Source organism: Salmo trutta, unplaced genomic scaffold, assembly GCF_901001165.1.
Source record: "Salmo trutta unplaced genomic scaffold, fSalTru1.1, whole genome shotgun sequence".
Lineage (NCBI taxonomy): Eukaryota > Metazoa > Chordata > Actinopteri > Salmoniformes > Salmonidae > Salmo > Salmo trutta.
This window is the reverse complement of record NW_021822962.1, coordinates 1,520,021-1,664,199: the sequence shown is the minus strand read 5'-3', so window position 1 is coordinate 1,664,199 and position 144,179 is coordinate 1,520,021. Positions and strand designations below refer to the sequence as shown.

The following is a 144,179-nucleotide window of genomic DNA, read 5'->3' as shown; positions in this document are numbered from 1 at the left end:
AGTTGGATGACCGTTCAAAACGTTTATTTCCTACTTCCCGGTTGTCTTGAACTCACTGAAGTCAAGTTTTTGCAGTTCCGACTTAACAGTTGTTTTGAGCGCGGCACAAAGCATGCTTCATTGACAGCATGGCCTATGTTGAAGGTTTATCATTTTAAACTTGGAAAAGAGACCCTTAATCCCAGATTTGGGACCACACAGCAACTCCACTAAACAGCAGGCTAGTGATTGCTTTGCAATGATTTCAGTTAGCCACTGTCACTGATTCCTTCCAAACCACTCATTGCGAAGTCAAGGGGTCTGAATACACTGTATATTTAAGCTGTTCTGTATCTAGTGGGGTTATATTCAAACTGTTCTGTATCTAGTGGGGTTATATTCAAGCTGTTCTGTATCTAGTGGGGTTATATTCAAACTGTTCTGTAGCTAGTGGGGTTATATTCAAACTGTTCTGTATCTAGTGGGGTTATATTTAAGCTGTTCTGTATCTAGTGGGGTTATATTCAAGCTGTTCTGTATCTAGTGGGGTTATATTCATGCTGTTCTGTATCTAGTGGGGTTATATTCATGCTGTTCTGTATCTAGTGGGGTTATATTCAAGCTGTTCTGTAGCTAGTGGGGTTATATTCAAACTGTTCTGTATCTAGTGGGGTTATATTTAAGCTGTTCTGTATCTAGTGGGGTTAAATTCAAGCTGTTCTGTATCTAGTGGGATTATATTCAAACTGTTCTGTATCTAGTGGGGTTATATTCAAGCTGTTCTGTAGCTAGTGGGGTTATATTCAAGCTGTTCTGTAGCTAGTGGGGTTATATTCAAGCTGTTCTGTATCTAGTGGGGTTATATTCAAGCTGTTCTGTATCTAGTGGGGTTATATTCAAGCTGTTCTGTATCTAGTGGGGTTATATTTGAACTGTTCTGTATCTAGTGGGGTTAAATTCAAACTGTTCTGTATCTAGTGGGGTTATATTTAAACTGTTCTGTATCTAGTGGGGTTATATTCAAACTGTTCTGTATCTAGTGTGGTTATATTTAAGCTGTTCTGTATCTAGTGGGGTTATATTCAAGCTGTTCTGTATCTAGTGGGGTTATATTCAAGCTGTTAAGTATCTAGTGGGGTTATATTCAAACTGTTCTGTATCTAGTGGGGTTATATTCAAGCTGTTCTGTATCTAGTGGGGTTATATCCAAGTTGTTCTGTATCTAGTGGGGTTATATTCAAACTGTTCTGTATCTAGTGGGGTTATATTTAAACTGTTCTGTACCTAGTGGGGTTATATTCAAGCTGTTCTGTATCTAGTGGGGTTATATTCAAGCTGTTCTGTATCTAGTGGGGTTATATTCAAGCTGTTCTGTATCTAGTGGGGTTATATTCAAGCTGTTCTGTAGCTAGTGGGGTTATATTCAAGCTGTTCTGTATCTAGTGGGGTTATATTTAAACTGTTCTGTATCTAGTGGGGTTATATTCAAACTGTTCTGTATCTAGTGGGGTTATATTTAAGCTGTTCTGTATCTAGTGGGGTTATATTCAAGCTGCTCTGTATCTAGTGGGGTTATATTCAAACTGTTCTGTATCTAGTGGGGTTATATTCAAGCTGTTCTGTATCTAGTGGGGTTATATTCAAACTGTTCTGTATCTAGTGGGGTTATATTCAAGCTGTTCTGTATCTAGTGGGGTTATATTCAAGCTGTTCTGTATCTAGTGGGGTTATATTTAAGCTGTTCTGTATCTAGTGGGGTTATATTCAAGTGGTTCTGTATCTAGTGGGGTTATATTCAAACTGTTCTGTATCTAGTGGGGTTATATTCAAGCTGTTCTGTATCTAGTGGGGTTATATTCAAGCTGTTCTGTTGCTAGTGGGGTTATATTCAAGTTGTTCTGTATCTAGTGGGGTTATATTCAAGTATTTCTGTATCTAGTGGGGTTATATTCAAGCTGTTCTGTATCTAGTGGGGTTATATTCAAACTGTTCTGTATCTAGTGGGGTTATATTCAAGCTGTTCTGTATCTAGTGGGGTTATATTCAAACTGTTCTGTAGCTAGTGGGGTTATATTCAAGCTGTTCTGTATCTAGTGGGGTTATATTTAAACTGTTCTGTATCTAGTGGGGTTATATTCAAACTGTTCTGTATCTAGTGGGGTTATATTCAAACTGTTCTGTATCTAGTGGGGTTATATTTAAGCTGTTCTGTATCTAGTGGGGTTATATTTAAACTGCTCTGTACCTAGTGGGGTTATATTCAAGCTGTTCTGTATCTAGTGGGGTTATATTTAAACTGTTCTGTATCTAGTGGGGTTATATTCATGCTGTTCTGTATCTAGTGGGGTTATATTTGAACTGTTCTGTATCTAGTGGGGTTAAATTCAAACTGTTCTGTATCTAGTGGGGTTATATTCAAGCTGTTCTGTATCTAGTGGGGTTATATTCAAACTGTTCTGTATCTAGTGGGGTTATATTCAAACTGTTCTGTATCTAGTGGGGTTATATTCAAACTGTTCTGTATCTAGTGGGGTTATATTTAAGCTGTTCTGTATCTAGTGGGGTTATATTCAAGCTGTTCTGTATCTAGTGGGATTATATTCAAACTGTTCTGTATCTAGTGGGGTTATATTCAAGCTGTTCTGTATCTAGTGGGGTTATATTTAAACTGTTCTGTATCTAGTGGGGTTATATTCAAACTGTTCTGTATCTAGTGGTGTTATATTTAAGCTGTTCTGTATCTAGTGGGGTTATATTCAAGCTGTTCTGTATCTAGTGGGGTTATATTCAAACTGTTCTGTATCTAGTGGGGTTATATTTAAGCTGTTCTGTATCTAGTGGGGTTATATTCAAGCTGCTCTGTATCTAGTGGGGTTATATTCAAACTGTTCTGTATCTAGTGGGGTTATATTCAAGCTGTTCTGTATCTAGTGGGGTTATATTCAAACTGTTCTGTATCTAGTGGGGTTATATTCAAGCTGTTCTGTATCTAGTGGGGTTATATTCAAGCTGTTCTGTATCTAGTGGGGTTATATTTAAGCTGTTCTGTATCTAGTGGGGTTATATTCAAGTTGTTCTGTATCTAGTGGGGTTATATTCAAACTGTTCTGTATCTAGTGGGGTTATATTCAAGCTGTTCTGTATCTAGTGGGGTTATATTCAAACTGTTCTGTATCTAGTGGGGTTATATTCAAACTGTTCTGTTGCTAGTGGGGTTATATTCAAGTTGTTCTGTATCTAGTGGGGTTATATTCAAGTATTTCTGTATCTAGTGGGGTTATATTCAAGCTGTTCTGTATCTAGTGGGGTTATATTCAAACTGTTCTGTATCTAGTGGGGTTATATTCAAGCTGTTCTGTAGCTAGTGGGGTTATATTCAAGCTGTTCTGTATCTAGTGGGGTTATATTTAAACTGTTCTGTATCTAGTGGGGTTATATTCAAACTGTTCTGTATCTAGTGGGGTTATATTTAAGCTGTTCTGTATCTAGTGGGGTTATATTCAAGCTGTTCTGTATCTAGTGGGGTTATATTCAAGCTGTTCTGTATCTAGTGGGGTTATATTCAAGCTGTTCTGTATCTAGTGGGGTTATATTCAAACTGTTCTGTATCTAGTGGGGTTATATTTAAGCTGTTCTGTATCTAGTGGGGTTATATTCAAGCTGTTCTGTATCTAGTGGGGTTATATTCAAGCTGTTCTGTATCTAGTGGGGTTATATTCAAACTGTTCTGTATCTAGTGGGGTTATATTCAAACTGTTCTGTATCTAGTGGGGTTATATTCAAACTGTTCTGTATCTAGTGGGGTTATATTTAAACTGCTCTGTACCTAGTGGGGTTATATTCAAGCTGTTCTGTATCTAGTGGGGTTATATTTAAACTGTTCTGTATCTAGTGGGGTTATATTCATGCTGTTCTGTATCTAGTGGGGTTATATTTGAACTGTTCTGTATCTAGTGGGGTTAAATTCAAACTGTTCTGTATCTAGTGGGGTTATATTCAAGCTGTTCTGTATCTAGTGGGGTTATATTCAAACTGTTCTGTATCTAGTGGGGTTATATTCAAACTGTTCTGTATCTAGTGGGGTTATATTTAAGCTGTTCTGTATCTAGTGGGGTTATATTCAAGCTGTTCTGTATCTAGTGGGATTATATTCAAGCTGTTCTGTATCTAGTGGGGTTATATTCAAACTGTTCTATATCTAGTGGGGTTATATTCAAGCTGTTCTGTATCTAGTGGGGTTATATTTAAACTGTTCTGTATCTAGTGGGGTTATATTCAAGCTGTTCTGTATCTAGTGGGGTTATATTCAAGCTGTTCTGTATCTAGTGGGGTTATATTCAAGCTGTTCTGTATCTAGTGGGGTTATATTTAAACTGTTCTGTATCTAGTGGGGTTATATTCAAACTGTTCTGTATCTAGTGGGGTTATATTTAAGCTGTTCTGTATCTAGTGGGGTTATATTCAAGCTGTTCTGTATCTAGTGGGGTTATATTTAAACTGTTCTGTATCTAGTGGGGTTATATTCAAACTGTTCTGTATCTAGTGGTGTTATATTTAAGCTGTTCTGTATCTAGTGGGGTTATATTCAAGCTGTTCTGTATCTAGTGGGGTTATATTCAAGCTGTTCTGTATCTAGTGGGGTTATATTCAAACTGTTCTGTATCTAGTGGGGATATATTCAAGCTGTTCTGTATCTAGTGGGGTTATATTCAAGCTGTTCTGTATCTAGTGGGGTTATATTTAAGCTGTTCTGTATCTAGTGGGGTTATATTCAAGTTGTTCTGTATCTAGTGGGGTTATATTCAAACTGTTCTGTATCTAGTGGGGTTATATTCAAGCTGTTCTGTATCTAGTGGGGTTATATTCAAGCTGTTCTGTTGCTAGTGGGGTTATATTCAAGGTGTTCTGTATCTAGTGGGGTTATATTCAAGTATTTCTGTATCTAGTGGGGTTATATTCAAGCTGTTCTGTATCTAGTGGGGGTATATTCAAACTGTTCTGTATCTAGTGGGGTTATATTCAAGCTGTTCTGTATCTAGTGGGGTTATATTCAAACTGTTCTGTATCTAGTGGGGTTATATTCAAACTGTTCTGTATCTAGTGGGGTTATATTCAAGCTGTTCTGTATCTAGTGGGGTTATATTCAAACTGTTCTGTATCTAGTGGGGTTATATTCAAGCTGTTCTGTATCTAGTGGGGTTATATTCAAGCTGTTCTGTAGCTAGTGGGGTTATATTCAAGTTGTTCTGTATCTAGTGGGGTTATATTCAAACTGTTCTGTATCTAGTGGGGTTATATTCAAGCTGTTCTGTATCTAGTGGGGTTATATTCAAGCTGTTCTGTTGCTAGTGGGGTTATATTCAAGTTGTTCTGTATCTAGTGGGGTTATATTCAAGTATTTCTGTATCTAGTGGGGTTATATTCAAGCTGTTCTGTATCTAGTGGGGTTATATTCAAACTGTTCTGTATCTAGTGGGGTTATATTCAAGCTGTTCTGTATCTAGTGGGGTTATATTCAAACTGTTCTGTATCTAGTGGGGTTATATTCAAGCTGTTCTGTATCTAGTGGGGTTATATTCAAACTGTTCTGTATCTAGTGGGGTTATATTCAAGCTGTTCTGTATCTAGTGGGGTTATATTCAAGCTGTTCTGTAGCTAGTGGGGTTATATTCAAGCTGTTCTGTATCTAGTGGGGTTATATTTAAACTGTTCTGTATCTAGTGGGGTTATATTCAAGCTGTTCTGTATCTAGTGGGGTTATATTTAAGCTGTTCTGTATCTAGTGGGGTTATATTCAAGCTGTTCTGTATCTAGTGGGGTTATATTCAAACTGTTCTGTATCTAGTGGGGTTATATTCAAACTGTTCTGTATCTAGTGGGGTTATATTCAAGCTGTTCTGTATCTAGTGGGGTTATATTCAAACTGTTCTGTATCTAGTGGGGTTATATTCAAACTGTTCTGTATCTAGTGGGGTTATATTCAAACTGTTCTGTATCTAGTGGGGTTATATTTAAACTGCTCTGTACCTAGTGGGGTTATATTCAAGCTGTTCTGTATCTAGTGGGGTTATATTTAAACTGTTCTGTATCTAGTGGGGTTATATTCATGCTGTTCTGTATCTAGTGGGGTTATATTTGAACTGTTCTGTATCTAGTGGGGTTAAATTCAAACTGTTCTGTATCTAGTGGGGTTATATTCAAGCTGTTCTGTATCTAGTGGGGTTATATTCAAACTGTTCTGTATCTAGTGGGGTTATATTCAAACTGTTCTGTATCTAGTGGGGTTATATTTAAACTGTTCTGTATCTAGTGGGGTTATATTCAAACTGTTCTGTATCTAGTGGTGTTATATTTAAGCTGTTCTGTATCTAGTGGGGTTATATTCAAGCTGTTCTGTATCTAGTGGGGTTATATTCAAACTGTTCTGTATCTAGTGGGGTTATATTCAAGCTGTTCTGTATCTAGTGGGGTTATATTCAAGTTGTTCTGTATCTAGTGGGGTTATATTCAAACTGTTCTGTATCTAGTGGGGTTATATTCAAACTGTTCTGTATCTAGTGGGGTTATATTCAAACTGTTCTGTATCTAGTGGGGTTATATTCAAGCTGTTCTGTATCTAGTGGGGTTATATTCAAACTGTTCTGTATCTAGTGGGGTTATATTCAAGCTGTACTGTATCTAGTGGGGTTATATTCAAGCTGTTCTGTATCTAGTGGGGTTATATTTAAGCTGTTCTGTATCTAGTGGGGTTATATTCAAGTTGTTCTGTATCTAGTGTGGTTATATTTAAACTGTTCTGTATCTAGTGGGGTTATATTCAAACTGTTCTGTATCTAGTGGGGTTATATTCAAACTGTTCTGTATCTAGTGGGGTTATATTCAAGCTGTTCTGTATCTAGTGGGGTTATATTCAAACTGTTCTGTATCTAGTGGGGTTATATTCAAACTGTTCTGTATCTAGTGGGGTTATATTCAAGCTGTTCTGTATCTAGTGGGGTTATATTCAAGTTGTTCTGTATCTAGTGGGGTTATATTCAAGCTGTTCTGTATCTAGTGGGGTTATATTCAAACTGTTCTGTATCTAGTGGGGTTATATTCAAGCTGTTCTGTAGCTAGTGGGGTTATATTCAAACTGTTCTGTATCTAGTGGGGTTATATTCAAACTGTTCTGTATCTAGTGGGGTTATATTCAAGCTGTTCTGTATCTAGTGGGGTTATATTCAAACTGTTCTGTATCTAGTGGGGTTATATTCAAGCTGTTCTGTATCTAGTGGGGTTATATTCAAGCTGTTTTGGGGTTATATTCAAACTGTTCTGTATCTAGTGGGGTTATATTCAAACTGTTTTGGGGTTATATTCAAGCTGTTCTGTATCTAGTGGGGTTATATTCAAGCTGTTCTGTATCTAGTTGGGTTATATTCAACAGTGGGGTAATATTTAACAAGTATTTAGAGGGGGTGGACAGGTTAAGTTGGGGAGTAAGGCCGGAGCCTGATCCACCTCCATAGTAGGTGGGTTGGGGAGGAGGGGGGGTGTAGCACAAGAACCGTCGGTGACGGTGGCCACCCTCCTTTCACTACCTTTAGTTGTAGATTATTTTTTGTTTGTGTTTAGAGTTATTGGATTAGCTTTTGTTTTGTTGTTTTAGGCGCATCCGGGGTCTGCACCTTTGGGGGGGTGGGTACTGTCACGTTCTGACCAGTAAAGGGGTTATTTGTTACTGTAGTTTGGTCAGGACGTGGCAGGGGGTGTTTTGTTTTATGTGGTTCGGGGTTTGTTGGGCTATGTTATTATGTAAGAGGGGTGTTTGTTTAGAGTGTTCCGGGGATTTTGGTCTATGTTCTAGGTTAGTGTTTTTCTATGTTAGTTCTAGTCTTTCTATTTCTATGTTTAGTTAATGGGGTTGACCTTCAATTGGAAGCAGCTGCTCCTCGTTGCTTCTAATCGAAGGTCTTATTTAAGAGGGGTGTTTTTTCTATGGGATTTGTGGGTAGTTGTCTCCTGTTTTGTGTCTGTGCACCTGACAGGACTGTTTAGTGTCGTTCGTTGTTTTGTATGTGATTTGTTTGTTTTTCCTTCTTTTGATTTAATAAAGAAGATGAGTATACACGTTCCCTCTGCACCTTGGTCTAATCCTTACGACGCCCGTTACAGTTTTGGGGTTATATTCAAGCTGTTCTGTATCTAGTGGGGTTATATTCAAACTGGTCTGTATCTAGTGGGGTTATATTCAAACTGTTCTGTATCTAGTGGGGTTATATTCAAGCTGTTCTGTATTTAGGGGGGTTATATTCAAACTGTTCTGTATCTAGTGGGGTTATATTCAAGCTGTTCTGTAGCTAGTGGGGTTATATTCAAACTGTTCTGTATCTAGTGGGGTTATATTCAAGCTGTTCTGTATCTAGTGGGGTTATATTCAAACTGTTCTGTATCTAGTGGGGTTATATTCAAACTGTTCTGTATCTAGTGGGGTTATATTTAAACTGTTCTGTATCTAGTGGGGTTATATTCAAACTGTTCTGTATCTAGTGGGGTTATATTTAAACTGTTCTGTATCTAGTGGGGTTATATTCAAACTGTTCTGTAGCTAGTGGGGTTATATTCAAGTTGTTCTGTAGCTAGTGGGGTTATATTCATGCTGTTCTGTATCTAGTGGGGTTATATTCAAGCTGTTCTGTAGCTAGTGGGGTTATATTCAAGCTGTTCTGTATCTAGTGGGGTTATATTTAAACTGTTCTGTATCTAGTGGGGTTATATTCAAACTGTTCTGTATCTAGTGGGGTTATATTCAAGCTGTTCTGTAGCTAGTGGGGTTATATTCAAGCTGTTCTGTATCTAGTGGGGTTATATTCAAGTTGTTCTGTAGCTAGTGGGGTTATATTCAAGCTGTTCTGTAGCTAGTGGGGTTATATTCAAGCTGTTCTGTATCTAGTGGGGTTATATTTAAACTGTTCTGTATCTAGTGGGGTTATATTCAAACTGTTCTGTAGCTAGTGGGGTTATATTCAAACTGTTCTGTATCTAGTGGGGTTATATTCAAGTTGTTCTGTAGCTAGTGGGGTTATATTCAAGCTGTTCTGTATCTAGTGGGGTTATATTCAAGCTGTTCTGTATCTAGTGGGGTTATATTCAAGCTGTTCTGTAGCTAGTGGGGTTATATTCAAGCTGTTCTGTAGCTACTGGGGTTATATTCAAGCTGTTCTGTATCTAGTGGGGTTATATTCAAGCTGTTCTGTATCTAGTGGGGTTATATTCAAGCTGTTCTGTATCTAGTGGGGTTATATTCAAACTGTTCTGTATCTAGTGTGGTTATATTTAAACTGTTCTGTATCTAGTGGGGTTATATTCAAACTGTTCTGTATCTAGTGGGGTTATATTCAAACTGTTTTGGGGTTATATTCAAGCTGTTCTGTATCTAGTGGGGTTATATTCAAGCTGTTCTGTATCTAGTGGGGTTATATTCAAACTGTTCTGTATCTAGTGGGGTTATATTCAAGCTGTTCTGTATCTAGTGGGGTTATATTCAAACTGTTCTGTATCTAGTGGGGTTATATTCAAACTGTTCTGCTAGTTTGACCACCAGAGGGCATCTTTGAGAAGCATTTGATAGTATTCTGTATTGGCATTTCCAGAGAATTTAAAACCTTTTTTGTAATAACATAGTATATGGGATTGATTTTAATAAATTTGGCTTAATTAACTTGATTAATATTATGGTGTTTATGGTGTTAAAATGTAAACAACAAAAATAATATTGGAACTCTGCAGTCTTCCCATTGTTTCCTATGGGGGAAATATAGGCATGTCTGACTATTTTGCCAAATATCGCAATGTGTATATTTCTGGGGGTTTTTCAACTCGGGTGTAACCGGTGTGAAATGGCTAGCTAGTTAGCGGCGTGCGCACTAATAGCGTTTCAATCGGTGATGTCGCTCTGAGACGTGGAAGTAGTTGCTCTGTAAGGGCGACGGCTTCTGTGGAGCGATGGGTAACGATGCTTTGAGGTTGGCTGTTGTCAATGTGTGTTGAGGGTCCCTGGTTCGAGGCCAGGTAGGGGCGAGGAGAAACTGTTACACGGGCACCATTTTAAATCAGGAGAATCTCCTCTTTGTAATTATGTAAGTCTGGGCAGCGAGCTCGTTTGTCATCGATCGCTAGACCAGAAATAGTCAGAAGTTTTTATTTTTTCCCTACTTTTTCATTACGCAGACATAAGCACAGTTGACACCATCGAGGTGCGGATGTCCCTTTTCGTCCGACGAACAGATAGCGGTGGTAAAATAAAAAGGGATAATTTTGTTATGGAATTGTAAGCATCAGTCCAGTCAAAACAGTCTCTGTGAATGTTCCATTCCATTCATTTTCCATGGGCTCGCGCTACTGTTCTAGTTAGACAACGTTCTTAACCTGTTTAGGATAGGGGGCAGTATTTTCACGGCCGTACCCGATTTAATCTGGTTATTACTCCTGCCCAGAAACTAGAATATGCATATAATTATTTTATTTGGATAGAAAACACCCTAAAGTTTCTAAAACTGTTTGAATGGTGTCTGTGAGTATAACAGAACTCATATGGCAGGCCAAAACCTGAGAAGATTCCATACAGGAAGTGCCCTCTCTGACCATTTCTTGGCCTTCTATGGCCTCTTTATGGAAAATAGAGGATCTCTGCTGTAACGTGACATTTTCTAAGGCTCCCATAGGCTCTCAGAAGGCGCCAGAACGGGGAATGATGACTCTGCAGTCCCTGGGCGAAAAACAGTAGGGGATTTGGAAAGTGGTCGATCTGAGAACAATGACACGGGTGCGCGCGTGCATGTGACGACTCCATTTTACTTCTTTCAGTCTTTGAACGGATACAACGTCTCCCGGTCGGAATATTATCGCTATTTTACGAGAAAAATCGCATAAAAATTGATTTTAAACAGCGTTTGACATGCGTCGAAGTACGGTAATGGAATATTTTGAAATTCTTTGTCACGATACGCGCCGCGGCGTCACCCTTCGGATAGTGTCTTGAACGCAAGAACAGAACGCAGCTATTTGGATATAACTATGGATTATTTGGAACCAAAACAACATTGGGTGTTGAAGTAGAAGTCCTGGGAGTGCATTCTGACGAAGAACAGCAAAGGTAATCCAATTTTTCTTATAGTAAATCTGAGTTTGGTGAGTGCCAAACTTGGTGGGTGTCAAAATAGCTAGCCATGATGGCCGGGCTATCTACTCAGAATATTGCAAAATGTGCTTTCACCGAAAAGCTATTTTAAAATCGGACACTGCAATTGCATAAAGGAGTTCTGTATCTATAATTCTTTAAATAATTGTTATGTTTTTTGTGAACGTTTATCATGAGTAAATTAGTAAATTCACCGGAAGTTTTCGGTGGGTATGCTAGTTCTGAACGTCACATGCTAATGTAAAAAGCTGTTTTTTGAAATGCATGTATTGTATAACATAATGTCCTAGGAGTGTCATCTGATGAAGATCATCAAAGGTTAGTGCTGCATTTAGCTGTGGTTTTGGTTTTTGTGACATTATATGCTAGCTTGAAAAATGGGTGTGTGATTATTTCTGGCTGGGTACTCTCCTGACATAATCTAATGTTTTGCTTTCGTTGTAAAGCCTTTTTGAAATCGGACAATGTGGTTAGATAAAGGAGAGTCTTGTCTTTAAAATGGTGTAAAATAGTCATGTTTGAAAAATGGCAGTTTTTGGATTTTTGAGGAGTTTGTAATTCGCGCCACGCTCTATCATTGGATATTGGCGAGGCGTTCCGCTAGCGGAACATCTAGATGTAAGACGTTTTTAAGACGTTTTTCAGCCTGGGTGCATTTTGACTCGTTCTATTGTCCAGCCTATAGATAGCCAGAGCGAATTTATAAAAGCACCTGAATGTCCATTGAGAGAGCACAACGACTATACCATTTAGCTAAGCTAAGAATGACGAGAATAATCAAGTCAGTAAACGTTGGGTAGTTAGATAGCCTATAGTTAATTTACTGGCAAGTTTGGAGTATAACTACTAACGTTAGGTAGCTAGATAACATACCAGTACATACAGCTGTAATGATATGCTATGTGGTTCGTAAGGACAGCGTAGCTAGATAACATACCGGTACATACTGCTGTAATGATATGCTATGTGGTTCGTAAGGACAGCGTAGCTAACATACCGGTACATACTGCTGTAATGATATGCTATGTGGTTCGTAAGGACAGCGTAGCTAACATACCGGTACATACTGCTGTAATGATATGCTATGTGGTTCGTAAGGACAGCGTAGCTAACATACCGGTACATACTGCTGTAATGATATGCTATATGGTTCGTAAGGACAGCGTAGCTAGATAACATACCGGTACATACTGCTGTAATGATATGCTATGTGGTTCGTAAGGACAGCGTAGCTAGATAACATACCGGTACATACTGCTGTAATGATATGCTATGTGGTTCGTAAGGACAGCTTAGCTAACATACCAGTACATACTGCTGTAATGATATGCTATGTGGTTAGTAAGGACAGCGTAGCTAACATACCAGTACATACTGCTATAATGATATGCTATGTAGTTCGTAAGGACAGCGTAGCTAGCTAACATACCGGTACATACTGCTGTAATGATATGCTATGTGGTTCGTAAGGACAGCGTAGCTAGATAACATACCGGTACATACTGCTGTAATGATGTGCTATGTGGTTCGTAAGGACAGCGTAGCTAACATACCGGTACATACTGCTGTAATGATATGCTATGTGGTTCGTAAGGACAGCGTAGCTAACATACCGGTACATACTGCTGTAATGATATGCTATGTGGTTCGTAAGGACAGCATAGCTAGATAACATACCGGTACATACTGCTGTAATGATATGCTATGTGGTTCGTAAGGACAGCGTAGCTAGATAACATACCGGTACATACTGCTGTAATGATATGCTATGTGGTTCGTAAGGACAGCGTAGCTAGATAACATACCGGTACATACTGCTGTAATGATATGCTATGTGGTTCGTAAGGACAGCGTAGCTAACATACCAGTATATACTGCTGTAATGATATGCTATGTGGTTAGTAAGGACAGCGTAGCTAGATAACATATCAGTACATACTGCTATAATGATATGCTATGTGGTTCGTAAGGACAGCGTAGCTAGATAACATACCAGTACATACTGCTGTAATGATATGCTATGTGGTTCGTAAGGACAGCGTAGCTAGATAACATACCGGTACATACTGCTGTAATGATATGCTATGTGGTTCGTAAGGACAGCGTAGCTAGCTAACATACCGGTACATACTGCTGTAATGATATGCTATGTGGTTCGTAAGGACAGCGTAGCTAGATAACATACCAGTACATACTGCTGTAATGATATGCTATGTGGTTCGTAAGGACAGCGTAGCTAACATACCGGTACATACTGCTGTAATGATATGCTATGTGGTTCGTAAGGACAGCGTAGCTAGATAACATACCGGTACATACTGCTGTAATGATATGCTATGTGGTTCGTAAGGACAGCGTAGCTAGATAACATACCAGTACATACTGCTGTAATGATATGCTATGTTGTTAGTAAGGACAGCGTAGCTAACATACCGGTACATACTGCTGTAATGATATGCTATGTGGTTCATAAGGACAGCGTAGCTAACATACCGGTACATACTGCTGTAATGATATGCTATGTGGTTAGTAAGGACAGCGTAGCTAACATACCAGTACATACTGCTGTAATGATATGCTATGTGGTTCGTAAGGACAGCGTAGCTAGATAACATACCGGTACATACTGCTGTAATGATATGCTATGTGGTTAGTAAGGACAGCGTAGCTAACATACCAGTACATACTGCTGTAATGATATGCTATGTGGTTCGTAAGGACAGCGTAGCTAGATAACATACCGGTACATACTGCTGTAATGATATGCTATGTGGTTAGTAAGGACAGCGTAGCTAACATACCGGTACATACTGCTGTAATGATATGCTATGTGGTTCGTAAGGACAGCGTAGCTAACATACCGGTACATACTGCTGTAATGATATGCTATGTTGTTAGTAAGGACAGCGTAGCTAGATAACATACCGGTACATACTGCTGTAATGATATGCTATGTGGTTCGTAAGGACAGCGTAGCTAGATAACATACCGGTACATACTGCTGTAATGATATGCTATGTGGTTCGTAAGGACAGCGTAGCTAACATACCGGTACATACTGCTGTAATGATATGCTATGTGGTTCGTAAGGACAGCGTAGCTAGATAACATACCGGTACATACTGCTGTAATGATATGCTATGTGGTTCGTAAGGACAGCGTAGCTAGCTAACATACCGGTACATACTGCTGTAATGATATGCTATGTTGTTAGTAAGGACAGCGTAGCTAGCTAACATACCGGTACATACTGCTGTAATGATATGCTATGTGGTTCGTAAGGACAGCGTAGCTAACATACCGGTACATACTGCTGTAATGATATGCTATGTGGTTCGTAAGGACAGCGTAGCTAGATAACATACCGGTACATACTGCTGTAATGATATGTTATGTGGTTCGTAAGGACAGCGTAGCTAGATAACATACCGGTACATACTGCTGTAATGATATGCTATGTGGTTCGTAAGGACAGCGTAGCTAGATAACATACCGGTACATACTGCTGTAATGATATGCTATGTGGTTCGTAAGGACAGCGTAGCTAGATAACATACCGGTACATACAGCTGTAATGATATGCTATGTGGTTCGTAAGGACAGCGTAGCTAACATACCGGTACATACTGCTGTAATGATATGCTATGTGGTTCGTAAGGACAGCATAGCTAACATACCGGTACATACTGCTGTAATGATATGCTATGTGGTTCGTAAGGACAGCTTAGCTAACATACCAGTACATACTGCTGTAATGATATGCTATGTGGTTCGTAAGGACAGCTTAGCTAACATACCAGTACATACTGCTGTAATGATATGCTATGTGGTTAGTAAGGACAGCGTAGCTAGCTAACATACCGGTACATACTGCTGTAATGATATGCTATGTGGTTCGTAAGGACAGCGTAGCTAGCTAACATACCGGTACATACTGCTGTAATGATATGCTATGTGGTTCGTAAGGACAGCGTAGCTAGATAACATACCGGTACATACTGCTGTAATGATATGCTATGTGCTTCGTAAGGACAGCGTAGCTAACAAATTGTCAGCCAACATAACGTGTAAGGTAACTTATTTGAAAAGTCATTACTTTATTACCTTGAGTAGCAAGTAAGACCTGTCTGGTTTTGCTTGACTCGTTATGACGTTATGACAACTTACATCTGGTTTGACCGTAATGTTTTGTCAGCCATCTTCGTTGAAGAATGCCCCAAGGCAAGGGTGGCTCGCATCAAAATCTGTCATTGGAACCACATGGTCATATAAAAACCAAGGGACCCAAAATGCATAATGAGGAACCACTGTATCATGAAAAGTCCTTGTCACTCATTGTCATGTTTAGCTTGACAATGACAGCAAGGAGCTGGCATAATAATAGCACCAACAGATTGGCACTTAGGCTACATATGCCTTACCTACAATCAAGCTGTTCAGTATCTAGTCTTGTGGGCGTCCAATAATAAGGCGGACGGCCTTCCACAAATCCACAGCTGACTAGTCAGACTAATGGTACTAGAGACTGGCTGACTCATATTATGATGCAATTACAGAGTGCTTACAGAGGGAGTAGCTCCTTTATAACTTAACACAATGTCTCTTCGTTTTCAGTCTTACTGTATTCAGAAATTATCTCTACACACCCACTCAGCCGCATTAGTTGCCTCATTCATCAGGTTGCTGGAAGCTTTATGTCGACCTCAATGGGATTTCATCATGCTGGTTTTAAAAATCTCTCAATCTCTAGAAAAAATGACTCTGCCATGACAAAACATAAAAAGGATTTTACCATTGTCTGTGTCTCAATTCCCAGCATTAAAGTGTTCACCTCGCTATGACAAAACCAATGACCTTTTCTGTGTTCTCTGGGTTTAACTGACATAAAGGAAGTGATGAAGGTGTTGTTGCTCTATTCACGGCAAAGCTGCAATCAAAACAAAGTATTACAGCTTCTGGATTGGGCCACAACAGTAGGAAGCAAGCCTGGGACTTACGACACTTATTACTGTGTGTTACAGTTTGAGACTCACGGCCTAACCAACTTAGCTATGATATGACAAAGACAAGGCTTTCTACACAACCGCATTCCTGTAAAAAGCTTTGGAGTCGTACCATGGCTAGTAATGGAATCAGGGCCTTTTCACACAGTTTTCAGCTATAGTTCCAATCAGAGTTAGATTATTTGTTACATTGTGTTTATCTGGTCTGGTTGGTTTCATCTTGCCAAAAATGTCAAACAAACTAAAATTCAGAAACAAAACCACGTGTCCATGAAAGTAATTTGTTTATTGGACAAACATTTTCACGTTAAATCCGTCGAGGATTATCATGAAGCTTCACTTGTGTGTCCCAATCTTCATATTACTTTGGCTTTCCAACAACACGCGGTAAGAAACAGCACAATAGCCGCTCCAGCAGAGACGCGAATAGATTTAGTTCAGGGCCTTTCTGAGATACTCTAACTGCAGCTGGTGTTTGTATTGACTGATTTATTTCACCTTTATTTTAAAATCAGGGGAGTCATACTGAGACCAAAGTCTCTTTTACAGATGAGCCCCAAATTGAATAAGGATGACGAAGATAAACACATCAAGTAAGAACATCTGCATCATCATCATCATCATCCAACTCAATTCAACAATAACAAAGTGTCTGATGAGATGCTGTGGAGATCAAAATATCTGATCAGCCTTCTTTTGAACATACTGCTTAACCAGGGCACACAAATTAGGTGATAATAACCACAAGTTCATATCTGAACGTACTGTAGATGTGGGAAGCTCAAGCTTCCTGCTTAACCAGGGCACACAGATTAGGTGATAATAACCACAAGTTCATATCTGAACGTACTGTAGATCTGGGAAGCTCAAGCTTCCTGCTTAACCAGGGCACACAGATTAGGTGATAATAACCACAAGTTCATATCTGAACGTACTGTAGATCTGGGAAGCTCAAGCTTCCTGCTTAACCAGGGCACACAAATTAGGTGATAATAACCACAAGTTCATATCTGAACGTACTGTAGATCTGGGAAGCTCAAGCTTCCTGCTTAACCAGGGCACACAGATTAGGTGATAATAACCACAAGTTCATATCTGAACGTACTGTAGATCTGGGAAGCTCAAGCTTCCTGCTTAACCAGGGCACACAGATTAGGTGATAATAACCACAAGTTCATATCTGAACGTACTGTAGATGTGGGGAGGCACATCATGTCTGACCATGCTCCCATCACCCAGATCCTCAGATGGACATGGTCCTGTACTGTACTGTACACCAGGGACATAATATCAACAAACACTAACAAGCTGAAACAGCACTGTGATTCAGACTTAAAACTACAGTCAAACCATCTTGCATGAGTGAATACTGACTACATTAATCTTGGTAATATCCTACATATTGTGAACCGTCCATGTTCCATCCATATAGAGCCTAGTATTCCACTACCCTGTGTTCCTCCTCTTACCAATAGTTCCCTTATTTCAAGCTGAAGTACAAAAAGGAGAACTTCCTTACATTTCAAAGTTACAAACCACAAATACAAGTGGAATCTAAACGATATTTACAGATACAGGAAATGAGCACAAAGTAGTACAACAGACGGCAACATGGTGTCCCAAATGGCACCCTATTCCCTATGTAGTGCACTACTTTTGACCAGAGCCCTGGTTAAAAGTAGTGCACTATAAAGGGAATAGAGTGCCATTTGGAATGGAATGCATCCAATGCCACACAGTAGCAGGTAATGTCATTGGAGCAAAACACCTGGTAAATGTCCCCCTACTAGCCCTTCCCTTTTCACCTCCCAAGTCCCCTGAGCCAATGCCTGACCTCTGATAAACACAGCTTTATTACTAATGCAGATGATGACAACAACTTACCCATAATGCAACAGTAGGCCTATTTCACATCCTCAAAACAGTATGTCACAACTACTACTATAAAGCCTGTTCCGACACTATCAACACTGTTGTAAACAAAACCACGTGTTAAATAAAGGTTAAATAAAACATTTAAAAAGTGTATACCATGACTATTGACATTATAATCAAAAATGTAATTTGCACTGATCTCTCTACTACTCTCTGGCTGCCAAGGTGAAGGGTGAAGTTGCCCCTCGACGCTGATCTTCGGTCAGTTTTTCATTTTCCCCACTAACTGTTAAGGTTAGGATTAGGGGAGGGGGCGCTGATCCTAGATCTGTACCTAGGGAAAACTTTACACGTTAAACGGCTGCCAAGGCGGGAGGAGGTGGGAGGATGTGGGACGGACTGTGCAGCTGTGCTGCCCTGAGCTGCTTGACATTCTGGGGCGCTCCAGCCTCCTGACATGCACCAGCGAAGGGGGAACAAAGAGCACTTTGGGTTTCCTAATTCAGCTGCTTGTTGGTAAACAGACTCTGGCCAGGGAGGCTGCAGTGCAGGAGGGATCCTAATCAGAGTCTACGTCCCAAATGGCACCCTATTCCCTACATAGTGCACTACCTTTGACCAGGGCCTATAGTTCACTATCTAGGGAATAGGGAGCCAGTTGGGACACAACCAGGGAACTAGCGAAGACCAGATGAAGCTGGAGGGCTGATGGAGTACGATACCTTATCTCTGCTCATCAGAGCCCTATGGGCTGCACATGTAAAGTCTAATAGGAGGGTGTGGTGTAGGGTTTTGCTGCAGCTGAGTGACAGTGGGGTTGTCACCGTGGTCAGTTACAGCTCTGCTCCAACACAGGCAGTCATTAGCTAGATGAACAGTCACCAGGATAATTACTGACAGAGTGATTATACCCGTTTCCTTTTCCAGACAGGCAGCAGCTCACTGCTTCAATTTCTCAGAATTACCCCTGATCCTCCAGAAACTTGTGTTTTCCCATCTCCGTGGACCCTACTTTTGACCAGGGTCCATGTTCCTCTCCCACAGGCAGGGGAACAGTGGAAGGGCTGACATCACCACGTCACTACCTCTGGAGGTCATCAGCTACAGTATCTCTATGCTCTGGCCTTGTACATAACCTTCAGGTCAGTATCACTGTGCTCTGGTCTTGTACATAACATTCAGGTCAGTATCTCTATGCTCCGGTCCTGTACATAACCTTCAGGTCAGTATCTCTATGCTCCGGTCTTGTACATAACCTTCAGGTCAGTATCTCTATGCTCCGGTCTTGTACATAAACCTTCAGGTCAGTATCTCCATGCTCTGGTCTTGTACATAACATTCAGGTCAGTATCTCTATGCTCCGGTCTTGTACATAACACTCAGGTCAGTATCACTGTGCTCTGGTCCTGTACATAACATTCAGGTCAGTATCTCTATGCTCCGGTCTTGTACATAACATTCAGGTCAGTATCACTGTGCTCTGGTCCTGTACATAACCTTCAAGTCAGTATCTCTATGCTCCGGTCTTGTACATAACCTTCAGGTCAGTATCACTGTGCTCTGGTCTTGTACATAACATTCAGGTCAGTATCACTGTGCTCTGGTCTTGTACATAACATTCAGGTCAGTATCACTGTGCTCTGGTCTTGTACATAACATTCAGGTCAGTATCACTATGCTCTGGTCTTGTACATAACATTTAGGACTACATGTGCGGTCAGGTAGGCGAGTACTCCCTCGTGTTATGAACCCGCCTTCATTTGTATATTTTCTCTCAAATAGCTGTCTATTGATGCACCAGTCCATACTTTCATGAACACTTCAACCTGTTATTACAGTACACCCTAACGGTAATGACATATATGAAGACAGACAAAAGAACAATCAATAACCTTGGGTCCAATAGCAGACAGCCGCCTCTTGAGAATGTACATAACTCTACACAGCCATCTGACAAGATCTGACTAGTCCACAATCTCTCTTTTAATGATCAGATCATTGTGACTGTATACAGAGCCTTCAGAAAATATTCACACACACGCCCCTTGACTTTTTCCACATGTTGTTGTGTTACAGCCTGAATTTAAAAATGGATTACATTTAGATGTGTCACTGGCATATACACAATACCCCATAATGTCAATAAAAAATATATTCCAGAACATGCATCCTCTTTGCAATAAGGCACTAAAGTAAAACTGCAAAAAATATAATTTTATGTCCTGAATACAAACTATTATATTTGGGTCAAATCCAACATGTCACTGAGTACCACGCTTCATATTTTCAAGCATGGTGGTGGCTGCATCATGTTATGGGTATGCTTGTCATCGGCAAGGACTAAGGAGTTTCTTAGAATGAAAAGAAAGGGAATAGAGCGAAGCATAGGCAAACTCCCAGAGGAAAACCTGGTTCAGTCTACTTTCCAACAGACACTGGGAGACAAATTCAACCTTTCAGCAGGACAACAAACTAAAACAAGGCCACATATACACTGGAGTTGGTTACCAAGACAACATTGAATGTTCCTGAGTGGCCTAGTTACAGTTTTGGCTTTAAAAATCTATAGCAAGACTAGAAAAATGGCTGTCTAGCAATGATCAACAACCAACTTGACAGAGCTTGAAGAATTTTTAAATATTAATTTGCAAATATTGTACAATCCAGGTGTCCAAAGCTCTTAGAGACTTGACCAGAAAGACTCACAGCTGTAATCACTGCCAAAAGTGATTCTAACATGTATTGACTCAGGGGTGTGAATACTGACACTACCGTTCAAAAGTTTGTGGTCACTTAGAAATGTCCTTGTTTTGAAAGAAGAGCACATTTTTGGTGGATTAAAATAACATAAAATTGACCAGAAACTGTAATCGAACCCACAAATGCTGATGCTCTAGATACTCAACTAGTCTAAAGAAGGACAGTTTTATTAATTCTTTAATCAGGACAACTGTTTTCAGCTGTGCTAACATAATTGAAGAAGGGTTTTCTAATGATCAATTAGCCTTTTAAAATGATAAACTTGGATTAGCTAACACAACGTGCCATTGGAACACAGGAGTGATGGTTGCTGATAATGGGCCTCTGTACGCCTATGTAGATATTCCATTAAAAAAATCTGCCGTTTCCAGCTACAATAGTCATGTACAACATTAACAATGTCTACACTGTATTTCTGATCAATTTGATGTTATTCTAATGAACAAAAAAATGTATTTTCTTTCAAAAACAAGGACATTTCTAAGTGACCACAAACTTTTGAACGGTAGTGAATGTAAATTAGATATTTCTGCATTTCCTTTTTAATACATTTGCTAACATTTCTAAAACCATGTTTTCACTTTGTTATTATGGGGTATTATGATGTCATTATGGGGTATTGTGATGTCATTATGGGGTATTGTGATGTCATTATGGGGTATTGTGATGTCATTATGGGGTATTGTGTGTGTAGATGGGTGAGAGAAAAAAAACAAAAAAAAACATATATATATTCAATCCATTTTGAATTCAAGCTGTAACACAACAAAATGTGGAATAAGTCCAGAGGTATGAATACTTTCTGAAGGCACTGCATGTCCATACCTGCATGACAACACTGAGGATGTGCTGATGCCTTGAAATAGTTTTAAAATCTTCCTTATTAATTTAGTTCAACTGTTTTACCCAATCAGAACCTGTTGTTTGAATCCCAGATTTCCCCTTTAAAAACAGGTTAGAGATATGCAGCACTGAAGAGCAGCCAATAGCCTAAATCTGTTGTTTCCCCTCCAAGATAAACAAGAGAGATATTTCACTGACTGCGTTCCAAAATGGCACCCTATTCTCTATATAATACATAGTTTAACCAGACCGCTATGGGCCTTTCTCTATATAATAAACAGTTTAACCAGACCCCTATGGGCCATTCTCAGTATAATATGTAGTTTAACCAGATCCCTATGGGCCATTCTCTATATAATAAACAGTTAACCAAACCCCTATGGGCCATTCTCTATATAATACGTAGTTTAACCAGACCCCTATGGGCCATTCTCAGTATAATATGTAGTTTAACCAGACCCCTATGGGCCATTCTCTATATAATACGTAGTTTAACCAGGGCCATTCTCTATATAATACGTAGTTTAACCAGACCCCTATGGGCCATTCTCTATATAATACGTAGTTTAACCAGGGCCATTCTCTATATAATACGTAGTTTAACCAGACCCTTATGGGCCATTCTCTATATAATACGTAGTTTAACCAGACCCCTATGGGCCTTTCTCTATATAATACGTAGTTTAACCAGACCCCTATGGGCCATTCTCTATATAATACGTAGTTTAACCAGACCCCTACGGGCCATTCTCTATATAATACAGAGTTTAACCAGGGCCATTCTCTATATAATACGTAGTTTAACCAGACCCCTATGGGCCATTCTCTATATAATACGTAGTTTAACCAGACCCCTATGGGCCATTCTCTATATAATACGTAGTTTAACCAGGGCCATTCTCTATATAATACGTAGTTTAACCAGACCCCTATGGGCCATTCTCTATATAATACGTAGTTTAACCAGGGCCATTCTCTATATAATATGTAGTTTAACCAGACCCCTATGGGCCTTTCTCTATATAATACGTAGTTTAACCAGGGCCATTCTCTTTATAATACGTAGTTTAACCAGGGCCATTCTCAAAATATTACGTAGTTTAACAAGGGCCATTCTCTATATAATACTTGGTTTAACCAGGGCCATTCTCTATATAATACGTAGTTTAACCAGGGCCATTCTCTATATAATACGTAGTTTAACCAGACCCCTATGGGCCATTCTCTATATAATACGTAGTTTAACCAGACCCCTATGGGCCATTCTCTATATAATACGTAGTTTAACCAGGGCCATTCTCTATATAATATGTAGTTTAACCAGACCCCTATGGGCCATTCTCTATATAATACGTAGTTTAACCAGGGCCATTCTCTATATAATACGTAGTTTAACCAGACCCCTATGGGCCATTCTCTATATAATACGTAGTTTAACCAGGGCCATTCTCTATATAATACGTAGTTTAACCAGGGCCATTCTCTATATAATACGTAGTTTAACCAGGGCCATTCTCTATATAATACGTAGTTTAACCAGGGCCATTCTCTATATAATACGTAGTTTAACCAGGGCCATTCTCTATATAATACGTAGTTTAACCAGGGCCATTCTCTATATAATACGTAGTTTAACCAGACCCCTATGGGCCATGTTGGGGACACAGCCACTGCATGCACAGCGAGGTGCAGGTACATGTGCAAAGGATTGCTAAGCTTTATGTAAGCACTGAATCTGGGTCTGATTAAGATGTGTGTAAAGAATGTATTGCACAAATCAGAGGACGCACAGCTCCAGTCACTGACGTGCCAGTGCAAGTCGTATGTTCTATTCCAGATTCTGGAGAAGCAGAGCGATGGCTAGGACTCATGCATTCAGCATGGGAGCATTTTGAATACAGTCAACTCCTGACATTGAAGTGCACATCGAATGCAAGCTCAAACACTGTGTGTCCTAATGGTAGCATGTTCCCTATGTAGTGCACTACTTTTGACCAGAACCCTATGGGCCTATATACAGGATAGGGAACTATTTAGGACGCAGACATTGTCAAATACTTTCTTTAAATTGTTTCAGATGTTTTCATGCTCCATTTGGTTCATACAGTGACACCATAGTGAGTGTGGGACATGTGAGTGTCAGACACAGGTACGCAGGCAGACATCCAGTTTAAACATGATACTATAGAATATGTTAACTTGACTTACAGGTACTGAACAAAAGAGCTAGAACATTGCATTCTCATTGAGACTATAGGAGGGGCAGGTGAATGTTAAGTCACCTGTTAAGTTGTTGTAGAGTAACACCTCGTCTGTTCTTTCAGCCTACCTCATCTCAGTCCATTCACTGAGTGGAAACAGTCACAGCGGGTGATTATTACCATACAGTGTAATGTTGTGAAATCATCTGAGAGTGTCAACACAATTTCTGTTGTTCTATGTCGAAATGAAGGTCAATATCGTCAGTGTCGGTCCTCATTTCCCTCCAGGATTTAAGTGCGACAGACTTTGAATGACATATACTGAAATGGTCAATAGGGCTCTGGTGAAAAGTAGTGCACTTTATGGGAATAGGGTGCCCTTTGGCTGTGTTCATTTCATTTACAACCACAATGAGTTGGTTGGGTTCTGTTCATTTGCAAGCCATCCTACACATGCAAAATAGTAATCTTACTACCTCGCAAAACTACCTGATGCCCAGCCTGTGTGTTGTAAAACCCTGCTGAACAGAGTAAATGCAGTCGTCTCTGTCAGTCTGAAAGGTTCATGAGGAAAGGAAGTGGCTCCATGACATCACAGTTGTCCTCCAAAATCCAGAGATATTGTGTCCCAAATGGCACCCTATTCCCTACATAGCTCACTACTTTTGACCAGAGCTCTATGGGCCCTGGTCAAAAGTAGTGCCCTATATAGGGCATAGGGTGCTATTTGAGACGTAAACAGAGAGACAGATCAGGAGGAAGTGGTTGACATGGTACAGCGGTAACTGTCATGACCCGATGCTAGACACAGATGGGCAGACACAACATAGCACTGAGCTCAGCACTACACCAACTGAGACAGTGGACAGAGAGAGAGAGTCCCAGAGTAAGAGAGAGGGAGAGAGACAGAGATAGTATGGGGGCCTACACCTGTGGTGGCCAAGGTTGTCTGGAACACACTAGTCTGTTAAGTCTTGTCCAATGCCCAGTCTAGAACACACTAGTCAATAGTCTACCTTTCTCTCACACAGGCTAATCAGATCATTACTGTTGATTTGCCAGTCTAAAGAACAAGTCAAATAGGCTATGTTCATCTAACAGTAGTTGTTAGAACATCCAGTAAAGGTTTAACCTGCAGACAATGGGGTCACCATAAATACCATGAGTAATAAAGCCTCACTTAGACAAGGGTTTCCCAAACTCGGTCCTGGGGCCCCCCTGGGTGCCCGTTCTGGTTTTTGTCCTAGCGCTACACAGCTGATTCAAATAACCAACTCATCATCAAGCTTTGATTATTTGAATCAGCTGTGATGTTCTAGGGGCAAAAAAACTAAATGTGTACCCTGGGGGGGCCCAGGACCAAGTTTGGGAAACCCTGACTTAGAAGACTGACGCACCAGATAATATTCAAACACTGGCTCCCACTCTGCATGCAGATACTTATTAAACAATGACAATGTCCCATTTCAAAACAAATGCAATCAACCAATGTGTCTAGGGCTGGGACAAAACCAGTATATAGAGATACTCAGTAGTAGAGAGGCAAGGAAACAAAATACCAAGCGGGTTTAGGAAAACAGCCTTAATGCTGGAAACAAACATCATGATGTTGTCATCCAGAGTCACATGTATTTATTTTCCAAACTACAGCACCCAGTATGTTACATCCAGCAGCTTAAAGGACCAACGAGTTTGGTCTGCGTCGTGTTTACATTTTTGCAATGGAAAAAAATATTGAGATACTGGTATCGTCCCAGCCCTAAATGTGACCCCACCCAGATGTACTGTGTGTGGGCATCCAAACCAACAGCAATGGGGTTGCATCCTCAACGACACCCTATTCCCTATGCAGGCCCTGGTCAAAAGCAGTGCACTATATATGGAATAGGGTTCCATTTGGGATGCAGACTATGTGGGCTGTTAGTTAAGCAACAGGACAGGAGGTAGGCCTAGTGAGGGAGGGGCCCACCTCTGTTAGTGAACCAACAGGACAGGAGGTAGACCTAGTGAGGGAGGGGCCCTCCTCTGTTAGTTAACCAACAGGACAGGAGGTAGGCCTAGTGAGGGAGGGGCCCTCCTCTGTTAGTGAACCAACAGGACAGGAGGTAGGCCTAGTGAGGGAGGGGCCCTCCTCTGTTAGTGAACCAACAGGACAGGAGGTAGGCCTAGTGAGGGAGGGGCCCTCCTCTGTTAGTGAACCAACAGGACAGGAGGTAGGCCTAGTGAGGGAGGGGCCCTCCTCTGTTAGTGAACCAACAGGACAGGAGGTAGGCCTAGTGAGGGAGGGGCCCTCCTCTGTTAGTGAACCAACAGGACAGGAGGTAGGCTTAGTGAGGGAGGGGCCCTCCACTGTTAGTGAACCAACAGGACAGGAGGTATGCCTAGTGAGGGAGGGGCCCTCCTCTGTTAGTGAACCAACAGGACAGGAGGTAGGCTTAGTGAGGGAGGGGCCCTCCACTGTTAGTGAACCAACAGGACAGGAGGTAGGCCTAGTGAGGGAGGGGCCCTCTGTCTGCTCTTCTACCTGCTGAAACAGGTCCATCTGCTTTGTCTGCTGCCATGTTTAACCCCTCAATGCCTGCCAGTGCCTCAAGCTATGAGGTAGAGGGAGGAGAGGAAGAGAAAGGCCCAGGTATGGTTGCATGGGTGTAGAAGGGAATGTAACCAACTGCACCTCAAAATAGGCATATAACATAAGAGGAAAAGACTGCAGTACTCATTGCAACTTTTCCTTAGGCATTTGAAACAGATTGCAAAATCTAGTGAATAATTTAGTATCATTAATTAATTTCCAGGCAATATGTTTTCATTCAAATCAGGATTCATGAAAAAGGATGGATGACTGACCACTGCCAGTTAGTAGTAACACCCAATTCTAAAATAAACCAAGGACAAGCTTTTTTCCACCACTCTTATAGAAATGTTTGTTATAGGCCTACCTGGGTGTAATCTGTCAGGGTTGCAATTCAGACCGCTAGTGTGTCTAGGCTATATCAAGAACACACATTTTAATTTGTCGGCACATTTCAGACAATGAGTTTTGTGATGCTGATGAAAATACTATTGCAACAGTTGTGTTATTGTAGCCTACAATGTATCACAAGCAGGTGCTGGTGCAGTAGGCTACAAACTGATACACGCTGGCATAGCACACGGCTTACGAGTGTTGGGGAAATTAGCTTTAAAACTGCAAAATTTTCTCTCAGCCTCATGGCAAAAATGTGTAAAATACCACGACTGACTATAAAACGGCACATTTTTCACTATGCCCCATTGCACAGAGCTTACTGCGCTACACCACGGCCAATACAATGTTACCAATATGTTAAGCTATGCTATGACCCATACCCCTGAATAAATCATCTCTGTTAAACAAATAAGAGAAGGATAACTATCTATAGGCCTACCCCAACTCCGCTAAAGTGAACAACATACATGTGACAAGAAGGAACTACATTCAGGAAGTAAAGAGGCCACCTGACCAAAGATGGTGGATAAATGAAGATAGTTCACTCAGGCAGTTTACCATTGAAAAAAAGAGTCAGTTCCGGTCTACTTAACGGGGTGGGTCTCACATAGACACCAATTCAGTAGCAGAGTCTGGTCTACTTAGCTCATTGCCTTTAATAGGACCAGAAAGAAACCGCGAGTGGAGTGTCTCGCTTCCTCTTCCGTCTCTGATCTTGGCAGTAGCCAGCAGGTAAAGGAACCATATGTAGAGTTGTCGACGCTAAGTTTATACTAGCATAGAATTAGAACAATGTTTAACAAAATCAGACAAACTAAACCGTAGATAGTGCTGGCATATCACGGAATAAAACTGCCTGTTAATGGACAGATGTGAAATTATGAGTCGACACGCTCAAAATACATCCTGCATGAATCCCAAATACTTCCTCATACGATTCCGCCTGCTACTGTCAGAACAACAAGCATTGGCAAATATGGTTGCCAACTGTAGCGTGCACTGCAGTCATGTTTTCCGTTGATACCTTCGAATAAAGCTTTCAAGCAAATATAGGACAATTGCAATTCAACAACAGGTGTCAGCCCCCCCATTAAACTTACCTTAGTGTAATATAAAATCCACAGCTCATTCAACCTCTCCTTCGAAGCCATTCTCCTCCGTCCTTCTGTGTATAATCCCTTGGTTTCAGTATGAATGTATCATTGTACTTTTACATTTGTTTGCAATAAGAGCGTTAAGATTGTTTCCAGAAAAAAGGACGAAACATTGGTCTCTTGTAACATCTTGGCAACATAGCTCGCAGTATCCAAAGTGATCGACAGACAGAATATTGTACGCTCTCCCCCAAAGTTTAGCAGATTGCCAAATTAATTATAAAAGACATGGTTAACTATCTGCCGTGGATATAATGTCAAGAGCAAGAACAGATCAGGAATTCCTGAGCAAAATAAACCCGAATGAATATGATGATCCCCTAATTACGAAGTAATTCCCACGGACACAGCAGTCATATGGTATCTTATTATAATACGGTTTACATCTTAAAATACAGTTATTCATCTCCTTCCATATCTGCAGTAAAGCGATAGGACGTTGACTCCACGCCGTTCTGTAGAAGTCTCCTAAACATCCACTTTTTGGAACGTTCAAGCAAACCCTCTGGCTTTGCGACAGACTGCGAGCGCACTGTAGTATGGACAGGTAATACTCTTAAAGATACATCCACCCTTTAAAAATGCCATATAGAAGTTATAACTAAACATTTATACAGGACTTACAAAGGCTATAACATGTTGTATGTTATAATATTTACGTTATCAAATAGAATATGATGATGAAGCCCAAACATAATAAAACATTGGCATCTCACAAAATACATTCTTAACATCCCCATCAAACTAAACAAAGATAATAAAGAGCATCATTATCCTTCAAAAGAGAGAACAATGTGCATATTGAACTGACAGGCAATGTGGGGATTTCTGGGAAATGACAATAGTCTGTGCCAAATGTTCCCAAAGGATTTGTCCTAATTACTTGAATCAGCCTATGGTTAATTGGAATAGAGCTAGAAATCCATTTCTATGCTATAAACAGACATGTAGGGGCCATTTCCCTGACACAGATTACTCCTAATACTAGACTTAAAAGCATTTTCAATGGGGATTCTTAATTGAGCTTGGTGTTTAGTTCAGGACTAGGCTGTGCCTGGGAAACCAGCCCATAGTGTGTTTCTCTTGAGTCTTGCCCATTGCCCACTTGGCTTGTGGATCTCTCTCTCTCTCTCCTCTATAAACACAGCCATCCAACCCTCCCCTTTCCACTGTTTATATCTGACAGTAAGAAGTACAGAGCACTAAAGCCATAAAAGCAGAGGTATTAAACAAGGTATTAAACAAATATAGAACCATGACAGGTACAGGCTTACAGTGAAACATCTATTCAACAGGGAACTGTATGGTACGCTGTATGGATTTCCTATACTGGATCTTGTTCATTCATGTATTTCAACAAATGAGGGGTAGAAAGACACATTAGTCTCAGAAACCAATAACTCAAATCTTGCGTAATTGCGTCATGAGAGATTGTGTGTACATAGGCTATATCATTGAAAAACAAATATGTAATTGAACATGTACAGTTAGTTGTGTATACAGAAGGGAAGAGCTTCCTTATTGTGTCAGTACAGATGGCTCCTTATTTTCTGGTTCATTAAACAAATGACAAAAGACAGACAAGCTTTTACTTTAGCCAGTCAATATTTGTTGAGTTTTTTTTACGGTCAGATTTTCAAAGAGATTTTCAAAGACTTCCTGATAATTTATCGTACCAACTCAAAGCTGTTCAGTCAAAGGTGGAGCTTCGGGGAAACCACACTGTTGAAACGGGTTGGAACTGGAAGGGATTGGGGTTGGTATCACGGGCCGGTATCCTCGTGCCAATGTTATGCGATAACACTGCCTCTCAATGACCTCACACTAGTCACTCAGGGGCTCCAGAGCGGCACAGTGGTCTAAGGCACTGCATCTCAGTGCTAGAGGTGTCACTACAGACCCTGGTTCGATTCCAGGCTGTATCACGGACGTGATTGGGAGTCCAATAGGGCGGCACATAATTGGCCCAGCGTCGTCCAGGTTAGGGTTTGGCCGGGGTAGGCCGTCATTGTAAATAAGAATTTGTTCTTAACTAGCTTGCCTAGTTAAATAAATAAAAAACATTATGATAATCAATCTAATCCATCATACAGTCAATTTCCTCTGTACCATAATCTGTATCTTTGTAGAGGAACTGTAAATTATACCCCAGAGGCTGATAATAACTGATATACATAGGATTGGATAGACAATTTATTTTGATAAAGACTCAAGATTCAAATGTCTGGGTTTAGTACATTTTTTGTAAGAAGGAAAAAAAAAAAGATATTTCTTGTATGACCAACTGACAGAAGATAGTGATTGTGTGTGATGGTGAATTGTTAACACAGAGCCAACCATAGAGATCCTATTAAATGTGTATTCTAATTCCTAATTCAATGGGGAAAACACTGGTCAACAGGAGGATGGCCACAACAGAACCTCCAGGCAGGCAGCTGTAGTATTGCCATGGCAATGGCCTACATTCCACACCAGGACCTACCCACTACCCAGTGCTGGCTGGGTGGCCCTCTGTGTGGCCTAGCTGGGCCTCTCTATATATGAAGGATGAATACAAAGCCACCCTCACTCACGTGCTGATTATAGACTGACAGTGTCAGAATATAATTATTTGTGTTAAGAATTCAGGAGCATAGGCTATACTGAAAAGATTTGGCATGGGTCCTCCTCAAAAAGTTCTACAGCTGCACCATCGAGAGCATCCTGACAGGTTGCATCACCGCTTGGTAAGGCAACTACTCGGCATCCGACTGCAAAGCGCTACAGAGGGTAGTGCGTACGGCCCAGTACATCACCGGGGCCAAGCTTACTGCCATCCAGAACCTCTATACCAGGCAGTGTCAGAGGAAGGCCCTAAAAACTGTTAAAGACTCCAGCCACCCAAGTCATAGACTGTTCTCTCTGCTACCACATGGCAAGCGGTACCGAAGAGTCAAATCTAGGTCCAAAAGGCTGCTTAACAGCTTCTACCCCCAAACCATAAGACTGCTAAACAGGTAATCAAATGGCTACCCAGACTATTTGCATTGACCCCCTTTTAGGCTGCTGTTTATTATCTATGCATATTCAGTTTATCCCTACCTACATGTACATATTTCCTCAATTACCTCGACTAGCCTGTACCCCCGCATATTGACTAACCTGTACCCCCACACATTGACTCGGTACCGGTACCCCCTGTATATAGCCTCTATAGTTATGTTATTGTGTTGCTTCAAAAATAAAACTTTTATTGTGTTTGTATTATTATTATATTTTTGTTTTAAATGACTTAAAAAAATACTCTTCATTATTGCTTAAGCTTGTAAGTAAGCATTTCACTGTAAGGTCTACTACACCTGTTGTATTCGGCGCATGTGACAAATAACGTTTGATTTGATTATTTGATTTTTGAGGATACTCAAAAGAACTGAAGAATCGGTCACTGCGGGACTGCCTTTATTATGTCCAGAAAATGGATTTAACACCATCTGTAAATACACACTGCTTTCATTCCTTTAAATCATTTAACAACCAGCTGCATGCAGCCTGGTCCAGGCCAATTGACGAACGCCTCTGGATAAGTACTGAGTGATCCATAGTGTCGAAGGCTTTAGACAGGTCAATAAAAGAGGCCGCACAGTGTTTCTTCTTATCCAAACAATTAAGAAAATAATTTAAAACCAAAGAAGTAGCAAAGATGGTGCTTTAATCTGGTCTGAAACCTGACTGGTGTACATTTAGAATACATTCGCTAGTTAAAAAGGATCTAAATTGAGGGTTTTCCAAGGATTCTAGAATTTTTGCTAGGCAAGAGAGTTTGTAAATAGTTCAATAAGGATTTAGGTCACACAGATCACCACCTTTGTGAAGGAGGAGTATATGGGCCACCTTCCAGACCCGGGGGATTGTACCAGGAATAATTGTAAGGTTAAAAATAATAGTTCTAATTCTACAATCAGAGGAGCAGAAAGCTGCAACAAGAAAGGATCAAGCAAATCAGCCCCAGTGGATTTTTTTTAACACCAATCTTGTGCAAGACGTCCTACACATCACAAGTGGAAAGCTGTTGAAATGAAAACAAAGATTCACTAGAGATTGACAGAACTTCCATCGAGCCAATTAAAGGCTGGGAGAGGGGCAGGCAGTCGACTGGTTGACCAGGGTCAACTGAACCACAACTTATTTCAAATAAAACGCCTGCCAAGATCAAATGAAATGTTAATTTTTGCACCCCTGCATATTTGCTCAGTAAACAAGGTGCCAATGTTGTACAAGGCAACCATTCAGTTTGATGTTTTATTTGCAATGAAAAACATTAGATAGATAGATTGTTGATCATGATGTCTTGTGACATTATTGCAGGCTTTGCAGCCTTTCTAATTTGGAATAATTCTTTCCTTCTAATTTTGCTCTAGTAAATGCATAGGTTTTAAAAAATACATATTTTATAAGATATTCTGATTATATTAGTGTGTTATTATTTTGCACATCATTTATTAATACAGTAGCCCCCAGTAGCCTGCCTATTTGCTCAGATGTTCAGGCCATGAATCGATGCGCTCAGCACTCGCTTCTAAACCTTTGAGAGTAGCTACTAGCTAGTCCTATGAATCGATTTCAGAACCACTTCAACACAACGTGAAACAAAAATGGAGCAATCGGTTGGTTCACTGCAGGAACAAGCATTAAAAAGGAAAGAAAGACTTAAAGCTTTGAGAGGTCGACAACTTCAAGTGAGTATCACCCAGCAATAACATTGTCTGTGTTGTAAACAGTACAAACATAGAATTAGCAAGCTCGCTACCAGCTGTTTGAGTTAGCTAGGTAACGTTAGCTAGCTGATGGAAATAACAGGAGCTAATTACACACAGCATTGCTCTTGACATTCGTTTGAAATGTACATAGCTAGCTAACGTTAGCTGTGCAAAACGGATTAACTGGAATCTCAAATAACAGATTCTACATGGTTATCTAGTTAGATAACTACTAGGCTAGCTAACTAGCTGTCTGTATTAGCTTGCTATGCTAGTTAGCTAGTTGTGAAGTGATGGTGAAATTAGCTAGCCAGCTATGATGGGATCATTTACTAAAACATGTTAGTTCATTAATCAACTGTTGATATTAGATGAGAATGCTCAATTTTGTTCTCTCGGAGTTGTTGTGATAACTGGTCATGGGATTTGCTAGCAACAACCTGTCTAAATGACTATCGCCCCTTAGTGAGCACATCTGTAGCCATGATATGTTTTGAAAGGCTGGTCATGGCTCACATCAACACCATCATCCCAGACACCCTGGACCCACTCCAATTCGCATACCGCCCCAACAGATCCACAGATGACGCAATCTGTTCATGTAAGAATACATTGACTAACGTCAAAGTGCAGCGTTCAACACCATAGTGCCCTCCAAGCTCATCACTAAGCTAAGGTCACAGTGTAGAGTTCAACACCATAGTGCCCTCCAAGCTCATCACTAAGCTAAGGTCACAGTGCAGAGTTCAACACCATAGTGCCCTCCAAGCTCATCACTAAGCTAACGTCACAGTGCAGAGTTCAACACCATAGTGCCCTCCAAGCTCATCACTAAGCTAAGGTCACAGTGTAGAGTTCAACACCATAGTGCCCTCCAAGCTCATCACTAAGCTAAGGTCACAGTGCAGAGTTCAACACCATAGTGCCCTCCAAGCTCATCACTAAGCTAACGTCACAGTGCAGAGTTCAACACCATAGTGCCCTCCAAGCTCATCACTAAGCTAAGGACCCTGGAACTGAACACCTCCGACTGGATCCTGGACTTCCTGACGGGCCGCCCCCAGGTGGTGAGTGTAGGCAACAACACATCCGCCACACTGACTCTCAACTCGGGGGCTCCTCATGGGTGCGTTCCTTAGTCCCCTCCTGTACTCCCTGTTCACCCACAACTGCGTGGCCGAGCACGACTCCAATTCCATCATTAAGTTTGCTGACGACACAACAGTGGTAGGCCTGATCACCTACGGCGATGAGACAGCCTATAGGGAGGAGGTCAGAGACCTGGCAGTGTGGTGCCAGGATAACAATCTTTCCCTCAATGTCATCAAGACAAAGGAGCTGATCGTGGACTACAGGAAACAGAAGGGCCAAGTACACCCCCGTTCACATCGACAGGGCTATAGTGAAGCGGGTTGAGAGCTTCAAGTTACTCGCTGTCCACATCTCTAAGAGCTACAGAGGGTAGTGCGTACGGCCCAGTACATCACTGGAGCCGAGCGTCCTGCCATCCAGGACCTCTATACCAGGCGGTGTCAGAGGAAACCCCTAAAACTTGTCAGACTCCAGCCACCCAAGTCATAGACTGTTCTCTGCTACCGCATGGCAAGCGGTACCAATGCATCAAGTCTGGAACCAACAAATCAAATCAAATTGTATTGGAAACACATATTTAGCAGACGTTATTGCGGGTGTAGCAAAATGCTGGTGTTCTTAGCTCCAACAGTGCAGTAGTATCTAACAATTCACAACAATACACACATCTAAAAGTTAGAGAATGGAATTAAGAAATATAGAAATATTAGGACGAGCAAATGTCGGAGTGGCATTGACTAAAATACAGTATAATAGAATACAGTATATACATATGAGATGAGTAAAGCAGTATGTAAACATTATTAAAGTGACTAGTGTTCCATTATTAAAGTGGCCAATGTGTCCATGTCTATGTATATGGAGCAGCAGCCTCTAAGGTGCAGGGTTGAGTAACCGGGTAGTGATGGCTATTTAACAGTCTGATGGCCTTCAGATATAAGCTTTTTCAGTCTCTCGGTCTCAGCTTTGATGCACCTGTACTGACCTCGCCTTCTGGATGATAGCGGGGTGAACAGGCTGTGGCTCGGGTGGTAGATGTCCTTGATGATATTTTTTGGCCTTCCAGTAACATCAGGTGCTGTAGATGTCCTGGAGGGCAGGTAGTGTGCCCCCGGTGATGCGTTGGGCAGACCGCACCGCCCTCTGGAGAGCCATGTGGCGGTGCAGTTGCCGCATCAGGTGGTGATACAGCCCGACATAATGCTCTCAATTGTGCATCTGTAAAGATTTCTGAGAGTCTTAGGGACCAAGCGGAATTTCTTTAGCCTCCTGAGTTTGAAAAGGCGCTGCTGTGCCTTCATCACCACACTGTCTGCATGGGGGTGGAACATTTCAGATTGTCAGTGATGTATTTACATTTTTTTATTTTTTTAAATCTTTATTTAACTAGGCAAGTCAGTTAAGAACAAATTCTTATTTTCAATGACAGCCTAGGAACAGTGGGTTAACAAATCAGCAGTCTTGTTTAGCTGTCTTATGGCTTAGGGGTTGAAGCTGTTCAGGGTCCTGTTGGTTCCAGACTTTGTTCACTGGTACCACTTGCCATGCGGAAGCAGAGAGAGAACAGTCTATGGATTGGGTGGCCTTCCTCTGACACTACCTGGTGTAGAGGTCCTGGATGGCAGGGAGCCCCGGTGATGTACTGGGCTCTACTCACCACTGTCTAGCGCCTTGCAGTCAGGGGCCTTGCAGTTTTCGTACCAAGCGCTGATGCAGCCAGTAAAGATGCTCTTAATGGTGCAGCTGTAGAACTTTTTGAGGATCTGAGGGGGACGAGCCGCTGACATGTGTGGTTGTCTGTGGGCCATGTTAATTACTTAGTAATGTGGATACTGCTCAGTCCTACCACTGTGGTGTCGTCAGCAAAGTTGATGGTGTTGGAGTCGTGTGAGGCCACGCAGTCGTGGGTGAACATGGAGTACCGGAGGGGACTAAGCACACATCCCTGAGGGGCTACCGTGTTGATGGTCAGCGTGTCGGATGTTGTGCCTAACCTCACCACCTGGGGGCGGCCTGTCAGGAAGTCCAGGATCCAGTTACAGAGGGAGGTGTTCAGTCCCAGGCTTGATCTTAGTGATGAGCTAATTCTATATTTAATTGTATCTTTATTTAACTAGGCAAGTCAGTTAACTGCCTTGTTCAGGGGTAGAACGACAGACTTTTACCTCATCAGCAACCTTTCGGTTACTAGTCCAACGCTCTAATCACTAGGCTACCTGCCACCGTAAGTTAAGCAACTTGGAGCTTTGCAACTTGAAGCCGAGGAACTTGAAGCGTTCCACCTTCTCCACTGCGGTCCAGTCGATATGGATAGGGGCGTGCGCCCTCTGCTGTTTCCTGAAGTCCATGATCAGTTCCTTCATTTTGTTGAGAGAGTGGTTATTATCTTGGCACCACTCCGCCAGGGTCCTCACTTCCTCCCTGTAGGCTGTCTCGTCATTGTTGGTAGTCAGGCCTACTACTGTTGACATCTGCAAACTTGATGATTGAGTTGGAGGCGTGCGTTGCCATGCAGTAATGGGTGAACAGGGAGTACAGGAGGGGGCTGAGCACGCACCCTTGTGGGGCCCCTGTGTTAAGGATCAGTGAAGTGGTGTTGTTTCCTACCTTCACCACCTGGGGGTGGCCAAGAACCTGTTGCACAGGGCCGTGATCAGACCTAGGGCCCCAAGTTTAATGATGCGCTTGGAGGGTACTATGATGTTGAAGGCTGAGCTATAGTCAATGAGTGTTCTGACATAGGTATTCCTCTTGTCCAGATGGGATAGGGCAGTGCGATGGCATCGTCTGTGGATCTATTGGGGTGGTAAGCAAACGGAACTGGGTCTAGGGTGTCAGGTAAGATGGAGGTGATATGATCCTTAACTAGTCTCTCAAAGCACTTCATGATGACAGAAGTGAGTGCTACGGGGTGATAGTCATTTAGTTTAGTCACCTTTGCTTTCTTGGGTACAGGAACAATGGTGGACATCTTGAAGCATGTAGGGACAGCAGACTGAGATAGGGAGAGATTGAATATGTCCATAAACAACAGGACCCTGAACAGCTTCTACCCCCCCCCCAGCCATAAAACTGCTAAATAGTTAGTCCGGGTAGCTATTTAGTTAAATATTTAATGATCTCCATTGACCCTTTTTTGCACTAACTTTTTTGACTAATAACATACACTGCTGCTACTGTTTATGTCACTTTATTCCTAGTTTTATGTCACTTTATTCCTAGTTATATGTCACTTTATTCCTTGTTATATGTCACTTTATTCCTAGTTATATGTACATATCTACCTCAGTTACCTCGTACCCCTGCAAATCGACTAGGTACTGGTACCTTGTGTATACAGCCAAGTTATCGTTACTCATTGTGTATTTATTATTATGTGTTTTACTTTTCTATTATTTCTCAATTCTTTCTCTCTGCATGGTTGTGAAGGGCCCGTGAGTCAGCATTTCACTGTTAGTCCACACCTGTTGTTTACCAAGCATTTCACTGTTAGTCCACACCTGTTGTTTACCAAGCATTTCACTGTTAGTCCACACCTGTTGTTTACCAAGCATTTCACTGTTAGTCCACACCTGTTGTTTACCAAGCATTTCACTGTTAGTCCACACCTGTTGTTTACCAAGCACTTCACTGTTAGTCCACACCTGTTGTTTACCAAGCATTTCACTGTTAGTCCACACCTGTTGTTTACCAAGCATTTCACTGTTAGTCCACACCTGTTGTTTACCAAGCATTTCACTGTTAGTCCACACCTGTTGTTTACCAAGCATTTCACTGTTAGTCCACACCTGTTGTTTACCAAGCATTTCACTGTTAGTCCACACCTGTTGTTTACCAAGCATTTCACTGTTAGTCCACACCTGTTGTTTACCAAGCATTTCACTGTTAGTCCACACCTGTTGTTTACCAAGCATTTCACTGTTAGTCCACACCTGTTGTTTACCAAGCATTTCACTGTTAGTCCACACCTGTTGTTTACCAAGCATTTCACTGTTAGTCCACACCTGTTGTTTACCAAGCATTTCACTGTTAGTCCACACCTGTTGTTTACCAAGCATTTCACTGTTAGTCCACACCTGTTGTTTACCAAGCATTTCACTGTTAGTCCACACCTGTTGTTTACCAAGCATTTCACTGTTAGTCCACACCTGTTGTTTACCAAGCATTTCACTGTTAGTCCACACCTGTTGTTTACCAAGCATTTCACTGTTAGTCCACACCTGTTGTTTACCAAGCATTTCACTGTTAGTCCACACCTGTTGTTTACCAAGCATTTCACTGTTAGTCCACACCTGTTGTTTACCAAGCATTTCACTGTTAGTCCACACCTGTTGTTTACCAAGCATTTCACTGTTAGTCCACACCTGTTGTTTACCAAGCATTTCACTGTTAGTCCACACCTGTTGTTTACCAAGCATTTCACTGTTAGTCCACACCTGTTGTTTACCAAGCATTTCACTGTTAGTCCACACCTGTTGTTTACCAAGCATTTCACTGTTAGTCCACACCTGTTGTTTACCAAGCATTTCACTGTTAGTCCACACCTGTTGTTTACCAAGCATTTCACTGTTAGTCCACACCTGTTGTTTACCAAGCATTTCACTGTTAGTCCACACCTGTTGTTTACCAAGCATTTCACTGTTAGTCCACACCTGTTGTTTACCAAGCATTTCACTGTTAGTCCACACCTGTTGTTTACCAAGCATTTCACTGTTAGTCCACACCTGTTGTTACCAAGCATTTCACTGTTAGTCCACACCTGTTGTTTACCAAGCATTTCACTGTTAGTCCACACCTGTTGTTTACCAAGCATTTCACTGTTAGTCCACACCTGTTGTTTACCAAGCACTTCACTGTTAGTCCACACCTGTTGTTTACCAAGCATTTCACTGTTAGTCCACACCTGTTGTTTACCAAGCACTTCACTGTTAGTCCACACCTGTTGTTTACCAAGCATTTCACTGTTAGTCCACAGCTGTTGTTTACCAAGCATTTCACTGTTAGTCCACACCTGTTGTTTACCAAGCATTTCACTGTTAGTCCACACCTGTTGTTTACCAAGCATTTCACTGTTAGTCCACACCTGTTGTTTACCAAGCATTTCACTGTTAGTCCACACCTGTTGTTTACCAAGCATTTCACTGTTAGTCCACACCTGTTGTTTACCAAGCATTTCACTGTTAGTCCACACCTGTTGTTTACCAAGCATTTCACTGTTAGTCCACACCTGTTGTTTACCAAGCATTTCACTGTTAGTCCACACCTGTTGTTTACCAAGCACTTCACTGTTTGTCCACACCTGTTGTTTACCAAGCATTTCACTGTTAGTCCACACCTGTTGTTTACCAAGCATTTCACTGTTAGTCCACACCTGTTGTTTACCAAGCATTTCACTGTTAGTCCACACCTGTTGTTTACCAAGCATTTCACTGTTAGTCCACACCTGTTGTTTACCAAGCATTTCACTGTTAGTCCACACCTGTTGTTTACCAAGCATTTCACTGTTAGTCCACACCTGTTGTTTACCAAGCATTTCACTGTTAGTCCACACCTGTTGTTTACCAAGCATTTCACTGTTAGTCCACACCTGTTGTCTACCAAGCATTTCACTGTTAGCCCACACCTGTTGTTTACCAAGCATTTCACTGTTAGTCCACACCTGTTGTTTACCAAGCATTTCACTGTTAGTCCACACCTGTTGTCTACCAAGCATTTCACTGTTAGTCCACACCTGTTGTTTACCAAGCATTTCACTGTTAGCCCACACCTGTTGTTTACCAAGCATTTCACTGTTAGTCCACACCTGTTGTTTACCAAGCATTTCACTGTTAGTCCACACCTGTTGTTTACCAAGCATGTGACAAATTGATTTGACAACATTGAGCCACCATCAGTCAGTTCTTGTAAATGTCCCTATGTCGGTCCCTATGTCGGTCCCTATGTACAACCGCCGGGTGATGAAATTCATACTTTAAATAAAAACTTGTTTGTGAATAGAATCACCGACTTTTCCCTTGCTGCTCGTACTACGTCAGCTAAGATTCAACTGGGTCCCCATTGAAGTTGACTTTTTTTTAAATGGGTAGGGTTTAGGGTAGGGACGTCCCAACACCTGGTATACATCTCAGCACCCTGCAGAAGGACCGTAGTTGTACAGGACTAACGTAGGTAACAGGTAAGCCTTTTCAGAATGGAACATTTTTACAACAATTGACTACATGTTGTTTTCTAGCAAATCCTGCGACCAGTTATCAAAACTCAACTCCGTCTCGATATAAGAGAACCGAGTTGAGCGTTCCTCTGCTGCTGTTGATACGCTCCCAAACAACTGTACGTCTCAGGAGTAATTCAAGATAGAGCTCTTAGGGAGTGAGAACTCTGTGTGATGATCCATTTTGTATCCTACAATGCGTTTTATATCATCACACTTTTTGCTTTGTAGCTAGCTAGCTGGCAGATGCTTTGTTCAGTATGGCTCCTGGACATTTAGGCTGATCATATGGTCTATTTAAAGTCTCTCCACTCACAACAGATAGCTAGTCATCATAAGTCCTCAACTTCTAGCTACATTATACGGCACCAGTGTTTGCCTACTAGGGACAGGCCCCTCACCTAGCTCTGTGGCCCCTGCCTAAGAGTTTGGCTTTTATCAGTTACACACACACACACACACAGTGTAGTCTACCAGTGTGACTGAGTGCGACCAACACAACCAAAGTCCACTTAACAGCTTCCTCCTTGAGCCTCAGTCTTGTTGTTTACATTGGTTTTTTGTTCTACTGCTGCAAACATCCTCCAAATGACACTATATGCTGCTTGTTGTACTGCTGCAAACGTCCTCCAAATGACACTATATGCTGCTTGTTCTACTGCTGTAAACGTCCTCCAAATGACACTATATGCTGCTTGTTCTACTGCTGTAAACGTCCTCCAAATGACACTATATGCTGCTTGTTCTACTGCTGTAAACGTCCTCCAAATGACACTATATGCTGCTTGTTCTACTGCTGTAAACGTCCTCCAAATGACACTATATGCTGCTTGTTCTACTGCTGTAAACGTCCTCCAAATGACACTATATGCTGCTTGTTCTACTGCTGTAAACGTCCTCCAAATGACACTATATGCTGCTTGTTCTACTGCTGTAAACGTCCTCCAAATGACACTATATGCTGCTTGTTCTACTGCTGTAAATGTCCTCCAAATGACACTATATGTGTTGTTTGTTCCAAGGGCAAGCAAGTCACCGTTTTGGCCGTTGGAATTGGTCTCCCTCCCAAATGGCACCCTACGCCCTATATAGTGCACTTCTTTTGACCGGGGCTCTGTTGACTAAGTTGCCATTTGCAACACAATCAGGGAATGTCCTTCAGTGTGTTTGGCTAAGCCAGCCAGTGACAGCCCCGTTGAAGGGGAACGCCAGTGGGCTTGGCCCAGCAGCTTGGCTATTCTTGATGAACGGCTGTTGACATTCCTACAGCATGTGATTGTTGTACTGTACTGGAGAATGAGTCCGTTTTGATTGTTCCAGCTGGTGGACAGGAAGCCTCTCCAGGAAAACGCAGGACTGGGAGGAGTCCTGCTAGTCCTCATTGTTATGTTTTGTGACTTGGGTCACGGTCAACAATGTTCTGATATTTAAAAAAAAAAAAAAAAACTACTTTTTGTTTACATGTGTATGTTTTATGGTGACATGTTTTCATACAGGGAACCACTCCTGTCTTGTGACCTGGTTAGTTTTACTAACTCCATCACAGTTTGCGTGACAGTTAGGCTGTATTGATTTTTCAGACCAACTCCTATGTTTTTTAAGGATCTCATTATTTGTATTTCACAGCCCTCAAGCCCATTATGTAATGTTTCTATTTGAATCCCAAATGGGCCTACCTCAAAAAGGTAATGAATCATCAAATGAAATTGTATTTGTCACATGCACCGAATACAACAGATGTACTAGACCTTACAGTGAAATGCTTACTGACACGCTCTTAACCAACAATGCTTTAAAAACTTTTTAAGAAAAATAAGTTTAAGTAAAAAAATAAAAAAAAGGTAATAAAAGTAACATAATGAAACAGCAGCAGTAAAACAAAGTATTGTGTTAGTGTCCTGGAGAGAAGTTAGCCTTGAAGGAAGACATGATCCTTATTACTTACTGTCTAGTGGGGACGGGGGACTAGTGACCCAAACCTTAAAACAAACTTAATGGGGGACCATGCCATTTGGGGAATTTTAGATTCTCCCCGACTGCTTTTTTTGGTGGTTGTTAATTCTCAAAGATTATCTTATTGAAACATGCATACATACATATACATACATACATACATACATACATACATACATACATACATACATACATACATACTGTTCAAAAGTTTGGGGTCACTTAGAAATGTCCTTGTTTTCCATGAAAACATACATGAAATTAGTTGCAAAATAAATAGGAAATATAGTCAAGATGTTGACAAGGTTATAAATAATGATTTAAAAAAATGAAATAATTGTGTCCTTCAAACTTTTGTCAAAGAATCCTCCATTTGCAGCAATAACATCCTTGCAGATCTTTGGCATTCTAGTTGTCAATTTGTTGAGGTCATCTGAAGCACCTCCCACAAGTTGGATTGGCTTGATGGATACTTCTTACATACCATACTGTCAAGCTGCTCCCACAACAGCTCAATAGGGTTGAGATCCGGTGACTGCAGGCCACTCCATTATAGACAGAATACCAGCTGACTGCTTCTTCCCTAAATAGTTCTTGCATAGTTTGGAGCTGTGCTTTGGGTCATTGTCCTGTTGTAGGAGGAAATTGGCTCCAATTAAGCACCGTCTACAGGGCATGGCATGGCGATTCAAAATGGAGCGATAGCCTTACTTCTTCAAGATCCCTTTTACCCTGTACAAATCTCCCACTTTACCACCACCAAAGCACCCCCAGACCATCACATTGCCTCCTCCAGCATATTTTCTGCGTCTCACGAATGTTCTCATTTGTGACAAACTTAGATTTGTCTGTCCATAACACATTTTTCCACTCTTCCTCTGTCCAGTGTCTGTTCTTTTGCACATCTTAATCTTTTCTTTTTATTGGCCAGTCTGAGATCTGGCTTTTTCTTTGCAACTCTGCCTAGAAGGCCAGCATCCCGGAGTCGCCTCTTCACTGTTGAGACTGATGTTTTGCAGGTACTATTTAATGAAGCTGCCAGTTGAGGACTTGTGAGGCGTCTATTTCTCAAACTAGACACTCTAATGTACTTGTCCTCTTGCTCAGTTGTGCACCGAGGCCTCCCACTCTTTCTATTCTGGTTAGAGACAGTTTGCGCTGTTCTGTGAAGGGAGAAGTACACAGCATTGTACGAGATCTTCAGTTTCTTGGCAATTTCTCGCATGGAATAGCCTTCATTTCTCAGACCAAGAATATACTGACGAGTTTCAGAAGAAAGTTCTTTGTTTCACGCCATTTTGAGCCGCTAATCAAACCCACATGCTGATGCTCCAGATACTCAACTAGTCTAAAGAAGGCCAGTTTTATTAATTCTTTAATCAGGACAACAGTTTTCAGTGCTAACATAATTGCAAAAGGGTTTTCTAATGATCAATTAGCCTTTTAAAATGATAAACTTGAATTAGCTAACACAACGTGCCATTGGAACACAGGAGTGATGGTTGCTGATAATGGGCCTCTGTATGCCTATGTAGATAATCCATTTAAAAAAAATCTGCAGTTTCCAGCTACAATAGTCATTTACAACATTAACAATGTCTACACTGTATTTCTGAGCATTTTGATATTTTATTGGACAAAAAAGTGCTTTTCTTTCAGAACTTTTCTAATTGACCCAACTTTTGAATGGTAGTGTATGTGTGTTTATATATATATATGGTCCATTATCTTTTCTACATACTTTATATCTGGTTTTAGTAATTTAAGTTTATACTGAAAACATTTGACCATCCTAAAAAGTATATAATTATTTATTTAGATTATTTTGCAGTGGCGGCCATGATTTAGCAGCGGTGCTGCTTAATGCGCACTGTAACCCGGTGTTTTGTCACCTCGGTAGCCCGGTGTTTTGTCACCTCGGTAACCCGGTGTTTTGTCACCTCTGTAACCCGGTGTTTTGTCACCTCGGTAGCCCGGTGTTTGTCACCTCGGTAGCCCGGTGTTTTGTCACCTCGGTAGCCCGGTGTTTTGTCACCTCTGTAACCCGGTGTTTTGTCACCTCGGTAGCCCGGTGTTTTGTCACCTCTGTAACCCGGTGTTTTGTCACCTCGGTAGCCCGGTGTTTGTCACCTCGGTAGCCCGGTGTTTTGTCACCTCGGTAGCCCGGTGTTTTGTCACCTCGGTAGCCCGGTGTTTTGTCACCTCGGTAGCCCGGTGTTTTGTCACCTCGGTAGCCCGGTGTTTTGTCACCTCGGTAGCCCGGTGTTTTGTCACCTCGGTAGCCCGGTGTTTTGTCACCTCGGTAGCCCGGTGTTTTGTCACCTCGGTAGCCCGGTGTTTTGGTCACCGGTGCCGGTGTTTTTGTACCTCGGTAGCCCGGTGTTTTGTCACCTCGGTAGCCCGGTGTTTGTCACCTCGGTAGCCCGGTGTTTTGTCCCTCTAACCGGTGTTTTGTCACCTCTGTAACCCGGTGTTTGTCACCTCGGTAGCCCGGTGTTTTGTCACCTCGGTAGCCCGGTGTTTTGTCACCTCTAACCCGGTGTTTTGTCACCTCTGTAACCCGGTGTTTGTCACCTCGGTAGCCCGGTGTTTTGTCACCTCGGTAGCCCGGTGTTTTGTCACCTCTAACCCGGTGTTTTGTCACCTCGGTAGCCCGGTGTTTTGTCACCTCGGTAGCCCGGTGTTTTGTCACCTCGGTAGCCCGGTGTTTGTCACCTCGGTAGCCCGGTGTTTTGTCACCTCGGTAGCCCGGTGTTTTGTCACCTCGGTAGCCCGGTGTTTGTCACCTCGGTAGCCCGGTGTTTTGTCACCTCGGTAACCCGGTGTTTTGTCACCTCTGTAACCCGGTGTTTTGTCACCTCGGTAGCCCGGTGTTTTGTCACCTCTGTAACCCGGTGTTTTGTCACCTCTGTAACCCGGTGTTTTGTCACCTCTGTAACCCGGTGTTTTGTCACCTCTGTAACCCGGTGTTTTGTCACCTCGGTAGCCCGGTGTTTTGTCACCTCGGTAGCCCGGTGTTTTGTCACCTCGGTAGCCCGGTGTTTTGTCACCTCGGTAGCCCGGTGTTTTGTCACCTCGGTAGCCCGGTGTTTTGTCACCTTTTTAATTGCCCAGTGTTTGTCACCTGACAGGTGAGAGATGGAGAGGACGGGGAGCCAGACAGGAAGAGGGACCGGGCTGAGGAGGAAGCTGAAGAGGAGCGACACAGGTTAGTTTCTCCTGGGTCCTTTTCTTTAGTACAGAAAACGGAAACAAGCATTTCATGTAGGACAAGTTCAGGTAGTTTGTCAGTTTTTGTTCCAGATGGGTGCCTATAGTGAATTAGCCCAAGGTCTCCCAATGCACCTCATCCTCCCAGTCAGGTGTCCTGTGTTCAGTGTTTACTCTGTGTTTCAGCTGCAGGAACAAGAGCAGCCATCTCTTCCTCCCTCCCTCCTACACGACAGACACTTTTTTCCATTGTTTATGTTTAATGATAGTCCAGGCAGCACTGGGCTGGCAGTGCACTCACAGGCTGGCCATTGCAAATCCCTCTGCTGCATTCCAAATGGCACACTATCCCCTATTTAGTGCACTGCTTTTGATAAGAGCCCTATGGGTGCCGTGTGGGATGCAGCCTGGGTTTGTGTGTTTTTGTGGGTCAAACTCAGGAAGTACTTCTGAAGAGAGTGGAACAGTACTGGCTGTGGTATGGACGCTGGTTACAAACACTGTGCGACTTGGAAAATGTTTTTTCCACCCCTCTGTTAGTCTTCTGAGAGCGATATCTTGTGACCAACCATGTAGTGATTAAAATTGCATGGGAGCTCAGATTGCAGAACAGCGGTATCAAAGGCCAAGATGGTTGTGATGCAGCAAACATGGTTGTCCTCAAAGTCTTCCTGTTGCTTTCATGTAGCCTGATCGATTATGAACAGTCCCGTTTTCTCCCATTTTCTGACCACTAGGGCCAGCCTCTAGGTTACTGCTACGCTACTGTAGGTCCATGGAAAGTACAGTGCATCCTGAAAGTATTCAGACCCCTTGACTTTTTCCACATTTTATTACATTACAGCCTTTTTCTTAAAAATAAAAAAATCCTTATCTACACACAATACCCCATAATGACAAGGCAATAACAGGTTTGTAGAAATGTTGGTAAGTTTATTAGAAAGAAAAAATGGAAATATCACATTTACATAAGTATTCAGTACTTTGTTGAAGCACCTTTGGCAGGGATTACAGCCTCAAGTCTTCTTGGGTATGACGCTACAAGCTTGGCGCACCCGTTCTTCTCTGCAGATCCTATCAAGCTCGGTCAGGTTGGATGGGGAGCGTCACTGCACAGCTATTTTCAGGTCTCTCCAGAGATGTTCGATCAGGTTCAAGTCTGGGCTCTGGCTGGGCCACTCAATGACATTCAGAGACTTGTCCCCAAGCCACTCCTGCGTTGTCCTGTTGGAAGGTGAACCTTCGCCCCAGTCTGAGGTCCTGAGTGCTCTTGAGCAGGTTTTCATCAAGAATCTCTCTGTACTTTGCTCCGTTCATCTTTCCCTCGATCCTGACTAGTCTCCCAGTCCCTGCCGCTGAAAAACATCCCCACAGCCTGATACTGCCATCACCATGCTTCACCGTAGGGATGGTGCCAGGTTTCCTCCAGAAGTGACGCTTGGCATTCAGGCCAAAGAGTTCAATCTTGGTTTCATCAGACCAGGGAATCTTGTTTCTCATTGTCTGAGAGTCCTTTAGGTGCCTTTTTGGCAAACTCCAAGCGGGCTGTCATGTGCCTTTTACTAAGGAGTGGCTTTCCTCTTGCCATTCTACCATGAAGGCTTGATTTGGTGGGGTGCTGCAGAGATGTTTGTCCTTCTGGAAGGTTCTCCTATCTTCACAGAGGAACTCTGGAGCTCTGTCAGAGTGACCATCGGGTTCTTGGTCACCTCCTTGACCAAGGCCCTTCTCCCCCAATTGCTCAATTTGGCCGGGGCGGCCAGGTCTAGGAAGAGTCTAGGTGGTTCCAAACTGAATGATGGAGGCCACTGTGTTCTTGGGGACCTTCAATGCTGCAGAAATGTTTTGGTACCCTTCCCCAGATCTGTGCCTCGACACAATCCTGTCTTGAATCTCTACGGACAATTCCTTCGACCTCATGGCTTGGTTTTTGCTGTGACATGCACTGTCAACTGTGGGACCTCATATAGACAGGTATGTTCCCTTCCAAATCATGTTGAATTTACCACAGGTGGACTCCAAGTTGTAGAAACATCTGAAGGATGAGCAATGGAAACAGGATGCACCTGAGATCAATTTAGAGTTTAACAGCAAAGGTTCTGAATACTTACATAAGGTATTTCTGTTTTTTATTCTTAATAAATTTGCGAACCTGTTTTCACTTTGTCATTACGGGGTATTGTGTGTAGGTTGATGAGGGGAAACAATTAATCAATTTTAGAATAAGGCTGTAACATAACAAAATGTGGAAAATGTCAAGGGGTCTGCACGAATGCACTGCAGCTCTGAGCTGACTGCTTTGAGCTGTGGTGGACCAGAGTATGACAGCATTCCAGCCTGGATCCACACAAGTATTGACCTGCCTGTTGGTTGACTGCTAGCTCTCATAGATGCCTTTTCCCCAACAGGCTCTCTGCTGTCTCCTCCAGCTACCTTATAGCCTACATCTCAACCAGTTGTTAGAGCGTTGGGCCAGTAACCGAAAGGTTGCTGGATGGAATCCCAGAGCTGACAAGGTCAAAATCAGTCGTTCTGCCCCTGAACAAGGCAGTGTTCCCCGGTGCAGAAGACGTGGATGTGGATTAAGGCAGTCCCCCCGCACCTCTCTGATTCAGAGGGGTTGGGTTAAATGCAGGAAGACACATTTCAGTTGAATGCATTCAGTTGTACAACTGACTAGGTCTCCCCCTTTCAACACTGATCCATGCTCAGATCACTGTTCACTCCCTCAGGAGGAATCCCTATTCAAAGACATGTTCTCAGGTTGTGTTCCCAAAAGTACACTATTCCCTATATAGTGCACTACTCTTGACCAGGGCCCTATATAGAGAATAGGGTGATTTGGGATGCATACATTGAAGGTTGGGTTTTCTCCTGTCTTTGGGCTCAATCTGTCTATCCTACACAGATATCATCCAAGCTCACTAAGAATTCCACCAAGAGGGCCCTTGATGATAGATGACAATCTATCGTAGCATGTGGGATACCAGCTCTCTCCTCAGCTGGTATCTACTGTGCTGGAGACAGGCTAACCCAATCTATCGTAGCATGTGGGATACCAGCTCTCTCCTCAGCTGGTATCTACTGTGCTGGAGACAGGCTAACCCAATCTATCGTAGCATGTGGGATACCAGCTCTCTCCTCAGCTGGTATCTACTGTGCTGGAGACAGGCTAACCCAATCTATCGTAGCATGTGGGATACCAGCTCTCTCCTCAGCTGGTATCTACTGTGCTGGAGACAGGCTAACCCAATCTATCGTAGCATGTGGGATACCAGCTCTCTCCTCAGCTGGTATCTACTGTGCTGGAGACAGGCTAACCCAATCTATCGTAGCATGTGGGATACCAGCTCTCTCCTCAGCTGGTATCTACTGTGCTGGAGACAGACTAACCCAATCTATCGTAGCATGTGGGATACCAGCTCTCTCCTCAGCTGGTATCTACTGTGCTGGAGACAGACTAACCCAATCTATCGTAGCATGTGGGATACCAGCTCTCTCCTCAGCTGGTATCTACTGTGCTGGAGACAGACTAACCCAATCTATCGTAGCATGTGGGATACCAGCTCTCTCCTCAGCTGGTATCTACTGTGCTGGAGACAGACTAACCCAATCTATCGTAGCATGTGGGATACCAGCTCTCTCCTCAGCTGGTATCTACTGTGCTGGAGACAGACTAACCCAATCTATCGTAGCATGTGGGATACCAGCTCTCTCCTCAGCTGGTATCTACTGTGCTGGAGACAGGCTAACCCAATCTATCGTAGCATGTGGGATACCAGCTCTCTCCTCAGCTGGTATCTACTGTGCTGGAGACAGACTAACCCAATCTATCGTAGCATGTGGGATACCAGCTCTCTCCTCAGCTGGTATCTACTGTGCTGGAGACAGACTAACCCAATCTATCGTAGCATGTGGGATACCAGCTCTCTCCTCAGCTGGTATCTACTGTGCTGGAGACAGACTAACCCATTGAGCAGATGGATCATGCTAATGAGATGTGTTCAACAGAATAAAGGGAGGCCTTATTCCCTGACTGGTATAGTAACCTCCAGAGACGACAAACTGCAGCTGTGTTTGGTTTAGGTCTGTAGACTGCCTCCTCTCCTCAGGCCCCCCAGCTGGTTCTGTAGTAGGACCTAATACATTTGGTTTAGGTCTGTAGACTGCCTCCTCTCCTCAGGCCCCTCAGCTGGTTCTGTAGTAGGACCTAATACATTTGGTTTAGGTCTGTAGACTGCCTCCTCTCCTCAGGTCCCCCAGCTGGTTCTGTAGTAGGACCTAATACATTTGGTTTAGGTCTGTAGACTGCCTCCTCTCCTCAGGTCCCCCAGCTGGTTCTGTAGTAGGACCTAATACATTTGGTTTAGGTCTGTAGACTGCCTCCTCTCCTCAGGTCTCTCAGCTGGTTCTGTAGTAGGACCTAATACATTTGGTTTAGGTCTGTAGACTGCCTCCTCTCCTCAGGTCCCCAGCTGGTTTTGTAGTAGGATCTAATACATGTGGCTTCACTGCCACCACCTGGGGCTTTACCGTACTCTCACTCTCTCACACACACACCTGCTTATAGTATAGCTTATGGGTGTAAACCAATGCACAGCACTAAAGCCAGTGTTTGTGTTGAGCAGAGAGCTGAAGCTGAGGAACTACACCCCAGAGGATGAAGAGCTGAAGGAGAGACAGGTGCCCAAGGCCAAACCTGCTTCAGGTGAGACATCTGAAGTGATGAGGAGATCTTTCCAGAGAATAGCTTGAGGAAGGCACTGCTGTGGTGCTGATGTTGAGTACATACAGTACCAGTCTAAAGTTTGGACACACCTACTCATTTTTCTTTATTTTTACTATTTTCTACATTGTAGAATAATAGTGAAGACATCAAAACTATGAAATAAAACATATGGAATCATGCAGTAACCAAAAAAGTGTTAAACAAATCAAATAATAGTTGAGATTCTTCAAAGTAGCCACCCTTTGCCTTGATGACAGCTTTGCTCACTCTTGGCATTGAAGAGCCAGTTTCAATTAACAGGTGGGCCTTGTTAATTTGTGGAATTTCTTTCCTTCTTAATGTGTTTGAGACATTCAGTTGTGTTGTGACAAGGTAGGGGTGGTATACAGAAGATAGCACTATTTGGTAAAAGACCAAGTCAATAATATGACAAGAACAGCTCAAATAAGCAAAGAGTAACGACAATCAAGCGCTATGATGAAACTGGCTCTCATGAGGACCGCCACAGGAATGGAAGACCCAGAGTTACCTCTGCTGCAGAGGATAAGTTCATCAGAAATTGCAGCCCAAATAAATGCTTCAGAGTTCAAGTAACAGACACATTTCAACATCAACTGTTCAGAGGAGACGGCGTGAATCAGGCCTTCATGGTCGAATTGCTGTAAAGAAACCACTACTAAAGGACATCAATAAGAAGAATAGACTTGCTTCGGCCAAGAAACACGAGCAATGGACATTAGACCGGTGGAAATCTGTCCTTTTGGTTTGATGAGTCCAAATTTGAGATTTTTGGTTCCAACCGCCGTGTTTTTGTGAGACAGAGAGTAGGTGAACGGATGATCTCCGCATGTGTGGTTCCCACCGTGAAGCATGGAGGAGGAGGTGTGATGGTGCGTTGCTGGTGACACTGTCTGATTTATTTTGAATTCAAGGCACGTTTAACCAGCATGGCTTCAACAGCATTCTGCAGCGATAGTCCAAAACCAGATGGGATGGCGTATCATTTGTTTTTCAACAGAACAATGACCCAACACACCTCCAGGCTGTGTAAGGGCTATTTGACCAAGAATGAGAGTGATGGAGTGCTGCATCAGATGACCTGGCCTCCACAATCACCCGCCTCAACTAAATTGAGATGGTTTGGGATGAGTTGGACCGCAGAGTGAAGGAAAAGCAGCCAACAAGTGCTCAGCATATGTGGGAACTCCTTCAAGACTGTTGGAAAAGCATTCCTCCTGAAGCTGGTTGGGAGAATGCCAAGAGTGTGCAAAGCTGTCATTAAGGCAAAAGGTGGCTACTTTGAAGAACCTAACATTTTTAAATATCTTTTGATTTAACACTTATTTGGTTACTACATGATTCCATGTGTTATTTCATAGTTTTGATGTCTTCACTATTATTCTACAATGTAGAAAATAGTAAAAATAAAGAGAAACCCTGGAATGAGTAGGTGTGTCCAACTTTTGACTGGTCCTGTAACTATTACAGGATGTAGCTGTACATAAGGCATGCTTTGTGTTATTCCAGTGGAGGAGAAAGTGAAGGACCAGCTAGATGCAGCTAAACCAGAGTCAGTCATTGAAGAAGTGGTAAGTAGTGATCTTTAAATAGTTCAAATATCCAAAGCCCTCTGGGATCAGTCAGTAGATAGCCTACTGTTTGATTAGTGTTCATGTTAAGTTTCCACCATTTTAAATACATGTGATCATATTTCCTCCATAGGATTTGGCCAACCTAGCCCCCAGGAAACCTGATTGGTAAGACATTTTGACTAAGACATTATACTTCATAGTATAACAAGTATAATTCTTGGTTAATTTCCCTATGCCTTGTTGTTGTGGTCTAATGTCCTGTTTCTGATTGAAGGGATTTGAAGCGAGACGTGGCGAAGAAGCTGGAGAAGCTTGAGAGGAGAACACAGAAGGCCATCGCTGAACTTATCCGTGAGTATTTGTTATTGTATTAAATACAGGGAATGTGTGCTTGGGTCTTGCACAAAATACAAATGAGCTGATATTGGCGTAGAGGAGACATAACTGTAGTGCCACAGCTGCTGTCACCATGTATTCTTCATTGTCTTTAGCTCCTACCGTGTTTATCATTTCACAACAAAACACCAGGAATGGCCCATTTTAGATAGTTTTACAGCCACTCCAGACTGAATCTATCCCTTGGTGCTTTCTGATGGAATATGTGGGCTAAAGCCAAATCTATTCTGAAAATGTAGATCACAGGAGGAATCACACCAGTTATGCCAAGTGGCGTCAAGCCTCCCTGGACTCTGGAATCCACAGAACAATTAGTCTGATACAGTCAGTAACTCCCTGTTCAGACCAGTCATATATATAGTCTGATACAGTCAGTAACTCCCTGTTCAGACCAGTCATATATAGTCTGATACAGTCAGTAACTCCCTGTTCAGACCAGTCATATATAGTCTGATACAGTCAGTAACTCCCTGTTCAGACCAGTCATATATAGTCTGATACAGTCAGTAACTCCATGTTCAGACCAGTCATATATAGTCTGATACAGTCAGTAACTCCCTGTTCAGACCAGTCATATATAGTCTGATACAGTCAGTAACTAACGCCATCAGACTATATATGACTGGTCTGAACATGGAGTTAGTTACTGACTGTATCAGACTATATATGACTGGTCTGAACAGGGAGTTAGTTACTGACTGTATCAGACTATATATGACTGGTCTGAACAGGGAGTTAGTTACTGACTGTATCAGACTATATATGACTGGTCTGAACAGGGAGTTACTGACTGTATCAGACTATATATGACTGGTCTGAACAGGGAGTTACTGACTGTATCAGACTATATATGACTGGTCTGAACAGGGAGTTACTGACTGTATCAGACTATATATGACTGGTCTGAACAGGGAGTTACTGACTGTATCAGACTATATATGACTGGTCTGAACAGGGAGTTACTGACTGTATCAGACTATATATGACTGGTCTGAACAGGGAGTTACTGACTGTATCAGACTATATATGACTGGTCTGAACAGGGAGTTACTGACTGTATCAGACTATATATGACTGGTCTGAACAGGGAGTTACTGACTGTATCAGACTATATATGACTGGTCTGAACAGGGAGTTACTGACTGTATCAGACTATATATGACTGGTCTGAACAGGGAGTTACTGACTGTATCAGACTATATATGACTGGTCTGAACATGGAGTTACTGACTGTATCAGACTATATATGACTGGTCTGAACAGGGAGTTACTGACTGTATCAGACTATATATGACTGGTCTGAACATGGAGTTAGTTACTGACTGTATCAGACTATATATGACTGGTCTGAACATGGAGTTAGTTCCTGACTGTATCAGACTATATATGACTGGTCTGAACATGGAGTTAGTTACTGACTGTATCAGACTATATATGACTGGTCTGAACAGGGAGTTACTGACTGTATCAGACTATATATGACTGGTCTGAACATGGAGTTAGTTACTGACTGTATCAGACTATATATATGACTGGTCTGAACAGGGAGTTACTGACTGTATCAGACTATATATGACTGGTCTGAACATGGAGTTACTGACTGTATCAGACTATATATGACTGGTCTGAACAGGGAGTTACTGACTGTATCAGACTATATATGACTGGTCTGAACATGGAGTTAGTTACTGACTGTATCAGACTATATATGACTGGTCTGAACATGGAGTTAGTTACTGACTGTATCAGACTATATATGACTGGTCTGAACAGGGAGTTAGTTACTGACTGTATCAGACTATATATGACTGGTCTGAACAGGGAGTTACTGACTGTATCAGACTATATATGACTGGTCTGAACATGGAGTTAGTTCCTGACTGTATCAGACTATATATGACTGGTCTGAACATGGAGTTAGTTACTGACTGTATCAGACTATATATGACTGGTCTGAACAGGGAGTTACTGACTGTATCAGACTATATATGACTGGTCTGAACATGGAGTTAGTTACTGACTGTATCAGACTATATATGACTGGTCTGAACATGGAGTTAGTTACTGACTGTATCAGACTATATATGACTGGTCTGAACATGGAGTTACTGACTGTATCAGACTATATATGACTGGTCTGAACATGGAGTTACTGACTGTATCAGACTATATATGACTGGTCTGAACATGGAGTTACTGACTGTATCAGACTATATATGACTGGTCTGAACATGGAGTTACTGACTGTATCAGACTATATATGACTGGTCTGAACAGGGAGTTACTGACTGTATCAGACTATATATGACTGGTCTGAACAGGGAGTTAGTTACTGACTGTATCAGACTATATATGACTGGTCTGAACAGGGAGTTACTGACTGTATCAGACTATATATGACTGGTCTGAACAGGGAGTTACTGACTGTATCAGACTATATATGACTGGTCTGAACAGGGAGTTACTGACTGTATCAGACTATATATGACTGGTCTGAACAGGGAGTTACTGACTGTATCAGACTATATATGACTGGTCTGAACAGGGAGTTACTGACTGTATCAGACTATATATGACTGGTCTGAACAGGGAGTTACTGACTGTATCAGACTATATATGACTGGTCTGAACAGGGAGTTACTGACTGTATCAGACTATATATGACTGGTCTGAACATGGAGTTAGTTACTGACTGTATCAGACTATATATGACTGGTCTGAACATGGAGTTACTGACTGTATCAGACTATATATATGACTGGTCTGAACATGGAGTTACTGACTGTATCAGACTATATATATGACTGGTCTGAACATGGAGTTACTGACTGTATCAGACTATATATGACTGGTCTGAACAGGGAGTTACTGACTGTATCAGACTATATATGACTGGTCTGAACAGGGAGTTACTGACTGTATCAGACTATATATGACTGGTCTGAACAGGGATTTACTGACTGTATCAGACTATATATAACTGGTCTGAACATGGAGTTAGTTACTGACTGTATCAGACTATATATGACTGGTCTGAACATGGAGTTAGTTACTGACTGTATCAGACTATATATAACTGGTCTGAACATGGAGTTACTGACTATATCAGACTATATATATGACTGGTCTGAACATGGAGTTACTGACTGTATCAGACTATATATGACTGGTCTGAACATGGAGTTACTGACTGTATCAGACTATATATGACTGGTCTGAACATGGAGTTAGTTCCTGACTGTATCAGACTATATATGACTGGTCTGAACATGGAGTTAGTTACTGACTGTATCAGACTATATATGACTGGTCTGAACAGGGAGTTAGTTACTGACTGTATCAGACTATATATGACTGGTCTGAACAGGGAGTTAGTTACTGACTGTATCAGACTATATATGACTGGTCTGAACAGGGAGTTACTGACTGTATCAGACTATATATGACTGGTCTGAACAGGGAGTTACTGACTGTATCAGACTATATATGACTGGTCTGAACAGGGAGTTACTGACTGTATCAGACTATATATGACTGGTCTGAACAGGGAGTTACTGACTTTATCAGACTATATATGACTGGTCTGAACAGGGAGTTACTGACTGTATCAGACTATATATGACTGGTCTGAACATGGAGTTAGTTACTGACTGTATCAGACTATATATGACTGGTCTGAACATGGAGTTACTGACTTTATCAGACTATATATGACTGGTCTGAACATGGAGTTACTGACTTTATCAGACTATATATGACTGGTCTGAACATGGACTTAGTTACTGACTGTATCAGACTATATATGACTGGTCTGAACATGGAGTTAGTTACTGACTGTATCAGACTATATATGACTGGTCTGAACAGGGAGTTAGTTACTGACTGTATCAGACTATATATGACTGGTCTGAACAGGGAGTTACTGACTGTATCAGACTATATATGACTGGTCTGAACAGGGAGTTACTGACTGTATCAGACTATATATGACTGGTCTGAACAGGGAGTTACTGACTGTATCAGACTATATATGACTGGTCTGAACAGGGAGTTACTGACTTTATCAGACTATATATGACTTGTCTGAACAGGGAGTTACTGACTGTATCAGACTATATATGACTGGTCTGAACATGGAGTTAGTTACTGACTGTATCAGACTATATATGACTGGTCTGAACATGGAGTTAGTTACTGACTGTATCAGACTATATATGACTGGTCTGAACAGGGAGTTACTGACTGTATCAGACTAATTGTTCTGTGGATTCCAGAGTCCAGGGAGGCTTGACGCCACTTGACATAGCTGGTGTGATTCCTCCTGTGATCTACATTTTCAGAATAGATTTGGCTTTAGCCCACATATTCCATCAGAAAGCACCAAGGGATAGATTCAGTCTGGAGTGGCTGTAAAACTATCTAAAATGGGCCATTCCTGGTGTTTTGTTGTGAAATGATAAACACGGTAGGAGCTAAAGACAATGAAGAATACATGGTGACAGCAGCTGTGGCACTACAGTTATGTCTCCTCTACGCCAATATCAGCTCATTTGTATTTTGTGCAAGACCCTTTTCTGAAGTATAGATGTGTGTGTGTCCAGGTGATCGTCTGAAAGGCAGCGAGGAGGAGCTGGCTGGAGCTGTGGGAGCCATAGGGGTCACAGCAGAGGGTGACTCAGACTGACCCCTTAATCCAGAGACGGACCGCGCGATCCTGGATCTGACCCTACCAATGTGTCTGTTCCTGTTCTGTACAGCTGAATGTTTGTTGTGGGAATCGGAGACTTTTGGTTTCCGTAGCTGTTAAAGCTACTGGGGAGTGTGAATATGTCACCTTGATTACTTCTGAACTCTAGTCCTAGTACGCGTCACAAATGACACCCTATTCCCTGTATAGTGCACTACTTTTGACAAGTAGTGTGCTAGATAGGGAGTAGGGTGCCATTTGGGATGCAGAGCCTGTGTAAAAGTCCGACCAGACTGTGTCAGTGTAGTGCTAGCTAGAGGATCATTGGGGACTGTTGTATACAGCTGTTGTAAGGATCGTCTGTTATTCATGCATCTTTTTAATTATATTTTTCCAGTAAAATGATTTGGATTTTCTCCACGTTTGTGTCTAGTGACCTTTTCTGCTGAGACTGTCAAATTTTATATACAATAGACAACACAGAATGAGTTCCCCCACATTTTTAAAATTCCAGATTTATTTGGATAATCAGCTGAAAACTGATCCTTAACCAATCAGATTGTAAAGTGACCCTAATCCACTTGTATAATAAGTTACTGCAACAGGAAATGTATTGCTACTCTACTGAATTAAAAGTTACTATTAACCCAACAGTTGACTGTCGGTTTCAACTAAGATGGAAAACATTACAATGAACAAAGACATTTTTGGTATGATGATATTTCACTAATTATACATCTAAAGCACCTAAATTGGCCTGAAAAGAGCAAAACTATTTATTTCACAAAGTGCTTCCCACCAGTCCCCCAAACACACCAACATTTCTCTATCAAAGGAGGCTGCAGATGTAGGATCTTAATTTGAGCCAGGTTGCTACAGCAGGAAAATAATCCTGTAGTAACAGGAGATGTGAATTATTATGTAGATTATAATTAATGGACATTTTTTGTAAGGGTTGATTACATTGCTCATAATGGAAAATCAAGTCGTAAATGGAAATTACAAATACATGACAAGTTTTATGTTTCCTGCATTGCAGGAAAGTTCTCCTGCAACAGGGTGACCTAAGATCCTACATCTGTATTGCACATATTATAACAGCACTTTGTTATTTATCATATTGTCACACGGCTAGCTACCTACTTCACTCTCGATCTACGTCCCAAATAGCACCCCTGGGCCCATAGGGTCCTGGTCAGAAGTAGGGTACTATATAGGGAACAGGTTACCATTTGGGACGCAAAGAGGTAATTGCTCACTTCACTGAAAGCTAGTGAATTAGGCAGTATAAGAGATACGATAACACTCAAACTGCTTTTTCCAACTTCACAACAATGACACATTTCGTGATAGAGGTCATCATTGAATTTAGGTATAGCCTTCACCCTGGTCCATGGAGTTAACATGCCACCTGCTGAGACTTCAGCAAGCCACACTAACACTCTGGTCCATGGAGTTAACATGCCCCCTGCTGAGACTTCAGCAAGCCACACTAACACTCTGGTCCATGGAGTTAACATGCCCCCTGCTGAGACTTCAGCAAGCCACACTAACACTCTGGTCCATGGAGTAAACATGCCCCCTGCTGAGACTTCAGCAAGCCACAGTAACACTCTGGTCCATGGAGTTAACATGCCCCCTGCTGAGACTTCAGCAAGCCACACTAACACTCTGGTCCATGGAGTTAACATGCCCCCTGCTGAGACTTCAGCAAGCCACACTAACACTCTGGTCCATGGAGTTAACATGCCCCCTGCTGAGACTTCAGCAAGCCACACTAACACTCTGGTCCATGGAGTTAACATGTCCTCTGCTGAGACTTCAGCAAGCCGCACTAACACTGATGCTGAGACTGCCTGCCACACTAACACCCTGGACCAGAGACTACCTAAAGGTAGCCGCACTAACACCCTGGACCACAGACTACCTGAAGGCAGCCACACTAGCACTCTGGACCACAGACTACCTGAAGGTAGCCGCACTAACACCCTGGACCAGAGTCTATCTGAAGGTAGCCACACTAACACCCTGGACCAGAGTCTATCTGAAGGCAGCCACACTAACACCCTGGACCACAGACTACCTGAAGGCAGCCACACTAACACCCTGGACCACAGACTACCTGAAGGCAGCCACACTAACACCCTGGACCAGAGTCTATCTGAAGGCAGCCACACTAACACCCTGGACCAGAGTCTACCTGAAGGTAGCCACACTAACACCCTGGACCACAGACTACCTGAAGGCAGCCACACTAACACCCTGGACCAGAGTCTATCTGAAGGTAACCACACTAACACCCTGGACCAGAGTCTACCTGAAGGTAGCCACACTAACACCCTGGACCACAGACTACCTGAAGGCAGCCACACTAACACCCTTGACCAGAGTCTATCTGAAGGTAACCACACTAACACCCTGGACCAGAGTCTACCTGAAGGCAGCCACACTAACACCCTGGACCACAGACTACCTGAAGGTAGCCACACTAACACCCTGGACTACAGACTACCTGAAGGTAGCCACACTAACACCCTGGACTACAGACTACCTGAAGGTAACCACACTAACACCCTGGACCAGAGCTAGTACAGCCCAATCCATCACTTACACAACACTCAGATTGATCCTACACACTACAGTACCTTTTTAAGATAGGCCATGTCTATACTGGAATCAAAGAAGCTCACGTGTTGTCATATAGAAGAGATAGATAGACTATTAATACTGCAAGAATAGAACAGAACATGTGTCTACTGTAACACTCCTCTCTTGGAGAACATATTTGATTAAGATGCAGCATCTCTAAGCATTGTGATGGTGGAAATTGCATTCAAGGCCTGTATTCCCAAAATGTCTCTGAGTAGAAGTGCTGATCAAGGATCAGTTTTGTCTCTCAGGTCATAATGAAGACGATTATAATAACTACAGGGAGTTCCTGATCGTAGACCAGCACTCATATTCTGAGATGCTTGAAACATACAAGCCCTGATGAAGAACTCTTGGCAATTCAGTCAAAGGAAACAGCATTTGTTGTTTAGTTGTGGTTCTAGTAAGAAGTTTCAAAGGTAGAGGTTGTCTTGGCACTCGGGTTAGTGTGTTGTTGATGATGATGTCATACTGGTTGGTGCATCATGCAGATGAGCTGATGACACGGGCCTTATCCAAACAGGAGCAGACAGGAGACAGTAGAGCCTTATCTGAACAGCAGGAGACAGTAGAGCCTTCTTATCCAAACAGGAGCAGACAGGAGACAGTAGAGCCTTGTCTGAACAGCAGCAGACAGGAGACAGTAGAGCCTTCTTATCCAAACAGCAGCAGACAGGAGACAGTAGAGACTTCTTATCCAAACAGGAGCAGACAGGAGACAGTAGAGCCTTCTTATCTGAACAGGAGCAGACAGGAGACAGTAGAGACTTCTTATCCAAACAGGAGCAGACAGGAGACAGTAGAGCCTTCTTATCTGAACAGCAGCAGACAGGAGACAGTAGAGCCTTCTTATCTGAACAGGAGCAGACAGGAGACAATAGAGACTTCTCATCCCTTCACTCTTATCTGTTATCCTGATGACGTTGTCACGGAGACCTTAAGTCATAGCCCTTCTTTATCAGGATAGTTTTAGACTCAGCAGGGGTCTGTTCAGGAGGATGTAACGTTACAGCTGGGGTCTGTTCAGGAGGGTGTAACGTTACAGCTGGGGTATGTTCAGGAGGGTGTAACGTTACAGCTGGGGTCTGTTCAGGAGGATGTAACGTTACAGCTGGGGTCTGTTCAGGAGGATTTAACGTTACAGCTGGGGTCTGTTCAGGAGGATGTAACGTTACAGCTGGGGTCTGTTCAGGAGGATTTAACGTTACAGCTGGGGTCTGTTCAGGAGGATGTAACGTTACAGCTGGGGTCTGTTCAGGAGGATTTAACGTTACAGCTGGGGTCTGTTCAGGAGGGTGTAACGTTACAGCTGGGGTATGTTCAGGAGGGTGTAACGTTACAGCTGGGGTCTGTTCAGGAGGGTGTAACGTTACAGCTGGGGTCTGTTCAGGAGGGTGTAACGTTACAGCTGGGGTCTGTTCAGGAGGATTTAACGTTACAGCTGGGGTCTGTTCAGGAGGATGTAACGTTACAGCTGGGGTCTGTTCAGGAGGATTTAACGTTACAACTGGGGTCTATTCAGGAGGATGTAACGTTATAGCTGGGGTCTGTTCAGGAGGATTTAACGTTACAGCTGGGGTCTGTTCAGGAGGGTGTAACGTTACAGCTGGGGTCTGTTCAGGAGGGTGTAACGTTACAGCTGGGGTCTGTTCAGGAGGGTGTAACGTTACAGCTGGGGTCTGTTCAGGAGGGTGTAACGTTACAGCTGGGTCTGTTCAGGAGGGTGTAACGTTACAGCTGGGGTCTGTTCAGGAGGGTGTAACGTTACAGCTGGGGTCTGTTCAGGAGGATTTAACGTTACAGCTGGGGTCTGTTCAGGAGGATGTAACGTTACAGCTGGGGTCTGTTCAGGAGGATTTAACGTTACAGCTGGGGTCTGTTCAGGAGGATGTAACGTTACAGCTGGGGTCTGTTCAGGAGGATTTAACGTTACAGCTGGGGTCTGTTCAGGAGGGTGTAACGTTACAGCTGGGGTATGTTCAGGAGGGTGTAACGTTACAGCTGGGGTCTGTTCAGGAGGGTGTAACGTTACAGCTGGGGTCTGTTCAGGAGGGTGTAACGTTACATCTGGGGTCTGTTCACGAGGATTTAACGTTACAGCTGGGGTCTGTTCAGGAGGATGTAACGTTACAGCTGGGGTCTGTTCAGGAGGATTTAACGTTACAGCTGGGGTCTGTTCAGGAGGGTGTAACGTTACAGCTGGGGTCTGTTCAGGAGGATTTAACGTTACAGCTGGGGTCTGTTCAGGAGGGTGTAACGTTACAGCTGGGGTCTGTTCAGGAGGGTGTAACGTTACAGCTGGGGTCTGTTCAGGAGGGTGTAACGTTACAGCTGGGGTCTGTTCAGGAGGGTGTAACGTTACAGCTGGGGTCTGTTCAGGAGGGTGTAACGTTACAGCTGGGGTCTGTTCAGGAGGATGTAACGTTACAGCTGGGGTCTGTTCAGGTGGGTGTAACGTTACAGCTGGGGTCTTTTCAGGAGGATGTAACGTTACAGCTGGGGTCTGTTCAGGAGGGTGTAACGTTACAGCTGGGGTCTGTTCAGGAGGGTGTAACGTTACAGCTGGGGTCTGTTCAGGAGGGTGTAACGTTACAGCTGGGGTCTGTTCAGGAGGGTGTAACGTTACAGCTGGGGTCTGTTCAGGAGGGTGTAACGTTACAGCTGGGGTCTGTTCAGGAGGGTGTAACGTTACAGCTGGGGTCTGTTCAGGAGGGTGTAACGTTACAGCTGGGGTCTGTTCAGGAGGGTGTAACGTTACAGCTGGGATCTGTTCAGGAGGGTGTAACGTTACAGCTGGGGTCTGTTCAGGAGGGTGTAACGTTACAGCTGGGGTCTGTTCAGGAGGATGTAATGTTACAGCTGGGGTCTGTTCAGGAGGGTGTAATTTTACAGAACGTTCAACAGACATGACATCACGGGAGGCTGCTGAGGGGAGAACGGCTCATAATAAGGTTTGAAACGGAGCGAATGGAATGGCATCAAACACCTGGAAACCATGGAAACCATGTCCCGTGTGGCTCAGTTGGTAGAGCATGGTGTTTGCAACGCCAGGGTTGTGGGTTCGATTCCCACGGGGGGCCAGTACGAAAAAAAAAAAACGTATGAAATGTATGCATTCACTACTGTAAGTCGCTCTGGATAAGAGTGTCTGCTAAATGACTCAAATGTAAATGTAAATGTAATGTGTTCTCCCCAATTAAGGTGCCACCAACCTCCTGCGCATGACATGAACAGACATTATGATCAGTAGACTAGAGAATCTGCAACATTCTCAATATTTAATCTCACTGAATGTACACCTGAAAGCTTTATACTGACTGACTGATAGACAGACTGATAGGCTGACTGACTGGCTGACTGGGCAGAGGGGGTTGTTTGTTGTTGTTATTGCTTGTTGATGTATTTGGTTGGCTGTGTGTCTGTTGAGTCCCTGGAGTCCTGGTTGTCCATGGGAACAGGAAGTTGGATGACTTCAGGAAGTGGAGTTCTAGTCACACTGATGGCTTCCCCCTCCTCTCTGTATCTTCCTGGCTGCAGGCCCCAGCTCCACCTTACAAACCCTTTCAGCAAACTTCAGAGAACACATGGTCTCTCCCACGTTACTCTCCAGAGCAGACACCTGGAGGAGGACCAGAGGATCAGAGAGGACACTTCCTGACAGATATGACAGTATAATCAGTGTATTTGATGTACTGTATGTTGTGTAAGCCAGGCTGCACCACCATAGCGTAGTTGTCTTGTAATGTGTAGGCTAAATACAGTATGGACTTCTCCATTCAGAATGCTTTTTAGTCCAGGACAAGGCTTAATGTCCGGGAAGCCAGCCCTATGAGTATTCATTTAGATGGATATTCAGACATTATAATCTGTGTATCAGACGTACTGTACTGTCGTGAGTCCCTACCTGCACCACCATGGCCGTCTTGTTGCCCTTGCCCAGTGAGTCCTGCAGCAGGTATGTGAGGCGACTGTTTCTGAAGGGGATGTGTTTCTCCTTCCCCCTCAGAGCCTGGATGACGTCCCCCAGAGCCAGCAGGGAGCGGTTGATGTTCTGGGCCTCCTTCAGCCTCTCTCCCTCAGCTCCTGACTTCCACACCCTCTCAGAGCCAGCCAGGTCCACCAGGTTCAACTTGCCTGTAGATGTCACAACAAATCACCCGTTAACGGAACATTTTCTGCTCCCTTGAATCGTGTCAATATTTGGAACCGGCCCACTTGGCAAATGAGTAGTGCACCCCGGACAAAACACACCTTGGTGACGAACGGTGAAAAGCAGCAGGTGTTGATGAACGGTGGTGATTCATCATGTTGAATTGCGGGGAAATGAACAGAAAATGACAGCCGCTGTTCTGATCACAGGCAATAGGACAGCCACCTGCTGCTTCTAACGGTTAGTTGGCACTGTGTGTCCAGTCTCTAAGGTGGGACGTACCTGTGGTCTTGGCCCCGCTGGCCAGGTCAGTCCCCAGCACAGTGATCATGAGGAGGGCATGGGAACGAGAGCTGTGCTGGTTCATCTGGGTCCCGAAGGTGATCCTGTTACGACGCGCCTGCGCCAGAAGCTACACAGGAAGTGACAGTTTTAATGGAAATGTGATATAGAATTATAGGAAACTTGCACGTGGCATACTATCATATGATTCTATACACTTTCCCATTACAGTAAATGAACCATTTGGGTCCTAATGGAGATGTATGGCTCAGTAGTTAAAGCATCGCACTTGCAACGCCAGGATTGTGGGTTCTATTCCCTGGGCCACCCATACGTAAAATGTTTGCCGTAAGTTGCTTTGGATAAAAGCGTCTGTTAAATGGCATATACACTATTTTAAATTATTATTAAATTCGAGGTTGAAAAGTGAAGGAAATTATCTATTAATATAGTTGAAGAAATCAGTCTCACTGAAAAAAGTGTACAGTTGCAAAATTCCGGTAACTCTCCCCAAATTCCCAGGTTTTCCAGAAATAATGGTTGGAAGATTCTACCGATCAGCAGGGAATAAGCAGGAAATCCCTGGAATTTGTGGAAAGTTACCAGGACTTTCATTCTAAGAAGAATAAATGTGAGTCTCACTTTCTTGATGTGTTGGAAGCTCTTGACCTCTATGAGCCTGAGTCCAGGGACGTGCAGCTGTCCTGTCCCGTCTGGGTTGATCTTAATGTCCAGCTTCTCTCCATCCTTACTCAGCAGGTCTCTGGGGACAGAACAGGAACAGGAAGTTAGAAAGTAGCTCTATTGTCAGTTTATCACAACACTAACAACACTAACACTTTTCATATATTTAACTCCTAGGCCTCATTTACTACTATAAAACAATATAGTAGCACAAATATAAAACGGAAGATTCAAATAATGAATAATAAAACATATCACCACTTCTAAATGCTGGGATATTTTTCTTCCAGCCATTGAGAGGGAAGGACAGCAGCTGGGAAGGTACCTGAGCACCTCGTTGTAGATCTCCACAGAGCTGACAGTCACGGTGTATATCCACATGTCCTTCCTGTCCTCTATCTCACTGAACAGGTGTTTCAGAGCACGCTGGTTGATGCCTGGGTTCTCTGTGCTGCCCTGACGACAACAAAGGATGGACATTTTGATACAACGAGTCAATTTCAATCAAATATTCAGCCTTATTTAACAACAACATATTTCTAAACCATACATTACACATTCGTATGCAGTGCTACAACATACCTCCATGGTGTAGGTCTTCCCAGAGCCAGTCTGCCCATAGGCAAAGATGCAGACGTGATATCCATCTATACAGGATGTCACAAGGGGCTCGATCTCCTGGAAGACCTTAGACACAGTAGAAAACCAAAGGTTAGCGAGTGTGTATAACGCACAGTCACTGCTGTTTTTGAGTCACACCACAGAAACTGAAATACCACCCCTGAGCCATCATGGCGTCCACTTATTTAAATAGATAGAGAAGTGACAGCATAATGGAGGCTGAGTTTCTCAGTACCTCTTCCTGAGTGGCCTGAGGGTGGAAGACACGGTCCAGCTCAAAGTTATGGCTGCGGCCCTGCCCTTTCAGCACGGAGAGAGCTGATTCGTTGTTGGGGTCCGTGGTTACCACCACTGATTGGCCCTCCTCATGCTGGTCCTCCTTCAGAACCGGCTTCACACGGCACAGCACACGGATGTTGCCTAGCAACAATGACAGTTTATTTTAATAATGATACAGCCTCATATATAATTGCCTTTTTTTCAATAGAACAAAGAGGCTCCCTCCTCCAGTCGTCTTTCCTTCATCTGGACGTTGTTTCACCTTTGAGCTCGACCAGCTGCTCGTGGTACTTCCTCCGCAGTGCCACCTCCTTCCTGTACTTCTCCAGGAGGTCCTTGTTGGCCTCCGACATCTCCCTCATAGCTGCTGATATCTACACAGACAGGCCAGAGATCAACGATGAACACACACCACACCTTCTGAGCTTGGCCTTTAATTCATGTTATATCTTTACTGTAACTTCACACTGTTTTCTCTTTACATCTTTTCTACTGCCTTCTGTTTGTTTTTTATCTCTTTCGTTTGATTGATTTACTGTTTTGTGGGTTTAATTGCACTTTAAATAAAGTTTGATTTGATTTGACTTGAAACAGCGCTCGTTAATCCAGCAGCAGTGTTTTGTGGGACCTGTTTCTTGGCGTCGGTGATGGCTGCTCCGTAGAAGTCGGAGAAGTTGCGGACCTGACTCCTCAGGCTGGCGTAGTCTGTCTTCATGGTGCGCAGGGTCGGAGGGAGCGCTGTCAGACGCTTCTGCAGGTCTGCCATAGGACACACACGCACGCACACACACACACACACACAGACACACACACGCACGCACACACACACACACAGACACACACACACACGCACGCACGCACACACACACGCACGCACGCACGCACACACACACACACACACACACAGACACACGCACGCACGCACACAGACACACACACGCACGCACGCACGCACACACGTGCACACACACAGAGAGAGAAAGAAAGACTGTCACAGATGCTGAATGGTGATGTGATGAGCACGAAGCATAATATCTTATGAATCAACAGCACTCCCAGATCCAACAAGCCCATCATAGCATGTCTGTGTGGCACAGCCTGTAGAAGCTTCTGAAGGTTGTATTAGATGGGACTCACTAAAGAACTGGTCCTGCAGGCTCTGGAAGTGTTCTACGGAGCAGGTCGCTGCAGCCTTTACAGCCTCCTCCTTCTTCTCCTCCAGGTGACCTATCTCCTTCAGCAGTTCCTCCTGCAGCACACTGATCTCCCGCTCGTACGCTGCAATCTGGGAGAGGCAGTCCCATTCACATTCAGCATATGATGATGAGGTTCATGAATTGGAATGCGTCCTAAATGCCACCCTGCTCCCTATTTCGTGCAGTACTTTAGACCAGGGTCCATTGGGCTCCGGCCCAGTAGTACGTGACATAGGGAATAGGATGCCATATTGGATGCAGACAATACCTTGCATAGATTGGCAGGAATGGAGGTTAGTATTATACACTTTAGTTTCTTCTTCTGGTTAGTCATTTAACTGTTAAATCTCATCAGTGTGAACTTGAAGTAGAATACAGTTTTTCTCAGGAATGTAATATTTCTTCAATAATATTTCACAGAACATATTCCCTTTTTTCTGAGGATGTTCAAACCAATACGTTGACTTTTCATTGGTTCTCACCTTGTGTTGCAGGTGACTTTTCATTGGTTCTCACCTTATGTTGCAGATTACAGCTGAATTCATCTGACTTCCTGATGTGCTCCTCCAGTTGTCTGCACTTCTCGTTCTGATTGGTCAGTTTCTCTGACAGCTGCTCGTTCCTCTCTCTGGCCTCAGCCAACTGCCTCAGCGTCGCCGGTGACTCCACCTCCACAGTTTGAGTGACAATCTGGCCAGGAAAATACCAATGAATGTTATAACTTCATTTAATATAAATCCATTTATTCAACAAGACCAGTTTCTGATTCCAAACAATCAGAAAACTGTTATCAGATTCATTTGAATGAATCCGGGACCGAGTGGCGCAGTAGTCTAAGGCACTGTATCGCAGTGTTAGAGGCATCACTACAGACCCAGGTTCGATCCTGGGCTGTATCACAACCGGCCGTGATCGGGAGTCCCATAGGGCGGCACAATTGTCTGGGTTAGGGAAGGGTTTGGCCAGGGTAGGCTGTCATTGTAAATTAGAATTTGTTCTTAACTGACTTGCCTAGTTAAATAAAGGTAAAATAAGAGAATGAGAACGTATTGTATATACAGCAAGGTGTCTTTTGCAGACAATCCCTACCTTGACCTGTGGCTCTTTGGCCCTCTCTTTATCCAGCTCTAGCTGCAGCTCCCTCACTCTCTCCTCTCTTCTCCTCTGCTCCTCTCCTCTCCTCCACTCGCTTTGTTCGCTCTGTCGCTCCAGGTGAGACAACTGATCAGCCCGCTGCTGCAGGGAACTCTCCAGCTGCTGCACCCGGCTGCGCAGGTTCTCATTCTCCTACAGGGGGAGACAGAGCACAAACACACCCCACAGAGCCCCAGGACAGCAACACAATTAGACCCAACCAAATCATGAGAAAACAAAAAGAGAATTACTTGACACATTGGAAAGAATTAACAACAAAACAGAGCAAACTAGAATGCTATTTGGCCCTAAACAGAGAGCACACAGTGACAGAATACCTGACCACTGTGACTGACCCAAACTTAAGGAAAGCTTTGACTATGTGCAGACTCAGTGAGCATAGCCTTGCTATTGAGAAAGGCCGCCGTAGGCAGACCTGGCTCTCAACAGAAGACAGGCTATGTGCACACTACCCACAAAATTAGGTGGAAACTGAGCTGCACTTCCTAACCTCTGTCAATCACCGCACTCTTATAGGCAGACTCAATAGCCTTGGTTTCTCAAATTACTGCCTCGCCTGGTTCACCAACTACTTCTCAGATAAAGTTCAGTATGTCAAATCGGAGGGCCTGTTGTCCGGACCTCTGGTAGTCTCTATGGGGGTGCCACAGGGTTCAATTCTCGGGCTGACTCTTTTCTCTGTATACATCAATGATGTCGCTCTTGCTGCTGGTGATTCTCTGATCCACCTCTACACAGACGACACCATTCTGTATACTTCCTGTTGCCACAAGAAAAGGTCAACCAGTGAAGAACAAACACCATTGTAAATACAACCCATATTTATGCGTATTTATTTTCCCTTTTGTACTTTAATCATTCGTTACAACGCTGTATATATATATATATACATAATATGACATTTGTAATGTCTTTAACCTTTTGGAACTTCTGTGAGTGTAATGTTTACTGTTCATTTCTAATGTTTATTTCACTTTTGTATGTTATCTACTTCACTTGCAATGTTAACATGCTAATAAAGCCCCTTGAATTGAATTGAATTGAATTATCCTACAGGAGGAGACACAGAGCACCGTTAGAGAGAACATTCTCCTACAGGAGGAGGCACAGAGTACTGTTAAAGAGAACATTCTCCTACAGGAGGAGGCACAGAGTACTGTTAGAGAGAACATTCTCCTACAGGGGGAGACAGAGAGCACTGTTAGAGAGAACATTCTCCTACAGGAGGAGACACAGAGCACCGTTAGGAAGAACATTCTCCTACAGGAGGAAACACAGAGCACCGTTAGGAAGAACATTCTCCTACAGGAGGAGACACAGAGCACCGTTAGGAAGAACATTCTCCTACAGGAGGAAACACAGAGCACTGTTAGAGAGAACATTCTCCTACAGGAGGAGACACAGAGCACTGTTAGAGAGAACATTCTCCTACAGGAGGAGACACAGAGCACCGTTAGAAAGAACATTCTCCTACAGGAGGACACACAGAGCACCGTTAGAGAGAACATTCTCCTACAGGAGGAGATACAGAGCACTGTTAGAGAGAACATTCTCCTACAGGGGGAGACACAGAGCACCGTTAGTAAGAACATTCTCCTACAGGAGGAGACACAGAGCACCGTTAGAGAGAACATTCTCCTACAGGGGGAGACACAGAGCACCGTTAGAGAGAACATTCTCCTACAGGGGGAGACACAGAGCACCGTTAGGAAGAACATTCTCCTACAGGAGGAGACACAGAGCACTGTTAGAGAGAACATTCTCCTACAGGAGGAGACACAGAGCACCGTTAGAGAGAACATTCTCCTACAGGGGGAGACAGAGAGCACTGTTAGAGAGAACATTCTCCTACAGGAGAAGACACAGAGCACCGTTAGTAAGAACATTCTCCTACAGGAGGAGACCCAGAGCACCGTTAGAGAGAACATTCTCCTACAGGGGGAGACACAGAGCACCGTTAGAGAGAGAACATTCTCCTACAGGAGGAGACACAGAGCACCGTTGGGAAGAACATTCTCCTACAGGAGGAGACACAGAGCACTGTTAAAGAGAACATTCTCCTACAGGAGGGGAACACAGAGCACCGTTAGGAAGAACATTCTCCTACAGGAGGAGACACAGAGCACCGTTAGGAAGAACATTCTCCTACAGGGGGAGACAGAGCAAGACCAAATTCACATAGAAATGTGAGATATAGATCTGTCATTCTCATTGAAAGCAAGTCTAATAAATGGTAGATATGTTCTATGTGCACTATTTCTATGCTTCCCGTTCTTAAGTTACATTTTTACGTTTTTTTTCATCTTCAAACAGCTTAAAATGCAATATCTGTGGTTATTGTATAGGGAATAGGGTGCTGTTTGGGACTTAACCTGCTTCTCACCTTGATGAGTACAGAGCTGGACTGGGAGGGGATGACAGAGAGCTGCTGCAGGAGGCCCTGGGTGACAGTCAGACTCTGTTTCAGACTCTCGTTCTCCGCTGACAGACACACAACCCGCTTCTCCGAGTCTGTGGCTCCCTGAGGAGGAACACAATGGATTACAGTACGCACTAAAGCATGATGAACAGGTTATATCACACTAAAGCATGATGAATAGGTTCTACCTGTCAATACTGGTCCCACAATATTGCCTGTTTGTTGCCTAACCAGTATGATTTCCCTATAGGTTTAAAACCAAGCCAGTCAAAGATACCTCAATGCTGACACACCATAGGGATTTTCACACCACACCATTTTGTCTACAGCAGCAGTGTAAAAATGTATTGTGGCAGCTTTACTGATAACAAATGGAGCAGATTGTCTTGAATGTTTACAGAGGCAGTTCTTAGTCTGGACAGCTCCTCCTCCCGCTCCTCGATGCAGCTCTTCAGTTCGTCAATCTGGGGAGGAAACAGGGAAAATGTAGTCTGTAGTCTTGTACAAGAAGCTAAAAGGGAAGAAGATGGGAATCAAAAGGGCGGATTGGATGCTGAAAAAGTGAGTAGGTTTTTTGTTCATTGATTGCTAATGTGCATTTGACAGTGTGCGGCTCCTGTCATTATATTTTTAAAAGAATATGAATTATGACTCATAGCATGCTAACTTCAGTAATCTCCAAACTGCACGCAGAAACATGAAAATGGTATTCATGAGGTCATCTGTCTCAGGGGAAGTAGAAAAAAGACCTACATCTCTAAATCTCTCATTATCCCTTTAAACATGAATACCCCATAACAGGGTTAGGGCTCTAAATCTCTCATTATCCCTTTAAACATGAATACCCCATAACAGGGTTAGGGCTCTAAATCTCTCATTATCCCTTTAAACATGAATACCCCATAACAGGGTTAGGGCTCTAAATCTCTCATTATCCCTTTAAACATGAATACCCCATAACAGGGTTAGGGCCAATTTAAATTCAATACATTGAAGATGTTAACTTTATTACACCTTATAGTCAGATGGCTGACAAAAAAACTATGGGGGTGATGGGGGCAATTAGACAAAGTTCAGTGTTTGTGGCCAAATCCCCTGAAGTTAATAGTGGCTATTTAAACCCCTCTGAACCAGGGATTACAGTTCATCCTGGCCCATAGACTACTTTCAGGGTAAGGAACCATCTGACTGACTATAAGGTGTAAAAAAGTGAGCTATCCCTTAATTGAATTTACAAATCAATCATTGCAAATAGGGATTAAATGGTCAAGGATTTGTTACTAAAGTGAATCTGATAAGCTTTAGTAATTGTATTTATGAGCCCAAACCCAACCCCTTGACTGTCCTCGTTATCTTCTAGTTGTTGCTTTCCCTCCACAGACGCTGTCATGAAGTGCTTCCCAGGTGTAACAAAGGGACAAGTGGGAAATGGCTTAAAACAGTCAAAATGGCTGAATTGAGAAGCGATGAATAGGATTAAATGATGTGTTTTGTGTCGTTTGTTCTGTTTTATTACCATGACTACCAGTATCACTGAAATAATGCTCCCGTAACATATATGTTAACACATATTGTTCAGATGTATTGTATCATATAAGGGACATATATATAATAAACACTTGAATACTAAATGTGTTACATATATACGAGCATATAAGTATTATGCGTATATGCACATATATGTGGGTATAAGGCAGAAATATTTGTCACATATATTAAAATGGCCAATTATTGTATATTTCAACATATATGTGACATGTGTGCTGAATTTAAAATGGGTTAAATCCAGATTTTGTGTCACTCGCCTACACAAAATACCCCATAATATCAAAGCGTAATGATGTTTTTAAAAGTTTTTACAAATTAATAAAAAATGAAAAGCTGAAATGCAGTGGTGTAAAGTACTTAAGTGAAAATACTTTAAGGTATTACTTAAGTCGTTTTTTGGGGTATCTGTACTTTACTTGACTATTCATATTTTTGACTACTTTAACTTTTACTTAACTATATTCCTAAAGAAAATAACGTACTTTTAACTCCATACACATCCCTTTAAGCAGGGTGAAGTTATTAATTACACTTTGGATGGTGTATCAATACATCCAGTCACTACAAAGATACAAGCATCCTTCCTAACTCAGTTGCCAGAGAGGATAGAAACCGCTCAGGGCCTCCCACTCCTCTTTCTATTCTGGTGAGAGACAGTTTGCGCTGTTCTGTGAAGGGAGTAGTACACAGCGTTGTATGAGATCTTCAGTTTCTTGGCAATTTCTCGCATGGAATAGCCTTCATTTCTCAGAACAAGAATATACTGACGAGTTTCGGAAGAAAGTTCTTTGTTTCTGCCCATTTTGTGCCTGTAATCAAACCCACAAATGCTGATGCTCCAGATACTCAACTAGTCTAAAGAAGGCCAGTTTTATTGCTTTTTTAATCAGGACAACAGTCTTCAGCTGTGCTAATATAATTGCAAAAGGGTTTTCTAATGATCAATTAGCCTTTTAAAATGATAAACTTGGATTAGCTAACACAACGTGCCATTGGAACACAGGAGTGATGGTTGCTGATAATGGGCCTCTGTATGCCTATGTAGATATTCCCTAAAAAATCAGCCGTTTCCAGCTACTATAGTCATTTACAACATTAACAATGTCTACACTGTATTTCTGATCAATTTGATGTTATTTTAATGGACAACAAATGTGCTTTTTTCTAAGTGACCCCAAACTTTTGAACGGTAGTGTATATTGCTGGGTGTTTGTAAGTATGCATCCATGTAGCGTTCTCTACATGGATGCATACAATAACAATAAGCATACAGTAGAGGACATGTGCAGGTTGATCTGTCAGACACTGTCCCTCATCTTATGGCAGGCAGCAATGTAGCGCGCTGCCAACCCACAGCTGTCTGCATCCTCCCCCAACAGGACGGGTAGCCTATCCTCATCAGAGAGGTCTTTGAAACCTTGAATAAGGGTTTCAAATTTGGGGAAATGACACTCTCTAATTGTTTTATATTTTAGACATTTTGTCAGGAAATGCAGCTCTGTCTCAGGTTCTCCTGTTGTGCAGTGTCTGTACAGCCTTTCCTCTACAGGGAGCCATGTTTTCCTGTGTTTACCCTTCTCAATGGCAAGGCTGTGCTCACTGAGCCTGTACTTTCTCTCCCTCTCTCTCTCTCTCTCTCTCTCTCTTTTTCTGTCTCTCTGTGTGCGTGCGTGTTTACATTCGTGCATGCATATGCATGTGTGATGGACTGTACCTGATGTTGGAAGACCTGTACCCTTGAGTGTCGGTCCTGTTCTCTCTGCTCCAGTTGGGAGTGCAGCAGCCGTAGTTCTCCCCTCAGCTGGCTCTTCTCTCCCTGTAGTCCATACAGAGACTCTACCAGCCTGTGGAGCCCTGCCCCAGCCCCGGCCCCAGGGACATCAGCACCACACTCACCTAAAGGCAGACAATACTCTAGGATTATGACAGACATCTTCATCATTACACTCATTATCATCATCAGCAGTTTTATCATCATCATCATCATCATCATCACCACCACCACATCATAATCACCAGCATCATCACCACCATCATCAACATCATCATCAACATTAGCATCACCTACTTTCATCATCATCATCATCATCATCACTATCACCATTATCATCATCACCACTATCACCACTATCATCATCACCACTATCACCATCACCACTATGACTAATCTCATCATCACCACTATCGCCTCTATCCCTCACTATCACTACTATCACCATCACCACTATCACCATCACCACTATCACCACTATCACCTCTATCCCTCACTATCACTACTATCATCATCACCACTATTATCATCACCCCTATCACCACTATCATCATCATCACTATCATCACTTTCACCACTATCATCCTCACTATCACCATTATCATCATCACCACTATCACCACTATCATCATCACCACTATCACCATCACCACTATCACTAATCTCATCATCACCACTATCGCCTCTATCCCTCACTATCACTACTATCATCATCACCACTATCACCATCACCACTATGACTAATCTCATCATCATCACTATCGCCTCTATCCCTCACTATCACTACTATCACCATCACCACTATCACCATCACCACTATCAACAATATCACCTCTATCCCTCACTATCACTACTATCATCATCACCACTATTATCATCACCCCTATCACCACTATCATCATCATCACTATCATCACTTTCACCACTATCATCCTCACCACTATCACCATCACCACTATTATCATCACCACTATCACCATCATCAACATCACCCTTATCATCATCACCACTATCATCACTATCACCACTATTATCATCACCACTATCACCATCATCAACATCACCCCTATCAACAGCACCACTATCCTCACTACCACCACTATCACCATCATCAACATCACCCCTATCATCATCACCACTATCATCACTATCACCACTATCATCACTATTATCATCACCGCTATCACCATCATCAACATCACCCTATCAACAGCACCACTACATCACTATCACCACTATCACCATCACCACTATCAGCACTATTATCATCACCACTATCACCACTATCATCATCACCACTATCATCACTATCACCACTATCATCATCACCACTATCACCACTATCACCACTATCATCATCACCACTATCACCACTATCATCATCACCACTATCATCACTATCATCATCACCACTATCATCACTATCACAATTATCACCACTATCATCATTATCACCACTATCATCACTATCACAATTATCACCACTATCATCATCATCACCACTATCACCACTATCACCACTATCATCATCACCACTATCACCACTATCACCACTATCATCATCACCACTATCACCACTATCACCACTATCACATCATCATCACCACTATCATCTTCACCACTATCACCACTATCATCATCACCACTATCACCACTATCATCATCACCCCTATCACCACTATCATCATCACCGCTATCACCACTAACATCATCACCACTATCATCATCACCACTATCACCATTATCACCACTATCATCATCACCATTATCATCAACACCACTATCACCACTATCATCATCACCACTACCACCACTATCATCACTATCATCATCACCACTATCATCATCACCACTATCATCATCGCCACTATCACCACTATCATCACTATCATCATCACCACTACCACCACTATCATCACTATCATCATCACCACTATCATCATCACCACTATCATCATCACCACTATCACCACTATCACCACTATCATCATCACCACTATCATCATCACCACTATCACCACTATCATCATCACCACTATCATCATCACCACTATCATCATCACCACTATCATCATCACCACTATCATCACTATCATCATCACCACTATCACCACTATCATCATCACCACTATCACCACTATCACCACTATCATCATCACCACTATCATCATCACCACTATCACCACTATCATCATCACCACTATCATCATCACCACTATCACCACTATCATCATCACCACTATCACCACTATCACCACTATCATCATCACCACTATCATCATCACCACTATCATCATCACCACTATCACCACTATCATCTTCACCACTATCACCACTATCATCATCACCACTATCATCACTATCATCATCACCACTATCACCACTGTCATCATCATGTAGAAATACAATGTATCAATATCACTATTACCTGACCTCTTTTCTAAATATATCCAGGAAAGATTGGATATGTACTCGTACCAAGGTCTGTGTAAGTGTTGCAATATTAATTCAACTCATAGTGCACTTAAAACACAGTATAGTAATCACACACACAATGTACACATACATAGTTGTCACACAGTAGTAATAGCAGTCACACAGCATTCATAGTAGTCACACAGCAGTCGTAGTAGTCATAGTAGTCGCACAGTAGTAATAGCAGTCACACAGCAGTCATAGTAGTCACACAGCAGTCATAGAAGTCATAGTAGTCACACAGTAGTAATAGCAGTCACACAGCAGTCATAGTAGTCACACAGCAGTCATAGTAGTCACACAATAGTCACATAGTAGTCACACAGCAGTCATAGTAGTCATAGTAGTCACACAGTAGTAATAGCAGTCACGCAGCAGTCATAGTAGTCACACAGCAGTGATAGTAGTCATAGTAGTCACACAGTAGTAATAGCAGTCACACAGCAGTCATAGTAGTCACACAGCAGTCATAGTAGTCACACAGTAGTCACATAGTAGTCACACAGCAGTCATAGTAGTCACACAGCAGTCATAGTAGTCACACACACTAGTCATAGTAGTCATAGTAGTCACACAGCAGTCATAGCAGTCACACAGCAGTCATAGTAGTCACACACACTAGTCATAGTAGTTACACAGTAGTCATAGTAGTGAACTGGTAGTTACTCAGTAGTCATACAGTAGTCAGACAGCAGTCACACAGTAGTCAGACAGTAGTCACATAGCAGTGAACTGGTAGTTTCTCAGTAGTCATGCAGTAGTCAGACAGCAGTCACACAGTAGTCAGACAGTAGTCAGACAGTAGTCACATAGCAGTGAACTGGTAGTTACTCAGTAGTCAGACAGCAGTCACACAGTAGTCAGACAGTAGTCAGACAGTAGTCACATAGCAGTGAACTGGTAGTTACTCAGTAGTCAGACAGCAGTCACACAGTAGTCAGACAGTAGTCAGACAGTAGTCACATAGCAGTCACTCAGCAGTCACACAGTAGCCAGACAGCAGTGACATGGTAGTTACTCAGTAGTCATACAGTAGTCACATCTAATACACAAAGTGAAGGTGCATGGTCCACACTCACAAGCACTGCCTTCCTGCCTTTAGTCTAAAACCATTATATAGTTCAGGCAAAGCAAGTGAGACCAGTACTGTGTCCCAGATGGCACCCTATCCTGTTTTTAGTGCACTACATTTGACCAGAGCTACAGTACTTTAGGGCCCTGGCCAAAAGTAGTGCACTAAAAAGGAATAGGGTGCCATTTGGGGTGCAGACCTCTCAGAACATGGTGCCCAGTAGATGTTTTAATCAGTTTCCTCCTCCTGCATGATTTATGGTGTTCTGTCTCTGCCAGGACTGTTTCTGTTTCCTGAGTTCTACACTAATCAACCACGCAGCCTCTGTCAGCTCTGCTGTGCTGTGCCACTGTTTCAGGAGATGAGGAGAGGTGGTGATTGGAGGGAGACAGGGGAGGAGGATGAGAGGGGGCGTGGGGGTCTACATAGCCAGAGGAGATGCTGGATGTTTAACTCAAGGGCAGATGCAGACACGTGATCCTGGGAAAATGTGATGGGGGGGGGGGAATACAGGCTTTAATGTTTCCACTCGGGTGGAAGTAATGGCATCAGCCTGCTAGTTAAACCTGCCTTTTACCTCACATGCTAAATGAAGTCTGGGTAAATATTAAATGACCCATGTTACATGTCTCCAAGAGCAGACTATTTAACATGGTCTAAGTAGAGTAAAGCAACATTATCACAGGGAGAGTTCAGACACTGTGTTGTAGACCAGCTACATGATAAACAACCAACGATGAGAGAAATGTGGAAGGTGTTTCATCTTTACACAACATGCACGTTTATAACATCATAGAGAGTATTTGGGTATGAATGACTGGTGATTCTGGAGAATCTCCCAGCTCACAGTGTGTAGATCATCATCAGAACACATGCGGTTAGAAGGGGTAGAACACCGTCTTCAAAAACAAACACCAACGCAGGAGAGCAGATCAACACACTACAGTAGCTGTTGTTGACCTCACTTCAGAGAGGCAGAGCGCCCAATTGTCATACTTGAGTAAAGTAAACATCCCTTAATTAATAGAAAATGGCTCAAGTAAAAGTGAAAGTCACCCAGTAAAATACTACTTGAGTAAAAGTATAAAAGTATTTGGTTTTAAATATAGTTAAGTATCAAAAGTAAATGTAAATGTAGAAATCATTTCAAATTCCTTATATTAAGCAAACCAGACGGCACACTTTTCTTGTTTTTTAAATTTACGGATAGCCAGGGGCACACTCCAACACTCATCCTTTACAAATGAAGAATTAGTGTTTAGTTCGTCCGCCAGATCAGAGGCAGTAGGATGACCAGGGATGTCCTCTTGATAAGTGTGTGAATTGGACCATTTTGCTGTCCTGCCTGAGCATTTGAAATGTAACGAGTACTTTTGGGTGTCAGGAAAAATGTATGGAGTAAAAAGCACATTATTTTCATTAGGAATGTAGTGAAGAAAAAGTAAATAGTAAAGTAAAGTACAGATACCCCCAAAAACTACTTAAGTAATACTTTAAAGTATTTTTATTTCAGTACTTTACACCCCTTATTTTCTGCTCAGACCAGCCTGCAGAAAACACAGATCACAGAAACAACCAAAAAGCCTTTCCTTTCCTCCAGCATGACACACAGCCTGCATCCCAAATATTTTCCTATTTATTTAATTTAACCTTTATTTAACCAGGCAAGTCAGTTAAGAAGAAATTCTTATTTACAATGACAGCCTACCCCGGTCAAACCCTAACCTGAACGACACTGGGCCAATTGTGCACCGCCCTATGGAACGCCCAATCACAGCCGGATGTGATATAGCCTGGATTTGAACCAGGGTCTGTAGTGACACCTCTAGCACTGAGATGCAGTGCCTTAGACTGCTGCTCCACTCGGGAGCCCATATTGCCCCAGGGCTCTGGTCAAATGTTACCCTATTCCCCCAGATCCCTGGTCAAATGTTACCCTATTCCCCCAGGGCTCTGGTCAAATGTTACCCTATTCCCCCAGGGCTCTGGTCAAATGTTACCCTATTCCCCCAGGTCCCTGGTCAAATGTTACCCTATTCCCCTGGGCTCTGGTCAAATGTTACCCTATTCCCCCAGGTCCCTGGTCAAATGTTACCCTATTCCCCCAGGGCCCTGGTCAAATGTTACCCTATTCCCCCAGGGCTCTGGCCAAATGTTACCCTATTCCCCCAGGTCCCTGGTCAAATGTTACCCTATTCCCCCAGGGCCCTGGTCAAATGTTACCCTATCCCCCCAGGGCTCTGGTCAAATGTTACCCTATTCCCCCAGGTCCCTGGTCAAATGTTACCCTATTCCCCCAGGGCCCTGGTTAAATGTTACCCTATTCCCCCAGGTCCCTGGTCAAATGTTACCCTATTCCCCCAGGGCTCTGGTCAAATGTTACCCTATTCCCCCAGGGCTCTGGTCAAATGTTACCCTATTCCCCCAGGGCTCTGGTCAAATGTTACCCTATTCCCCCAGGGCCCTGGTCAAATGTTACCCTATTCCCCCAGGGCTCTGGTCAAATGTTGCCCTATTCCCCCAGGTCCCTGGTCAAATGTTACCCTATTCCCCCCAGGGCTCTGGTCAAATGTTACCCTATTCCCCCAGGGCTCTGGTTGAAAGTATTGCACTATATATAGGGAATAGGTTGCCATTTGGGAGTGGGATGTACACACAGTGGTTGTTGACAACACCTCAGAGAGGCAGGGAGCTCAGACCTGCAGAAAACAACCAAACAACCTTTCGTTTCCTGCACCAGGATCATAACACTGGGAACTGTGGGAAGTGCCCCCTCCCATCCCTGTCCCAGGGATATTTATATCTGACACTACACGTGGAGGTCTAGCATCTAGCATGTGACGGAGGCTGGTATGTAAGTGCTCTACTCATAGTGGAGGGAAGAGAAAGCAGCACTCACAGGGATAGTTTATTTATGATATAACAACTGATTCCCTGGCCAAGTACCATAGTACCATTGTACCATACATCCATCTCTTTATCTAACTCTGTCTAAGACTCACAGGGATAGGTTATAACAACTGATTACCTGGCCAACTACCATAGAACCACAGTACCAAGTACCACCATCCATCTCTTTATCTAACGCTGTTTGACGCGGAATGAGAGGAAGTAATGCCTGAGGTCTCCCACTTTAGAAAGCCACTCATTCTGCTGCAGAGCAGAGAGAACCTCGTTTTGGTTCATCGAGTGGCATGTTTCTCCAGGGTTATACTGCACTAGTCAGAGAGGAGGGATCACTTACCATGCAGAGCTCTCTGTCACTGTCACACCAATCTGTCATGACATCCTAAACACTCAAATGAGTAGCTAATTTGATTTTGGGTGCCGACATTACTGTCATACATAAGAGCCAACACACACATTACAGTACATTCATGATATTATACACATACAGCCAACACACACATTACAGTACATTCATGATATTATACACATACAGCCAACACACACATTACAGTACATTCATGATATTATACACACACAGCCACACATACACACACGCACGCACGCACCCACACACACACAAGACACACACCCGCACACACACACACACACGCACGCACGCACGCACGCACGCACCCACACACACACACCCCCCCCCCCCCACACACACACACACACACACACACACACACACACACACACACACTGATAGGTTGATAAGGGTGAGGGAGGGCTGCCCTTCTTCCTATTCTCTACATAGTGCATTACTTTGACCAGCCAAAGGCCACTACAGTGAGGGAAAAAAGTATTTGATCCCCTGCTGATTTTGTACGTTTGCCCACTGACAAAGAAATGATCAGTCTATAATTTTAGTGGTAGGTTTATTTGAACAGTGAGAGACAGAATAACAACAAAAAAATCCAGAAAAATGTATGTCAAAAATGTTAGAAATTGATTTGCATTTTAATGAGGGAAATAAGTATTTGACCCCCTCTCAATCAGAAAGATTTCTGGCTCCCAGGTGTCTTTTATACAGTAACGAGCTGAGATTAGGAGCACACTCTTAAAGGGAGTGCTCCTAATCTCAGCGTGTTACCTGTATAAAAGACACCTGTCCACAGAAGCAATCAATCAGATTCCAAACTCTCCACCATGGCCAAGACCTAAGAGCTCTCCAAGGATGTCAGGGACAAGATTGTAGACCTACACAAGGCTGGAATGGGCTACAAGACCATCGCCAAGCAGCTTGGTGAGAAGGTGACAACAGTTGGGGCGATTATTCGCAAATGTAAGAAACAAAAAAGAACTGTCAATCTCCCTCGGCCTGGGGCTCCATGCTAGATCTCACCTCATGGAGTTGCAATGATCATGAGAACGGTGAGGAATCAGCTCAGAACTACACGGGAGGACCTTGTCAATGATCTCAAGGCAGCTGGTACCATAGTCACCAAGAAAACAATTGGTAACACACTACGCCGTGAAGGACTGAAATCCTGCAGCGCCCGCAAGGTCCCCCTGCTCAAGAAAGCACATATACATGCCCGTCTGAAGTTTGCCAATGAACATATGAATGATTCAGAGGACAACTGGGTGAAAGTGTTGTGGTCAGATGAGACCAAAATGGAGCTCTTTGGCATCAACTCAACTCGCCGTGTTTGGAGGAGGAGGAATGCTGCCTATGACCCCAAGAACACCATCCCCACCGTCAAACATGGAGGTGGAAACATTATGCTTTGGGGGTGTTTTTCTGCTAAGGGGACAGGACAACTTCACCAAATCAAAGGGACGATGGACGGGGCCATGTACCGTCAAATCTTGGGTGAGAACCTCCTTCCCTCAGCCAGGGCATTGAAAATGGGTCGTGGATGGGTATTCCAGCATGACAATGACCCAAAACACACAGCCAAGGCAACAAAGGAGTGGCTCAAGAAGAAGCATATTAAGGTCCTGGAGTGGCCTAGCCAGTCTCCAGACCTTAATCCTATAGAAAAACTGTGGAGGGAGCTGAAGGTTCGAGTTGCCAAACGTCAGCCTCGAAACCTTAATGACTTGGAGAAGATCTGCAAAGAGGAGTGGGACAAAATCCCTCCTGAGATGTGTGCAAACCTGGTGGCCAACTACAAGAAACGTCTGACCTCTGTGATTGCCAACAAGGGTTTTGCCGCCAAGTACTAAGTCATGTTTTGCAGAGGGGTCACATACTTATTTCCCTCATTAAAATGCAAATCATTTTATAACATTTTTGACATGCGTTTTTCTGGATTTTTTTGTTGTTATTCTGTCTCTCAACTGTTCAAATAAACCTACCATTAAAATTATAGACTGATCATTTCTTTGTCAGTGGGCAAACGTACAAAATCAGCAGGGGATCAAATACTTTTTTCCCTCACTGTATTTTTGGAATAGGGTGCCATTTGTGACACAACTATAGTCTGATGTCATTCCTCATTCCTAATTCCAACTTGATTTACACCAGCAGCACTCTTCTAAGAAGCCTGAACATTGTGGAATAGATTGTCTTTCTCCCAAACTATCTGCCTTATTTTACGTCCCAAAGGGAACCCTATTATAGAGCACTGTTGACCAGGGCCCTATGGGAATGTTACCCCTCTGCTCTCTCTGACTCTAGCACTGTCTCCTCTCTTGTCTCTCTACAGTAAAAGTAAATACCTGAGTTTCCACAGCCTCTCTCTTCAAGTGGTGCAAGACATTATAACCATCCACTGTGTTTTTCATACAAGCACTAAATAAATAGTCAATATCTCAGTCAGGTGTAGCCTGTCTTCTTTTCTCTGTAGTACAGACTGGAATATACCCTCCCTCCCTCCCATATCTCCCCATTTATGACCTTTTACCATAAATCTCCTTAAAAGGACTCCTTCCATTTTCTCCTCTGTTTTCACACCAGTCTTCCACTTCCTTTCCATCGTCTCCCCCCACCTAACATCTCCATCCCCCACTCCACCTCTCTCACTCTGTCGTTCCTTCTCTTCCTCTGATCCTGGACTCAAACCCCCTTGAAATGTAATCCCCCCACCTCCCACTTCACACCATGTTAATACCTCCCTCCAACCCCCCCCCAAACCCTCTCTCTCCTCTTGTCTCACCTCCTCTCCTCCCCCCCTCCCCCCCGCTTGACTTATACCCTCCCTTCTCCCCCTACTTCCTTGTACCCCCCCTCCCTCCTTCCCTACCTCCCCTGTCTCACCGTTGCTCCCCGGGGTGCTCGGTGTGTATTGCTGGGTGGTGATGGCCTCCTCCAAGCTGTCGATGACGCTGTTCTTATCTCTCAGCCTCTGACGGTACGATGTCCTCAGGGTCTTCATCTGGCGGCGGTGCTGGGCCCGGTGCCTCTTCAGCTGGACCCGGTACTGATCAGCCTGCTGCTGCAGCTGCTGGAGGTGGGAGTACTGCTCCAGAAAACTCAGCAAGTGGGACATCACTGCCACCAAGGGAGACTCAGACATCAACTGGACCAGGAGGAAATGTGGGTTTAGATGGATTTCATCTAACAAGACCAAGGCTTGAAGCAAGACACTGTAGTATTTATTGTGTGAACTACTGTCTATGTGTACTAAACCGAGGGAGACTCCCACAACTAGACCAGCAGGAAGTTTAGATAATGCATCAGTTCTAAGAAGGTCATGGCTACAACTAAACCAGCAGGAAGTTTAGATAATGCATCAGTTCTAAGAAGGTCATGGCTACAACTAGACCAGCAGGAAGTTTAGATAATGCATCAGTTCTATGAAAGTCATGGCTACAACTAAATCAGCAGGATGTTTAGATAATGCATCTGTTCTTAGAAGGTCATGGCTACAACTAGAAGCAACAGTACTATTGTGTAAATGAGACCCTAAATTGTGCACAACTTTTGACCAGGGCCTATAGGGAATAGGGTGCCAAGGTGTTTGTGGTGAAGCCTACCTTTCCTGCCGTCTCCAGCTGCACCTGGACCTCCCTCCTTTTCTCGTTCTCTTGTTTAAAGGACAGGAAGGCACCCAGAGGAGTGCATGCTGGGATATCGGGCACTTCACCACCTCCACCATCATCATCATCTTCATCACTCAGGGACAGGCCGTCACTATCACTGCTACTGCCTTGAAGAAAATACATCAGCATTTTAATAAGGGCATGAATTCATACGATCAATCACTATGAGAAATCACCATAAATCACTATGAGAAATCACCATAAATCACCGTGAGAAATCACCATAAATCACCATGAGAAATCACTATGAATCACCATGAGAAATCACCATAAATCACTATGAGAAATTACCATAAATCCCCGTGAGAAATCATGATGAATCACCATGAGAAATCACTATGAATCACTATGAGAAATCACCATAAATCACTATGAGAAATCATCATAAATCACCGTGAGAAATCACCATAAATCACCATGAGAAATCACTATGAATCACCATGAGAAATCACTATGAATCACCATGAGAAATCACCATAAATCACCGTGAGAAATCACTATGAATCACCATGAGAAATCACCATAAATTACCATGAGAAATCACTATGAATCACCATGAGAGATATACCACATCAAAACAGTAGCTATTATCATTCCTGTTATTCCTATTCTGCAGTAGCTATTATCATTCCTGTTATTCCTATTCTACAGTTGCTATTGGGCTCCTGAGTGGCGCAGTGGTCTAAGGCACTGTATCTCAGTGCAAGAGGCATCACTACAGTCCCTGGTTCAAATTCAGGCTGTATCACATCCATCTGCGATTGGGAGTCCCATAGGGCGGCGTACAATTGGCCCAGCGTCGTCCGGGTTTGGCCGGGGTAGGCCGTCATTGTAAATAAGAATTTGTTCATAACTGACTTGCCTAGTCAAATAAAGGTAAAAACATTTTTTTATCATTAAGCCTGGTATTTAAGTATCTATTGATCACCATGAGAAATATCTATCTATACCATAATAACAGCAATTATCACTAATATCTGTCAGTAGCAAATACAGTAGTTAAGTATTTAACCAGTGTTACAGATACTTCTATTTATAGACATTGTTGTCATAAAGCATCCACTCACTGGAGTCACTCAACCTGCTGCCACGCCCCCTTTTCTTCCTCTCCTTCCTGTGGGTGTGGTCTTTTTTCCTCCTGCTCCTTGTTTCCATGGAAACATGTCCTGGCTGCTGATCACAGCAACAGACAGACAGGGGGATGGCAGAGAGCAGAAACAGACATTAGTGTTACTAAATACTGTGTTAACCTCCAACACAGACACAACACACACACGTACACGCTGCCAGCCTGCAATGTCAATGCCAGCCCAAATGCTGTTCTCCATATACAATTAACCTACACAACATGTATGATAGCATGAACATCTCTCTCTACCAACATAAAATAACATTTCAGATGTACGTCTGTGAGATTAGCAGTAACATATCCCCCAGACAGTAGACTTACATAAATAGCTCAGTATCTATACAGTTTCCCTGCTGTCATGGGATTGGTAGTCCTGCTGCTGGTTACCATCCTCTGATGACAAGACAAAGGAACCGCGTGGGGCTGTAGATAAACACTGTTACTAGACTCTACTGAGGGCTGTAGATAAACACTGTTACTAGACTCTACTGAGGGCTGTAGTTAAACACTGTTACTAGACTCTACTGAGGGCTGTAGATAAACACTGTTACTAGTCTCTACTGAGGACTGTAGATAAACACTGTTACTAGACTCTACTGAGGGCTGTAGATAAACACTGTTACTAGACTCTACTGAGGGCTGTAGTTAAACACTGTTACTAGACTCTACTGAGGGCTGTAGATAAACACTGTTACTAGTCTCTACTGAGGACTGTAGATAAACACTGTTACTAGACTCTACTGAGGGCTGTAGATAAACACTGTTACTAGACTCTACTGAGGGCTGTAGTTAAACACTGTTACTAGACTCTACTGAGGACTGTAGATAAACACTGTTACTAGACTCTACTGAGGACTGTAGATAAACACTGTTACTAGACTCTACTGAGGGCTGTAGTTACACACTGTTACTAGACTCTACTGAGGACTGTAGTTAAACACTGTTACTAGACTCTACTGAGGGCTGTAGATAAACACTGTTACTAGACTCTACTGAGGACTGTAGTTAAACACTGTTACTAGACTCTACTGAGGGCTGTAGTTAAACACTGTTACTAGACTCTACTGAGGGCTGTAGTTAAACTCTGTTACCAGACTCTACTGAGGACTGTAGTTAAACACGGTTACTAGGCCCTACTGAGGGCTGTAGATAAACACTGTTACTAGACTCTACTGAGGGCTGTAGATAAACACTGTTACTAGACTCTACTGAGGACTGTAGTTAAACACTGTTACTAGACTACTGAGGGCTGTAGTTACACACTGTTACTAGACTCTACTGAGGGCTGTAGATAAACACTGTTACTAGACTCTACTGAGGGCTGTAGTTAAACACTGTTACTAGACTCTACTGAGGACTGTAGATAAACACTGTTACTAGACTCTACTGAGGACTGTAGTTAAACACTGTTACTAGACTCTACTGAGGACTGTAGTTAAACACTGTTACTAGGCTACTGAGGGCTGTAGATAAACACTGTTACTAGACTCTACTGAGGACTGTAGTTAAACACTGTTACTAGACTCTACTGAGGACTGTAGATAAACACTGTTACTAGACTCTACTGAGGACTGTAGATAAACACTGTTACTAGACTCTACTGAGGGCTGTAGATAAACACTGTTACTAGACTCTACTGAGGACTGTAGTTAAACACTGTTACTAGACTCTACTGAGGGCTGTAGATAAACACTGTTACTAGACTCTACTGAGGACTGTAGATAAACACTGTTACTAGACTCTACTGAGGGCTGTAGATAAACACTGTTACTAGACTCTACTGAGGACTGTAGTTAAACACTGTTACTAGACTCTACTGAGGACTGTAGATAAACACTGTTACTAGACTCTACTGAGGGCTGTAGTTACACACTGTTACTAGACTCTACTGAGGACTGTAGTTACACACTGTTACTAGACTCTACTGAGGGCTGTAGTTAAACACTGTTACTAGACTCTACTGAGGGCTTTAGTTAAACACTGTTACTAGACTCTACTGAGGACTGTAGTTAAACACTGTTACTAGACTCTACTGAGGACTGTAGTTAAACACTGTTACTAGACTCTACTGAGGTATCTGTATACTACACATTGTGAGCTTCAAAGTGCACTATATTAGTGCCCTGTAGTGCCCTTTATAGGGAATAGGATGCCATTTAGGCGCAGACGCTGTGACTAGACTCACCGCTGAGGCTCCGCCCTGAGCAGCTCCCAGGGCTTCCTCCTCCTCCTTCTTAAAGACAGTGTAGAATATGTAAACTAGCAGGGAGTAGAAGGCATACATCTCCCCTCCGTCTGGGACTCACTGTTACAGTCACAGTAGCAGAACTAGATACCCAGGGAAACACTGGCACGGTCCAACACTGCAGAGAGGAGAGAGAGATAAAAGGGAGAGAGAGAGAAAGGAAGAGCGAGAGAGCGAGAGAGAGAGAAAGAGAGAGAGAGAGAGAGAGAGAGAGAGAGAGAGAGAGGATAACAATGTCATTCTATAGCCCATTCATTTTCAAAACACCAAATCTATTCCCAAGGAGTGATGCCCATTCACTGACAACAAAGGCTCTGGCAGCTAAAATATCAAATGCTGACGGATGAGGATGCCACAGAGAAAGACCGATTAGCATAGATCTGTCTAAATAGATCTGTCAGGTTCCTCTTGATCTTTCCTCAGAGATCATCCTTCTATCTTCCTCTTTAATCCGTTTTCTGATCTTAAAACGCTCCTCCTCTCCATCCCTCAGAAACATTTTGTCTTCTCCTTTCTTACCCATACTTGTCTTCAGGTCATTAATGATGTCCGTTCCAGACAATCCAACATTCTGCATTCCACCACAACATTCTGCATTCCACAACATTCCATGTTCTCCCTGTTTTGTCTGTTATTGTTAATTCTGAAGCCCCCTTTGCAGCCCCTCTCCTCTCTGCTGCAGCAGCATCACTGCACTGAGCAGCAGCTCCTGTGTGATTCTCTCTCCTTCTCTTCTCCCCTCCACTCCACTCTCTCTCTCTCCTCCTCCTCTCCACTCCGTCCATCCACAGGCTGCAGTTGCAGCGAGCATGCTCAGTGCAGCTCTCTGCAGTGCTGAAGCAAGCAGCTGAGATGGAGATTTATTGTGTTGGGGGCCATGTGGCATGCTGTCAGCAGTATGCAGCAGCAACGGTTCCTTCACAAATGGCACCCTATTCCTCACAGGGCTCTGGTCAAAAGTAGTGCACTATGTAAGGAAAAAGGTGCCATTTGGGATGCACCCCAGGAGTCTGAGCTGGAGGAGAGGAGAGACTAGCCAGTCACTGATACTATCTGATGGGCACTCACATGGAAAGGATCAGGAGCCATTGTTTATGTGTACAACGAGTCACAACAACCCATTGTTTATGTGTACAGACATGAGTCACAACAACCCATTGTTTATGTGTACAGACACGAGTCACAACAACCCATTGTTTATGTGTACAGACATGAGTCACAACAACCCATTGTTTATGTGTACAGACACGAGTCACAACAACCCATTGTTTATGTACTGTATGTACAGACACGAGTCACAACAACCCATTGTTTATGTACTGTATGTACAGACATGAGTAACAACAACCCATTGTTTATGTGTACAGACATGAGTCACAACAACCCATTGTTTATGTGTACAGACACGAGTCACAACAACCCATTGTTTATGTGTACAGACACGAGTCACAACAACCCATTGTTTATGTACTGTATGTACAGACACGAGTCACAACAACCCATTGTTTATGTAGCTACAGACACGAGTCAAAGCTAAGGACCAAATTACATCATTGGTTCGATGTTTCTGACAATTACTGTTTCTGTGTGTATACCCAACAACATCTTGTCATTTTTGTTAACAAATTATGTACCAGTACACAAATGACTTAAATCACAAACGATGCCAATATGCAAAAAATGTTTATTCAAGCATCTATTGACAATATGTATAACTCATCCACTACAATGTAAATAAGGACATGAATTAACAGGTAGATATCCTTAGTTAAGTCTGGCCCTATTTATGTTTGGCTGAGCTGGGCTTAGAGCGTTGGAAGGAAGTCTGCAGAGAAGAGCAAGTCTTGTAAATAGCAGATGGAGGCTGGCGCTGTGCTATCCTGGAGTCCTGGGAATTATAGCAGTTCCATTCTGCAGTGTCCACTCAGCGCCTCTATCTGATACAGAAATAAATTCTTCCTTGGCTGTGCTTTGAGGAGAAGAAAATCTTGATGCATCCCAAAATGCATCAAACTGAGCATCTATCTGACAATCAAATAGTCATTTATTCACAAGTTAATCAAAGTACATCACAAATACAACATAACTTACACAGAGGGTTAACCAATTAGCATCCCGAAATCAATGCACAATCCTCCAACTAGTATCAAATATCATTTTATTGGTCGGGTACACATATTTAGCAGATATTAATGTGGTTGTAGTGAAATGCTTGTGTTCCTAGTTCCAACAGTGGAGTAATATCTAACAATACACACAAATCTAAAAGTAAAAAAATGGAATACAAAAATATTGAAATATTAGGACGAGTAATGTCGGAGTCCAGAGTATAAATATATATATATATATACAGTACCAGTTAAATGTTTGGACACACCCACTCATTCCAGGGTTTTTCTTTATTTTTGCTATTTTCTACATTGTAGAATAATAGTGAAGACATCAAAACTATGAAATAACACATATGGAATCATGTAGTAACCAAAAAAGTGATAAACAAATCAAAATCTATTTTATAATTGAGATTCTTCAAATAACCACCCTTTGCTTTGATGACAGCTTTGCACACTCTTGGCATTCTCTAAACCAGCTTCACCTGGAATGCTTTTCCAACAGTCTTGAAGGAGTTCCCACATAGGCTGAGCACTTAGTGACTGCTTTTCAATTACTTAGCGGTCCAACTCATCCCAAACCATCTCAATTGGGTTGAGGTTGGGTGATTGTGGAGGCCAGGTCATCTGATGCAGCACTCCATCACTCTCATTCTTGGTCAAATAGCCCTTACACAGCCTGGAGGTGTGTTGGGTCATTGTCCTGTCGAGTAACAAATGATAGACCCACTAAGTGCAAACCAAATGGGATGGTGTATCGCTGCAGAATGCTGTGGTAGCCACACTGTCACGTCCTGACCAGTAAAGGGGTTATTTGTTATTGTAGTTTGGTCAGGACATGGCAGGGGTGTGTTTGTTTAGAGTGTTTCGGGGTTTGTTGGGCTATGTTCTGTTTTAAGAGGGGTGTTTGTTTAGAATGTTTCGGGGTTTGTTGGGCTATGTTCTGTTTTGAGAGGGGTGTTTGTTTAGAGTGTTTCGGGGTTTGTTGGGCTATGTTATATGTTAGTATATGTCTATGTTTATCTAGTATGTCTAGTTCTATGTTTAGTTAATGGGGTTGACCTTCAATTGGAAGCAGCTGCTCCTAGTTGCTTCTAATTGAAGGTCCTATTTAAGAGGGGTGTTTTTCTGTGGGATTTTGTGGGTAGTTGTTCCTTGTTTAGTGTTGGTTGCACCTGACAGGACTGTTTCGTTTAGTTTTTTTTGTATACGTATTTAGTTGTTTCTCCTTCTTCCAAATAAAAAGAAGATGAGTATACATATTCCCGCTGTGTTTTGGTCAAATCCTTACGACGCCCGTTACAGAACTACCCACCACAAAGGGACCAAGCAGCGGAGGAAGGAGCAGCAGAAGAACTATGTGGACTATGTGGAATCATGGACATGGGAGGAGATCCTGGACGGGGCAGGACCATGGCACCAGGCTGGGGAGTACCGGCGCCCTAAGGAAGAGCTGGAGGCAGCCAAGGCAGAGCGGGGTCATTATGAGGCATTATACCCGCCGATGGGCAAGTACGAGAGGCACCCCCAATCATTTTTTTGGGGGGGGCACACGAGGAGATTGGCTAGGGCAGGCAGTAGACCTGAGCCAACTCCCCGTGCTTATTATGGGGAGCGTGTGGAGACGAGAGCGCCGGTGTATGCGGAAGTGTGCACGATCTCGCCCATGCGCACGCACAGTCCGGTGCGAGCGATCCCAGCCCCTCGCAAGTGCCGTGCTAGAGTGGGCATCCAGCCTGGAAGGAGGATGCCTGCGCAGCGCATCTGGCCACCAGTGCGCCTCCTAGGCCCAGGCTACCCTACGCCTGCTCTACGCACGGCAACCATCAGGCCTCTGCACAGCCCAGTTCGCCCTGTGCCAGCACTCCGCTCGTGCAGGGCTGCTATTACCATCCAGCCAAGACATGTTGTACAGGAGGTGCGCTCCAGACCTCCAGTGCTTACCCATGGCCCGGTGTATCCAGTTCCTGCTCCTCATACTAGCCCTGAGGTGCGTGTCTCTAGTCTGGCGCCTCTAAAGCCAGCACCACGCACCAGGCCTCCAGTGCGTCAGCCCAGTCTGGTATGTCCTGTTCCCACTCCTTGCACTAGCCTTGGGGTGCGTGTCTCCAGTCTGGTACCTCCACTACCAGCCCCACGCACCAGGCCTTCAGTGCGTCAGCCCAGGCCAGCTCGTCCTGCTCCTGCTCCTCGCACTAGCCATGTGGTGCGTGTTCCTAGTCTGGCGCCTCCTAAGCCAGCCCCACGCATCAGGCCTTCAGTGCGCAGTCCCCGTCCAGAGCGTCCGGCGACAGTGCCCCGTCCAGAGCGTCCGGCGACAGTGCCCCGTCCAGAGCTTCCGGCGACAGTGCCCCGTCTAGAGTCGGCCCTCCAGGCCCGGCGCAGCCAGAGTCGGCCCTCCAGGCCCGGCGCAGCCAGAGTCGGCCCTCCAGGCCCGGCGCAGCCAGAGTCGGCCCTCCAGGCCCGGCGCAGCCAGAGTCGGCCCTCCAGGCCCGGCGCAGCCAGAGTCGGCCCTCCAGGCCCGGCGCAGCCAGAGTCGGCCCTCCAGGCCCGGCGCAGCCAGAGTCGCCCGTTGCAAGGGTCCCCAGTCCGGGGTCGACGGAGAGGGACCTCGCTCTAGAGGCGACACTGAAGTGGGGTGAGCCAGTGGTGGAGCGGCCGTCTGCGTCCCGCTCCTGAGCCACCTCCGTAGAGGGGAGTATTGGGAAGGGGGGTGTTGCAGAAGAACCGTCGGTGACGGTGGCCACCCTCCCTTCCCTGTAGTTTTGGGATTTTTTGTTGTTGTGGGTTATTGTTTTGCTAGTTGGTTCAGGTGCATCTGGGGTCTGCACCTTTGGTGGGGTACTGTCACGTCCTGACCAGTAAAGGGGTTATTTGTTATTGTAGTTTGGTCAGGACGTTGCAGGGGTGTGTTTCTTTAGAGTGTTTCGGGGTTTGTTGGGCTATGTTATATGTTAGTATATTTCTATGTTTATCTAGTATGTCTAGTTCTATGTTTAGTTAATGGGGTTGACCTTCAATTGGAAGCAGCTGCTCCTAGTTGCTTCTAATTGAAGGTCCTATTTAAGTGGGGTGTTTTTCTGTGGGATTTTGTGGGTAGTTGTTCCTTGTTTAGTGTTGGTTGCACCTGACAGGACTGTTTCGTTTAGTTTTTTTTGTATACATATTTAGTTGTTTCTCCTTCTTCAAAATAAAAAGATGAGTATACATATTCCCTCTGCGTTTTGGTCAAATCCTTACGACGCCCGTTACACACGCTGGTTAAATGTGCCTTGAATTCTAAATAAATCACAGTGATTTCACCAGCAAAGCACCCCCACACCATCACACCTCCTCCTCCATGCTTCATGGTGGGAACCACACATGCGGATATAATTTGTTCACCTACTCTGCATCTCACAAAGACACAACGGTTGGAACCAAAATTCTCAGACCAAAGGACAGATTTCCAGCGGTCTAATGTCCATTGCTTGTGTTTCTTGGCCCAAGCAAGTCTATTTTTCTTACTGGTGTCCTTTAGTAGTGGTTTCTTTGCAGCAATTCAACCATGAAGGCCTGATTCACAGTCTCCTCTGAACAGTTGATGTTGATGTGTCTACTTTGTAAAGCATTTATTTGGGCTGAAATTTGAGGCTGGTAACTCTAATGAACTTATCCTCTGCAGCAGAGGTAACTGGGTCTTCCTTTCCTGTGGCGGTCCTCATGAGAGCCAGTTTCATCATAGTGCTTTATGGTTTTTGCGACTGCACTTGAAGAAACTTTAAAAGTTCTTGAAATGATCCTGATTGACTGACCTTCATGTTTTAAAGTAATGATGGACTGTCATTTCTCTTTACTTATTTGAGGGTTCTTGCCATAATATGGACACACCTGCTAATTGAAATGCATTACAGGTGAGTACCTCATGAAGCTGTTTTAGGGAATGCCAAGAGTGTGCAAAGCTGTCATCAAGGCAAAGGGTGGCTACTTTGAAGAATCTCAAATATAAAATATATTTTGATTTGTTTAACACTTTTTTTTGGTTACTACATGATTCCATGTGTTATTTCATAGTTTTGATGTCTTCACTATTATTCTACAATGTAGAAAATAGTAAAAATAAAGAACCCTTCTTGTATAGACATTATGGACAGTAAGTGGATATAATGTGTTATATCTGAAGAATAAATGAATATAGATACATAGTGTTAGTGGTGTGAACACTGCAGATGTATCTAGTTAAATCTCACTGTACACAGTAGCTATCTGCTGAGGCTGCAGAATGAACAGGATCCTGAATCTGAGGGGACTTAGGCCTGCATCCCAAATGGAACCCTATTCCCTTTATAGTGCACTACTTTTGACCATGACCATATAGAGCTCTGGTCAAAAGAAGTGCACTATATCAGGGATAGGCTGTCATTTGGATCGCAGCCCTGACTATTTTGGTACCCCGGCCATGTTCAGGCACTAAAGCTATCGGCTCTCAAACGTGTCCTGTGTGTCAATGACATTGGCTTCACAGTGAGCATAGTCTAGTACAAGCTGTTTGGTGCTCATCGTAGGACAAGACACTGAAGTCAAGCCTGCCCAGGTTCAACCAGTGTGCCCCAAAATGCCACCCTATTCCCAAAACGGGCTCAAAGTAGTGCACTACACAGGGAATAGGGTGTTATTTGGGAGGCATACTCATAGACAAAGACAGTAATAAATGTCTGGAAGGTACTTCCATCCTCCTTATAGAGCCACTGTTGGGAGGATATTTTCAGAGTAAGCAGATTGGTAATTACACTGTCCTGTAAATCAACCTCCATATATGAATTAGACTTTGTAATATGTGGTGTGAAAGAGGTTGGGAGTATTAGTGACCCATGACAATCACTACATACAAGCGTTAAATCCAAGCGCTACTCCTTTTGTTGATACAACAGCAAATCAATATTTTAGCACATAAAATGTTATTAACCGCTGTTACTAATATCATCAATAATGTTTTAGAATTAAGACACCAGTGCTTCTTCGACTTGCATAGATGAAAGTACTTGGATAACAGAGCAGAGCTCCCTGGCCATGACAATAAGCTGAACAAGTAGAACAACACCCTTGACAGTGCTCATACACTGGCAACAGACACTTGTCTCAATGGTGGATCATGTCACCTCCAAGTTGGCAGACTGGCATCATTATATGGATCATATGGATAATCTCTTGGAAAGGTCATTGGCCAGTAGGAATTGGAAAGGTCATTGGCCAGTAGGAATTGGAAAGTTTATTGGCCAGTAGGAATTGGAAAGGTTATTGGCCAGTAGGAATTGGAAAGGTCATTGGCCAGTAGGAATTGGAAAGGTCATTGGCCAGTAGGAATTGGAAAGGTCATTGGCCAGTAGGAATTGGAAAGGTCATTGGCCAGTAGGAATTGGAAAGGTCATTGGCCAGTAGGAATTGGAAAGGTCATTGGCCAGTAGGAATTGGAAAGGTCATTGGCCAGTAGGAATTGGAAAGGTCATTGGCCAGTAGGAATTGGAAAGGTCATTGGCCAGTAGGAATTGGATAGGTTATTGGCCAGAAAGAATTGGAAAGGTCATTGGCCAGTAGGAATTGGAAAGGTCATTGGCCAGTAGGAATTGGAAAGGTTATTGGTCATTAGGAATTGAAAAGGTTATTGGCTACAGATCAAAGGAAAGCCACAGTACTAGAATAAGTAGAACAAGCTTGCTCATTTAAGTCAATGACGCCATTTTGAGTGCACCCATGACTTTACCAGTCAAAAAGCCATGGTCAGAGGTTCCAAGACCGTTCTATTCATTCTACTTCTATGAGGCAAGGCCCTGCAGGACAAAATAAATAGACCCTCCATCTGGTTCTCTTCTGTCAGCAGCTCTATGTGCACATCATGAGACCACATCAACTTAACAATCAGTCATTATCATGTGTGAGGGACTATTGAACTGTTCAGACAGTGAGTAACTGTTACAGTAGCGTTTCCCAAACTCGATGCTCGGGACTCCACGTTTTGGTTTTTGCCCAAACACTATAAAGCTGATTGAAATTATCAAAGCTTGTAGTTGATTATTTGAATAAGCTGTGTAGTGCTTAGGAAAGACACTAAACCCCGGTGACCCGAGGACTGAGTTTAGGGAAGCCCTGTGTTACAGTGGTAACAAGTTAAAATGGCGTGTCCAATTCCTTCAGTTCCAACAGGTACTTGCTAAGTGCCTTCTCAGAGGCCCAGCACCCTACAGCCATGGAGCCCTTCAGGAGCCACTTAAGCAGTCCCACAGTGGCCCCTGGAGAGACAAGGGGAGCCAGAGTCTTGACCCCCACCCTGGGGGCCACCATTTGGGGCAGGCTGAGGGCCACACTGCCCAGGGCCCCGACAGCGTTTCCCGCAAACAGACACACAGTGAGCGAGCAGGAGATGGCAGACAGCGCCAGACAGCGTGACATCAGCATCAACTCGTCCGCTGACAGCCAATCGCAGAGCACCGGGAGGAGAGCTGAGCCAATAAGGAGGATGTTGGCTGTGATGCGGTCTTCACTGAGCCACAGGAAGCCGAAGGAGACCAGCGGTGGAGCCAGGACCTCGCCGGCCCACTCCAGGTCCCCCTGTACAGAGGTCAGGTATGGGCTGAAGGAGAGAGGCAGGGTGCAGAGGCCTGAGGAGAGACCAAGCAGGAAGAAACCCACCGCTGGTGCTCTGTGGTCCTACAAGAAAAAGAGGGAGATGAGGGAACAGTTAGGGTGAGGAGAAAGAAAATAATCAGTGACAATGGGGTGAAGAATGGTTTAATGGTACACAAGAGTTACACTCAAGTGAACACCAATATATCCCAAAATTACCTTGAAGAGCTGATATGCTGTGCACAGGGCAGAGACTGACAGTGTGACGTTGGAACATGCTGTGATCAACTCTGCCATTGGTCTTGACTCAAATCCAAAGCTACAGTTGGAGGATCACACTGTTCATTTGATATGAAGAGACTGAGTGGGATTTGTGAAAGAGAAGAAGTTTTCACATATCTTCAAGTAAACTGTTGAATACCATATCAAAGTTGAGAAAACACTGTTGAAAGTAAGCTAGTATACTTGTCTTGCACCGTAGCTATGTGTACAGTGTTAACATTCTAAACAGCTATGTTTCAGGTTAGTAGCCACGTTTATACTGATCAAGGTCAAGATTGAAACTAATATGTGAGCTGAAAAATATCGGTTAACGTTCAACCTTACCTGTCTTTGTTCCGCTTGTTTGAACACGTGAGACAAGCAGTACCAGGATGTGGGCGTTCCCAGAGCTTAAACAACTGCGCATGCTCGGCTCGATCTTCCAACAAATTCGAAAAATATGGCGGCGCTGTTGACAACAGTAACAGAGCAGTGGATACGACAGAAGCTACATCTAAATCACCATTGCCTTGGTAATGTATTTGACACTTAACTTATAGCTTGTAAGTTGGTAGCCTAGATGTATGATTAGTTTGATTTAAACCTAGTTTAAACTTCCATTAATAGCTAACTAACGCACAGAGACTATGCTTAATGCTAACGTTAGCTCGCCTGCTAGGCTAGCTGGCCAAACAGTGCTTTGAATTTGTCTGGCCACAGGTAGCTATCTAGCGAAAGATGGCCAGCGTTACCGTGGGTCTACAACTATCCAACTACTCTAACTATGATTGCTGGCTACTAACATTCATGACCACTTTACAGCGGATGTGAGATCACTGAGCCTCCCAGGCTCATACAAGGAGAAAATCAGACATCTGGGAATCTCACTAAAGAACTTTGTCCGTTTGAAAACCCTGAACCTCTCCTGTAATGCACTCATCTCTGTCGAGGTGAGACGTCTCTCAACAGATAAATGTGTATACAGTACATGGTGAAATGGTGACTGAAGTCTGAATGTGTAGATCTGGCTGCGTCCACAATGGTACTCAATTACATATTATTCCCTATATAGTGCACTACTTTTAACCAGTGCTCTGGGCAAAAGTAGTTCACTATGTAGGGAATATGGCACAATTTGGGACATACACTGAATGTGTAAGTCACATTTGTTAGGGTGGGTAAAATTTGTGGAACGTTCCAACAGGAATCTGGTTTCCAACAAACAACTCATACAAAGTAACATGATCAATTCACCTATCTAACTAGCTGCCGAATAGGCATCAACTCACCAGGTAGCTTATTCTTAATGTTTGTCCATAGGCTACCAGAGTGAGGACAGACATTTTTCAGAATAAATGTGGTGAGTGAAAAACTTAATGAAATAGCCCACTCCCTACCAGGTATCTTATTCTGCCTCTATACAACTTTATATGCTTTGTTTGTTGGCAACCTTGTTATTTACAAAGTTTTTGGAACAGATTCCTGTTGGAACGTTCCACAAATTATACCCACCGCTATTTGTTTGTTTCTATGTTTGTTCATCTATAGGGGGTCCAACACTTGAAGAGGCTGGAGAGGCTGAACTTGTACTACAACAGCATTCCCTCCCTTCAGGAGGTCAAAGTGCTCTGCCTGCTGACTGCTCTGAGAGAGCTGGACCTGAGGCTCAACCCTCTGGCTAAAACAGATCCACACTACCGCCTGTACTTGGTGCACGCACTGTCCAACCTTCGCAAGCTTGGTACCTATAGCTACCAGATTTTCATTTTGGGTCCGATTGGCTGTCCAATGACTTTGCTGTTAGATAGTTCTTCTTACCAATCTGACATTTCATGTTTGTTTTATATTGTTTTTTTCCTGCAGATGACTGTCCAGTCAGGGACAGTGAGAGAAAAGCTTCAATCATGCATTTCTCCTCAGACTCTGTGCTCGGACCCCAACACACGAGCTCCTTGGAGACAGACATCACTGACCAGAGGTACTGTACTCTACAGTATTAGACATCACTGACCAGAGGTACTGTACTCTACAGTATTAGACATCACTGACCAGAGGTACTGTACTCTACAGTATTAGACATCACTGACCAGGGGTACTGTACTCTACAGTATTAGACATCACTGACCAGAGGTACTGTACTCTACAGTATTAGACATCACTGACCAGAGGTACTGTACTCTACAGTATTAGACATCACTGACCAGAGGTACTGTACTCTACAGTATTAGACATCACTGACCAGAGGTACTGTACTCTACAGTATTAGACATCACTGACCAGAGGTACTGTACTCTACAGTATTAGACATCACTGACCAGAGGTACTGTACTCTACAGTATTAGACATCACTGACCAGAGGTACTGTACTCTACAGTATTAGACATCACTGACCAGAGGTACTGTACTCTACAGTATTAGACATCACTGACCAGAGGTACTGTACTCTACAGTATTAGACATCACTGACCAGAGGTACTGTACTCTACAGTATTAGACATCACTGACCAGAGGTACTGTACTCTACAGTATTAGACTGACCAGGGGTACTGTACTCTACAGTATTAGACATCACTGACCAGGGGTACTGTACTCTACAGTATTAGACATCACTGACCAGGGGTACTGTACTCTACAGTATTAGACATCACTGACCAGGGGTACTGTACTCTACAGTATTAGACATCACTGACCAGGGGTACTGTACTCTACAGTATTAGACATCACTGACCAGAGGTACTGTACTCTACAGTATTAGACATCACTGACCAGAGGTACTGTACTCTACAGTATTAGACATCACTGACCAGAGGTACTGTACTCTACAGTATTAGACATCACTGACCAGAGGTACTGTACTCTACAGTATTAGACATCACTGACCAGAGGTACTGTACTCTACAGTATTAGACATCACTGACCAGAGGTACTGTACTCTACAGTATTAGACATCACTGACCAGAGGTACTGTACTCTACAGTATTAGACATCACTGACCAGAGGTACTGTACTCTACAGTATTAGACATCACTGACCAGAGGTACTGTACTCTACAGTATTAGACATCACTGACCAGAGGTACTGTACTCTACAGTATTAGACATCACTGACCAGAGGTACTGTACTCTACAGTATTAGACATCACTGACCAGAGGTACTGTACTCTACAGTATTAGACATCACTGACCAGAGGTACTGTACTCTACAGTATTAGACATCACTGACCAGGGGTACTGTACTCTACAGTATTAGACATCACTGACCAGAGGTACTGTACTCTACAGTATTAGACATCACTGACCAGGGGTACTGTACTCTACAGTATTAGACATCACTGACCAGGGGTACTGTACTCTACAGTATTAGACATCACTGACCAGAGGTACTGTACTCTACAGTATTAGACATCACTGACCAGGGGTACTGTACTCTACAGTATTAGACATCACTGACCAGGGGTACTGTACTCTACAGTATTAGACATCACTGACCAGGGGTACTGTACTCTACAGTATTAATACAGCAGATTGCTAATGTCAGGAGGTCTTGTTTGCACACCAAGGTCTCTTGTCTGTATTAGATATTGATTTGTATTATTAGAAAACACCCGGAATGACAAACTTCAGATTTCATTAAGTAAGCTGTTCTTTATGTGGCATTGTTTCCAATAGTGTGTACAGTGTAATAACGGTCACGTTACATTGCTATAGATTGTATTATACTCTATTCTTCTAGTAGTGCTATGTTATGATGTAATGTGTGTTTGATTGGTGTGTTCCAGGAGCAGTAAGCCGAGGATGGCCTCAGTAAATCGCCTGGCCAAGAAGCTCTCTGTCCTGGATGACAACGATGACATAGTGTTGAACCTTGTCGCTAAGAGCAACTGGGACCAAAGTGAACCTCTGTTCCTTACTGGTTCTTTCCACAAGGAGCCAGAGTCCCAGCTCTATCATCAGATCAAAGATGAGTGTGAGTTTATGTTGTTTGATCACAGAATAGTACATCATTTTTTTACATTGACAAATGACAGTATGAAGTGGTATTAGAGCGTGATGTACACCATGACTGTTAATGTAGGGACAGTCCACCAGGGGGAGACAAATGTTCTTAGTTTTCCCTAGGAACATGGGGATTTTGCTCATTTATGGCAAGATTTCAGAGATTTACCCTTAATTGATTTCATTCAGTACTTGATGAATTGTATGTTTAATTAGTTACATTTACTGTCAACCTTTTTTCAAGTGAGCAAACAAGCCTTCAGTTTAAAATGTGGATTATTTTATTTTCATGATGATCAGCTTGTCATTCCCAGTCCAATGGTCTACGTTTAAGAGAAGGATCTCGAAGGAAAGGTTCTTCCTCCTCGTTGAAAACGTCAGAGGGGCCGAGGGTAACCTTTAACCCCCGTGTAGAGAAACGCAGTGGGACTAGCTCTGGACGGGAGGAGCGAGAGAAACTCCCCAAACACCTGAGAGTCACAGCCAAGGGCCACTTCACCCCTCACCCTGGTGAGGTGACACTCTGAATATCCTCTCTGTCACCGCTGTCACACAAATCAGGTGGCATGAATGGCCTAATACAACATTCTGAGTGTTTTGCACTGGCTTCATCCTCCTTTAGATCAAGTTGACCAGCATAAGTCTTCCTTAGTGAAGATCCGCCCCCCCAGTCCAAGAAGTCCCTGTCCCAGTAGGTCTGATGCCACCAACCCCATCCTGCACCCTCCCAGACTGTCCTACCATAACACCCAGCAGACAGCAGGGGGCTCCACCTCACCACAGAAACATGCCAAGCAACAGAAGGTGAGACGTTTCAGAGAGAAAACCCGCTACAGTACCATTCATTCACCCTAGAGAAAACCCACCTATCCCTACCGTACCATTCATCCACCCTAGAGAAAACCCACCAATCCCTACCGTACCATTCATCGTAGAGAAAACCCACCTATCCCTACCGTACCATTCATCCACCCTAGAGAAAACCCACCTATCCCTACCGTACCATTCATTCACCCTAGAGAATACCCACCTATCCCTACCGTACCATTCATCGTAGAGAAAACCCACCTATCCCTACCGTACCATTCATCCACCCTAGAGAAAACCCACCAATCCCTACCGTACCATTCATCGTAGAGAAAACCCACCTATCCCTACCGTACCATTCATCCACCCTAGAGAAAACCCACCTATCCCTACCGTACCATTCATTCACCCTATAGAAAACCCACCTATCCCTACCGTACCATTCATCGTAGAGAAAACCCACCTATCCCTACCGTACCATTCATCCACCCTAGAGAAAACCCACCTATCCCTACCGTACCATTCATTCACCCTATAGAAAACCCACCTATCCCTACCGTACCATTCATCGTAGAGAAAACCCACCTATCCCTACCGTACCATTCATCCACCCTAGACAAAACCCACCAATCCCTACCGTACCATTCATCGTAGAGAATACCCACCTATCCCTACCGTACCATTCATCCACCCTAGAGAAAACCCACCTATCCCTACCATACCATTCATCGTAGAGAAAACCCACCTATCCCTACCGTACCATTCATCGTAGAGAATACCCACCTATCCCTACCGTACCATTCATCCACCCTAGAGAATACCCACCTATCCCTACTGTACCGTTCATCCACCCTATAGAAAACCCACCTATCCCTACTGTACCATTCATCCACCCTAGAGAAAACCCACCTATCCCTACCGTACCATTCATCGTAGAGAAAACCCACCTATCCCTACCGTACCATTCATTCATCATAGATCCTACTGTTCATTATAACCAGTATTTTGTAATCTGTCTCCTAGGGAAGCTATAGGAAACCAATGGAGATGCTGCTGAGCCTAGTGGACAAGCACTGGACAGGGGAGAGGCCACTGCACCATGACAACAACTTCCTCTGTGAGTATGAAACCCCCATGTACTGTGTAGCTTACCTGCTTAATGGAGAATCAAGCCCTAATAGTATTTATCTGGCCTACCTCCAGCTCAGGCAGTCCAGATCCTGTCCATGATGGAACAAGACATCTCCAGTGGAGAAGCCGAGGTCAGGATGTTGAGAGGGAACGTTGAAGAGCTGAAGGAGCAGGCAGAGATACGAGACCAAGACCACAGGACAGAGACCCATAGACTAACTACACAGCTGGAGGAAGCACACATCTCTGTTGTAAGCTTCAGACTGTTCAAAGCAGCATCTTCAATGATATTACCTCATGTTTGAAATGGCATGAGACCCTGACTCCACAAAGAGTTAAGAATAAATGGATGGATGGAATTATCTTCAATGTCTTGATTGATTGATTGATTGATTGATTGCAGGACAGTTTGAATGAGCAGCTGAGGATACTGTTGGAGGATAACGTCTCTCTACAGAAGCAGATGATCAGATTAGAAAAACGATATCTCAACTCTATGATGAAAAGTTCACCAAACACTGAGATATGTGGTGAGTGAAAAAGCAGCAGCTTTTTGATATTCCTGGTCAGTGGTCACTATACTGGGCAGAATCTGACCGCGACGCGGAGCACGTGTAACCGTGACATAGAGCACGTGTAACCGTGACATAGAGCACGTGTAACATAGAGCACGTGTAACTGTGACACAGAGCACGTGTAACATAGAGCACGTGTAACCGTGACATAAAGCACGTGTAACATAGAGCACGTGTAACCGTGACATAAAGCACGTGTAACATAGAGCACGTGTAACCGTGACATAGAGCACGTGGAACCGTGACATAGAGCACGTGGAACCGTGACATAGAGCACGTGTGACATAGAGCACGTGTAACCTTGACATAGGGCACGTGTAACCGTGACATAGAGCACGTGTAACCGTGACATAGAGCACGTGGAACCGTGACATAGAGCACGTGGAACCGTGACATAGAGCACGTGTGACATAGAGCACGTGTGACATAGGGCACGTGTAACCGTGACATAGAGCACGTGGAACCGTGACATAGAGCACGTGGAACCGTGACATAGAGCACGTGGAACCGTGACATAGAGCACGTGGAACCGTGACATAGAGCACGTGTAACATAGAGCACGTGTAACCGTGACATAGAGCACATGTAACATAGAGCACGTGTAACCGTGACATGGAGCACGTGTGACAGAGCACGTGTAACCGTGACATAGAGCACGTGTAACCGTGACATAGAGCACGTGTAACAGAGCACGTGTAACCGTGACATAGAGCACATGTAACCGTGACATAGAGCACGTGTAACATAGAGCACGTGTAACCGTGACAGAGCACGTGGAACCGTGACATAGAGCACGTGGAACCGTGACATAGAGCACGTGTAACATGGAGCACGTGTGACAGAGCACGTGTAACTGTGACATAGAGCACGTGTAACCGTGACATGGAGCACGTGTGACAGAGCACGTGTAACTGTGACATAGAGCACATGTAACTGTGACATAGAGCACGTGTAACCATGACATAGAGCACGTGTAACAGAGCACGTGTAACCGTGACATAGAGCACGTGTAACCGTGACATAGAGCACGTGGAACCGTGACATAGAGCACGTGGAACCGTGACATAGAGCACGTGTAACATAGAGCACGTGTAACCGTGACATAGAGCACGTGTAACCGTGACATAGAGCACGTGTAACATAGAGCACGTGTAACCGTGACATAGAGCACATGTAACAGAGCACGTGTAACCGTGACATAGAGCACATGTAACATAGAGCATGTGTAACCGTGACATGGAGCACGTGTGACAGAGCACGTGTAACTGTGACATAGAGCACGTGTAACCGTGACATAGAGCACGTGTAACCGTGACATAGAGCACGTGTAACAGAGCACGTGTAACCGTGACATAGAGCACATGTAACCGTGACATAGAGCACGTGTAACCGTGACATAGAGCACGTGTAACATAGAGCACGTGGAACCGTGACATAGAGCACGTGGAACCGTGACATAGAGCACATGTAACATAGAGCACGTGTAACCGTGACATAGAGCACATGTAACATAGAGCATGTGTAACCGTGACATGGAGCACGTGTGACAGAGCACGTGTAACTGTGACATAGAGCACATGTAACCGTGACATAGAGCACGTGTAACCGTGACATAGAGCACGTGTAACAGAGCACGTGTAACCGTGACATAGAGCACATGTAACCGTGACGTAGAGCACGTGTAACTGTGACATAGAGCACGTGTAACCGTGACATAGAGCACGTGTAACATAGAGCACGTGTAACCGTGACATAGAGCACGTGTAACATAGAGCACGTGTAACCGTGACATAGAGCACGTGTAACATAGAGCACGTGGAACCGTGACATAGAGCACGTGTAACATAGAGCACGTGGAACCGTGACATAGAGCACATGTAACCGTGACAGAGCACGTGTAACATAGAGCATGTGGAACCGTGACATAGAGCACATGTAACCGTGACAGAGCACGTGTAACATAGAGCACGTGTAACCGTGACATAGAGCACGTGTAACCGTGACATAGAGCACGTGTAACCGTGACATAGAGCACGTGTAACATAGAGCACGTGTAACATAGAGCACGTGTAACTGTGACATAGAGCACGTGTAACCGTGACATAGAGCACGTGTAACCGTGACATAGAGCACGTGTAACCGTGACAGAGCACGTGTACCCGTGACATAGAGCACGTGTAACATAGCGCACGTGTAACCGTGACATAGAGCACATGTAACATAGAGCATGTCTAACCGTGACATGGAGCACGTGTGACAGAGCACCTGTAACTGTGACATAGAGCACATGTAACCGTGACATAGAGCATGTGTAACCGTGACATAGAGCACGTGTAACAGAGAACGTGTAACCGTGACATAGAGCACATGTAACCGTGACGTAGAGCACGTGTAACTGTGACATAGAGCACGTGTAACTGTGACATAGAGCACGTGTAACCGTGACATAGAGCACGTGTAACATAGAGCACGTGTAACCGTGACATAGAGCACGTGTAACCGTGACATAGAGCACGTGTAACCGTGACATAGAGCACGTGTAACCGTGACATAGAGCACGTGTAACCGTGACATAGAGCACGTGTAACATAGAGCACGTGTAACCGTGACATAGAGCACGTGTAACTGTGACATAGAGCACGTGTAACCGTGACATAGAGCACGTGTAACCGTGACATAGAGCACGTGTAACCGTGACATAGAGCACGTGTAACCGTGACACAGAGCACGTGTAACATAGCGCACGTGTAACCGTGAGATAGAGCACATGTAACATAGAGCATGTCTAACCGTGACATGTAGCACGTGTGACAGAGCACCAGTAACTGTGACATAGAGCACATGTAACCCTGACATAGAGCACATGTAATCATGACATAGAGCACGTGTAATAGAGCACGTGTAACCGTGACATAGAGCACATGTAACCGTGACATAGAGCACGTGTAACATAGAGCCTGTGGAACCGTGACATAGAGCCCGTGGTACCGTGACATAGAGCACATGTAACATAGAGCATGTGTAACCGTGACATGGAGCACGTGTGACAGAGCACGTGTAACTGTGACATAGAGCACATGTAACCGTGACATAGAGCACGTGTAACAGAGCACGTGTAACCGTGACATAGAGCACATGTAACCGTGACATAGAGCACGTGTAACTGTGACATAGAGCACGTGTAACCGTGACATAGAGCACGTGTAACATAGAGCACGTGTAACCGTGACATAGAGCACGTGTAACATAGAGCACGTGTAACCGTGACAGAGCACGTGTAACCGTGACATAGAGCACGTGTAACCGTGACAGAGCACGTGTAACATACAGCACGTGTAACCGTGACATAGAGCACATGTAACCGTGACAGAGCACGTGTAACAGAGCACGTGTAACCGTGACATAGAGCACGTGTAACCGTGACATAGAGCACGTGTAACCGTGACATAGAGCACGTGTAACCGTGACATAGAGCACGTGTAACCGTGACATAGAGCACGTGTAACATAGAGCACGTGTAACCGTGACATAGAGCACATGTAACCGTGACATAGAGCACGTGTAACCGTGACAGAGCACGTGTAACATAGAGCATGTGTAACCGTGACATAGAGCACGTGTAACCGTGACAGAGCACGTGTAACATAGAGCATGTGTAACCGTGACATAGAGCATGTGTAACCGTGACAGAGCACGTGTAACATAGAGCATGTGTAACCGTGACATAGAGCACATGTAACCGTAACATAGAGCATGTGTAACCGTGACATAGAGCACATGTAACCGTGACAGAGCACGTGTAACATAGAGCACGTGTAACCGTGACATAGAGCACGTGTAACCGTGACATAGAGCACGTGTAACCGTGACATAGAGCACGTGTAACCGTGACAGAGCACGTGTAACATAGAGCATGTGTAACCGTGACATAGAGCACGTGTAACATAGAGCATGTGTAACCGTGACATAGAGCATGTATAACCGTGACATAGAACACGTGTAATCGTGACATAGAGCACGTGTAACCGTGACAGAGCACGTGTAACATAGAGCACGTGTAACCGTGACATAGAGCACATGTAACTGTGACATAGAGCACGTGTAACCGTGACATAGTGCACGTGTAACATAGAGCACGTGGAACCGTGACATAGAGCACGTGGAACATAGAGCACGTGGAACCGTGGCATAGAGCACGTCTAAGAGTAATGCAAGATGTTCCATAAATCTCTTAAGATTCGTACAAAAGTTAAACGTGCATATCTCAAGGCGGTGTTCACCACTTGACGTATTGGATTTGATTTCAGTCTGTTGTTGTTATATCCGTTGATGTTGCAAGTCAATGTGCATTTGTATTGCTGCAGAGTTAGCATCATATGCTAACCGTGGCCCATGTGGATCTGTATTGCTGCTAGCTTCATGTGCTAACTATGATCCATGTGGATCTGTATTGCTGCTAGCTTCATGTGCTAACTAACTGTGGTCCATGTGTCCTTCTCTCCAGAGAAGCAGGCAGAGGTGGATGAGCTGAGGAAGAAGGTATCAGAGCTGAGGGAGAAGGTCGAGGAGGGGGAGAGAGTCAAGGAGCTGGCAGATATGCTGCAGGAGAACCATAGGTAAGCACTACACTATGTCCAGTACCACCTGGAGCTAAGATACTACACTATGTCCAGTACCACCTGGTGCCAAGACACTACACTATGTCCAGTACCACCTGGTGCCAAGACACTGCACTATGTCCAGTACCACCTGGTGCCAAGACACTGCACTATGTCCAGTACCACCTGGTGCCAAGACACTGCACTATGTCCAGTACCACCTGGTGCCAAGACACTGCACTATGTCCAGTACCACCTGGTGCCAAGACACTGCACTATGTCCAGTACCACCTGGTGCCAAGACACTGCACTATGTCCAGTACCACCTGGTGCCAAGACACTGCACTATGTCCAGTACCACCTGGTGCCAAGACACTGCACTATGTCCAGTACCACCTGGTGCCAAGACACTGCACTATGTCCAGTACCACCTGGTGCCAAGACACTGCACTATGTCCAGTACCACCTGGTGCCAAGACACTGCACTATGTCCAGTACCACCTGGTGCCAAGACACTGCACTATGTCCAGTACCACCTGGTGCCAAGACACTGCACTATGTCCAGCACCACCTGGTGCCAAGACACTGCACTATGTCCAGTACCACCTGGTGCCAAGACACTGCACTATGTCCAGTACCACCTGGTGCCAAGACACTGCACTATGTCCAGTACCACCTGGTGCCAAGACACTATGTCCAGTACCACCTGGTGCCAAGACACTATGTCCAGTACCACCTGGTGCCAAGACACTATGTCCAGTACCACCTGGTGCCAAGACACTATGTCCAGTACCACCTGGTGCCAAGACACTATGTCCAGTACCACCTGGTGCCAAGACACTGCACTATGTCCAGTACCACCTGGTGCCAAGACACTACACTATGTCCAGTACCACCTGGAGCTAAGAAAAGCATTCAACCACTCTAGGGACAATAAAAGTCCTTGACTCTTGGGATAATAGAAATCTTAACACTAAAAGCAACCTAAAGAGATATTCATTATAGGAGATGCCAGATTATATGTTCTAATATAAAGATGAAAGACCATACCCAATGGGTGAAGAAAGTGCTTGTTAGTGTTTGTGATTAAATGGTGTTGTGTTTGTGCTTCAGGTCACTGGTTGCAACTAATGAGCGTTTGCTGAGTGAATTGGAGGGGACTGGGAGACGGCTCTGAGGAGCTACAAGTCACAACTACAACAACTAGAGAGAACTGGAGGAGACTGGGAGACGGCTCTGAGGAGCTACAAGTCACAACTACAACAACTTGAGAGAACTGGAGGAGACTGGGAGACGGCTCTGAGGAGCTACAAGTCACAACTACAACAACTTGAGAGAACTGGAGGAGACTGGGAGACGGCTCTGAGGAGCTACAAGTCCCAATTACAACAACTTGAGAGAACTGGAGGAGACTGGGAGACGGCTCTGAGGAGCTACAAGTCACAACTACAACAACTTGAGAGAACTGGAGGAGACTGGGAGACGGCTCTGAGGAGCTACAAGTCACAACTACAACAACTAGAGAGAACTGGAGGAGACTGGGAGACGGCTCTGAGGAGCTACAAGTCACAACTACAACAACTAGAGAGAACTGGAGGAGACTGGGAGACGGCTCTGAGGAGCTACAAGTCACAACTACAACAACTAGAGAGAACTGGAGGAGACTGGGAGACGGCTCTGAGGAGCTACAAGTCACAACTACAACAACTAGAGAGAACTGGAGGAGACTGGGAGACGGCTCTGAGGAGCTACAAGTCACAACTACAACAACTAGAGAGAACTGGAGGAGACTGGGAGACGGCTCTGAGGAGCTACAAGTCACAACTACAACAACTTGAGAGAACTGGAGGAGACTGGGAGACGGCTCTGAGGAGCTACAAGTCAGAACTACAACAACTAGAGAGAACTGGAGGAGACTGGGAGACGGCTCTGAGGAGCTACAAGTCACAACTACAACAACTAGAGAGAACTGGAGGAGACTGGGAGACGGCTCTGAGGAGCTACAAGTCACAACTACAACAACTAGAGAGAACTGGAGGAGACTGGGAGACGGCTCTGAGGAGCTACAAGTCACAACTACAACAACTAGAGAGAACTGGAGGAGACTGGGAGACGGCTCTGAGGAGCTACAAGTCACAACTACAACAACTAGAGAGAACTGGAGGAGACTGGGAGACGGCTCTGAGGAGCTACAAGTCACAACTACAACAACTAGAGAGAACTGGAGGAGACTGGGAGACGGCTCTGAGGAGCTACAAGTCACAACTACAACAACTAGAGAGAACTGGAGGAGACTGGGAGACGGCTCTGAGGAGCTACAAGTCACAACTACAACAACTAGAGAGAACTGGAGGAGACTGGGAGACGGCTCTGAGGAGCTACAAGTCACAACTACAACAACTTGAGAGAACTGGAGGAGACTGGGAGACGGCTCTGAGGAGCTACAAGTCACAACTACAACAACTAGAGAGAACTGGAGGAGACTGGGAGACGGCTCTGAGGAGCTACAAGTCACAACTACAACAACTAGAGAGAACTGGAGGAGACTGGGAGACGGCTCTGAGGAGCTACAAGTCACAACTACAACAACTAGAGAGAACTGGAGGAGACTGGGAGACGGCTCTGAGGAGCTACAAGTCACAACTACAACAACTAGAGAGGACTGGGAGACGGCTCTAAGGAGCTACAAGTCACAACTACAACAACTAGAGAGAACTGGAGGAGACTGGGAGACGGCTCTGAGGAGCTACAAGTCACAACTACAACAACTAGAGAGAACTGGAGGAGACTGGGAGACGGCTCTGAGCTACAAGTCACAACTACAACAACTTGAGAGAACTGGAGGAGACTGGGAGACGGCTCTGAGGAGCTACAAGTCACAACTACAACAACTAGAGAGAACTGGAGGAGACTGGGAGACGGCTCTGAGGAGCTACAAGTCACAACTACAACAACTAGAGAGAACTGGAGGAGACTGGGAGACGGCTCTGAGGAGCTACAAGTCACAACTGCAACAACTAGAGAGAACTGGAGGAGACTGGGAGACGGCTCTGAGGAGCTACAAGTCACAACTGCAACAACTAGAGAGAACTGGAGGAGACTGGGAGACGGCTCTGAGGAGCTACAAGTCACAACTGCAACAACTAGAGAGAACTGGAGGAGACTGGGAGACGGCTCTGAGGAGCTACAAGTCACAACTACAACAACTAGCAGGCCCACAACTACAATACCAGGGCCACGTTCAGTAGGTAAACGTTATGGAACATTGCAGATAGAAATGTCATGAATAGAGCCAATGTTTGTTCTACATTTCTATCTGAACGTTCCAGAACGTTGTCCTACTGAACGAGCACCAGCACCAGATTCTCTCATCTTAGCTCTATATACACTGCTGCCAGCATTTACACTGTTCTTCTGATGCTCCGGGATTAATGTTGAGCATGTAAACTTGTCTCTAACTCTGATCTCATTTTTTACTTCTGTGTATCGTCATGCTTTTACTGTGTCCACTATCCACACCTTTACAATGTTCCTTACTGACTGTATCCACACCTTTACACTGTTCCTTACTGACTGTATCCACACCTTTACACTGTTCCTTACTGACTGTATCCACACCTTTACAATGTTCCTTACTGACTGTATCCGCACCTTTACACTGTTTCTTACTGACTGTATCCACACCTTTACAATGTTCCTTACTGACTGTATCCACACCTTTACAATGTTCCTTACTGACTGTATCCACACCTTTACAATGTTCCTTACTGACTGTATCCACACCTTTACACTGTTCCTTACTGACTGTATCCACACCTTTACAATGTTCCTTACTGACTGTATCCGCACCTTTACACTGTTTCTTACTGACTGTATCCGCACCTTTACACTGTTTCTTACTGACTGTATCCACACCTTTACAATGTTCCTTACTGACTGTATCCACACCTTTACAATGTTCCTTACTGACTGTATCCACACCTTTACACTGTTCCTTACTGACTGTATCCACACCTTTACAATGTTCCTTACTGACTGTATCCACACCTTTACAATGTTCCTTACTGACTGTATCCACACCTTTACAATGTTCGTTACTGACTGTATCCACACCTTTACACTGCACATTGAATCTCAATATTTATGACTCTAGACATGTTGAAATGATAAAGTATTTATTGTGTTTAAGCTGTTTCTGCCTCTGTGTTTATGGAAACTGAAGTGGGGAAATGGCTTCTTCACTAAACACAATGCTGCTTGAGGTCAGTTCTAGCAAGTAAAGCCTGTCTTGGTAGAACATATTGTGGGGATAATATATTATTTTAACATATTTATGAGGAAAGAACAGGCATGGTGTTCATCACAAATGGCACCCTATTCCCTATGTAGTTGGGATAAAAACATTTCTTTCCAGAATCAGTGGCTAGATGAGGCCACCTCCAGCCAGATCTGTAGCCTGGTTTTGAGGTCAGTTTTCTTCTCTCCATCTGCTTATCACGGCCGTGGTGGAATGGATGTTTCTAGATTACATCTGCACCGTGGCCTTATTTCTGCCTCAGGGTTCAAACACACATACACTTAAACAAGCTCCGTATGAATTTAGCTTGTCAGTCATACTGGCATGGGGATCTTGAATTGTGGTTATTGTGCCCTTTATGGTCCTGAACTTCTGGCAAGGAAAAAACCTAATAATAATATAAAAATGTAAGGAAGGATTCTGTCCAGATGGGATGTAATAACATACAACTGATCCTCTCAATAAGTAATCAGATTAGTAGAGGAGACAACTGATCCTCTCAATAAGTAATCAGATCAGTAGGAGACAACTGATCCTCTCAATAAGTAATCAGATCAGTAGAGGAGACAACTGATCCTCTCAATAAGTAATCAGATCAGTAGAGACAACTGATCCTCTCAATAAGTAATCAGATCAGTAGAGACAACTGATCCTCTCAATAAGTAATCAGATCAGTAGGAGACAACTGATCCTCTCAATAAGTAATCAGATCAGTAGGAGACAACTGATCCTCTCAATAAGTAATCAGATTAGTAGAGGAGACAACTGATCCTCTCAATAAGTAATCAGATCAGTAGAGGAGACAACTGATCCTCTTAATAAGTAATCAGATCAGTAGGAGACAACTGATCCTCTCAATAAGTAATCAGATTAGTAGAGACAACTGATCCTCTCAATAAGTAATCAGATCAGTAGGAGACAACTGATCCTCTCAATAAGTAATCAGATCAGTAGGAGACAACTGATCCTCTCAATAAGTAATCAGATTAGTAGAGGAGACAACTGATCCTCTCAATAAGTAATCAGATTAGTAGAGACAACTGATCCTCTCAATAAGTCATCAGATCAGTAGGAGACAACTGATCCTCTCAATAAGTAATCAGATCAGTAGGAGACAACTGATCCTCTCAATAAGTAATCAGATCAGTAGAGGAGACAACTGATCCTCTCAATAAGTAATCAGATCAGTAGAGGAGACAACTGATCCTCTCAATAAGTCATCAGATCAGTAGAGACAACTGATCCTCTCAATAAGTAATCAGATCAGTAGAGGAGACAACTGATCCTCTCAATAAGTAATCAGATCAGTAGGAGACAACTGATCCTCTCAATAAGTAATCTGATCAGTAGGAGACAACTGATCCTCTCAATAAGTCATCAGATCATTAGACAACTGATCCTCTCAATAAGTAATCAGATCAGTAGAGGAGACAACTGATCCTCTCAATAAGTAATCAGATCAGTAGGAGACAACTGATCCTCTCAATAAGTAATCAGATCAGTAGAGGAGACAACTGATCCTCTCAATAAGTAATCAGATTAGTAGAGGAGACAACTGATCCTCTCAATAAGTCATCAGATCAGTAGAGACAACTGATCCTCTCAATAAGTAATCAGATCAGTAGAGGAGACAACTGATCCTCTTAATAAGTAATCAGATCAGTAGAGGAGACAACTGATCCTCCCAATAAGTAATCAGATCAGTAGGAGACAACTGATCCTCTCAATAAGTAATCAGATCAGTAGGAGACAACTGATCCTCTCAATAAGTAATCAGATCAGTAGAGGAGACAACTGATCCTCTCAATAAGTAATCAGATCATTAGACAACTGATCCTCTTAATAAGTAATCAGATTAGTAGGAGACAACTGATCCTCTCAATAAGTAATCAGATCAGTAGAGGAGACAACTGATCCTCTCAATAAGTAATCAGATCAGTAGAGGAGACAACTGATCCTCTCAATAAGTAATCAGATCAGTAGGAGACAACTGATCCTCTCAATAAGTAATCAGATCAGTAGGAGACAACTGATCCTCTCAATAAGTCATCAGATCAGTAGAGACAACTGATCCTCTTAATAAGTAATCAGATCAGTAGAGGAGACAACTGATCCTCTCAATAAGTAATCAGATCAGTAGGAGACAACTGATCCTCTTAATAAGTAATCAGATCAGTAGAGGAGACAACTGATCCTCTCAATAAGTAATCAGATCAGTAGAGACAACTGATCCTCTCAATAAGTAATCAGATCAGTAGAGACAACTGATCCTCTTAATAAGTAATCAGATCAGTAGAGGAGACAACTGATCCTCTCAATAAGTAATCAGATCAGTAGGAGACAACTGATCCTCTTAATAAGTAATCAGATCAGTAGGAGACAACTGATCCTCTCAATAAGTAATCAGATCAGTAGAGACAACTGATCCTCTTAATAAGTAATCAGATCAGTAGAGGAGACAACTGATCCTCTCAATAAGTAATCAGATCAGTAGAGACAACTGATCCTCTCAATAAGTAATCAGATCAGTAGAGGAGACAACTGATCCTCTCAATAAGTAATCAGATCAGTAGAGGAGACAACTGATCCTCTCAATAAGTAATCAGATCAGTAGAGACAACTGATCCTCTTAATAAGTAATCAGATCAGTAGAGGAGACAACTGATCCTCTCAATAAGTAATCAGATCAGTAGGAGACAACTGATCCTCTTAATAAGTAATCAGATCAGTAGAGGAGACAACTGATCCTCTCAATAAGTAATCAGATCAGTAGAGACAACTGATCCTCTCAATAAGTAATCTGATCAGTAGGAGACAACTGATCCTCTTAATAAGTAATCAGATCAGTAGAGGAGACAACTGATCCTCTCAATAAGTAATCAGATTAGTAGAGACAACTGATCCTCTCAATAAGTAATCAGATCAGTAGGAGACAACTGATCCTCTCAATAAGTAATCAGATCAGTAGGAGATAACTGATCCTCTCAATAAGTAATCAGATCAGTAGAGGAGACAACTGATCCTCTCAATAAGTAATCAGATCAGTAGAGGAAATTAGAAACACCAATGATTCTTCAGGATGGGGAGTTTTTATTTTCAACAATGCTACAAATCATGAACACACAGGTCTCGAGAACAATAACCAAAACACAAAGCATGCACCAGGTCACAGTAATAGTACATTAACAAGTTATTTTTTTGAAAAAATAAAACAGTATTGCTTCTCCACACGAAAAGGTGCACAGTATTTGGCATTAAGAACACAAGACAAATCGTACTAAAGCGACTACGATTCCACAAGTTAACAGGTGTTGATCTCAATCAATGCATGAGTCTTATTGGTCAGCAGAGGCTAAGGTAGGGTGGCCAGTATGAAAGCAACAGTATGTCATTATGCTGGAAAAATACATGTCCTACAAAAGTCTACTTCTTTGTTCATCCCCTTCACCTCTTACAGTATGCCCATCAAATATTACAGTACTATATTACCCTGCCTTTTGTATTCCGTTGAATGTGTGCCGTAGAAAGTGTCAGGATAACAGTGTTTCAACTAAAAAGGTTTCTCTAAAACTTCTTCAAAGACAAGAGTTCAAGGGTCACAAACAATACTGATGAAGTCACTAGTCATATGTACCTAACTGTAGTATCTATGGCATAGTTGTCTTTTTCACTTAGAATGTAAAACCTTCTAGTTTGATAGGCATCCATTTGACACAATGCATATTGCTGGCATTTGATTTTGTAGCCTGGTGGAACCAGTCTGATCGCTAGCTCATCATTCTATTTCATAGTGAACGCAGCGATCAGGCTGGTTCATCATTCTATTTCATAGTGAACGCAGCGATCAGGCTGGTTCATCATTCTATTTCATAGTGAACGCAGCGATCAGGCTGGTTCATCATTCTATTTCATGGTTCTATTTCATAGTGAACGTAGTGATCAGGCTGGTTCATCATTCTATTTCATAGTGAACGCAGCGATCAGGCTGGTTCATCATTCTATTTCATAGTGAACGCAGCGATCAGGCTGGTTCATCATTCTATTTCATGGTTCTATTTCATAGTGAACACAACGATCAGGCTGGTTCATCATTCTATTTCATAGTGAACGCAGCGATCAGGCTGGTTCATCATTCTATTTCATAGTGAACGCAGCGATCAGGCTGGTTCATCATTCTATTTCATAGTGAACGCAGCGATCAGGCTGGTTCATCATTCTATTTCATAGTGAACGCAACGATCAGGCTGGTTCATCATTCTATTTCATAGTGAACGCAGCGATCAGGCTGGTTCATCATTCTATTTCATGGTTCTATTTCATAGTGAACGCAGCGATCAGGCTGGTTCATCATTCTATTTCATAGTGAACGCAACGATCAGGCTGGTTCATCATTCTATTTCATAGTGAACGCAGCGATCAGGCTGGTTCATCATTCTATTTCATAGTGAACGTAGTGATCAGGCTGGTTCATCATGCTATTTCATAGTGAACGCAACGATCAGGCTGGTTCATCATTCTATTTCATAGTGAACGTAGTGATCAGGCTGGTTCATCATGCTATTTCATAGTGAACGCAGCGATCAGGCTGGTTCATCATTCTATTTCATAGTGAACGTAGTGATCAGGCTGGTTCATCATGCTATTTCATAGTGAACGCAATGATCAGGCTGGTTCATCATTCTATTTCATGGTTCTATTTCATAGTGAACACAACGATCAGGCTGGTTCATCATTCTATTTCATAGTGAAAGCAGCGATCAGGCTGGTTCCACCAAGCTATAGATTTTTTCAATGATAATATTACCTGATAATGTCAGCCAACTCCTTGGCCACAAACGTCCCCTTTGATATTCTTAGTCTATACATAGTAATTTACAGGATCTCTATGGTCTCTGTACACTCACAATTTAACCACAACTTGGTCCTCTTGTCAAAGTGAAGTTGTTTTAGTTTTACTTCCATTGGTCTGACTACTCTGCCAGAACGTAGCAGCAGAGCAAGTCACTATAACTGAGTCACTAACACAGCAGTTAAAATGAGACATCTGAAATATGTTGTCTGTTTCCTATTGTTAATGGTAAAGTAGTAGCATTCCATTACTTCATGCATAAGATACAGCAAGACAAGAAAAACAGAAACTCAGTGTCTTAAATGAAGCCATGCGGCCACATGTTTAGAAATATACACACTCTTACCACCAATATATTACAACTATAGAAATCTGATGCCAATATCATATCAGTTAAATATTGAAAAATACAAACCTGAACAACCCAGCTCACCTCTTAGTTTCAGAGCTCCAGCTAATACAGCCCACATAGTGTGAACAAACTGTGGAGCGTTATCAAACCGGGGTGTGATTTAGATGAATGATTACAGATAATCATTTCAGGGTCATTTACCTATTATCTTATTTAATATGTTGGGTGTAAATAATTGATGAGGGTTTCAGAATGAACCACACAAGACGTGTCCTTAGGATATCAAATCATTCTAGCATTGTTCTTCTCCTTGTGTTGTAAATACATAAGGTACAGTACCGATATAACTTCACAGAACGTTTCTAAAAGCAAGATTCACAAGAAAGGGAAGTTAAGACTCATAGATAACAAACTTCATATCTGACAGTAGAATGAACAAAAATAAAATGTCATCATTCATATGATATACGTAGCTAAAGACAGGAAGACACAGAACTTCTACATATCCTGTTGAAGGTTTAGTTATTTTAAGAACAATTGAAGGCAAACTATGTAGTCGTCAATATGTGTAAACTATGATGAAGTATAAAGGAGGCCAGACAGTCAGTAGATGAAGACTCATACAGCAGACGTCATTGACCAGAGGAAAGACAGAACGTTGATATTGAAGATGGTTTGATCAATATAACAACCTACCAGTATATCTACTTCACCAGTTTATGCCAATAAACATTTAATTAACTAAAAAGTATGAAATTAAGGATGTATTTCCTCAACTAAAAATGGGAAAAGAAGCTATGGCCTATCTAAAGCAAAGTGCAATCTTGTTAAATAATAAACCCTTTCTCCCCTGTTATTTGTTTTTCTTGGCATGGTGTTATTCATAGTGCTTATAATACATATGTGAAGGCCCTATCATAATAAAGAGGTTTCAAAAAATACAGAGCAAAACAGTTGGTTTCCCTTGTTGGTTGGTGGGCTCATTTTAACATCTGGCAGTAACTTGCTATCTGTTAGGAATGTACCAGCTGTAAAAATTGATGTAAACAGTTTTCCAGTTCTCACACATAACAAAAAAGAGAGGAACTCAAAACATCCCACTCGCAAAAAGAAAACAAGATGGGTGAGAAAATATGAAATCCTATCTTTTTGTTGTGCTTTCATGGAGTTCTTTCTTTATAAAATTATTATCCTAGTAGTTGGTCTTATGTTTCTGTTTGTTTGTTTCTTTCTACTTTCCTCACACTGGTTTGGCTCCAGGGGGCCCGGCTCTAGGGGGCCCGGCTCCAGGGGGCCCGGCTCCAGGGGGCCCTCCTCCAGAGTGCCCGGCTCCAGGGGGCCCGGTGGGCTTGGTGACTTTCTTCTCGTACGACCCGAGGTGTTTGTATCCTGCGACATACCCCGATGTGTCCACCATGTCCACGCGACCTGCCTTCCCCTTTCCACGGCCACTCTCGTCAAAACGCTCCTTGTGTGACCCAGTGAACTTGGTCGTGTCCGTCAGACGAGACACGGTCGGAGAAGCCACCGCTCTCTGTGGACAGAAAGAAATTTGAGTTTCTTCTAAGAATCCATCCCAATAGCACCCTATGCACTACCCTATGGGCCCTGGTCAAAAGTAGTGCACTACCCGATGGGCCCTGGTCAAAAGTAGTGCACTATAAAGGGATTAGGGTGCCATTTGGGACGTAACCCTGAGTCATACCCAGCAGTTGTTTCTATATACACATCACAGTGGTCACGAGCATCCTGTCCAGGGGCTGTACTGGTACATCAAGATGCCTCATGCTATAGGAACCCTATGGGACGTTCTGGATTGGACAAGGTTTACTTACATTGGTCTGTAGCATACAGTGCATTCGGAAATTATTCAGACCCCTTGACTTTTTCCACATTTTGTTACGTTACAGGCTTATTACAAAATGGATAAAAACATTTTTTTCCCCTTATCAACCTACACACAATACCCCATAATGACAAAGCAAAAACAGATTTTTGAAATATCACATTTACATAAGTGTTCAGACCCTCAGTACTTTGTTGAAGCACCTTTGGTAGTGATTACAGCCTCAAGTCTTCTTGGGTATGACGCTACAAGCTTGGCATTCCTGTATTTGGGGAGTTTCTCCCATTCATTTCTGCAGATCTTCTCAAGCTCTGTCAGGTTGGATGGGGAGCGTTGTTGCACAGCTATTTTCAGGTCTTTCCAGAGACGTTCGATCGGGTTCAAGTCCGGGCTCTGGCGGGCCACTCAAGGACATTCAGAGACCTGTCCCGAAGCCACCCCTGCGTTGTCTTGGCTGTGTGCTTAAGGTCATTGTCCAGTTGGAAGGTGAACCTTCACCCCAGTCTGAGGTCCTGAGTGCTCTGGAGCAGGTTTTCATCAAGGATCTCTCTGTACTTTGCTCTGTTCATCTTTCCCTCGATCCTGACTAGTCTCTCGCTGACAAACCACAGCAAGATGCTGCCACCACCATGCTTCACCGTAGGGATGGTGGCAAGTTTCCTCCTGGTTTCCTCGCTTGGCATTCAGGCCAAAGAGTTCAATGTTGGTTTCATCAGACCAGAGAATCTTGTTTCTCATGGCCAGAGTCCTTTAGGTGCCTTTGGCAAACTCCAAGCGGGCTGTCGTGCCTTTTACTGAGGAGTGGCTTCCGTCTGGCCCCTCTACAATAAAGGCCTGATTGGTGGAGTGCTGCAGAGATGATTGTACTTCTGGAAGTTCTCCCATCTCCACAGAGGAACTCTGGAGCTCTGTCAGAGTGACCATCTTGGTCACCTCCCTGACCAAGGCCCTTCTCCCCTGATTGCTCAGTTTGGCTGGGCGTCTAGTTCTAGGAGCCTTGGGGGTTCCAAACATCTTCCATTTAAGAATGATAAAGGTCACTGTGTTCTTGGGGAAATTCAATGCTGCAAGAAATGTTTTGGTACCCTTCTCCAGATCTGTGCCTCGACACAACCCTGTCTCGGAGCTCTATGGACAATTCCTTTGACCTCATGGCTTGAATTTTGCTCTGACATGCACTGTCAACTGTGGGACCTTATATAGACAGGTGTGCCTTTCCAAATCATGTCCTATCAATATAATTTACCACAGATGGACTCCAATCAAGTTGTAGAAACATCTCAAGGATGATCAATGGAAACAGGATACACCTGAGCTCAATTTCAAGTCTCATAGCAAAGGGTCTGAATACTTATGTAAAATAATTGATATAGATATATATATATATATATATATATATATATATATATATATATATATATATATATATATATATATATATATATATACACACACATTTGCAAACATCTCTAAAAACCTGTTTTTTGCTTTGTCATTATGGGGTATTGTGTGTAGATTGAGTATTTTATTTTAATTTAATACATTTTAGAATAAGTGTAACGTAACGAAATGTGGAAAAAGTCAAGGGTCTGAATACTTTCCGAATGCACTGTATCTGTATACGTGTATTTATTCATAATGTACTGTATCTGTATACGTGTATTTATTCATAATGTACTGTGTCTGTATACGTGTATATATTCATAATGTACTGTGTCTGTATACGTGTATTTATTCATAATGTACTGTGTCTGTATACGTGTATTTATTCATAATGTACTGTGTCTGTATACGTGTATTAATTCATAATGTACTGTGTCTGTATACGTGTATTTATTCATAATGTACTGTGTCTGTATACGTGTACTTATTCATAATGTACTGTATCTGTGTATTTATTCATAATGTACTGTGTCTGTATACGTGTATTTATTCATAATGTACTGTGTCTGTATACGTGTATTTATTCATAATGTACTGTGTCTGTATACGTGTATTTATTCATAATGTACTGTGTCTGTATACGTGTATTTATTCATAATGTACTGTGTCTGTATACGTGTATTTATTCACAATGTACTGTGTCTGTATATGTGCATTTATTCATAATGTACTGTGTCTGTATACGTGTATTTATTCATAATGTACTGTGTCTGTATACGTGTATTTATTCACAATGTACTGTGTCTGTATACGTGTATTTATTCATAATGTACTGTGTCTGTATACGTGTATTTATTCATAATGTACTGTGTCTGTATACGTGTATTTATTCATAATGTACTGTGTCTGTATACGTGTATTTATTAATAATGTACTGTGTCTGTATACGTGTATTTATTCATAATGTACTGTATCTGTGTATTTATTCATAATGTACTGTGTCTGTATACGTGTATTTATTCATAATGTACTGTGTCTGTATACGTGTATTTATTCATAATGTACTGTGTCTGTATACGTGTATTTATTCATAATGTACTGTGTCTGTATACGTGTATTTATTCATAATGTACCGTGTCTGTATACGTGCATTTATTCATAATGTACTGTGTCTGTGTATTTATTCATAATGTACTGTGTCTGTGTATTTATTCATAATGTACTGTGTCTGTGTATTTATTCATAATGTACTGTATCTGTGTATTTATTCATAATGTACTGTATCTGTGTATTTATTCATAATGTACTGTATCTGTGTATTTATTCATATCTGTTGTAGCGTCAGTACTATTGGGTGTCATTTCCTGCTGCTTGGGACCTTACTGTGACTCCTTTAATGACCGGTTTCTTCCCCTCAATCATCCTGAAGACCTCCCCCTCCGCCTCCTCTCCCGTTTTCTCCTTGAATCTCTTGCTGGCCAGCTCTCCCACCGCTGCCTTGAACTCGTCAAACGTGATGGTGCGACAGGATTTCTTCCTGAAATGTAGAAACAACCAACCAGCCACTTAGAAATGTCAAAACTACAGATGTCACAGAGTGAAGAGTCTGTGGAACTCAGTGAGAGAATTCTGCTGCTGTTGACCTCTGTCTCCATGTTACATCATAAACATGGGGATGTCTGTCCCAAATCACACCCTTTTCCCTATTGAGTACCCTGGTCAAAAGTAGTGCACTATAAAAGGGAATAGGGTGCCATTCAAGACATGATTTGGCTTGTCATTTTAATGCCCCTCATCAGTTTGAGAGCGTCAAAGGTGAATCGACCACACTGTATACAAAGCCATGAGATAACATCAACATGTCAGCTGTCTGATGGCCCTGCTGTGTGATAACATCAACATGTCAGCTGTCTGATGGCCCTGCTGTGTGATAACATCAACATGTCAGCTGTCTGATGGCCCTGCTGTGTGATAACATCAACATGTCAGCTATCTGATGGCCCTGCTGTGTGATAACATCAACATGTCAGCTGTCTGATGGCCCTGCTGTGTGATAACATCAACATGTCAGCTGTCTGATGGCCCTGCTGTGTGATAACATCAACATGTCAGCTGTCTGATGGCCCTGCTGTGTGATAACATCAACATGTCAGCTGTCTGATGGCCCTGCTGTGTGATAACATCAACATGTCAGCTATCTGATGGCCCTGCTGTGTGATAACATCAACATGTCAGCTATCTGATGGCCCTGCTGTGTGATAACATCAACATGTCAGCTATCTGATGGCCCTGCTGTGTGATAACATCAACATGTCAGCTATCTGATGGCCCTGCTGTGTGATAACATCAACATGTCAGCTGTCTGATGGCCCTGCTGTGTGATAACATCAACATGTCAGCTGTCTGATGGCCCTGCTGTGTGATAACATCAACATGTCAGCTGTCTGATGGCCCTGCTGTGTGATAACATCAACATGTCAGCTGTCTGATGGCCCTGCTGTGTGATAACATCAACATGTCAGCTATCTGATGGCCCTGCTGTGTGATAACATCAACATGTCAGCTATCTGATGGCCCTGCTGTGTGATAACATCAACATGTCAGCTATCTGATGGCCCTGCTGTGTGATAACATCAACATGTCAGCTATCTGATGGCCCTGCTGTGTGATAACATCAACATGTCAGCTGTCTGATGGCCCTGCTGTGTGATAACATCAACATGTCAGCTATCTGATGGCCCTGCTGTGTGATAACATCAACATGTCAGCTACTGATGGCCCTGCTGTGTGATAACATCAACATGTCAGCTGTCTGATGGCCCTGCTGTGTGATAACATCAACATGTCAGCTATCTGATGGCCCTGCTGTGTGATAACATCAACATGTCAGCTGTCTGATGGCCCTGCTGTGTGATAACATCAACATGTCAGCTGTCTGATGGCCCTGCTGTGTGATAACATCAACATGTCAGCTATCTGATGGCCCTGCTGTGTGATAACATCAACATGTCAGCTGTCTGATGGCCCTGCTGTGTGATAACATCAACATGTCAGCTATCTGATGGCCCTGCTGTGTGATAACATCAACATGTCAGCTGTCTGATGGCCCTGCTGTGTGATAACATCAACATGTCAGCTATCTGATGGCCCTGCTGTGTGATAACATCAACATGTCAGCTGTCTGATGGCCCTGCTGTGTGATAACATCAACATGTCAGCTATCTGATGGCCCTGCTGTGTGATAACATCAACATGTCAGCTGTCTGATGGCCCTGCTGTGTGATAACATCAACATGTCAGCTATCTGATGGCCCTGCTGTGTGATAACATCAACATGTCAGCTATCTGATGGCCCTGCTGTGTGATAACATCAACATGTCAGCTGTCTGATGGCCCTGCTGTGTGATAACATCAACATGTCAGCTGTCTGATGGCCCTGCTGTGTGATAACATCAACATGTCAGCTATCTGATGGCCCTGCTGCGTGCACAGCTGCGTGATGGTGTGCTCTACAGACAGACAGGGAGAAGCATCTTAGGCACTGCCTGGACAGAGACAGACGATGTGTTTATGTGTGAAAGTGAACTTCTCGGCTACAGAGTTTTTAGATTTTCTGGTGTTCCATGTTCTGCTTTCTACTAGGGCTGCGTCCCAAATGGCACCCTCAAATGGCACCCTCAAATAGGACCCTATTCCCTAAAGGATGCACTACTTTCAACCAGGGTCCATTTGGTACGCAGCCTAGTAGTCATCAACATGATGTCAGGTGTTATTATAGCTCAACCAATCACATCCTCCCCTCCTAGGGGCCATGCGTACGGCTGTTTAAACGGACTATACACCATTCTGCTTCTCCGTTCAGACGTCGTCGTGCATAGTAACACAAATACAAACAACCATTGCTGTGGTGATAAATCTGCTAAACAAAAGGCTATAAAGCCAAACAGTCTCCCCGGGTAACCTGCTGTCATAGCAGCAAGCTACATTAAACAGGCGTGTTTGGGGTTTATTATTCATTTGACTCCTTCAGTGAGTGATTTTGTTTGGGCGATCCGTTAGTTTTGAACAGTTGAGAGCTCTATTCCTCCGTGCCTGTTCCATGCTGTCTAATGTCAGATGGGACACAGGACTTCCAGCTGGGACGTTGTGTCTGAGGAGAGGAGGAGGACGGCTCTGTGTCTTCTGGAAACCAATTCAAATCACCCTTTCAGGAGCGTGCTAAGGAATCAGACATATCACACAGCATGTACCAAGCGGAGGAGTGCTGATTTAGGATCAGTTTTGCCTTTTAGATCACAATAAATTAATTTTGTATTTATTTCACCTTTCTTTAACCAGGTCGACCAGTTGAGAACAAGTTCTCATTTACAACTGCGACCTGGCCAAGATAAAGCAAAGCAGTGCGACACAAACAACAACACAGAGTTACACATGGAATAAACAAACATACAGTCAATAACACAATAGAAAAAGTCTATATACAGTGAGTGCAAGAGGTAAGATAAGGGAGGTAAGGCAATAAATAGGCCATAGTGGCGAAATAACTACAATATAGCAATTAAACACTGGAGTGATAGATGTGCAGAAGATGAATGTGCAAGTAGAGATACTGGGGTGCAAAGGAGCAAAATAAATAAATAACAGTATGGGGATGAGGTAGTTGGATGGGCTATTTACAGATGGGCTATGTACAGGAGAGGTGATCTGTGAGCTGCTCTGACAAATAAGGACAGTGGGGGACCTGATCCTAGATCAGCACTCCTACACTGAGAAGCTTGACACATACAGCGCTGGGTCTGTGGTGGGGGCTGGTTGGGACAAATCATTCAACTGACAATTGAGTGGCTAGCCGATTGGTAAGCTTTTCGGTTCTAGACTGTGCGGATATAGTTTTTATACCGTGTTAAAGATGGGATGGGACTTAATTTTTTACTTTCTTATGTTTTTACTGGAGAATTAAAAAAAAATATATATATATATCTATCCAGCTGCCTGGCTCACCACAGTAAGGTTGGGGTTGGGGTAGGCAGTAGACACCATAGTGCTGAACTATAGCTAGTCCAGCCTGGTCTCATAGACTAGACGTAACATAGTAAAGGTAAATCCGTGACACTCAAATGAGTATGATATGTTGTTTGGTATGGTTACATAAGACAGATGATTACTTAAGGCAAAAATGAAAGTAGGGTGGTTTGGTCGGGGTAGATGGGTGGGTGTATAACGCGAACATCTAGTAACCCAAAGGTTGTGAGTTCGAATCTCATCACCAACAACTTCAGCATTTTAGCAACTTTTCAATTACTTACTACTTTTTTTGCTACTTTGCAACTACTTAGCATGTTAGTTAATCCTTCCCCTAACCTTAATCCTTTAACCTAACTTTAACCCTAACCCCTAGCCTAGCTAACGTTAGCCAGCTAGCTAGAATTCGTAGCATATCCTACGTTTTGCAAATTCGGTAACATATTGTACACTTCGCACATTCGTAACATATAATACAAATTGTAATTCGTAACATACATTACATGGTCAAAAGTATGTGGACACCCCTTCAAATTAGTGGATTCGGATTTTTCAGCCACACTCGTTGCAGACAAGTGTATAAAATCAAGCACACAGCCATGCAATCTCCATATACAAACATTGGCAGTAGAATGGCCCATACTGAAGAGCTCAGTGACATTCAACATGGAACCGTCATAGGATGCCACCTTTCCAACAAATCAGTTCAAATCAAATTTCTGCACTGCTAGAGCTGCAACGGTCAACTGTAAGTGCTGTTATTGTGAAGTGGAAACGTCTAGGAGCAGCAACGGCTCAGCTGCGAAGTGGTAGGCCACACAAGGTCGAAGAACAAGACCGCGGAAGTGCTTAGAGCGTAAAAATCATCGGTTGCGAGTAGGGTTGCAAAGGGTCGGAAAATTTCCGGAAATTTTACATGGTAAGTCAAGCCCAGGAATTTTGGGAATTTTGCTTAAATTCATCAAAAAAGTTAGCTTATAACAGTGAACCTTTTTTGTGGGATACACATAAGGCAATTCTAGGTCTTCTGGCATATTTTGGTTAAACTATACGCAATTCAATGTAATTGCAACCCTCTGCATGCACAGTGCACTATTCCATCACATGTACAGCTGATTCTCAAGATCTGCACACTAATGAGATGCTATTGAGCCCACACTACTACACTGTCTGAGCCAAGGACTACATGCTTTCTGGTAAATTTTGATTACAATACTGGGTGGGGTGAATATATTTAATATGACATACATGATTTTTTGTTAACTAGTAAATAGTAACCTACAGCAAAGTGTGTTTAAATAATTTCTAACTTGTTAACAACTTCTGCTAGTTAGTTTTTGCTACCATGTGGGTTTTAGCTTGCTTGAGCCTGCTAACCGAGGATTGTTAATTCACCTGTTTCCATAAACATTTATCTTACAAAGGAGTTGTTTAATCTAACTGCTTAACTATTTATCTGTACATGGAATTGTATTATTTAATTTTTTTTACAGGGAAATGCCACATCTGATGTGTGGAGACATTTCACTGCAGCTAATGTAGAAGGAAAAGCTGTGTACATTTGCAAATACTGTGCCAAATCATATGGGAAGAATGCGACAAAGATGGAGAATCATCTGGCCAAGTGCATAAAGTTCCCTCAGCGCTCACAACAAGCAACCTCTGACAAAAGTCCCTCTACTTCTATTTGAGCAGAAAATGATGAATCAGACACCTTATCGATAGCAACAGCTCATGGTCCCCCTGGAATCAGAAGTTTTTTTGACTCAATGGAGGAACGTAGTCAGAGAAATGCTGATGAATGTCTTGCTCGTGCTGTGTATGCAACTGGTTCACCTCTGATGCTCACAGGCAATGTGTATTGGAAGAGATTTCATTTACACCCCTCCAACCAGACATGCTTTATCTACTAATTTGCTGGATGCAGAGTTCAACAGAGTTCAAGTGAAGGTCAAGCAAATCATAGAGAAAGCAGAATGTATTGCAGTCATCTCTGATGGGTGGTCAAATGTTCGTGGGCAAGGAATAATTAACTACATCATCTCCACCATTCAACCAGTATTCTACAAGAGCACAGACACAAGGAACAATAGACACACCAGTCTCTACACTGCAGATGAGCTGAAGGCAGTCATCAATGACCTTGGACCACAGAAGGTATTTGCACTGGTGACAGACAATACTGCGAAATATGAAGGCTGCTGGGTCTAAAGTGGAGGAGTCCTACCCTCACATCACACCCATTGGCTGTGCTGCTCATGAATTGAATCTGCTCCTCAAGGACATCATGGCACTGAAAACAATGGATACACTCTACAAGAGAGCCAAGGAAATGGTTAGGTATGTGAAGGGTCATCAAGTTATAGCAGAAATCTACCTCACCAAGCAAAATGAGAAGAATAAGAGCACCACATTGAAGCTGCCCAGCAACACCCGTTGGGGTGGTGTTGTCATCATGTTTGACAGTCTCCAGGAGGGGAAGGAGTCTCTCCAAGAAATGGCCATATCACAGTCTGCCGATATGGACAGCCCCATCAAGAGGATCCTCCTGGATGATGTATTTTGGGAGAGTGGTAAGCAGCCTGAAACTCCTGAAACCTATAGCAGTAGCCATTGCACGGATTGAGGGAGACAATGCCATCCTGTCTGATGTTCAGACTCTGCTTGCAGATGTAAGAGTAGAAATCCATACTGCCCTGCCCACTTCACTGTTGCTCCAAGCAGAGGAAACTGCAGTTCTGAAATACATCAAAAAGTGTGAAGACTTCTGCCTGAAGTCCATACACGCCGCAGCATACATGTTGGACCCCAAGTATGCTGGCAAGAGCATCCTGTCTTGCCACCTTGGCCTGGATGAAAGCAAGATTCTTGGTAGTCTGGCGAAGAACACTTCCAAGCAAGGGCTTTAGGATGGAGATGCAATATGGCAGTCGTGCCAACATATCTCATCAGCCACCTGGTGGAAGGGACTTTGTGGATCTGAGGCTCTTTCCCCTGATGCCTCCATCATCCTCCAAATCCCACCAACATCAGCCGCCTCAGAGCGCAACTGGTCCTTGTTTGGGAACACACGCACCAAAGCATGCAACAGGCTGACCAATACAAGGGTTGAAAAATTGGTGGCCATCCGGGCAAATGTGAGGCTTTTTGAGTCTGACAACGAGCCATCCTCAACAAGGTTGGAAAGTGACAGTGAAGATGAGGCTGATGTTCAAGAGGTGGACGTTGAGGAGGTCCAGGGAGAAGACATGGAAGCCTGAGAGGAAGACAACCAATGCTTTAGTTTCTAGACTATCATTTTACAGATGTATGTTGAAAATGTTTTTGGGAGATGCGATGGATCATTGGGGATCATTCAATATTCCCTTTCTTTTGTTGTTCAGTGAAATCATCCATGTGAAGAGTCAACTCATTTAATTAAAGTTTAATTCATAACTAAATTATATATATTTTTTCTATTGGAAGGATTTAATCATTTGCAATTATGTCTACTTATGATACAGTAAAAGGTTTATGTTTCTGTCTCCATATGATATGGTAAATATATCCAATGCAAAAAACGAGAACACTACCTGCCCTAATGCATTGTGCCAAGTGTAAAGTTTAGTGGAGGAGGAATAAGGGTTCGGGCTAGGCCCCTTAGTTCCAGTGAAGTGAAATCTTAATGTTACAGCAAACAATGACATTCTAGATGATTCAGCATGTTAATGCTACCTAGCACAAAGCGAGGTTCATACAGAAATGGTTTGTTGAGATCGGTGTGGAAGAACTTGATTGGCCTACACAGAGCCCTGACCTCAACTCCATCGCTGACTGCGAGCCAGGCCTAATCGCCCAACATCCATGCCCGACCTCACTAATGCTCTTGTGGCTGAATGGAAGCAAGTCCCCGCAGCAATGTTCCAACATCTAGTGGAAAGCCTTCCCAGAAGAGTGGAGGCTGTCATGGCAGCGAAGGGGGGGACCAACTCCATATAAATGCCCATGATTTTGGAATGAGATAATTCGACAAGCAGGTGTCAACATTATTTTGGTCATGTATTGTAGTGTATCATATGAAATGGGTGATGGACATCCACAAATAATATAAATACCATACAAAATGAAACATCATATTAAATGGAGTGTCTCGGCTTTACGTACAGAATAATACGAAATGCTCTGAGTCCAGGTTGTCTAGTCAGTGAGAGGGAAGGATCATCACTAGCATGAAATGGCATGACAACAGAGCCTCATTACATAGGCTATAGCATGGTACAGTAGACAACTTCCACCCTGAATAAATGTGGATTTAACTGAGCCATATAGTCATCAGACAGTGGCCATAAAGCCATTGAATTCTTAATGTCCTAGCTAGCGCTGTGTGAGCTCTGACTCTCCAATTAAAAGAAAGGCTCGATCTGCATCATGTCTGGCATGGTGGCACGCACGCCTCCCCAGCTCAGCTCTGCTCATGCCTCAGAAACAGCTCAGAACACATTCCCTCCCCCACAAAACTCTGCTCTCTCTCTCTCTCTAACATATGGACATTCTACTGTAGGCCTACTGCTCTACTGAACACACAACTGACAACAGCAGCCTTCAAATATTTTTTTTCAGTTTTAAAGCTAATTTCCTGCAATTGTACACATTATGCCATGCAGCTGAGAGATGTTGCAGTTTTAAAGTACATTTTGGCCATGGAGCTAGTTTCCTGCATTTTTATACATTTTGCAAATGGCCAATGCTGTGTTTTTTTGTTGCTGAATGAATACTGCTAAATTCATTGTTTGGGGAATTTTCAGTTGTCAGTGTAGTTAGTGAATGGCCTGCTCTCTCCCTTGGCTCCAGCTGCAGTACTGGTCTGTTCTGACGCTGTCTAGCAGAATCATCTTAAATCTCAGGGCTCAGTCAGGATGAAACAAATCACTTCATTAAAGCTTCATACTTGAGCAAACAACCCCCCCCCCCCCCAAATATGACTACACGTAAAACAGACTGCCCTGTCCTGTCATTTAGCTTCATGCTTTGTAGATACACCTTCGATCACCTGCATTTAGAGCACAATACTCATGATCAACACAATAGACATACACCCCCATGCCTTTCAAAGCATACAGAACATATATCTTAACCATTCAATACCCAACACAGAACATAGGAACACAGAACCCCACAACAAGCACGGTTCAGTCTGTGTGTGTTGGGTTGTTATTGAGGTCATTCTACTAGAAATGACCTGGACCCTGTGGCAGTAGAGGATGACAACTACCTCAGGCATCTGGGGAAACAGCAGAGTGAGCAATCCTGCCCCCGGACTGTTACCGAGGGCAACAACATGACTGTTACTGAGGGCAACAACCCCCCACAACATGACTGTTACTGAGGGGCAACAACCCCCCCACAACATGACTGTTACTGAGGGGCAATGCTGCTAGTTTTATATCAATAGACACTGACATGTCATATTGTCAGGAAGCAGTAGTTAGTATGTGTAATTCAAATTCCAAGTCCATCGATCAGCAAATTGAGCTTGATCTAGATACTGGCACCGTTGTTCCCAGTCCCAGGTCAAACCATCCATCCTACTATCTCTCTGTATCTGTCTGCATTACATAACTATTATATAACAGGAGGATCCTACTATCTCTCTGTATCTGTCTGCATTACATAACTATTATATAACAGGAGGATCCTACTATCTCTCTGTATCTGTCTGCATTACATAACTATTATATAACAGGACGATCCTACTATCTCTCTGTAACTATTATATAACAGGAGGATCCTACTATCTCTCTGTATCTGTCTGCTTTACGTAACTATTATATAACAGGAGGATCCTACTATCTCTCTGTAACTATTATATAACAGGAGGATCCTACTATCTCTCTGTATCTGTCTGCATTACATAACTATTATATAACAGGAGGATCCTACTATCTCTCTGTATCTGTCTGCATTACATAACTATTATATAACAGGAGGATCCTACTATCTCTCTGCATTACATAACTATTATATAACAGGAGGATCCTACTATCTCTCTGTATCTGTCTGCTTTACATAACTATTATATAACAGGAGGATCCTACTCTCTCTGTATCTGTCTGCATTACATAACTATTATATAACAGGAGGGTCCTACTATCTCTCTGTATCTGTCTGCATTACATAACTATTATATAACAGGAGGATCCTACTATCTCTCTGTATCTGTCTGCATTACATAACTATTATATAACAGGAGGATCCTACTATCTCTCTGTATCTGTCTGCATTACATAACTATTATATAACAGGAGGATCCTACTATCTCTCTGTATCTGTCCCCCCTTCCACACGGAACCCCACTAATCTACAGACGGAAACGCACGAGGTGGCTAAAAACAGACCTCCCTCCATCTTCTGCCAACTTGCTACCTATGGCCCGGCTAGCTGTCTGAATCTCACTGGACCCTTTGATCACTCGGCTAAGCATGCCTCTCCTTAATGTCAATATGCCTTGTCCATTGCTGTTCTGGTTAGTGTTTATTGGCTTATTTCACAGTAGAGCCTCTAGCCCTGCTCATTATACCTTATCCAACCTCTCAGTTCCTCCACCCACACATGCTATGACATCTTCTGGTTTCAATGATGTTTCTAGAGACAATATCTCTCTCATCATCACTAAATGCCTAGGTTTACCTCCTCTGTACTCACATCCCACCATACCTTTGTCTGTACATTATACCTTGAAGCTATTTTATCGCCCCCAGAAACCTGCTCCTTTTTCTCTCTATTCTGGACGTCACAGACGACCAATTCTTATAGCTTTTAGCCGTACCCTTATACTCATTCTTCTCTGCTCCTCTGGGGATGTAGAGGTTAATCCAGGCCCTGCAGTGCCTGGCTCCACTCCTACTCCCCAGGCGCTCTCTTTTGATGACTTTTGTAACCGTAATAGCCTTGGTTTCATGCTTGTTAACATTAGAAGCCTCCTCCCTAAGTTTGCTTTATTCACTGCTTTAGCACACTCTGCCAACCCGGATGTCCTAGCTGTGTCTGAATCTTGGCTTAGGAAGTCCACCAAAAACTCTGAAATCTTCATCCCTAACTACAACGTTTTCAGACAAGATAGAACGACCAAAGGGGGCGGTGTTGCAATCTACTGCAGAGATAGCCTGCAGAGTTCTGTCCTGCTATCCAGGTCTGTACCCAAACAATTTGAACTTCTACTTTTAAAAATCCACCTCTCTAAAAACAAGTCTCTCACCGTTGCCGCCTGCTATAGACCACCCTCTGCCCCCAGCTGTGCTCTGGACACCATATGTGAACTGATTGCCCCCATCTATATTCAGAGCTCGTGCTACTAGGTGACCTAAACTGGGACATGCTTAACACCCCAGCCATCCTACAATCCAAGCTTGGCGCCCTCAATCTCACACATATTATTAATGAACCCACCAGGTACAACCCCAAAGCCGCAAACACTGGCACCCTCATAGATATCATCCTAACCAACGTGCCCTCTAAATACACCTCTGCTGTTTTCAACCAAGATCTCAGCGATCACTGCCTCATTGCCTGCACCCGTAATGGGTCAGCGGTCAAACGACCTCCACTCATCACTGTCAAACGCTCCCTGAAACATTTCAACGAGCAAGCCTTTCTAATCGACCTGGCCCTGGTATCCTGGAAGGATATTGACCTCAGTAGAGGATGCCTGGTTATTTTTTTTAAATGCCTTCCTCACCATCTTAAATAAGCATGCCCCTTTCAAGAAATTTAGAACCAGGAACAGATATAGCCCTGGGTTCTCCCCAGACCTGACTGCCCTTAACCAACACAAAAATATTCTGTGGCGTTCTGCATTAGCATCGAACTGCCCCCGCGATATGCAACTTTTGAGGGAAGTTAGAAACCAATACACACAGGCAGTTAGAAACGCCAAGGCTTTTTCAAACAGAAATTTGCTTCCTGCAACTCAAACTCTAAAATGTTCTGGGACATTGTAAAGTCCGTGGAGAATAAGAACACCTCCTCCCAGCTGCCCACTGCACTGAGGATAGGAAACTCTGTCACCACCGATAAGCCCACTATAATTGAGAATTTCAATAAGCATTTTTCTACGGCTGGCCATGCTTTCCACCTAACTACCCCTACTGCATTCAACAGCACTGCACCCCCCACAGCTACTCGCCCAAGCCTCCCCCATTTCTCCTTCTCCCAAATCCATTCAGCTGATGTTCTGAAAGAGCTGCAAAATCTGGACCCCTACAAATCAGCTGGGCTTGACAATCTGGACCCTTTCTTTCTAAAATTATCTGCCGAAATTATTGCAACCCCTATTACTAGCCTGTTCAACCTCTCTTTCGTGTCGTCTGAGATTCCCATAGATTGGAAAGCAGCTGCTGTCATCCCCCTCTTCAAAGGAGGTGACACTCTTGACCCAAATTGCTACAGACCTATATCCATCCTACCCTGCCTTTCTAAGGTCTTCGAAAGCCAAGTCAACAAACAGATTACCGACCATTTCGAATCCCACCGCACCCTCTCCGCTATGCAATCTGGTTTCAGAGCTGGTCATGGGTGCACCTCAGCCACGCTCAAGGTCCTAAACGACATCGTAACCGCCATCGATAAGAAACAATACTGTGCTGCCATATTCATTGACCTGGCCAAAGCTTTTGACTCTGTTAATCACCACATCCTCATCGGCAGACTCAGTAGCCTTGGTTTCTCAAACGATTGCGTCGCCTGGTTCACCAACTAATTCTCTGATAGAGTTCAGTGTGTCAAATCGGAGGGCCTGCTGTCCGGACCTCTGGCAGTCTATGGGGGTACCACAGGGTTCAATTCTTGGGCCAACTCTTTTCTCTGTATACATCAGTGATGTCGCTCTTGCTGCTGGTGAATCTCTGATCCACCTCTACGCAGGCGACACCATTCTGTATACTTCTGGCCCTTCTTTGGACACGGTGTTAACAACCCTCCAGACGAGCTTCAATGCCATACAACTCTCCTTCCGTGGTCTCCAACTGCTCCTAAATACAAGTAAAAGTAAATGCATGCTCTTCAACAGATTGCTGCCTGCACCTGCCCGCCTGTCCAGCATCACTTCTCTGGACGGTTCTGACTTAGAATTTGTGGACAACTACAAATACCTAGGTGTCTGGTTAGACTGTAAACTCTCCTTCCAGACTCACATCAATCATCTCCAATCCAAAGTTAAATCTAGAATTGGCTTCCTATTTCGCAACAAAGCATCCTTCACTCATGCTGCCAAACTTACCCTCGTAAAACTGACCATCCTACCAATCCTCGACTTCGGCGATGTCATTTACAAAATACCCTACTCAACAAGCTGGATGCAGTCTATCACAGTGCCATCCGTTTTGTCACCAAAGCCCCATATACTACCCACCACTGCGACCTGTACGCTCTCGTTGGCTGGCCTTCGCTTCATAATCGTCGCCAAATACATTGGCTCCAGGTCATCTACAAGACCCTGCTAGGTAAAGTCCCCCCTTATCTCCGCTCACTGGTCACCATAGCAGCACCCACCTGTAGCACGCGCTCCAGCAGGTATATCTCTCTGGTCACCCCTAAAGCCAATTCCTCCTTTGGCCGTCTCTCCTTCCAGTTCTCTGCTGGCAATGACTGGAACGAACTACAAAAATCTCTGAAACTGGAAACACTTATCTCCCTCACTAGCTTTAAGCACCAGCTATCAGAGCAGCTCCCAGATCACTGCACCTGTACATAGCCCATCTATAATTGAGCCCAAACTACTACCTTTTCCCCTACTGTATTTATTTATTTAATTTATTTTGCTCCTTTGCACCATATTATTTATATTTTAACTTTGAACTTTCTTCAAATAACAAATCTACCATTCCAGTGTTTTACTTGCTATATTGTATTTACTTCGCCACCATGGCCATTTTTTGCCTTTACCTCCCTTATCTCACCTCATTTGCTCACATTGTATATAGACTTATTTTTCTACTGTATTATTGACTGTATGTTTGTTTTACTCCATGTGTAACTCTGTTTTTGTATGTTGTCGAACTGCTTTGCTTTATCTTGGCCAGGTCGCAATTGTAAATGAGAACTTGTTCTCAACTTGCCTACCTGGTTAAATAAAGGTGAAATAAAAAATAAAAAAATTACATAACTATTATATAACAGGAGGATCCTACTATCTCTCTGTATTTGTCTGCTCTCCTGGCATCTCCCCCTCTCCTCTCATCTCCCCCTCTCCTCTCATCTCCCCCTCTCCTCTCATCTCCCCTCTCCTCTCATCTCCCCCTCTCCTCTCATCTCCCTCTCCTCTCATCTCCCCTCTCCTCTCATCTCCCCTCTCCTCTCATCTCCCCTCTCCTCTCATCTCCTCCTCTCCCCCTCTCCTCTCATCTCATCTCCCCTCTCCTCTCATCTCATCTCCCCTCTCCTCTCATCTCCCCCTCTCCTCTCATCTCCCCCTCTCCTGGCATCTCCCCTCTCCTCTCCCCCTCTCCTCTCATCTCCCCCTCTCCTCTCATCTCCCCCTCTCCTCTCATCTCCTCATCTCCTCCTCTCCCCCTCTCCTCTCATCTCATCTCCCCTCTCCTCTCATCTCCTCCTCCTCTCATCTCCCCTCATCTCCTCCTCTCCTCTCATCTCCCCTCTCCTCTCATCTCCCCTCTCCTCTCATCTCCCCCTCTCCCCCTCTCCTCTCATCTCATCTCTCCTCTCATTTCCCCTCTCCTCTCATCTCCCCCTCTCCTCTCATCTCCCCCTCTCCTGGCATCTCCCCCTCTCCTGGCATCTCCCCCTCTCCTCTCATCTCCCCCTCTCCTCTCCCCCTCTCATCTCCTCCTCTCATCTCCCCCTCATCTCCCCCTCTCCTCTCATCTCCCCCTCTCCTCTCATCTCCCCCTCTCCTCTCATCTTCCCCTCTCCTCTCATCTTCCCCTCTCCTCTCCTCTCATCTCCCCTCTCCTCTCATCTCCCCTCTCCTCTCATCTCCTCATCTCCTCCTCTCCCCCTCTCCTCTCATCTCATCTCCCCTCTCCTCTCATCTCATCTCCCCTCATCTCCCCTCATCTCCTCCTCTCCTCTCATCTCCCCCTCTCCTCTCATCTCCTCCTCTCATCTCCCCTCTCCTCTCATCTCCTCCTCTCATCTCCCCTCTCCTCTCATCTCCCCTCTCCTCTCATCTCCCCTCTCCTCTCATCTCCTCCTCTCATCTCCCCCTCTCCTCTCATCTCCCCTCTCCTCTCATCTCCTCCTCTCATCTCCCCTCTCCTGGCATCTCCTCTCCTCTCTACACTCTCCTCTCCTCTCTACAATCTCCTCTCCTCTCATCTCTCCTCTCCTCTCCTCTCTACACTCTCCTCTCTACAATCTCCTCTCTACACTCTCCTCTCCTCTCTACAATCTCCTCTCCTCTCTACCCTCTCCTCTCCTCTCTACAATCTCCTCTCCTCTCTACCCTGTCCTCTCCTCTCTACCCTGTCCTCTCCTCTCTACCCTGTCCTCTCCTCTCTACCCTGTCCTCTCCACTATCTCCTCTCTCCCCCCTTTCCTCTCCTCTCTCCCCTCTCCTCCCTCCTCCCCTCCTCTCCCCAATAAGGACAAGTCAGAGCTCACAGTAGTAGTCAGCGTTTCAAATGTCAACCTAATCCCTTCATAGTGCACTACTTTTGACCAGGGCCCATAGGGTTCTGGTCAAAAGTAGTGCACTATTTAGGGAATGGGGTGACATTTGGGCTGCAAGATTTCTACTACGCCATTTGGGACACAGTCTACTAGAAAAGCTTTCCTTACTTGACTTTAGTGAAGACGATATCCACGTCCGTGAGGGTGACAGTTTTTCCGTCGATGACGCCGCAGTCCTTGCACAGCTTGGACCAGTTCTTGCCATGCATGTCCTTTCCTGTGGCACGCGTGTCGCCGTGGATGGCGAAGCGCCGGAACGACTCCTCCAGTGCGGTTATCTCCACGGGCGTCCGCGACCCTGCCCCACCCTCGCTGGTCCCGTTGGACTCGGAGGAAAGCCTTTTGGAGGCCCGGTCCTTGGACTGCTGTTCGCTGGGTGGACGCAGGGGAGTGGAGGAGATTGGAGGGTTGGTGTGCTTGGCCGTCTGAACTGTAAAATCTGCCATGCTGTCTCTGAGGAAGAGGAAAGAGACCGACACTATTAGCTGAAGAGCCAGGATGTGTGGTTTTCCTGTTTATGTGAAAACTCATGTACAGTATGTAAATCTGTAAGTATGTGGGACATAAAACCAGCTCTGTGTCTCCTGTGTTAAACCACTGTGTTAGTACAGGTGGACTGGGACATAATAAAAGCGCTGTGTCTCCTGTGTTAAACCACTGTGTTAGTACAGGTGGACTGGGACATAATAACAGCTCTGTGTCTCCTGTGTTAAACCACTGTGTTAGTACAGGTGGACTGGGACATAATTCCAGCTCTGTGTTTCCTGTGTTAAACCACTGTGTTAATACAGGTGGACTGGGACATAACAGGTCTGGAGCAGAAAAGGGGAATTCTCATCTCTATTGCATCATGCTGTGATCCTGACTGTAGGTGAAGGAGATGACTGTAGGTCAAGGAGATGACTGTAGGTCAAAGAGATGACTGTAAGTCAAAGAGATGACTGTAGGTCAAGGAGATGACTGTAGGTCAAAGAGATGACTGTAGGTCAAGGAGATGACTGTAGGTCAAGGAGATGACTGTAGGTCAAAGAGATGACTGTAGGTCAAAGAGATGACTGTAGGTCAAAGAGATGACTGTAGGTCAAAGAGATGACTGTAGGTGAAGGAGATGACTGTAGGCGAAGGAGATGACTGTAGGCGAAGGAGATGACTGTAGGCGAAGGAGATGACTGTAGGTGAAGGAGATGACTGTAGGTGAAGGAGATGGCTGTAGGTGAAGGAGATGACTGTAGATGACTGTAGGTGAAGGAGATGACTGTAGGTGAAGAAGATGACTGTAGATGACTGTAGGTCAAGGTGATGACTGTAGGTGAAGGAGATGACTGTAGGTGAAGGAGATGACTGTAGGTGAAGGAGATGACTGTAGGTGAAGGAGATGACTGTAGGTGAAGGAGATGACTGTGAAGGAGATGACTGTAGGTGAAGGAGATGACTGTAGGTGAAGGAGATGACTGTAGGTCAAGGAGATGACTGTAGGTCAAAGAGATGACTGTAGGCGAAGGAGATGACTGTAGGCGAAGGAGATGACTGTAGGCGAAGGAGATGACTGTAGGCGAAGCAGATGACTGTAGGCGAAGGAGATGACTGTAGGCGAAGGAGATGACTGTAGGCGAAGGAGATGACTGTAGGCGAAGGAGATGACTGTAGGCAAAGGAGATGACTGTAGGCAAAGGAGATGACTGTAGGTGAAGGAGATGACTGTAGGTGAAGGAGATGACTGTAGGCGAAGGAGATGACTGTAGGTGAAGTAGATGACTGTAGGTGAAGGAGATGACTGTAGGTGAAGGAGATGACTGTAGGTGAAGGAGATGACTGTAGGTGAAGGAGATGACTGTAGGTGAAGGAGATGACTGTAGGGGCAGCTCTAATCTTGTTCATCAGACCCTACGGGCCATGCACTATGTAGAGAATAGGGTCCCATTTTGGACAAGGGCTTAGCCTGGGGACAATGTTAGGACAGCTGTACAGATAGCTGTAGTGGTTTGACTTGGGTCCTCTTGTTCCCCTGTGAAAACACACTGTCTCTAACCCAAGGCTTGTTTCATTGGCTCTGGTTCTCTCTCTCTCTCACCGCTAACTCAGTGTGCTAGCTGGAGGCTGGAGGCAGGAGGCTGGAGGCAGAGCTTTAGCTCAGCTAGTTGTCAGTGGTGTGAGCCCAGGCTGACTGTGAATGGGCAGATGTCGTAAGTGTTCTGGCATGGAGGTGATGATTATTAATAGATCTCTGGTATTCAAGAGCAGACACACACACACACACACACACACACACACACACACACACACACACACACACAGCCAGTATTTCTACTGTTTCAAACTGCTGTGTTTCACTGTGATCGTGAGGTGATAGAACAGTTTAGAGAGAGGCAGACTGATTGAAGAAATGTTGGGCATTGATGATGATACAACAGCATATTCAGAGTTATCTGTGACTACTTACCTTAGTTCAGCCAGCTTTGGGTCAGCCAGCTTTGGGTCAGCCAGCTTTGGGTCAGCCATGGCGCTGCAGTAGTTGATTTCCCCCACTACACTGCTTGGACTAGGTGGCTCTCTTAGTTTCTTTGTGCTGTGAAAAAGATTCAATGAACATTGAAAGTGACCGTGATGTTCACAGTCTTTCTCTCTATGTGTGTGTGTGTGTGTGTGTGTGTGTGTGTGTGTGTGTGTGTGTGTGTGTGTGTGTGTGGACAAGAACGAAAGTGGAAAAAGTGATAGCCCATTGTTCATCAAAGTCTGAAAGCAAAGTGCAAAGTACGGGACTGTGAGTGCTCCTACTGTTATTATGCTCCTACTTTCACATTGTGAGGGCTTCAGACTTATTAATCACCCTTCTTCTACTGTCCACATATTTATGACCCATCCAGTGATAACAACCACGTCCCAAACGGCACCCTATTCCCTATATAGGATACTACTTACCCATAAGGCTCTGGTCAAAAGTAGTGCACTATATAGGGAATAGGGTGCCATTTGGGATGAAGACATATTTCATTATGTACTTGGCACCAAATCCAAAGCACTAAACTAGTAATAGCATGTCAATACAAATAACACCTTATAGTGTAACCTAAATACTTCTAGTTTAGATTAAAAACAAATACATACCGTATTGTTCAGTAATCAGTATTACAGTTAAAACCCTAACAGACAACAAAGTCATGTCCTGCCACAGCTGTCTTACCTCCTGTTTCTCATTTCTTCACCCCAACTGATAAAACCTGACTGCCTTCCTTTTTAAAGGCTGGCTATAGCCGAGCCCCTCTCCTGTTAAGGGCTTGTTTTACAACAGTCTTTCTCTGGCTGCGTCCCAAAAGTAATGCACTATACAGAACAGGGTGCCGTTTGGGACACAGCCTCTCTCTCCAGATGCTTTCAGTCAGTCTGAGGAGCGGGAGCCCTCTTCAAACACATCATCGTCATCACCATTTGTGTCTACACACAGCAAGACAAGCGGCATTCAGATAAACACGGCATAAAACACTCCTGGATCACAGATCACATCTACATTAATAAAGACACACACAGGTATTTTATTCCATGTTACACGTCTCATTTAAATACCTTGTGTAGATTTTAAAAGAGTAACCAATGACAGGTATCAGATTTTCAACAAAGCTTTGTTTTAGAAAGATACTGATGACTTACTGATAATGTTGTACCACTGAAGTAAATAAGGACTGCGCTCACCAAGTCGTTCCCATGGTGAACTACAGTAACCACTCAGCAGCCTCGCAGAACCCGTGTTGCCATGGCAAAGTACACCACAGCAAAGTCCCCCCCCACACACGCAGCTTGTCAGTTCTGACTGCTCCCAGACAGCAGTTCTGTTATCTATCTAGAGGTCCAGAATACGGACAGACAACTTTTATATTCCAGAAGATTTAAACTTCTTCTCCAACTGATTTCAACTGTCACTCTAATTTTCAAAAATATAGAGGAGTGAAGACTGGATAGTTGTTGTCATTCAATGCACCCCCAGCCTCCTTCAGCACTACATGGGTGGTACGGCACCATGGGTGGCAAAACAGGGGTTTTGTTTACAAGACACAGCTTCAAATCAAGCACATAAATGAACTCTAAGTACAGAAAACCCCAGATGGACCCTGAGTAAGGGCATTACGTTTCACAGGTCCATTCTTACAGGGAAAACAAGCGATAATTAATGTCTATCAATCATGTCATTGAGAACGAGGGACACTGGGGAGCCATTGTGACAGCACTATGACAGCTCTGTCTGGCTCTGAGTCCCATGGCCGTCTCTTCACACATACACACATGGTGGGTGACGTCGCTGGGTGCTACCGTTGGTGTTAGGGGGGTTGAGGTGCTGGCATGGGTCGTCCAGGACTCTGGCCAATACAGTATCCCAAATGACACCCTATTCCCTATATAGTGCATGACTTAGTGTTGACTATGGCCAATAGAGCTCTGGTCTAAAGTAGTGCACTATATAGGGCCCTGGTGAAAAGTAGTACACTATACGTATATGGAATAGGGTGACTTTTGGGACTTCTTAAGTTAACTGTTACAGCTCAAACTTAGAGATCTAACTTGGTAAGTATTTGAACAGTTACCCTTGAAACCTAAACAGATCTAGTGACCAACTATTCAACTACTGAACTCCCAACTTCAGGAATAAACAAAGAACTGTATTATAGAGTACACATAAAGAGTTTAACAGCTTCTCTCTTCCACACATGAATAAAACAAGTGACATGACCAAGCATTTCGCTACACCCGCAATAACATCTGTTAAATATGTGTATGTGACCAATAACATCTGTTAAATATGTGTATGTGACCAATAACATCTGTTAAATATGTGTATGTGACCAATAACATCTGTTAAATATGTGTATGTGACCAATAACATCTGTTAAATATGTGTATGTGACCAATAACATCTGTTAAATATGTGTATGTGACCAATAACATCTGTTAAATATGTGTATGTGACCAATAACATCTGTTAAATATGTGTATGTGACCAATAACATCTGTTAAATATGTGTATGTGACCAATAACATCTGTTAAATATGTGTATGTGACCAATAATATCTGTTAAATATGTGTATGTGACCAATAACATCTGTTAAATATGTGTATGTGACCAATAACATCTGTTAAATATGTGTATGTGACCAATAACATCTGTTAAATATGTGTATGTGACCAATAACATCTGTTAAATATGTGTATCTGACCAATAACATCTGTTAAATATGTGTATCTGACCAATAACATCTGTTAAATATGTGTATGTGACCAATAACATCTGTTAAATATGTGTATGTGACCAATAACATCTGTTAAATATGTGTATGTGACCAATAACATCTGTTAAATATGTGTATGTGACCAATAACATCTGTTAAATATGTGTATGTGACCAATAACATCTGTTAAATATGTGTATGTGACCAATAACATCTGTTAAATATGTGTATGTGACCAATAACATCTGTTAAATATGTGTATGTGACCAATAACATCTGTTAAATATGTGTATGTGACCAATAACATCTGTTAAATATGTGTATGTGACCAATAACATCTGTTAAATATGTGTATGTGACCAATAACATCTGTTAAATATGTGTATGTGACCAATAACATCTGTTAAATATGTGTATGTGACCAATAACATCTGTTAAATATGTGTATGTGACCAATAACATCTGTTAAATATGTGTATCTGACCAATAACATCTGTTAAATATGTGTATATGACCAATCAAATGTGATATCCCAGCATTCCAGCTACTAGTGGTACAGGACCTTGGATGATCTATGTGAAACTTTCACACAATCTTGTTTCAGCTTGTATCCTGCCAAACAAGACTTTCCCAGCAAATTCACTCCACTTTCTCTGGAACCATCTACATGTACTGACAGACTTGACTTCCCTCCGTGCACATACTTGTGTTTGTGGAAGCCTTTAGGCTGTTTATTTACTGTGGCACCCTCATCCCTACGATAGAGTGCTCTGTGGCACCCTCATCCCTACAATAGAGTGCTCTGTGACACCCTCATCCCTACGATAGAGTGCTCTGTGACACCCTCATCCCTACGATAGAGTGCTCTGTGACACCCTCATCCCTACGATAGAGTGCTCTGTGACACCCTCATCCCTACGATAGAGTGCTCTGTGACACCCTCATCCCTACGATAGAGTGCTCTGTGACACCCTCATCCCTACGATAGAGTGCTCTGTGACACCCTCATCCCTACGATAGAGTGCTCTGTGGCACCCTCATCCCTACGATAGAGTGCTCTGTGACACCCTCATCCCTACGATAGAGTGCTCTGTGACACCCTCATCCCTACGATAGAGTGCTCTGTGACACCCTCATCCCTACGATAGAGTGCTCTGTGACACCCTCATCCCTACGATAGAGTGCTCTGTGACACCCTCATCCCTACGATAGAGTGCCCTGTGACCCCCTCATCCCTACGATAGAGTGCTCTGTGACACCCTCATCCCTACGATAGAGTGCTCTGTGGCACCCTTTGTGCCCTGACAACTATTTCAGTTGATGTGACAAAACAAGCTAGTGTAGAGAATCATTCTACCATCTAAACCGCTGTGAAATATATTTTCAATAAACAAAAATATTGTATTTTCAGCTGTTTGAAACTGGTGTACAAAACCTAAAGTAAAAGATGCAAAAATGAAAGTTAAGAAGGAGAAGCTCACATAGAACAAATCTACCGCTTCTTAGACTTGCTTTCAAAAAGCATGACAGATCTATAACACACATTTCTATGTGAATTTGGTCGGGTCACCCAAAAAGGAACATATTGCAGCTTTAAGTCTCATTTAGTCCATGGCTGTGAATACAGAATATATTATTACCTTACATTTTAGTAAACATGTTATGATTGTCCTGTGTGGCTCAGTTGGTAGAGCATGGTGTTTGCAACACCAGGGTTGTGGGTTCGATTCCCATGGGGGACCAGTATGGAAATAAATGTATGAAATGTATGTATTCACTACTGTAAGTCGCTCTGGATAAGAGTGTCTGCTAAATGACTAAAATGTAAATGTAAAAAATGATTGGAAGATCATATGATTGATGATGATTGGATTACAGTGATGAATCTATTACATCAATTATAAAGGTCAGAAATGACAGTTGGTGTGGCTTGGATCTAACAGAGGATTTCATTACTGTATATGAAAGGTTAATTACCATGGCATTAACCAGGCACTGGGCATAGTAACCCCCAACAGTGTGGCGTATAGTCCATACTGACACATTGGCCAGATAGTCTGTAGTACGGTCTTCTCTCTGTCTTAGGCCTGCCTGTTTCCTGTCCCACTACAAAGGAAAAAAACCATTTGGTTAAGTCCAGATCTCAAGAGATAAATCAGTGACTGGATGACTGCCTGCTTACATATACTCTCCTTCTGGCCATGCATTGCTGCTTACAGATGACTGCTTTACTATAGAAACTGGCCCATTTTGAACTCTGCTATTAATAGCAACACAACATGCCATGGT

At 43.5% G+C, this 144,179-nt stretch overlaps 7 protein-coding genes and 1 long non-coding RNA gene across 16 annotated transcripts in view; 2 read left to right on the top strand and 6 right to left on the bottom strand.

Annotated features, from left to right (window-relative positions):
- nbeal2 (neurobeachin-like 2) overlaps positions 1-28,498 on the bottom strand; it is a 143,494-nt gene extending 114,996 nt beyond the window's left edge. Inside the window, exon 1 of the mRNA XM_029746683.1 lies at positions 27,909-28,498. Within this exon, the coding sequence (XP_029602543.1) occupies positions 27,909-27,959 (51 nt within the window). The 5' untranslated portion in view covers positions 27,960-28,498. The remainder of the gene's footprint in view (positions 1-27,908) is intronic.
- Positions 21,684-23,479, bottom strand: LOC115187675 (snake venom metalloprotease inhibitor 02A10-like). Of its 5 annotated transcripts, none has more exons than XM_029746666.1 (4): positions 22,784-23,479; positions 22,620-22,651; positions 22,418-22,586; positions 21,684-22,300 (listed from the first exon to the last, which is right to left on the bottom strand). In XM_029746666.1, the coding sequence occupies exons 1-4, from the start codon at positions 23,335-23,337 to the stop codon at positions 22,072-22,074; spliced, it is 984 nt and encodes a 327-aa protein (XP_029602526.1). In that variant the 5' UTR covers positions 23,338-23,479; the 3' UTR covers positions 21,684-22,071. The 5 variants fall into 5 exon arrangements, with proteins under 5 accessions (XP_029602526.1, XP_029602527.1, XP_029602528.1 ...); XM_029746667.1 differs by having other exon boundaries at positions 22,418-22,651; positions 22,784-22,910; positions 22,944-23,479; XM_029746668.1 differs by having other exon boundaries at positions 22,418-22,651; positions 22,784-22,917; positions 22,951-23,479.
- Positions 28,499-32,492: 3,994 nt separating the features above from the next.
- Positions 32,493-56,988, top strand: LOC115187621 (coiled-coil domain-containing protein 12). The gene is made up of 7 exons (XM_029746593.1): positions 32,493-32,677; positions 45,086-45,162; positions 49,793-49,872; positions 51,421-51,482; positions 51,616-51,650; positions 51,760-51,836; positions 56,483-56,988. Exons 1-7 carry the CDS (start codon positions 32,594-32,596, stop codon positions 56,563-56,565), a joined length of 498 nt encoding a protein of 165 aa, XP_029602453.1. The 5' UTR covers positions 32,493-32,593; the 3' UTR covers positions 56,566-56,988.
- Positions 56,989-57,067: 79 nt separating this feature from the next.
- LOC115187623 (uncharacterized) lies at positions 57,068-60,302 on the bottom strand. Its single transcript, XR_003876106.1, has 2 exons — positions 59,081-60,302; positions 57,068-58,924 (listed from the first exon to the last, which is right to left on the bottom strand). It is a non-coding gene; the product is annotated as an uncharacterized LOC115187623 (long non-coding RNA).
- Positions 60,303-62,357: 2,055 nt separating this feature from the next.
- Positions 62,358-87,906, bottom strand: LOC115187602 (kinesin-like protein KIFC3). Of its 3 annotated transcripts, none has more exons than XM_029746556.1 (20): positions 87,702-87,906; positions 87,123-87,300; positions 84,876-84,981; positions 83,743-83,915; positions 83,024-83,285; positions 73,266-73,447; positions 70,366-70,467; positions 69,968-70,105; positions 67,519-67,716; positions 66,946-67,119; positions 66,371-66,518; positions 65,862-65,992; positions 65,496-65,607; positions 65,190-65,374; positions 64,916-65,020; positions 64,659-64,789; positions 64,292-64,412; positions 63,650-63,779; positions 63,122-63,351; positions 62,358-62,836 (listed from the first exon to the last, which is right to left on the bottom strand). In XM_029746556.1, exons 2-20 carry the CDS (start codon positions 87,219-87,221, stop codon positions 62,705-62,707), a joined length of 2,859 nt encoding a protein of 952 aa, XP_029602416.1. In that variant the 5' UTR covers positions 87,222-87,300; positions 87,702-87,906; the 3' UTR covers positions 62,358-62,704. The 3 variants fall into 3 exon arrangements, with proteins under 3 accessions (XP_029602416.1, XP_029602418.1, XP_029602417.1); XM_029746558.1 differs by having other exon boundaries at positions 70,402-70,467; XM_029746557.1 differs by having other exon boundaries at positions 84,876-84,978.
- Positions 70,073-111,446, top strand: LOC115187607 (centrosomal protein of 72 kDa). Its single transcript, XM_029746574.1, has 15 exons — positions 70,073-70,564; positions 83,133-83,302; positions 96,540-96,687; positions 96,977-97,104; positions 97,703-97,895; positions 98,018-98,132; positions 99,933-100,120; positions 100,450-100,659; positions 100,772-100,953; positions 101,980-102,073; positions 102,160-102,338; positions 102,491-102,617; positions 107,167-107,278; positions 108,374-108,438; positions 109,941-111,446. Exons 3-14 carry the CDS (start codon positions 96,615-96,617, stop codon positions 108,435-108,437), a joined length of 1,665 nt encoding a protein of 554 aa, XP_029602434.1. The 5' UTR covers positions 70,073-70,564; positions 83,133-83,302; positions 96,540-96,614; the 3' UTR covers position 108,438; positions 109,941-111,446.
- Positions 94,090-96,574, bottom strand: LOC115187618 (uncharacterized). Its single transcript, XM_029746591.1, has 3 exons — positions 96,500-96,574; positions 96,113-96,253; positions 94,090-95,977 (listed from the first exon to the last, which is right to left on the bottom strand). The coding sequence occupies exons 2-3, from the start codon at positions 96,188-96,190 to the stop codon at positions 95,438-95,440; spliced, it is 618 nt and encodes a 205-aa protein (XP_029602451.1). The 5' UTR covers positions 96,191-96,253; positions 96,500-96,574; the 3' UTR covers positions 94,090-95,437.
- A 3,181-nt stretch (positions 111,447-114,627) lies between the features above and the next one.
- The window catches only part of LOC115187616 (tubulin polymerization-promoting protein-like), a 37,656-nt gene continuing 8,104 nt past the window's right edge, over positions 114,628-144,179 (bottom strand). For 2 of the 3 annotated variants that reach the window (XM_029746588.1, XM_029746589.1), the window contains exons 2-5: positions 139,114-139,239; positions 136,782-137,126; positions 121,371-121,524; positions 114,628-118,292 (exon numbers count right to left, since the gene is read on the bottom strand). In XM_029746588.1, coding sequence (XP_029602448.1) covers positions 117,999-118,292; positions 121,371-121,524; positions 136,782-137,126; positions 139,114-139,172 — 852 coding nt within the window. In that variant the 5' untranslated portion in view covers positions 139,173-139,239 and the 3' untranslated portion in view covers positions 114,628-117,998. Of the gene's footprint in view, positions 118,293-121,370; positions 121,525-136,781; positions 137,127-139,113; positions 139,240-139,854; positions 140,606-144,179 lie in introns of those variants that run through there. The other variant, XM_029746587.1, reaches the window with a different exon arrangement.

Bases quoted from the DNA above. Each gene is read 5' to 3' on its own strand.
- LOC115187675 (XM_029746664.1), bottom strand. From the start codon at position 23,337: ATGTACCTGCACCTCGCTGTGCATGCAGTGGCTGTGTCCCCAACATGG. The intron at 22,652-22,783 runs GCCCTGGTTAAA...ATATAGAGAAAG, and splicing joins TACGTATTATATAGAGAATG to GCCCATAGGGGTCTGGTTAA. The intron at 22,301-22,417 runs GCCCTGGTTAAA...ATATAGAGAAAG, and splicing joins TACGTATTATATAGAGAATG to GCCCATAGGGGTCTGGTTAA.
- LOC115187621 (XM_029746593.1), top strand. From the start codon at position 32,594: ATGGAGCAATCGGTTGGTTCACTGCAGGAACAAGCATTAAAAAGGAAA. The intron at 45,163-49,792 runs GTTAGTTTCTCC...TGTGTTGAGCAG, and splicing joins GCTGAAGAGGAGCGACACAG to AGAGCTGAAGCTGAGGAACT. The intron at 51,483-51,615 runs GTAAGTAGTGAT...TTTCCTCCATAG, and splicing joins AGTCAGTCATTGAAGAAGTG to GATTTGGCCAACCTAGCCCC.
- LOC115187602 (XM_029746556.1), bottom strand. From the start codon at position 87,221: ATGTATGCCTTCTACTCCCTGCTAGTTTACATATTCTACACTGTCTTT. The intron at 64,413-64,658 runs GTACCTTCCCAG...TTCTGTCCCCAG, and splicing joins ATCTACAACGAGGTGCTCAG to AGACCTGCTGAGTAAGGATG. The intron at 62,837-63,121 runs GTAGGGACTCAC...GTCCTCCTCCAG, and splicing joins AGACGGCCATGGTGGTGCAG to GTGTCTGCTCTGGAGAGTAA.
- LOC115187618 (XM_029746591.1), bottom strand. From the start codon at position 96,190: ATGGCAGAGTTGATCACAGCATGTTCCAACGTCACACTGTCAGTCTCT. The intron at 95,978-96,112 runs GTAATTTTGGGA...TTTTTCTTGTAG, and splicing joins CAGCATATCAGCTCTTCAAG to GACCACAGAGCACCAGCGGT.
- LOC115187607 (XM_029746574.1), top strand. From the start codon at position 96,615: ATGGCGGCGCTGTTGACAACAGTAACAGAGCAGTGGATACGACAGAAG. The intron at 100,660-100,771 runs GTGAGGTGACAC...ATCCTCCTTTAG, and splicing joins CCACTTCACCCCTCACCCTG to ATCAAGTTGACCAGCATAAG. The intron at 102,074-102,159 runs GTGAGTATGAAA...GCCTACCTCCAG, and splicing joins CCATGACAACAACTTCCTCT to CTCAGGCAGTCCAGATCCTG.